Source organism: Calypte anna, chromosome 2, assembly GCF_003957555.1.
Source record: "Calypte anna isolate BGI_N300 chromosome 2, bCalAnn1_v1.p, whole genome shotgun sequence".
In the NCBI taxonomy this organism is placed as follows: Eukaryota; Metazoa; Chordata; class Aves; order Apodiformes; family Trochilidae; genus Calypte; species Calypte anna.
Window position 1 is genome coordinate 9019369 of NC_044245.1, and position 144179 is coordinate 9163547.

At 40.3% G+C, this 144179-nt stretch overlaps 2 protein-coding genes across 7 annotated transcripts; one reads left to right on the top strand and one right to left on the bottom strand.

Moving 5' to 3' along the window:
* Nucleotides 1-14413: 14413 nt before the first annotated feature.
* On the top strand, nt 14414-100583 carry RBM33 (RNA binding motif protein 33). 6 transcript variants are annotated; one of them, XM_030444201.1, is made up of 19 exons: nt 14414-14652; nt 22581-22659; nt 25853-25901; nt 27844-27920; nt 29596-29896; nt 31004-31114; nt 34416-34587; nt 40638-40843; nt 42574-42889; nt 47908-47966; nt 63709-63868; nt 64531-64862; nt 66045-66299; nt 66832-67113; nt 73867-74508; nt 87002-87211; nt 88607-88795; nt 96902-96990; nt 97187-100583. In XM_030444201.1, the coding sequence occupies exons 1-19, from the start codon at nt 14625-14627 to the stop codon at nt 97233-97235; spliced, it is 3606 nt and encodes a 1201-aa protein (XP_030300061.1). In that variant the 5' UTR covers nt 14414-14624; the 3' UTR covers nt 97236-100583. The 6 variants fall into 6 exon arrangements, with proteins under 6 accessions (XP_030300061.1, XP_030300062.1, XP_030300063.1 ...); XM_030444202.1 differs by having other exon boundaries at nt 87005-87211; XM_030444203.1 differs by having other exon boundaries at nt 42733-42889; nt 97187-100520.
* Nucleotides 100584-126062: 25479 nt separating this feature from the next.
* SHH (sonic hedgehog signaling molecule) lies at nt 126063-135984 on the bottom strand. Its single transcript, XM_008495662.2, has 3 exons — nt 135463-135984; nt 130364-130625; nt 126063-126778 (listed from the first exon to the last, which is right to left on the bottom strand). Exons 1-3 carry the CDS (start codon nt 135769-135771, stop codon nt 126072-126074), a joined length of 1278 nt encoding a protein of 425 aa, XP_008493884.2. The 5' UTR covers nt 135772-135984; the 3' UTR covers nt 126063-126071.
* Nucleotides 135985-144179: the final 8195 nt, after the last annotated feature.

Below are 144179 nucleotides of genomic sequence, written 5' to 3' on the forward strand. Positions count from 1 at the left end.
GTGGGTGCTCACATGCAGAAGATGAGGTATGCTTTATTTTTACAGATGCACACAGGTTTGGAGAGAAGCCCAAGCAACAAATTAAGGAAGCTAAAAGGATGATGAAAATGTCACCTAAAAGACATAAAAAGCTTAGCTTTGTTTATTTCTGACTACCAAATTTCAAATGAACAAATCTCTCTCTCTGGCATGGTGTTTATAAACCTGAAACCATTTGGCTGTGCTGGGGAGAGGCTGGATCTAGCATCTAAGTGGACATGCAACACTATCTACTCTATACAGTTAATTTCAACTACCAAATCGGATGGATTTCAATAACTATAGCATATATTTGCTAAAATAAAGCTTAACCTAGCAAGGTGGACTTGGTTGGGAAAATAGGCATTTTGGCTTCTAGTTCATTCAACTAGACTGAGACCTCTGTTAGCTTTGAGGTTCGCATTGTCCATGTTTACATCACTCAGCCTCTTCATGAGGACAATGCATCTAGATCCACAAGAATAGCCTTAAAGCACCCCCAAGTCTCTGCAAACATGACCATCTTGTTCTCAGGGCACCTTCAGTTTTTTTCCAAAGATCCTCATAGTCTCTACTCTCAGGCACTTTTACCACTTGCTCCTCCCTCAGCTCATCCACATCACCCTCCCATGAGGGAGGGTGCTGCTTTGCCTATGTACTTATGTCCCCCTGTGGTTACCTTGCCCAGCAGCAAGTTGAGGAGCTGCAGATAATCAGGGAGAGAGACAGAGCAAGAGTCTCCTGACAGCTCCACGTTTTGCAGGATGGTCTGTACAAAGTCATTCACCATATTTCTCAGCAGCATGACCTGTGTAAGCAGGACTCCAAGAACATATTTCATTAGGACATGGCTCAAATCTCAAGTTTTACACCTTGGTAAGATATCCTTCCCCTTCTGACACCAGGGCAATGCTAATTTCAGGCTTAGGATGCCATCCCTGTGATCCAGTTTTAGGTGTCAGTTTGGTAAAAAATGGAAGATCCCTACTGGCTCAGCACCAGCCACCTCCAGGTGTTCACACAGTGAAATGCAAGGAAATCACAGAAGGAATTTGGTCTGCATTCAGCAGCCCCAGCTGTTTGTTCCCTGAGTGTTTCACCTTTAATATCTAGGACACTACTCAACATGGGTGAGGCCACACCTGAAGTACTGTGTCTAGTTTTGGTTCCCCAGTGCAAGAAAGACATGGATATACTGGAGACTGTTCAACAAAGGGCCAGGAAGGTGGTGAAGAGACTGGGCTCTCCTATAAGGAAAAGCTGAGAGAGCTTGGACTGCTTAGCTTGGAGGAGAGAAGGCCCAGGGGGCATCTTATCAACATATATCACCTGCAGGGAGGGTGCAAAGTGGACGTAGCTGGGATCTTCAGTGGTGACCAGTGACAGGACCAGAGGCAAAGGACACAGACTAAAACTACGGGAGGATCCATAATCAGGATTTTTCTTTTTTACTGTGAGGATAACTGAGAAAAGGTTTCCCAGGGAGGCTGGGAAGTTTCTATCCTTGGAGATATTCTGAACATTGTCTGGGGTGACTGGGTTGCCCTCCTTGAGCAGGAGGCTTGGACTAAATGACCTCTCCAGAGGTCTCTGCCAACCTCAATGATTCTGTGGCTCTGTGGGGCTGCTGCCCACAAACCTATGGCCAGTCTGTGAGTCAGAAGGGAGGAAACACCACACTCTTCACTTGTTATCTGGTGTAAGCAATTTGCCTCTTCAAGCTCTTGTTCCTTTTCCCATCTTTTCTTTTTTATGTCATTTTGTTGGGACCAGAACTACTTTCCCCTGAACTGGTGCAACAGGATGATGCTCTCACTAAAATCTTTTGATTGACACCAGAATGTTAAAAATCTAGGATAAGATAACATGGAAATCTAATGTCAAATACTGGCTGCTTCATTTTTGCCTTACTTTTGAAGCAAAATCAAAAGCTTCAGTTCATTCACATTGGCTTCCCATCAAAGTTGAGTCAAAGGATGCCCCTGCAGCTGTGATTTTGAAATCAGACAATGTGACCAGACACCAAGAAAATGGCCATGCAGCCAGTTCTGTTCTGCCTGGAATTGCTCAGGGATGCAAAGTTTGGATGCTTGCCTCCCTGGGTCCCAGCTGCCACAGTTGCCCCTGGACAGCAGGGTACAAACTCAGCATGCTGGACAGCAGGCACTACACAGTATATACGTACAACCTTCTTATGGACATCTCTAGACCTTCAGTGTTTCTCAGCTCATTCACTTTTCTCATTTAAGCAAATCAGAAAATGGTAGGGTTTTTTTTTTGTCTGTTTGTTTTTTTGTGTTTTGTTTGTTCACTTCTTTCTGGTTTTTTTCCCCTCTAACAGGTAAAAAACAAGCTCGTTCTACATTGTTAAAAGAATTAATAGTCTTGTAGGTATTGAAAAGAATTTTGAAGGTATTTTGTTGTTTGGGGTTGAGAAGTGTTCTTGTCTTGAAATATTTTGTCTAAGCTTAGTTTCTTTGTCTAACTAAATCAGTATAATGATGTGCAGCCCAAAGATAATGACTGCATTTCTAAATCAGTAAAAACTTCAAAGAAGCATGTTCATTGCAGACTGCAAAACCGTCCTAGAATATTCCCTGACATACTCTACATCAGGAAACACATACATATTCATTAGCAGTTTTTATTTATCTTCAAAACACTCCAGTTCTGAAAGAGCAAATCAAACAGAAGTCTGAACAGCCTTTGTATTCAGTCAAGACTCTTCCACAGCTTCTCAGATGATGATTAGTATTACTGCAGTTGTACTGAGTAGACAGGATTATTAATTAAGACATATTGGTTTGCTCTGGTGCGCTCAGCAGATCTGTCAAGTTATTGTAGTTTGTACAAGTTTTCTCTGCATACCTTTTTTTATGCTTTCTAAAATGAAAACTCACTTGAGGCCTTCACACTTTGAAATTTCTCAGGGCTATATTCACTGAAAACAGTGGAAAACAGTGACTACTACAACCTTAACAGACTCAATCTAGAAATACCTTTGTTACAGATTTAAAAGTATCTCCCCCAGTAGATAAAAACATGATATTTTTTATGAACCTTCAGTTTTGGGAACAAGTGCCAGCAGTAAGTGTTCTAGGGAATAAAGGTCTTCAGGAGACTCGTGCTTGATTTGTCACAGAAATGAAATCTAATCTTCTAGAGAGAGAAACAATGAGTCAACAGTCCTGTGTGAGCAGTCTCAGCAGGCTGAGATTTAGGGAATTCAATTTTGCCATAAGGTCAAACTTCTTGTGTGTGATCCTGGACAGCACCCTAATGAGGAATTACACTGCACTGTCTGGGAAGCAGTCTGACTGTGATGAACTGGTGGAGCCTCACACTGCTGTGGCTGGCCTATTTCTGGGTCCTGAGACAGGTCTGCATTGTAACCCTGAGGGTATATCTGTAGTCACAGACCTGAGAAGACTGGAAAATTAGCCAACATTGAGCCCTGTGACACTAGACTTCCAGCAACAGCTGAGTAGCCTCAGTATCTCTAGAGACCATTAGTCTTCCCCTATCATCTAATTCTTCATTTTAAAATGACAGTGCTGACCGAGGAGTTCCTTACTCTTTTGATTTTTCAACTCTCCTTACTCTACTTATTTTGTAAGCATCATTTCCTTTGCTTAGGTTCTCCATGAGAAACTCCTCATACCCTGTAGTGGGAGGACATCCGCAATACTGAGACCCTTTCAGCTTCTCTGAGTCTGCTTCTCAGCCTGGAAGTCCCCTCTGCATACAGGTCACCTCTGAAGAAGTGAAAGCTTGAGCCCAGATGGGTGGCCTAAAATACTCCATGGAAAATCCTATGACTATTCCAATTAAGATAGGCAGTTTTCACACACCATCTGACAGATGAAGTCAGACTTGATCTTCAGATTTAATGAAAGGCTCTTTGAAAACATTAGGGGCTTGCCTGTGCTGAGGCAATGTAAAACTTTTCTACTTCAGTGGATTTAGGGTCAAGCTATAAAAGCAAAGAGGCATCCACAGTGATGTGGAGCCTAATTCAGAGCCTTCTACAGCAAACAGCCTCTTGGTTTCTGTGGGACTCCTCTGGGTGATATGTTGAGTGGCTGGTGCTAAAGATTTGCCCACCAAAAAATTTAAATAAATCACTGCTTTGAAATAATGAAAGCATTTACAGTTGCTTCAGGTAACAATATACCATAGAGCTCACAATATAGACATAGAAGGAAAGGAAAGCAGAGACAGGTGTTGTGTCTTCAGAAAGGTCACAGAAAAAATCAGTAGCAAGACTCAGAACAGCAACCAGGTGTTCTGGGTGGGACTTTTGTAACAAGAAAACACTGTCTATTCTCACAGGCATCCCTCAGCATAATGCTGAAGTAATTCATAGAATCATAGAATCATAGAATTGGCTGGGTTGGAAGGGACCTCATAGATCATCGAGTCCAACCCTTGAACCACCGTTGCGGTTGCTAGACCATGGCACTGAGTGCCACATCCAGTCTCTTTTTAAATATCTCCAGGGACGGAGAATAAATAATTGCTGAGTGGACTGTGTAAGCCCAAGCATCAGCCAGTCACCTTTTCCAGTAAGGAAACTCCTTCAAAATTTTGGCAGGCACCTACTATGGGGTCAAACAATCTTTTCCCCAGAAAACAGCAGCCACATACGGTGGTGACACATGCAACATTGCAGCATTTCATTGGCAATGTCCTTTAAAAAATTCACTTGGGTTAGATGGTCCATTCAGATGCAGATAGCAATAGTAACAAAAGTAGGAGCTGTAGAGTCAGTCCTCACAGACTGTCCTTTTCCAGCAGAACCCTTTTACCTGCAGCCACTGTTTTTTCTTCAGTTCTTTTGTAAAGACTAAAGGCATTTTCTCTCATTATTTTCTCATATTATACAAAGTATTCTAACAGCTGAGGGAAGCTGAGTACCATGTTAACAATACATAATTTAGTAAATATGTGTTCATATTGATACTGAAAGAAAACCTGAGATTGCACCACCATACGGTATGTTTTTATTATCCTGTAAGTACAGTCTCAAATATAATAGAATTTATTCATAGCATATTTACACCACTGAAGTGAGCATAAATATGTAAATTCTAAGGCTTAGGCTGGGAATTGGCTACTGCTGCTTTCAAGTCATGCAGCACCCTGCACTCTAAATGCAGGCTGACAGCAGAAATGGCAGAACTGTACTTCCAAGGAAAGCTTTACAGAAGGATCAAGCTTGCATATCATTACCTTACCTCTGACTTCTAATACAGAATGACAGTGGACACACAGTTGTAGTTTTCACACTACTTTAATGAAACAACTACACAGAGAGAAACCAAACATTGCTGGATGGGGCAGCCCCACTGGAGTGTGAATTGAAGAAAAATCCCTTTTTAAAAGAAAACGTTCAGATATATGAAGCAAACTAATTTTGTGTTGAAATGCATGTAAGTGGAGAAAGTTTATTTTGTTTCCATGTTGCCAGGGCAAGAGAGACCAGGAGAGTGTCTGATAGCTGCACTCAGATAAAATCCTTTTCTGTGTGAAAGAAGCATAAACTCTGTGGTGGGAAAGTTATTCTGCTGAAGCCAGTGGATAAAGCTCTGTTGGCTTCTCTGGAGTATGAGCCATCAGAGACCTGTTTCAAAGGCTTGCAGGCATGAGAGGCTATACCAAGGTGAAGGAACTCTATATGGGGTATATTAAGGTGAGGGATCGTGCTTATAGCTTTCTCTGAGACACAAAGCTCAATCAGTGTTCAGAGTTGTAAATAAATAAATAAAAAGAATGCAGAAAAATTGCTCACAAGGCAATTACTGGAGGGTAGCTTGAGCAAGAGAGAATAATACTGGCTTTGCAGCTGGGACTTCAGGTCTAAGCAAATAGCTGAGTAATTGTCCTTAGCTGTGTACACATTTTAATTCACACCCTTCCACTTACTTACTGTTTCCGTGCCAGATACTTTTTAAAAAAGTGAATCAATTGCCCATAAGAGGTGTCAGATTGTCAACAATGGAAATGAAATCCCCTGGTTACTGAACAATCAGGCTCGAAGCAGTGCTCCAAACTTCTGCTCACCACCAAGGCAATTTGCCTCCCGTGTAACCTGGAGGGTATCTCTTTTTATAATTGCTGCTCTGTCCTGGCTTGAATCGCTCCAAGCGCTTCTAATACAATCTGATCCCTTCAGACCCTGCTTTACTGCCCCTGTTCAAGCATGAAGAATTGAAGCTGGAACAGGTGCAGAGCAGGATGATTAATACAAGCTGGGGAACAGGCAGTCTTTCACAAGCAGAGCTGCCAACGCTATCAATTTATGTGGTAGACAACTGCTTTGGGCAGTAACCTACTGGATTTCCAGTATTTGGCAGCTTAGGTTCTTGGATGCCTGGAAATTCAGGAGAATTTCACAGAGCCCACACAAAGCAACTTGAGGTAGAGCAAACAGTGACTCTGATACATCCCTGGGCCCTGAAGTGATGGAGTCAGTTTGTGGTTGTCACTTCTGGACCTGTGAGGTCAGATTGCTCCAAGGGAGCTCAGTTTACAGTAAGGGATGGCTGCTGTCTGGGCTTACATGGGCATGGGAAGGGAAAAGGCTGGCAAGGAAGAAATGCCACTTATGCTAAAAAGATGAGGTCAGCACATGAGAACAAGCAAGTATGGACTGGTCAGGGTTAACAGTCCCACTGTAAACTGGAAGACTTCAGGTAACTTAGCATAAGGATGTTGCACAACAGCCTTCCTCTAGGGCAGCAGACTAGCTACTTCTAAAAAGAGCTTAAACCATTATGAAAGGATTCTATTAAAAAGTGTCTGTAACATTAGGGATTACATCTCCTAAATACAAAGATCCTAGACTGTTTTCAACCACACAGCAGCCCTTATGTAGCTTTCTCACAAAAACCATATGATTGTCTCTCTTTTCTCTGGAATTTCCTCTGTGTTCTTCTCCATTGAGCATAAACAGCAGTAGCATTTTGTGTTTTCCAGTGTACTCATCCTATTCTAAGTGCCAGCTCTTTGTATTAGCCTTCATTTGTTTCTGCTTTCTGCTTATATTCCTTTGCATTACACAGGTAAAGTCCTAGAGATTTCAGCATCATTTAGCTAAGCTGACAACACAATCATTAAAATAATTGTTTTGAAATTATCTGTATCCCTTAATTTTCTCCTCTTGAGTAATCCAATTTTTTTCTGAACTCTACAGCATAACCATCATTGTAAACCTCCAAAATTGGCAAGGAAAGAATCTCTTCTATGGCCATGGCATCATGGAGTCACTGGAAAATCTGCAGATCACAGGCTGAATTTCCACTTGAGCTGTGAGCTGGTGCATTGTGAATAAAACAATACAAATCCTATTAATTTCACCCAGTGAAGGCCACTGGCAACATTCTTCCCTGTTACAACCTCCCTTATAGAAGTCCATCTGAATCTTTAATACTAAGCCATGAAGAAAAGACAACAACCTAGAACTTACAAAATAAGGTCTTTTCAATTAACGATTTAAAAACAGAGGAAAGCACCTTATGTACCTTTTCCTTATCTTTCAGATAAAGACCTCTTGGATAAGCTTGGTAAATCCTTATCTGCTAGATAAAGGACCACTATGATGGGCCTTATCGCTTAATTAAATCCTAGTACTATGTACAATGCAGTCAATAATTTGTTATACAAGATAGCACTTCAGACTGTGGCTGCATTGGATAATGCATCTCTATTGGTTCCTGTACCACAGCATGCTGTAATGGGTCATGTTCCATCACCTGCAAGGAACTCATTACAGAAAAGATGCCCAGCTTAATGTGGATGGGCTGTGATAAATAAATCTGCTGGGGCAAATAGATGAATTAGGGTCCCGCATGAAACTGGTTTGATATTTAGGGCCCAGTTCTGTCAGACTTCCTTGTAAGGAAATTAGATGAATGCAAAGGATTTATGGATTTTAGCACAAATAAAATATTGATGCTGTTGACCACTGTAGGGGAAAAGTACTATAACCAAAGGTAATGTTAGGAGGTGGTGTATAACCTAGGGAACAAACACAGCTACAGAAAAAAATCCATGTGACATGGTCTATACCCTGACCATCCTTTTGCTCATTAAAGTTCATGTCACTCAGCACATTTACATCCACACTTACCAGGGCTGAAAAAGAAACTGGTCAATAATACCTATAGCAACTGCCACCAGATGTCATACTGGAAAGATCTTCCTGAATTCTAAACCCAGTCCAAATAATTCTCTTTTCAACATAGACAAAAGAAGTCTAATAACTGCAATGCTTTATTTCACTAATTGGCTTATTAGTAATGTGCTAGAGTGACTTGTTTCTGACTTCGTTTGGCAACAACATTTTTGCACATATGAATAATCCATAAAACCAGGTGCATTACATCTCTGAGTTTCTGAAAGACTCATTCGTAGCCTAAACCCATTTCCCATGTGGCCCAGCAAAGATAGAAATGGCCTGATCCTGCAACAGGTACTGAAGCTCTACAAACCAGGAGTCCTTTCCTGATAAATGTGGAAAATTTTAGACTTGAGATCTGCTATTGACTCTCGTGTGGCTCAGCACTACCAAATTTATTTATTTTCCTTGATTTATTTTCCTTGACTTTTAGCAAGACAGGTCTCTCACAGCTAAGAGCCACCATTCAGCCCAGTAACTAAACAGAGGAGGGTTAAATAACAAGCTTAGATTAGGCATCTAACTTTTAGCCAACCAGAGCTAGAGAACATTGATTATTCCCTTAGAAAGCACCCTCTTGGAGTGGCTGAGTACACAGGTGTAGCAGTGCTGTGACACAAATGTCTGATCATGAAGGGTGAGGCACCAAAATTGTTGGATGCTCAATAGGACAAGAGATCCAGATGCAGACTTGTTCATACTGAAGATGGGGATTGCTTTGGAGTCTGTTATCTCTGCTTGTGAGATATGCTTGGCACCATATCAAGCCAATGATATGGCCAGAACTACGCTGCCAATGTTATGCAGAGACAACCCTTGGCCACTGGGAGTAACCATAAAATAACTCTAGATTATGCCAAACAAAATCATTCCTGTTAGGGCTGTGCTGTAAACCCACATCTCCACACATTTACAGAGTTTGTTACAATTATGTTCATGCTTTCACAAAACTTAAGGCACAAAAATTGCCTCCAGGAACCACTGGTATAGAGGCCAGGCTAAATAAGCTCTAAGTTGCTAGAGCTGAGTGCAAGAGTTCTTGGATTTCACAGCTGGGTACTTCTAGCAAATTGTATTCCTTTCTGTGCACAGTCCCAAAGGATTTGCCCATAAATGCATAGACCTAGTACTTCCATGCCTGGCAAACTCTTCCTGTATCCTTGCCAAGTTTTAAAGGGCAAGGAATCCACAGCTGATAACTTATGCCAGGAACCTACAATGATCCAAATTCACCCCTTGTGTAATTCTGGTATAGCTATAAGAATTCCAGGGGAGAAGTTGTTGGCTTAGAAAAGTAAATTTTCACTGACATTTGAGAAATACACAGTATCAATTAAAGCAGAGCTAATTATTGCTACTATTATTTGCATTGCAGTAGTTCCCAAAGGCTTTTAACAGGATTACAGCCTTCTGTAAAAGGAGTTCTTAGGAATGTAAGCTCTGATCTGGAAGTCTGTGTATGATAGTTGACATTTGGTACCTCTGCACAATGTCTCCACATTCAGTGGGGTTCCAAAGAGCACGGGGCTCTGCTCACAGGTGTAAACCATGAGAATCTGGGCCACAGGAGCTGGCTGTGATGCTCTGTGCTTTACCTAGAGCTGTCATATGTCTTTCTGCCCTTTACAGAATGGAAAGGGACAGCCTGGCCTGTGTACAGAGAAAGCAAGGCCTTCCCAAAACTCAATCCTTGGGCAAGGACAATGATGCCATATATTGGCTCCTTGTCAGGAAACTCTGGAAAACATTCCTAACCTTTACTAATTTAGGTATGCTTACCATAGGATACCATTCACTAAGAATAGGGCATCCTAGACACTTTCCACTTTATTCTAAATAATTCCTGAAAGGAAGGACTGCCTTTCATTTGCCAGCTTCACCCTGAATCTCCTGCTGTCCTGACATTAGCTGGGCTTCCTGGTGAAACAAAGCAGAGTTTAGTCATTAGGACTTCCAGCATCCAAACTGAAAAAAAACCCAACCCAAATACAATGCTATAGTATCATACAATGGTTTGAGTTGAGTTGACTTGGATTCCTCTGGCGTTTGTTGATTTCTTTTCTCTAGCTACCAAAAATACATTGCTAACACTGGGGCCCAAGTTTGTGCATGCTGATCTCAGTTCAACACTCAAAGCTACAGCTCAAACCTCCTTGCAGCCATTTGGAGCTGATAATAGTTTATACATTTTACACTATACTTCAACTATATATATCTATATATATGTATGTTCTGTTGAGATTTTAATCTCTGGTGATTGACCAGCTTTCTAGGGACTCCACATGTGACACATTAATAACACACTTGACAGACACATTGCTTGTTTGCACCATTTCTCAGCACGCAAACTCTGCTATTCTCCACTTCAGCAGCTGTTTCAGGGGTCCTTAGGTCACATTGCTCTGAAGAAATTACAACTGAAATAAGATGAACCAAGTAGCTTGCAGACAAGGCAGATAAGCTGCAACAAGTTGATAAACAAGTAACAAGAATGGGGAAGGAAACAGGAATAAAAAATACAGTGATAAAAAAATCTGAAACACGCGGACATTGTCTGCAGCTCTGAAACTATGCTTAGTCCAGAGGCTGTAACACTTAATGTTTCTGTTCAAAGTTTATCACACCAGTGTTTTTTGCATATTTTAGTTGTTTTAGTCCTCATACTGTTTTCTTTCTGTAAGTAAGGTAATTTTTAGTTTTAAAAGTTTTTCTCATCTCCTACTCTGTTGTTGCCCTTCTGGGGAATATGCTCAAAGAGAAAGCATCTTTCACTTGTGTAGCAGGTGAATACCATCTTTTAAGAGGCACTGCTGCCTCTTCAGATTGCTGACATTGTCAATATGTTTCAGATCAGGCCCAGTGGCACCCACAAGAGAGTCAATTTGGTTCCATATCCCTCATTTGTACACCTTAAATCCAGAATTTCCTGTCAGGTGTGACAGAACATTTGCTGCATCACAGGATGTTGCTAAAATAACCCAAAACCCATTTAATGTCTAGTTTGGAGGAACAGGCTTAACTTCAAGTGGCAGACAGTGCCTCAGAGTTAGCTGTCACCTTGAGAGGTTCATCACAGAAGGTCATGAGCCCACGACTGGGCCACCCATCCATGCTACAAAAAATCAGCCTGATTTTGCCAGATTAAGTGAGACTAAAATGAAAGCTCCTGAAGGAGTAATTGTGATTAAAATAATACAGAAACACTGTTCTTTCTGACTGGTGATTTTATTTCAGTGTGCATAAAAGAAAAATAAATTAAAACCCACCACAAACAGATCAGATTTAAAATTAATGTGTAATAAGTATTTGAGAAAGAAAAATAGAAAATTCAAAGCTATTATAAATAGAACTGATAGTGACTATTGCAGTGGAAACAGATTAATGTGGAGAAGTTAGGACACAATAATTTTTACTTTTCTTTTGTTAACTTGAAACTTTTTGGTAAGCTTAGCATCATTCTCCCCATCTTGGGGAAATCTGAGGCAGCAGACGCAAGACATTCTGCCCCAGTAATGCAACAAGCAAGAACAGAACCAGGATTATGGCTTCTTGAGTTGTGGCTCAGTTATTAACCTAATCTCCTTAAAAGACAATCTGTTGCATCCCCAACTTCAGCTGGATTTGCTTTGGAAGACACACAGGCCAGTACATTACTTATGCAGAACTCCCAGAAGTATTTAAATAAATTGATGAAGACTGCATCATATGAAGTTATTCTAATTCATGGATTCCAGAAGCAGCAAGTATGTTAACCCCACACACTTGCATTTTATAGCACAGACTGAGGAAAAGATGGAGTGCTTTATACAGGATCCAGAGGAATTATAGTTCCCAGAATCTCAAAGCTCACAGAAGTCCTGAGTGAAGGCAACTGGTGTCACCACACTCCTACCTGGCATTGTAGTTTAGGTTCCACTCCTGCTGAAGTTCAGACACTTGGGAATGGCCACGTTTTTGGTACTGGAGCTGTGCAAAATGGCAGAAGGGTCTGCATGCTATTGGAGTAACAGTGAACTATCCTGTTATTCCTTTTTAATATTGGTGTCTTAAGCCAATGGTAACTTGATTTTTGTTTTGACTGTGAGTCACAAAAATCAAATAAGTTATTAAAATGGACAGAAATATAAAGCATAAGTATCTATAAAATACATTCTCCTACATACTTGAATGCCACAAAGATGCTCATTGTGACTGTTGCTGATGTTTAAAACTTCCTTTCCCAAACTCAAACAGAAGAGATACAGAGGATGATGTCAAGAGAGCTGTGAGTTATAACAGGCTGCTGCTGACACTGCCTGAGTCTTATCCCTCACACTTCCCCTTCATCCAGCTTGTAAAGGCTCCAGAAAACTCCCTCCCTTGCCAGGGAACCTTTTGTGCTGCAAACCAGCTATCCAAAAGAAAGACTGAGGAGTGATGGCTGGAATCCTGGTCCCGCTGAAATCACCAGGTTTTACTTTTACCACTGACAGTAGTAGTGTTCAGATTTCACTGTCTCCATCTCAAGCTGTTAGAGCTGGACTGACAGACATTAAATTAGCAGAAATCATTGCTTGTTGATGGTCTCTTTCCTAAATTAAAGTCAGAATCTTGCTGTGAGTTTGTAGGAAAATGTAAAGAATAAATCTCTAGCTGTACAGTTGTGAAGAAAACCTAAAAAATGAGACCAAATGCTACGCAGAAACAAGTCTGCGGGGAGCCCAGAATAAAGTGACATGAGAACTTCCCTATTCTCATAGCAAGGGTTTAATCAGATAATGCTGATAATTTAAATACTAGCATTGTTAATTATTTCCATGAGGACTTGTCCACCTGGGAAAGTTTTGCCATTTACTTGAACTAGTCTAGTTACAGCAGGCTCCATTAAACTGTTTAGATCAGATCTGGCTTCTTCACAAGCAGTGTAACCTGGAAGTTTGTTTTATAGCAAAGCAGTTTCATATATTTATTTTTAACCTGCTCTGTGCAAAGTGGCACAACTCCTGATTCCCCTTCCAACAGAAAAACTAGGAAAAGGTGGGAAAGAAACTCAAAAGGAAAACTCCTTTTGGTGAATTACATCTCCCGTGGAATCAGTGATCCAAACTGCTGTATGGAGCTATCCAGCCAGGAGAGAAGCACCTACAGAAGGGCCCAGCAGATAAAAGATTTATCAACTTGAGGCCAAACTGGATTTATCATGTAATGACACCAAGGCTGTAAAATAGGTACCAAAGTGAGGCTTGTTGGAGAAGCAAGAACCACATGGCTTGACCTGTTTTAGTTTAGTATGCTAACTTTAACTCAACTGTATGTTCAAGCCTTAAAAGACAGAAAATTGTGGTCTTCTATCCACTCAAGACAGCCCAAACTGTCCTTTCCATGTTATATTTCAAACCCATTAGCTCATGGTTGTTTTTTTTCACAAGAGTCAGGTGAACTTGAGGGTTCAAGACAGACCAGGCAGACCCACAACCTACTGAAACCTCACGAAACATCGTGAGCTGGGCATTTCAGAGCTGAACCAGCCTCACACTTTAACAAGAGACACAGGCTCAGAGGATCATTTTAGAAAAGTCCTTTAAGATCATTGGGTCCAACCATTAATTAAAAAAAAAAACACTTAAATAATAATAATAAAAAAAGCATTCCACTATTCGGAACCGCTGTTAATGCCAATAAATTTCGACATCTGAAAACCCTCATCAGAGAGACCTGGAAAGCGATGCCTCCTCCTCCTCCCATTCCTCCTTCCCACTCTTTGTCCCGCTCAGGTAAAGGCACCGAAGCCTCCCTGAGGGGGAAGGGGGGTGGGGGGGATGCTGCTCCCCTGTAACGGGGAGGTCAGACCCAGGCACCACGGACTTCCCGACGGGGCAGGGTGCGGAGCCGCTCGGTCCCGCTCCACAGCCCTTTCCCGGAGCCGCCCGGCTTCCCGCGGACTCAAATCCCGAGGAAAAGCCGCACACCCCAGCTCAGCCCCCGCCGCCATCCCCTCCCTCCCCTCCGTCCCACCGGGAGACCCCGCGCGTGCACCTCCGCACCCCGCCTCCCGGCGCACGCGCGCGCAGCTCTCCCCGCCCCGCCCGGACCCCGCTGCCGGGAGGGAGCCCTCGGCGCATGCGCGGGTGGTGCTGACGCAGCCGCCGTGCGGAGCTCCCGGGCTCCCGGTGTCCAACCAGGGGCGGCCACGGCCCGCCCGCCCCGCGAGGGAGGGACCGGTCCGCCGCCATCCCGTGATGCAGCGCGGGGGCGACGGCGACGGCGGTTGCGGCGGCGGCCGCCATGTTGTGGTAGTTTTGTTGTTCTCCTGCGGTGGGTGAGCGCGGAGGGGCGATCCGCGGCGACGCTGAATCCGAGCCCTTCTCCGGCCCCCCGCTCCCCGCCGCTCCTGGGGGCGGCGCGGGGGTGGCTGTCGGGTGCCGCCGCCTGGGCGAGGCGAAGAGCCATGGCTGCCGCCCTGGGAGGAGGCGCAGGTGGGTGCCGCGGCCTGGAAGGTTTTGCTCGGGGGCGGGCGAGGAGCGGGGATCCGAGGCGTCCCCTGGGGGAGCGGGGTCGGCTGCAGCCTCAGCGCGGGGCCTGCCTGGCGGCGGGGCCGGGGGTTTGCGGGGCCTTTTGGGGCGGTGGCACCGCCGCTCGCCGCAGGGTCTCTGCCTCCCGCATGGGCGGGGGCGACGGGTTCTGCGTGCAGGGGGGTGCGGGCGGGGCCCAGAGCGGAGCCCGAGGAGAAGCAGGAGCTCCCCTGGCACATCAGGGCCCCAGGAGCGGCTCTGTTGCTAATGGGAGTGAGCGTCGTGCGGTGACGGGTTCTCATGGCCCTTCCCGGCCCTGCCCCGGTCAAGGAGAGACAACAGCTTCATCGCTCACAACAGGTGTGAGACTTCTGGATGGGGTGGATGTGTTTACTTAGAGACCTTAATTCCCGTAGTTTTTACGGCTACAGTGTGTGTGTTAGATTAACTTATTTCTCACCTGGGGAGATGTTACAATTTACTTTACAGGCTGCTCAAAGGTAAAAGGTCTTGCTTGGAAAGTGTAAGATGAAGTCAGTGCTTAACCCCAGGGCTCGGCACACCAATGTGTTGCTTCTTGACTGAGGACACTTCTTCTCACAGCATTTTAAATGACAACACAAGACCCTCTGTGGTTCTGATGGGTATATTAAGTAGATTTTAAAATGAGAGAGTTTGGTTGAGTGATCAAAAGATTAACTTGCAGGGTTCACACTGGGGTGTTCAAGAGAGAGACGTTTAACAGAATGTCTTTTCTGGTGCTGTGGGCATTGCCTTGACTAGGAGTAACAGTTTGGATAAAGAATGGTCAGAGTTGTCAGTTGATCAACTTTTCTCTGCCTGCAAAAGTTTTTGATTACTTCAGTCTGGTTTTCCTGTATGTAGGTGTCAGGGAATAGAATGACTTGTCTTCCTCATCACTCACCTAAGTGGTGTGACTGATTGTCATGGTTAGCTTAGGTGGTAACAAAGTACATAACCATAAAATTAGTTTTCCTACTCAAGGTAGATGTTACAAAGAAATTGCTAAACTTTGGCACCGAGTTCAGGATGAAGGCTAGGAAGGATAACAGAGTGGTAAGTTAATATTCTGGACATTTTTTTAATGGTGTGAAATATATTGCAATGTTTAGGTTGTGCTGGTTTCTGTGGTTCAGATCAGTTAGAGGTAATGTGGAAGTAAACTTTGTATCCGTGTTCTGTTTTTTTGTAGTTCTTTTTTTACTGCACTATTGAGACAGTAATTGTAAGAAAGTGTGACTTTTGTAGCATTTTGATTCTTGTGTTTAAAACTGTTGGGAGTTGAATCAGCATGCTTTTATGTACACAGGTGCTTGCAGCAGACAGCTAAGTGTTGAAGCTGCAGTTTCAGGACTGGTTGTTTTGTTTTTTGCTGGGAAGTACCCTTCCTGTCCTGCCATGATTGGGAATCCTTTTGTGATAAGTGGGCAAAAGCAGTTGTTTGTTTAGCGTTAGCACTGTGCTCATCAATAAACGGTGGCCAATTAAATATGATCCTTGCCCCATATCAGTGCTTGTTTAGTTTAGGTGAGCACTGTGCAGAGCTTGTCTGAAAAGAAACCCAGAAGTGTCACACACTTATGGCCCTATGACTAATCGAGGAAGTTGTTAAATACACTTTTAAGATCCAATATAAAGCCTAGAACTTACAGGAATGGTTTATGCAACTCTCTGGAAAGGTTCTGCTGTTCAAAGTCAGTGGTGACAAATGGGAGAGAGCCCAGGACTGAGTGGTTATTTGGCTTAAAGTTTTAACTGTAGGAATTAATGTTTTAAATTTAGTTTTTGGGTTTTTTGAAGGAGGGAAAGACTTTAACATATAACAATAGTAGCACCCCAATGTTTTCTTAAAGAAGAAAAGTAAAAAAAAAAAGGCTCTGATAATTGATCAGGTAGCATAAAATAGGTCTTGGTAAAACAAATGGAGTGTTAATTTGACGTAATTGCAGGGCAGCCATTGACAAAATGAAATAGCTTTTGGCTTTGAAGATGGACTGAAAAGATTGACAGTCCTTCTGTTGCAGGACTAAAAAATGAAACTTGAAATGACTGTCAGTTAAACATGTAAATGTATTCAGAAGGAAGGAGATGTATCTATTGGACAGCACGTGTGAACTCATTGGTAATTTATAATAGTTTAGGCTCCTGATAAATACTGTCTTGATTCGTAAGAATATTCATATGTATTTCTGTGATGAGATACTTGTGTTGGTGCAGCTTAGTTTTCTAAGGATAAAGGTAAAGGCTCTTTGATAGGCTTCATAAGTATAAAGTGGAAAGTTTTCAAGTGATGGTCTGTGCAGTCTCTTGGAGTAATTCACAGCTTCATATTGCTTCACAAATTTCTTTTTCTAGGTACCCTGGTTCAGCTTGCTTCTAATTCTAGAGTGGCTGGTTGAAACATAGGAGTGGGTGTGTTAGTCATGATGGGGGACTTTGAGGGCTTGTAGTTGCTCATTAATCCATTGATACTATTAAGGCAACAGTTGCCAATTTTTGATTCAAACTTTTATATAGAAACAATACCAGACCAAGCCTCTTGATTGTTGAGTAACATAAAGCTATTTAAAGAGAGGGGCTATAAAGAGCACAAAGGCCATCTCTTTACATGGAGCCACTTGGAGAAGACACAAGGCAATGGCTATAAGTTGTACCAGGAGAACCCTCACTTGATATGAAGCTTTTTATTAATATGTTTTTTTGTTTTGTTTTGGGGTTTTTTTGGTGTGGTGTTTTGTTTTGTTGTTGGGGTTTTTTTTGTTGTTTGTTTTTGTTTTTTGTTTTTTTGTGTGTGTGTGGGGTTTTTTTTTGTTTTTTTTTTTACAGTGAAAGCAATCAGTCTCTGGAAAAAAATAGGCATTATGGAATCTCCATCACTGGAGGCTTTCAAGATGTGATTTGACAGGGTGCTGGATAATTTATCTCATATAGGCTCCCTTTCCCTCCAAGGGTTGGATCAGGTAGTCTTTCATGGCCCCTTCCAGCCTGGGCTATTCTGTTATTTAGTGATCATCTGCTTATAGTGTAATATAATAACTGTGTTGTATAGGTGGTGAAATTTTTTCCTGGTATTTACAGCTAGATTTTAATCTAATTTAGGGAGAGGTGGTTACAGGGTAAGCAACAAGCCGTCACTAAAGCAAGAAGCAGTTCTTTTATCTTGTCTGCCATGCTGAAGTAAGGAAAGATTATTTTTAGTTCTCTTCCTTTCATATTAATTCCATTCTGTTGAACTTCAGTGGTCTGGAAGTCTTCCTGATGTCCATGGGGTGTGAATCATGACAGATGGGGTGGAGGAGGACTTGGAGGCCCCATGTCTACCCCACATTTCTTCTGGTAGTCCTGCACCAGGAGTAACTGAATGGGTGTTTACTTCTGAGCCTGTTATGTCATTACTTCAGCTTGAATTTAAGCTGTTATGAGTTTACGTTAAACTAATCTGGGAGTCGATGTTGTGCTCTCACCAGTGTAGTGGCTTTAAAAACCTCTTGGGAAGCTGTTGATAAAAATGAGAAGAAAATTTACAGTGCTCACACTGCTAGCCACTTTCTCTGTGTTGTGGGTCACCATCCAATTCAAAGATGTGGTAAAAATTCTCCAGTTTGACAAATTCAATTGAATTTGTTTTGCTTCAGGCTGGTGAGTGGCAGCATACAGGGACTGGGAGCTGATTTTTTCATCTGTGCATAGATGAAAGTGGGTGGAGTGCTGGCAGTATTTTGCTCTTTGTAAGTATTGCATCTTTTTTTAGGTGGACTGGTGCAACATGGCTACTATAATTTAGAATTGGAGTATTCATGTGCTAGAACTCCTCTTATGTGTCAAGGGCCTGTAGAGTTTACACTTCATGAAATACAAATACATGATCATGGGTTATTTGAGCTAAGGACTAGTGCCAAACACACATTGTTACTTGAATAAGCTTCTGGCAGGCAGGTTTGCTTTAAATCATGGCAGGTTTTAATCCCTTTATACTTCTTTGACAAGCTTTCACTGAAAGTCATCCTCTTCTGAATGTACTCTCATTTCAGGTCATCTAAATTAAACATAGCCTTAGTATCACTCATTTTTACTGAAGCCAAACCATATTTTATTGCATCAAATACTAAACCTCAGATTTTAGGGCATGTAGAACTTGTCCAGAATAATTTGTCACTGACCTGACCAAAAAGCCTTCCAAATAAATAGTGTGATTGGTCCTGTGTTATATTCTGCTCTAATGCAGCCTGAATTTTAACTGGATCTTTTTGTGACTGTGGAAGGTGCTGGATAGGTTTCGGAGAGTTGCAGTTTTCTCATCACTGTCCAAAGCCATTTGGCCTTAATTTGCTGTTCAGCACTTGTGAGGTGTAGATTGTGACACTTTAAAAATGTTTTTCTAAAACAAATATATTTTCAAATCCAAGCAGACTTTGGAAGTGGTTTTTTGTGGCTTGGTGGTGATGGGTTTGGATGTAGTTTTATTTAAAATAATAATGAAAAAAAATCATTACTTTCATATAGTGATTAGAAAACTTCAGTTCTAGGCAGCAGATCATAATTACTTCTGTGCTCATTGCTATGACTAGCTCTGCATCATGATAGACTCTAGAAAAGTTGGTTTTGGGAAGGTTAAAAGAGCTTACCTCCTGTAGAAATAATTTTTTGTGGTTTTATTTCCTTGAAAAATCTAAACTCTATGCTATAGATTAATATGGAAAGAAAAAATGAAATACAGTAGCTGAGGAATGTGTTACGCAGTTGTTAGGTTGTTGTAAATACTTAGTCACTGAATACTTAAGGCTTCTGTGAGTAATTGTTTACCAGAATAAAGACTACTTGATGGCTATTCCTGAACTGATAAACCAAACTGTGTGTGTGGTGTATTGGTGCACGTATTCTTGGGCATAATTCAGTAGTAGGAGTGAATATGAATTTTTTGATGGGCTGGAGTTCTTGGTTATGTCTAATAAATCAGCCTGGATTTGTACTTCTGGATTCAGGAGTTGCTGTTGTCCTTTTGCTTTTACTGCTAGATGTTGTGATTTGTTACCAGAAGTTTTCATTCAGCCAGTGTTTTTAGTACAGCTAAATTGCCTGTCTGTGTTTTAGACATGGCTATTCCTCATGAAACCTGTTGTTTCTCTGTATTGCATAGCAAGAGATACCAAAATTCAGTTCACTGTTGGGCAGAAACATAGGTCTGTTTCTAAATGTATGCTTTGCTCCTAAAAATCCTATAAAGTCTGTATGTTGTGTATCCTTTTGCAATAGAATACAAAGTAAAATATTCTGTAGAAGTAAACTATTACATAAAGATAAGCTGGTAAGCTGTTTTAAATCTGGAGACTTCCACTTGAAATGCTGTCAAATTGTCAAGTTGAGCATTTTAAATATGATATCAGAGAATGGGATAGATCAAGATGGACTTTATATGTTCAGCATCAATTTTAAGTATAGAGAAGTTGTGTTTTTTCATGTGGTAGATTACTTTTTTTCTCTATTTTTCACTACTTTTCCTTTGTTAACTCACTTACCTGTTCTGCCCCAAAGAAGTGTAGCTTAATTACTTTGCTAAAAGACCTGTTGTATAAACAGTGTGTAATATTTGTTTTTCCATTGGGTCATTGTGCCATCTCCATTTTGTTTTGGATAAGGAGAAATCATCAGTGCTTTTTCAATCCCTAAAACTAATAGTGTGTTTGATATTTGTGATCGTGTAATATTGAAACAAACTAAAATATAAAATTTTGAACTGTAGAAGCTTGTGAGATGACGTGGTTCATGTTCCAGAAAGCACGCAGGTGTATTTCTAGGAAGACAAACAATGCAGTCATCAAACGTTTTGGTTTGTTTGTGGGTTTTTTTTTTTTTTTTCACGTAGAAGACTTGGCAATCTCATTGCAGTAAAATACTCCATCTTAGCAACAGTTGCTATGTAGACCTACCCTTTTAGGCTATATTGGTACCATTTTAAGATGTTAAGAGCTCTGCAGTGTTCATGCTGATTCACCTCCTACGCTTGTGAGACTTGATTTTGTAGCTTAGGACTTCCATTTTACATAGAAAAATGATTAGTTAAGGTTTTATTGGAAGGACGTCCACAGAGTTAGAAACTACCATCAGCAAAAGAAATGAAGCTTGTGTTCTGTGGATTTCCAGCTTGGATGATCTCTTCTTATTAAGCAGCAAAAAAGATACAGTTCTGGGCATATATCATAAAACCAAAAGATAAGCTCTATAGACCAGCTAATAACACTGGTAATGTTCCATCAGGGTAAGTATAAAGCAAATTGGAAGCTTTTAGTGTGAAGAATCAAGTGTGTTTTGCTGTATCTATGTTTATGCTAGTTCACACCTAGCCAGAGCCTTGGGAGGCAGGCTAGTCTCACAAAACAGCCAGAGTTAGTCAGTCTGTGCAGCATTATGCCACTTCTGTTATTTGGTAATGGCCATTTTCTTACAGCTGCAGTAGGAAGAGCCAAGTATTTATTTTGTTTTCCTGGATAACTGGTCTGTTCTGCATACTTTTTTTTTTTTTTTCCCAGTACTGCCTGGAAGTTAGGAAGGGGGCTTTGTGTGTTTAGTGGTCACCTGTCAGGATCTTGCAGTTGATGCCCAGCTAATGTGCACACATCTCAGTGAGATTTGCCAGGAGAGCCTTGAAGTCATGTCTTAGAAACAATTGCTATGACTGCCTTTCCAGGCTGCACAGATACTGCTGGAAAAACCATAAAAACTCTTTAATATTTTACTGCTTAAAAAGCTTATGTTCCTGGATTTCCCCGTCCTTTTTTTTTTTTTTTTTTCATCTTGCCTCCCACACAGTAGTACTGAGAATTATAAAAAAAATCTTCAGCTGTTGCTCTCAGTGGTTTTGTGCTCTGCAGATGCCAAGCAGTGGTCTTTCTCTGCCAGGCAATGTCATACAGGCACTTAATCATGCTTGACACAGACACTGACTAGTAGGAGTTTTTTATGTTATTTATGTATTTTATGTTTTTATGTATTTATGTTATTTTATTTAAGTATAACATAAATGTTATACTTATTGTAATTTACTGGTATTTTCCAATGTTATTGCCTAGATAGTGGGAAGAAAAATGAAAATGTATAGTTTCAGAAACAGAAGAGAAAAAGATGCCTCACTGAGGTATCGCATTGCACTGTGGATGCAGGGCCTGTGCCCATTTCAGTGCTTGCTGCTTTGCCAGTGGTGAACCTGGCAGTGGATGCTATTTGTGGATGCATGAATGTTTCTTCTATTCTAAAGAGCTACAACCTGCTTTGGGTCCTGGTAACACAATGTCAAAGTGGCATAATTTGTAATGCTTATGGTCAGTGTCAGCTATCACTGAACAAATAAAAAACAGAAAAGCTGACTCCCTCTCTCCTGAAGATCTTTTTATCGTGTGAACAGTCAGTAAGAGAAGAACAGGGAGGTGGTCAGGATCTGTGTGGAGCAGTTCTAATAAGCTGCAGTCACCACACACAGACTGACCAGTCATTTTGAGGCTTTTTTTATACATTCTTCTAGAGTGGACTTCTGAAAAGGGCACTGCATGGTTGTCATTCAGCTTTGGACTTTGGTTGGAATTGCTCATAAATAAGGAGTCAGATGTGAGAAGTTTGAAGGGTTGGGAAAGCTGGAGGTTTAGAAGTTTGTGATGTTGGCTGAGTGGGGGTCCATGTCTACATTAGAAACTTGACAGGAACGTGGACTGTCTATAGGTATTTATCTGTTTTCCTCATGTTAAAGTGGGAAGTGGAAGAAGCTATTTCTGCATCTTCTAAAAAACAACACCCCCTTTCCCTCAAGTCCCACTTAAGTGGTTGCTTCAGAAACCTTTCATTTTGGTAAGAATTATTTACTGTAGTCACCTTCTTTACAGATGATGACTTTGATCAATTTGATAAGCCTGGTGCAGAAAGATCTTGGAGAAGAAGAGCTGGAGATGATGACTGGGACAGGTATGCATAATATCTTCATGTTCAGTTTCTGTATGCTGAATTACACTGCTCTGTTTTCCCATTCTGGCTTTTTGCATTCTTAGACGTAGGGTAGAGCAAGTTTAGCTACTAATGAAGATGTTGTTTTGCATGTGTCAGTTGATGGTAGCATGTGCCAAATACATCCTTTTTTTGAGGAATATAGAGAGCACTGTGAATAGATACCACTTAGAACTGGATAAAACCAAAATATTTGTGGAGTATTATTAAAGTAGCGATTAATGTCCTGAGTTCCTTTTCAACATTTCGTAGATCTTAATGTTTTACATTGTTGGATTTTGCTAAAATTTGGATTTTTTCAACTCAATTTTTTACCTACGTGTTTTAATTTCTTATTCTCAAAGTCCTACATTGAGAATGGAGCTTAGCTGTGGGTTTCTGTGGAAAAAATCTGACCTTTGTAAGGATTAGAGAAATATATAAGAATTTGGTTATTTTTTGGGAAAAAGGAACATGTTCTTTTATGTGAAGGCACTCCAGCTGGGAAAGACTTGAATCAAGCTGCTGGTTAAAATCCTCTATTCTATCTGTGTGAAAAATTTTCACTCTTTTGTGGGATTGCTTTTTAAAATATTATTCCTTTTTAGTAACAGAGAGAGTTCTTCAGACTTTGACAGTGGTTTTCACTGTAAAAAGGGGAAAAGCATTCCAAGCAGATTTGTCTTTTGTTTACTACAATACCTTACTAGTTAATATAAGTTAATTACGCAATGCAAGCAAATACAAGTTATTGAGTAATAACATTTTGAGAGTGTAATAAAATTACTTGTTCAGGCTGGGTCACTGTGCCATGCTACCTTCCAGCTCAGGGCATTCAGAAATACTGAGGCCAGTAATACAGGCAAAATGCTTCTGATTCTATTTTTTTAACTTTTGAATGACATTTAATATTTTAATAGGTTTTGAGAGGCATTCTATGAATCATAGAATCATAGAATTGGCTGGGTTGGAAGGGACCTCAGAGATCATTGAGTCCAACCCTTGAACCACCGTTGTGGTTGCTAGACTATGGCACTGAGTGCCACATCCAGTCTCTTTTTAAATATCTCCAGGGACGGAGAATCCACCACTTCAGTGGGCAGCCCATTCCAATGCTTGCTCACTCTGTCCGTAAAGAAATATCTAACCTAAACTTCCCCTGGCACAACTTAAGACCATGAAGCACTTTTGTTTCTGTAATGAGCTTTGTTTACGTGCTAGTACAAGTTTTTTTGACTGTCAAGGAATAAGCCAAAACTTTAAAAAAGTCTTGAGTACATACACAACCATGTCTATCAACCACATGTTTGGGGGTTTTTTCAATTTTTTTTAAAATCACATCTAGGGTGTTTTTTTAGTAACACATAAACAGGCCTAACTATGTTTAGGTGATTAATCTAGTCTTTCCCTTTCTTCTCTATTCCATTTTGATCTGAATTTCTTTCTAGCTTAAGTTGCTTTTTGTCTTTAAACGCTGCTATGACACACGCTCTTGCTGTGTTTTGGACTTGTCTAGTGCAGGTTTATTAAAAGCTGTCGGTGATGGACTGTAGTGCCAGGAAATATTTTCAAACCCTTTGGTGTATTTGTTTGTTGGGTTACTGGCAGCTAAGAAATTGTTGACTTTTTCTTACTTCAGTTTTGGCTATAAACTCTTCTGAAACTATTTCTGCTATGTCGAGTTTTTTGTCTCTGAAAGACAGGGGTTAAATTCCAGTCAGTTTGCTCTTTGGCCATGTATGATATACTGTATGTTCCTATTTTTGTTAAATATTGCAGTGAACACGAAACAATTGCCAGTTGTTAATGTTCAGTCATTCCTGGAACTGTTTGAGATCAGTAACTATTAACAAATTCTGTATACTGATGATAACATCCTATTTAGTGCTATTTTTGAATATCATCTGCTCTCTGCTAGCCCACAGAATTTTCATTCCCCCCCCACACCCTGCATTAGCTGTACAGTAACCAATTCTGCAAGAGATGCATCTACCTGCAAAAACAACTTTTAGCTCAGATTTGTCTTGAGATTGGCTTCCTCATTTTCAGGTATTTCTTATGTAGTCCTAAGGAACTCATTCCCATTCTGTTCATATAGCCCATTCTCACTTTGGGACATGTAATTTTTACATAACATATAAGGCATTTTTTTGTGATTTTAATTTTTTTATTATTTTTAATTTTTTTTTAGTTATACGGATATATAGAAAGAGATGTTCACATTCTTTTATTACAGCTCACATTTCAAATCACTGGCATCTAATTTTAGTTTTTAGGAAATGCACGTTCTAATACAGGCATTTGTATGCAGTGTTTATTACAGAAGGAGGAATTTGTTTCTGTCACTAGCTAATTCTTTCCTTGAAGGAAGAATGAGATTAAGCAGTTGACCTGAAGATTAACTAATCTGGACTGTAGTTCTTAATGTTTTATCCTATATATGGGACGGCTGCCATGTGATGGCAGAAGTTTTGTAAGCCAGGTACTATTTCCTGAGTTCTTAGGCACACTTAAAGATGGTGAAACATGCAGCTGATTTTGTCACCCTGCAAATATGTTTGACCATACACTCAATGTGAGGAGGAAGGAATTAAGTATTTATGAGCTGTCTAGGCCAAAGGAGCTCCTATGCCAGCTGGCTCCCTGTGCCTCCTTGCTGAACTGCATCTTGGGCCACATAGTGGCCTGTAGGTGTGAGTCTTGCCTACAGGACATAACCGTCTGACTTGGTGTTTCCCTTGAGAGGTGAGAAATGAAAGTTTGGACATTGTGCCCAAAATCCCTTAAAGGGAATGACCTAGAGTGGGGACCTAGCTAAATGTTTTTTAAATGCATGCACTTTGTCTAGGTCTGTTTGCTGTGTCATAAATGGAGGTATATGGAAGGAAGAGCATATGGAAATGAAGTGACTGTGCAACAGTGGTCTTACTTAGCATGCATGATCTATGGCCTTAATATCCATGATCTAATGTTTCATTATATATTTATATATATACACACACACACATACACACACAATCTCCTTTTTCAACTTGAGAATGCTTTGCTAGAAGAACAGCTTTGCGTAGATTCAGAGACAGTTCTCCTTGAGTTAGTTTTTTAAAGGCATATACCCTATATTGTGCTTGTTTCTGTTTCCTGAAGTTCAAATTCTTAAATTTGTTGAATTTTGCAGTGAACTTGATGATGACTTGCTTGGAGAGGATTTGCTAGCTGGAAAAAAGGTAAGAGATGTGAATTAAGGTGAATCATTACATGTATTAAATTGTGAATGTTGCTCAACTTACCACTTCAGTTATTTAGTTTAGTTTTACAGTCACCTGTCCAAAGCCTGACAGCCACTGGTACCCAAGATCTGCACTGTTGGCCAGAGTTTTCTGCATCCAGAGCTCTGGTTCCTTTTGCAAAGTATTTAAAGAAGACAATTTGAGATACTACTTCTTATAACACATGGTTCAAAAAAGGGATGCTTCTCAAAATCAGTTTCTCTATACTCATATTGGCTGAACAATTAAAACCAAACCAAAACAGAAAACCCAATTATGCCTCCTGAATGCTAAATTAGAATGCATGTCAACTGCCAGTTTTCTGGCTTTTACAAGTTACTTATCCAAATACCAGCATTATTTACCAGTGAGTAAATAAAAAAGCAACTGGTGATATTTATTAAAGATGCACTCACTGCACATAGTACACCACTGCTTTGTCTTAACAAGTAAGCAGAGGATTTCCCCTTCTTCAGTGAGGGAAGAATATGGGAGTATCTATCACTGGAGAACATAAATGAATCTGCCCATGTATGCTGTAGACTCCTCACTCTGATAAATATTTCCAAAATTGAACTCTGTGCAAAGAAGTGAATGTATGTTTGGATTTGCCCAATATCTGCAGAAGACTGGGCTGGTACCTGGCTGGTACCACTTTCACCACTATCTGCTAAATGAATTAATTTAGAAAAGGTTTTTTTAAGTTTTAGCTGGAGATGAACAGGTTTGTTAAGAAACTCAGATCTAGTAAAAGTTTAGTGTTAGATGATGGAGTTTTTTTGTAATCACACTTAATGTTGTAAATTAGCTTCCTGAAATTATTCTGCAAGTTGTTCCTGTTAAAAATAGGAAGATCCTTTCTCTTGTGTGGTTGTTTAAAAAATAAAATTCCATGAGGATAGGGATTGGAGATGTGTATAATGGATTTATAAAAAATATAAGCTTTTTTGTAGTTTAAACGTGAGTTGATAAGTCTATTAACTCTTATATCTTAAAAAAACAACTAATTATCCATATGAAACTAACCAGTGCTAGATTTCTCCAGTGTACTGTGTGATCCCTTTGCTTTTTCTGGTCTTAGTTTTCTATGTAACATCTCTGAGCAGGATCTGTGGGTATGGACTTAGATGATGAAGTAACAAGAGATTTCTCAGGAAGTTTTCCCTGAGCCTCCCTGTAGAAGAAGATTAAATAGAACTTGCTTCTACTTAATCTCATCCCAGTACTATTAGATAAATCTACCCTTGTATAACCTTTTTGCCCCTATTACTTTATGGAATGGAAATAATGTTGGTGAGCAAAACTCCAGCTATCTCTTCCTTATTAAAAACAATAAATAAATAGAACAGCTGCAAGTATAATAGACAAATCAGGATGAGTTCAGAAAAGGCACAATATTTTCTTCTGTTTTTTTTCTTCACTTCCAAACTGGTTTTTTTTCCAGTTTTCTTTGAATCACCATATCCTTTTGTCCAGTCCCATAAGTATTTCTGCACTTTAGAAACTGCAGTAACTTAGTGTTTTTTCTTGACTTGCCTAATGCATAAGGGTCACAAAGTGGTTAAATAAAAGGAGTAAAACTAACCTCCTTTCTTCCTGGTACTTACCAAGTGAGTTGACATATTTGGCTATATCTGGGAGTGCATCAATGAAAAGTGTTGATAGGTAGGCAAATTGGAGTTTTGTGAATTTCCATAAGACTAAAATATTTTCAGGTTTGTTGTCTTGTGTAGTGTATGTTTTTGCTTTAAATTTGGCAATTTCATTGAAGATACGGTCTCTAGTTTGGGATGTGTTCTTCATAAAAAGTACTTTGTGTTCAGAAGTTTCAATAGTTTCAGTATCTAATTAAAAATTATATCCTTATTTATGGTAATGGTTGACTTTTTCTGAAACCTAGAATCAGTCAGACTTGTCGGATGAAGAGCTGAATGATGATCTTCTGCAAAGTGACAATGAAGAGGAACAAGAATTTCGGTATCTTTTCTAAATCTTGTGTTTGGGATAACTAAGAGCTGTTAATGGCTACTAGTAGTGATAACTAATAAAATGAATTCACTGGTACTTAAAATAGTTCTGCTTTTTACCTAGCCAGCTACTTAACAATGTACATGTAATGCATGTAGCATTGTTAGCATTTCAGTAAAACTATTCAAATTAACAAAAAAATCAAATTAATTTTTATTCAAATTACATAAAAAAGCTTACAACTGTGTCATTTCCCATGCATTTAGTATTATTTATAAATACTTGAGAGTATTTATAATTGTCCCTTCTTGGTATCATTATATTTTTCCTTCCCTGTAAAGTCCCTCTCTACTGTCTTGCTTTTAAAAATGTATCTTAACTGCTAAAGCCCTGAGAAGGTGAGCTTCCTAGTTTGCAAGGTTAATTTGTGGCTTAAAATAATTGTATACAAATACACAACAGAAAACTTTGTACAGGGTATAGTTGTTAGCAGGGACTTTTGTGGACTTTACTGAGGATCCTGCCATATGAATACTCTGATGATACAGCTCCACAACTGACTTATGGACATTAGAAGTCATAATGAGTGTCTTGATATTTTTACTTTTCAAGTTGCTTCTGGTACCGGAGTGGCACAGTACCACTGCTGCTGTTAACAGCTTGTATGTTTTTACCATCTTTTCCTTACTTACTGCATGCTATGCAGGCATGTCATCTGATGGGTTTTAATAGACATATACAGATGTGTATATATGTGTATTGCTCTGAGATCCCTTTTTGTCCTTAGCTATAATTAGAATAAGTAGTCCTGTCCCTGTGCTGTATTGATGAGGATGTGGAGAAATGCCACAAACCATCAATCTCACCAATGGCTGCTGTTTTCCTTCTTGCAGGAATGAGGGTTGGACTATTCCCTTCAAAACAGGGAATTTCAGTTACATGGGTGTGTTATGTGACTGCACAAGTGAGGAGAAAGTACCTGAAGTGTGTTAATAGTGATCAGTAAAAAAAGGTTTCTGTGGACAGGGTCTTGCATTTTTAGCAGTTTTATTGCCTGGGAGTGAGCACTTTGCTCCACTCCTTTCCCTTTTCCCTCTATTTCCGTTCAAACTGATCTATGCCTCTGTGGTTGGGAGGCTAATGATAATCCTTTGTAATGTCTTGTTTCTTTGTTAAATACTAATTCAGAATTTTTTAAATGGCAATTCTTAACTATATATTATATGTTACATTGAGTAGCATGCTCAATCTGTCATAAAAGTGTAATTTTTAATTTAAGATAATGAAGGAATTACATTGATGCATTTAATAAAAAAATAATCTGCTAGCTTATTTTGAAAGATTGTGAAAACAGGTGCAGTTACAGTAATTTTATGTATTTTTTGTTAGTCTTGGAATTAAAATTGAATCCATTCTGCTTTGGTTACTAAGCAGGACTTCTGCCAGTTTGACCTGCTAAACCGTCTGGTTGTTTTGATTCCCCTGGTCAAATAGCCTGCAGCTGGTGATAAGCTGCAGTACAGTATGAATTATGAGAATGTGGCATGGAGTCAAATAGTGTGTGAGGTATAATTTTGTCCAGAAACTTAGAGAATTTGTATTTGTTGGCTTTGTTTTGCTAAATCTTTGTGAGTAGTTGACTGTTAAGCTTCAACATCAGATTTCCCCTTTCCCTGTACCACAGTTCTCAAGGTGTCACAGTCAGCCTCAATACTACATCCAACTTGCTTACATCCTATGAACTCTCTGAAACCATTAATGATCGATCAATAGAACATGAGTCTGAATATGACCAAGGGGAAGATGAAATCGTTTATGACAAATCTGAAGCACCTGAAGTATATGCTTCAGAGTATGGAGAGGAAGAACATTATGAAGGCAATGATCCTGACCTGACAGAAGACCAAATAGAATATGGGGAAGAGCCTGGAGAAGAAGATGAAGTGCTAGAGCTTGAAATCAATGAACCCCTAGATGAATTTCCAGTGAGTTTCTTTCTATTGTATCTTCAAAGATAACATTGCTTTACGTGCATCGGGTTTTAGACTGATTTGAAATCTGTTTACCTCCCTAGGGAGGAGGGGAAATTAGACCTATTATCACTGTCTGCCAGTTTCTTTATCTAGGCTGTGACAAAGTTTGTGTTGACAGCTTGTTTGGCGGTAGGTAATGCTCCTTTGTCATGCTGGAAGGCAGTTGAGAATCATGACCTTGAGAATTGTATCCTTAAGGAAGAAAACAGCTTTGTGTGGTGGAGATACACTGCCTATTGTAAGAAGTACTTAATGCAAAAGCTTTTATCCAGGCTTTAGACAAGATCTGATAAAGTCCTTCGAAGGTGAAAAGATTATTGACCTGCTAAAGACATCTTTAAGGTGCTAATATCCCAAAGTGATTGATGTCCTGCTTGTTCATCCTTTTTGTAAGTGAGAACTGTCTAAACCTGAATAAAGAGATTGGAGGTTAGCTCAGAAAATGTCACCTGCATAATTCAATATAATTTAAACAGTGTATTGGAGAACATGCATTGGTTTTAATTGCTAGTGAAATAATTTAGGCTTAATTAAAACTGTATATGATGAGTGAGGTATTTTAAAATACAAGCAAATCTAAGAAAGGTTTTACTTATTTTATGTTCTGAATTGCTCAGGGTTGAACTTGGTCATATGTGAACACTTGCAAAATGTTTTTTAAATGTTTATATTTTTGATAGGGTAAAATCTGTTAATTTATAGGTACTGCAGATTAATGTTTCATTTGATAAGAATATTCTGTAGTGTTTACTTCATAAACTTGTAATCAAAGAATGTAGAAATATAGAAGTGGATGGAGCAAAAAGTATATTATCTACAAAAGGTCTTTATGATGACATTGCTGGTATCTAAATGAAAAATGTTATGGTTATTTGATATTATTTAAAGTATTGTCTAGTTAAAAGCCCTGCTAGTTATACCTTTGTGTGATTTCTCACTTAAAATTGACAGTCCTGATAGGTACAATGTTCCAGTAACAGTGCATAAAGACCCCATCTCTTAGTGGCTTGTATTCTGTAAAGTTTTCCTGTGTCTTTTCACCTTGCATTACTGCTTCAGGATGAAGATTACATGCAGTCCTATAATGAGCAGGGAATGGAAGAACAAGAAGAATACACAGCTGATGAGGAACTGGAAGAATCCCACACAATGGCAAATGAATCAGAAGAGGTATGTTGTGAATATAATGGTAACTTAAATTTACCAGTTGTTTTGGAGTTTGAATTTGTAGAATTGCCCACATTGCTGGGTAAGAACTGATGCAGCTTCCCCAGCATTGAATTATTGGTGATATTACTCTTTGTGTAAGGTTAATAGTGATAGGATGTATATAGTCTGATATCAGATGTAGTGGATCCCCTCTCCTTGGAATGAAAATCATATGAGAGTTCAAAATGTCCATATTTAATAAGCTTCAAAATTTGGAACTTCAGGGACCCTACTGAATAGGAGAATAATAGTAATACTGCATGCTGTCTCTTAATAGCTGTGGTGCCTCACTTGTATAGGTGGATCATTTGGTACTGCTTGGAGTGTAGATAGAGTTCTCCTATGTCCCACTTTGAGGAGGAACGTGTAAACATGGAAAGTTCTGTATGTTAGGGAAAAATCTGTTTCCTGTTTTGAAAAAAAGCTGTGGTGGGACTAACATTTCTATGAAGTTTATCTAAATTTTTCAGTTATGAAAAGGATTAATTCCTTCATTTGCAAGAAGAAAGCTTATTGCAAAACTGTTCAGTATATGTTCACTAGTTATAGCCTGGAACAGTGGTATCATACCTGTTATTAATTTGCAGCAACTTTTGATGTGGGATTTTTTCCTTCCCCACCAGGAATCTGCTTCAATATTACTTTTATTCCACTTCTTAATTAGGATTGAATGGATTACCTGCTGAGAAGTGTAGCCAGAGTGTGTTCCCTCTTTGGAGCTTTAACTCATCAGGAAATTAATTCCTCAAAGACACAGCAGCGTTCTTCTATGAAGTTCTAACAAAGGGGTTTGCTGTGATACTCCAGTTGTGAAAAACTTAATATAATGTGCTAACATTTCTTTAGAAAGTGAAGAGAGATACTTTGAAAGGGACCACCTGCACTGCTTAGTCTTCTCTTTTGCAAGTATGACACCTTACACCGAATCTACCTTAGAGAGCTACCTTAGTTTCCCACTTTATTAAATCTACCCTTCCAAAGAACTGTGAAACACTTAAACATTTTATTCATTTGTTGTATTATATGGGCTTTCCTACTGGTGTGTTAAAAGCCACAAAATTGTGCTGTTTTGAAGGCACAGTCTGTACAAGATAATAAAGGCACTGCACCTCAGGCAAAATTAAGTATGTAGCTGGCATTCACTATCAAATTTCATAGGATCTGAGAATGTTAGGTTGTAAGGGACCTCAACAATCATCTGGTCCAACTCTTCTCCTATTATTATTTATGTGAGATGTCTCAGGACCCTGTCAAGCGGAGACTTGAAATTGTTCAAAGTGGGGGAATTCACCACTTCCCTGGGGAGACCATTCAGTGCCTGACTGTCCTCAGTGAAAAATTTACTGATTTAAAAAAAAAAAACACAACACAGCTTCATTTTTAGTGTAAACTGGTGAGAATTGTGTAATAATTACGTTGTCTAAACTGGTAAATTCAGAATTAAATGCCTTTCATTCAAAAGAACATTAATTCATATTTTTAATTTGTTATTAATAGAGCTCTTAGAGAATTTGTTCATCATGTAATGTGAACATTTTAACAACATCTTTATTCAGTTGATCTGCATTCCAGCTTCATTCTGATGGGATGCAGATTGCCACCGATTTCTTGTATCCAAAACAGTACCATCTTTTTATTTATTTCATACTTCATTTATGTTGGTTGCTAGGGTCACAATTGCACTTTCCAAATGAGATTACCAAGTAGAAAGAGAATCCTTGTAGATTATCCACTCTCTTGGTAACATGGTTAGAAGAATGTCTCCAGCTCTGAATATTTTATTTTAGTTATTTTTTTTTTATCATTATATAAACAGCACTCCTTAAGTGTCTTAACATTGACTGCTTGTAAACTAGGGTAATTAATGACATTGTTGTCATAACTGGAGGAGGGTAGATTTAGGTTAGACATTAGAAAGAAATTAATTTGTGTGAGGGTGATGAGACATGCTGCACAGGGAGGCTTCCCCAACCCTGGCAGTGTTCAGGAGCAGGTTGGATGGGGCTTGGATCATCCTGGTCTGGTGGGAGGCATCCCTGCCCATGTCAGGGGAGTTGGAACTGGATGATATTGATGGTCCCTTCCAACCAAAACTTTTATGACATTCTGTTCTAGAAAATGAAACACAAAAATGGAGCTGCAAATAGATGTCCTACAAATAAATAACCTTATTATTTCTTTATTGTAGTTTGGCACCTGAGTAACTGAGAGCAAAGCTGGTAGAAAAAGGGTTTGTTAATGTTGTATTTTAAGCAGCTTCCACATTAAGTTTGAAGACACTTCTTGTCAGCCTGGAGGAAAAATTATTAAAAGCATGCAAACTAAAACAGCCAAGTTTTAAAGATATTTAGAAACTCTTAAGTTTGTTTTTTGTTCCTTTTTTTTTTTTTCATTTGTGCAGCGAAGGTGTCCTTGGAATAGCTGTAACATCCTCTTTCTTGCTCTCTGTTATTTCTTCATCCTTTAGGATTGAGCAGTTTCTGTTGCTTCAATGTGAACCTCTGGTAGAATCTCCCACTGCTTATTTTTTAGTGAATTAATAAAAGTTCTGTTTCACCTTAGTAATATTTCATGAAGAAGGCTTAGCCTTTACAACAGTTACATGTTTTGTATATCTTAGCAGTATGGCACAAAGCTCTCCAGGCCACTTGACAATCCCATGTTTAGGAGAATCCTGTGCTAAGATCAGCATTTATCATGCTGACTGGTGTTTTTTCCTTTCCCTGCTCTGTGTGTGTGTTATCAGTCCTGCAGCTGTGCAGTAAGCTGCTGGGGACAGAAACACTCTTGCTCCATAGCAGATCATAACCCTGTGCGAGGAGTTCTGGTCAGTGACTGGGACTTATGGCATTATTATTTAATGAGGATGGCAGACAAACTCTGACCTTGTGATAGAAGAAAGGTTGTTACTTTTTTTCATAAGCAAGAGTCAGCAAAGCTCTTTGGTAGCTTTGTGCTAGGTGTCAGAATGGGAAATGTTAAGCTCCCTTTGAGGAGAGCTACTAAGAAGCCTTGGCTGGCTAGTCTGGAATGAGGGGGCTGCAGTAAAATGGGTTATCTAATTAATTGCTACCATATAATTTAATACACATTTAACTCTATGTCTGTAAAGAATTCGCCAAGCTTTGTAACTGTTCACTGAATTATGTATGAGAATAATGCCAGAAAAAATTGTACAAAGAAAGTGTTCTCTTTTGATACTCAAATGATAACAAGAAAGCAGATTTTTCAGTTTGCATGCCCTCTGTATTTTGTGATACAGGCAGCTATTGAATCTCTGGAACTACAAGAAGAAGCAAAAGAAGAGTCTGATGAAGAAGAGGATGATGATGAAGAGTCTGGACGATTACGTTTCAAGACTGAACGGAAAGAAGGAACAATAATTCGACTCTCGGATGTAACAAGAGAAAGGAGAAACATTCCAGAAACTTTGGGTGAGGTTTTGTGACCATAGACTTACATTGACAGGCTTACTCATTAGGAAAGAGTTTAATGGCAAAAGACAAAATGGTCACCTTCTAACTTAGGCTGACCTGTACTGAAGTTGTCCCAGGTCACTGTAGACTTTTGTAGCAATATGTGTAATTCCTGTCTCCATGGGAGGAATGTGTAAGCATATAATGTTTTAAAAACCAGTGCAATGGTTGTTCCTTTTAACTTTTGTGGTGTCTTGAAAAGTATTCTGCCACAATACATAGTGAAGCACAGATCAGATCAGCTGCTGCTGCTGAAAGCATGGAAGCTTTTAAAAGAATTCCTTTGGACTTCCATCTGTGAAAGCTTTTCAGTTGATAACACAAATCTTTTTACTTGTGTTCTGCTGTGAAATAGCTGTATATTTGTAGTTTTTTACCAGGAACATAAGTGTACTGTGGACCTGTTGTGTTCCTACTGTTGGATTGGTCTAGTGGAATTTTCACTTGCTTAAGAGTGTGTGTTAGAAAAATATGGAAACCCCTATTTTCTGGGTTTGTATTTTCTAATGTGAAACAATCTGGATCTCTTACACCACCTTGATAGCTCAAGCAGTGTCTAAAAGGGTCTATTTTTCCTATTTGAGTAGCATAAAACAACTGTGTTTGTTTCTAGGATCACTGCTGTGCATAACTAATGGATTTGCCACTGCTAGTTCATAAGGAGCAGTGGATTTGCAACTTTCTTGCAGACACTGTATTTTAGTCTATAAATAGTACTGCATTGGTTTCTGATTTTGAGAGTTAATTTCAAGATTCATATGTCTTGGGTACTCCAAGTATCTGGTGTTTTAGAATTCCCTGGCATGTACCTGCTCTGCTGGGGATAAGTGCATTGCCTCTTCTTGTAATGGTGGTAATAATAATAAAAAGTCAAATTAAAAAGGTGAAAGTAGAGAGATAGGCAGATATTAAAGCTTGCTTTCAGAAAGGTGTACCATTCTCATGGCTTTGCTACTGAACCTAAATAATAATTCAAACTATGGAAGAAAGCTGATCTTTTCAGGAGAACCAAGATATGCAAGAGAGTTGAGTGGTAATGAAGGCAAATTGTCAGATACTGTTGGCTAATTGTCACATACCACTGGGAGATGATGTATTTTTTCATGATACTTCAAGTTTTCTCAGACTGTAGGGATGGACTCTTGACACAAGATTGCTTTAAAATGAGTGCTCTGCAGGGTGAGCTTCAAAGTCATGCAGTGTGGATGCTTTGCTTTTTTTCCAGATGAGTCAGTGTCTTTGGGACAAGAGGGCATTATGGAATTTTAAAGCACATACCTAGGTTGCTGGAACTCATCCTGATGACATTTTCCCCATAGCTTAAAAGCCTTCCTTTGCAGAGGATGTTAGTTCTAAGAATTTTTCTCAAGTTGCACAGCCTATTAATTCTCAATTTTGGCTGCCAGGAATGTGGGCTTCTACTGGGCATGGAAAAATTGGGCAGCTTTTAATTCTGTAACGAATGTGTTGTGACTTAGGGGACTTAAGTGAGCAGCAAGGAGTCAGCTGCAGAGGCTGAATGAACCAGACTTGCACATGGCATTCATGTAGGCCATGTAGTGCTCTGAGACATTGGTATGTGATTTTGAATCAAGACCTTTCTCAACTTTTGTTTGTGTTTAGCTCTTCTGAGTGGCAGTTTTAGGCAAAGTGTGTATTAAGGGCCTTTTTTCAGCATTGTTTTGATAATCAGGTATTGATTCTGATTGGAATAAGACTGAAAAGAATACATACAGATAAATCTCTGCACTCAATTGCAACATAAAGGGCAACTGCAGGCATTTTTATATATCTACAGGTTTATATAGTTGGATGTAAGGAAAAGAGCAGCCAGTGAGGAGACAACCTTGTAGTGAAGCTTGATGGTTAAAGTGATTTGAATTAGACTTATTTTTAAAATTTATTTTCAAATTATTTCAGGTATAGCTCTTGAGATAAGAGAAAAAGATGAAAGAGCTTGATGAATCTATAGACTAAATAGCATTTTTTTAAGCTAAACTTTAGCAAAAATACAAACTTGTAGTTGTGAAATGTTGTCTATTCATACTAGTTTTCCATGTTAATTTGTTGATAAGGAGACCAAATGATTGACCATGTGTTGGAAAGTTAAATGGTAAAATGTACTTGTTTGCATAAAAATGTCTGCTTGCTTTTGAAATTATAGAGCAAATTTTTACAGATGCTACTGGTTTAAAAATGAAACTTCATTGCACAGCTCCATCTCCTTGCTTTAAAGTCTGAACATATTTGAGAAAACACTTAAAGAGGAATTAACATTTCAGTCGAAGTTACAAACGTAATTTCCATTCTGTCACATTTTGGTGACCTTTTGTGACAGCTTGTCTCTATTGGAGGAGTGCATTCTTACTTGCTGATTAAAGATGTCATTTGAAACCATTTTATTACCAGCAATAGTGAAATTAATCTTGACACTTAGAGACACTAGAAAAATAATTGCTGATTCACTGCATTAACTGTGTGTGAGATCTATGCAGTCAAGATGAGAATAAGTGTGTGCTGTTAAAAAATATGTTAAAATATAGAAGAGTATACTCATCTTGCCTAAACAGTTTTTTTAATCCAAGGTAATATAAATAGTGGGTTTGAAAAGTTCAAAGGAATAGTACAAATATATGTGTATATTTTATATACCTGTTCCAGAATGTGATTTATGTTGCAAATCTCTCTATTATCCAAGATAATGGGGATTGTGGGGTTTTCAGACCTGGGATTTGCAGTGCCCTTGGCACTGGAGCCACCCAAGGCAGAGGTAGCTGCAGAGCCCCTGTGCTCAGGGTTGGTGTAGGCAGGAGCTGGTGGCCATGTGCTGCAGCATCCTGCAAGTTCTGTCCAGGGTGTTTGGCAGTGTCCAACAACGTTTTGGTTACATGACAAGAACTTGAGGAGTTGGCCTTTTCATGTGAAAACCTGGCTGTGCTTCAGGAGAGTCTAGAAGGGAAGGGGGATCTCTTCTTGCTTTTGCAGTCTGATCTTGCTTTCAGGGAAAACAGGGACCATTTTCCTTGCTCCCTGCCCTGAAAAAACATCGTTCACACTATCTTCTCTCCTTGGTCTCTGTATGTGTGGCAGAATGCTTTTAAATTAGATAAACAGCCCACCTACCAATAATTGAGCTGTCTTTATATCTTGCTGCATGGTGACTGGTAGCAATATGAAACACTTGAGGTATTAATGAGTTTAGTTCTCTGCATGAGTCTTCACTTTTGTAGTTTGTCCCTGAGGCTCTGAACCTGCAGTTTTGTGTGTAAGCATAATTCTTCACAGGGAGGATGCTTCTGTGGTCATAGATGTATCAATGTAATGATGCTGCAGTGAATTCATGGGGTTTCTTACTTGGTTGGGATATTTTTTCCAAGGTCAGTGTTGCACACAGTTTGTTTTCTGGCTGAAAAACTGAATAAGTGGACTTGCCTTTGAAGACACAGCCTTTAAAATTTTAAAATTTTTGTCTAGAGAAAGTAGGAAAACAGTTCATTAGTTTTCATTGTAGAAATAGTGAAAAGTACCTGCACATTGAAGTTGGTGAGGACTGACTGCCTTGGATGCTCTCATCCCTTTCCCAGGCTTAATCAGCAGAGTTTGCTGAAGTCGTTGTGCTTCAATGCCCATTCTTTCTTCTGAAGTTGTGTCTATTTAGTGTCCTTCCATTTGTGTTGCAGAGGTGAGAGATTCAGACATGATCTTGTCTTCTAGGAAGCCTGCCTCTGTCCTCAGATTGGTTTAGTGGGAAATAGCATCTTATCTTGAATGAGCATTGGTGGTAGGTACTTGTTGCAATGACTGTACTTTGCTTTTCAAGCTACCTCCCTGAGCTCAGGGTTGTGGTGGGGAAGAGAGCAGAAATATGGTCCTTCCTGTCCCATTCTTTAGGGAGTGTCAGGAAGTGGGGGAAAAAAAGGAAATTTTACAACTAGCAGCTCTGCAGGAGCTGGACCCTCTCTGGTTAAAGGGAGTAGAGCTGTTGCTTTGCAGTGTAACAGCATCATTTGTGTGTAGATGAAAGGCTGGTGGTTTTTCCTGCAGACCAACTAAAAGCCCATGTTTGCCCTTTCACACCTGCAAACCTGTGGTGGAACTGAGCAAGCTGCAGGTATGGACAGGAAAGAGCCATTAAACCAGAGCTTTATTTTTCCCATTAAAGCAGCTTCTTTCATCCATGACAGCCAAGGTTTGGTAGGTGATTGTTTCAGTCACATCTCATGCTTTTGATTGCTTTGGAAAAGAGTGTATTTATCTTAAGTTTTCTCAGAAAACCATAGTGTGCACATTTAATACCTGCTATGACTTGAGGGAGTGTGATTCCTTGTCCCTTTCTAAGCATGCTGTGAAATTTTCCTGATAAAGCCTGATTATCTTGGGCTCTGTGGATCACTTGAGGCAGGTGCTAGGGCAAAGGTAGCATTTCATAAGAGTATCTGGTGTGATTGTAAATTAGGCTTTATGCCACTTAATTGTGGTGAGAGGAGAGAAAAGGAGGTAGAGAAACTTGCCTCATCACCAACGTGCAGAAATGAAATAGGAAACTATATGGCAGATGCTGGGCTTTGAGGAATCTGTCACATTTGCTGTGTTCTTAGTCAACAAGTTCTAAAATTTTCTTTTAAAAATCAAAAAGGTTGTGCTTTTCTGTAGGTGCTGAATACCTCTGAAAACTCAGGCATACAAATATACAGTTGTTGCACCTCAGTCATGCAGGGAGGTTGTGTAGCCAGCTAAGAACAAGCACTGCAGTAGGATCACGTGGCATTCACCCTTTTCTGCCCCACTGTCAATCCTCAACTTTGGAGACTAATTGAGATTACTCAGGAAGATGTTTAAGATGGCATTTTAAGTAGCTTTGGCTATTGGACTTGCAAGAAATTTTAGTAGTTTTCTAATTGCTTTATTTACATATTTTTGATGGAGGATATGTAATGATATGGAGATGTTGTATTCAAAGTAGGTTTTTATTTATGAGGACTGTGCTGCTTGTAGAGTAGTTTATTTTGCCCTGTAAGAGGCCAGAGTTGGTTTTGGAGGTAACAAGGAATCTGACTGGCACATGGCACAGTCCTCAGCTGCATGTTTAGGTTAAAGTAACTTGAAGTAACCTCTTTAAATAACTGAACACCTGGTGAGTGGCACTGCTTGTACTGTCATTATATGTTTCCTGAAATTTGTTGTAGATTTTCTCTGTATTGCCAACTCATTTGATTATCTGGGCCTGTTGCTGCATTGTTTCCTGCTAATGCTTATCAGCATTCTCCCAGGTATCAAGCAGATTTGGCAGTCTTCACTGAGTGCCACCTCTTCTCTGGTGTTTACCTGTGGTGTGAGTTGGGTGGATGTTCTCACTGGCCATGGATTTTGGCTTGAGCCGAGCAGATTTCAAAGCATGTTATCACTTCTAAAGTACAGCTGGTTCTCAAACCACATACAATAGAATAAATATTAAGTAGTTACATACTGAGAAAGTGCTTCAGCAACCAGAAGGTCCATCTTTGGAACAGACCAATCTGCAAGAGGGTCTGGTGAATATAATCTGTTTAAATGGAAGACTCAACATATCCTGAGTTTGTGTCATGAGGATATCCTCAGCATATCCCCCAGTTTACTGGGGTTTCATTGTACTGCCTGACATCTCTGCAGGTAATTGAGATGTTGTTTAAGATAACACAAATGTGAGAGGAGCCACGGCATAAGGCACCCTTCACATATCCTCCTATGGCATAAGGCAAACTTCAACAGCATTTTATTAAAAACACAACCAATATTTGTTTCTTTTACCTGCTGCTTTTTGCCTGTGCAACCCATGTAAGTATCTGCTTGCTTTTTCATTTTAAAGCTGTCTTTAATGAAATGTTAACATGCCACCTAAAGGATATCAAAGTGCCTGCAAATGTTATGCTGCAGGGGTGCTTCTGTAGTTCTAGGGTTGTTTTTAATTGATATTTTCCATCTTTGCAGCATGAAGCTAAAGTATTTTCTCTCTCTCTCTCTCTTACCAGAACTTTCTGCAGAAGCCAAAGCAGCATTACTTGAATTTGAAGAGAGGGAAAGGCAGCTTAAACAGGGACGGTATGGCTCAAGGAGAGGAGGACGAAGAGGAGGATCGGTTATGTGCCATGGAATGGGAGAACAAAGGAGGGACAATGATAGGGGAAGAATGAAGGATCACAGGCCTGCATTGCTGCCAAACCAGCCATCAACAATGGTACCTTTTAATCCTTAGTATTTTTCTAACAGATGTTCAGGAAATTATGGCAAAATGCGTTTAAATTGTGAATGCTTACAAAGGTGGAATATATATTCCAGCACACACTTTTTGCCATTCCAGGGCATTCTTAGGCAAGATGGGCTTTGTGAAAGATTGTGAAAGTATGTGCTTAGTGCAGTTACCTGCCTCAACTGAAGGAATACAAAGGTCTCCAAATGGAAAGTTTATTTTGACTTGTACAAAGCAATCAGGCTTTCCCACTGGTTTTCATAACTACGAAGGAAGAAGCAAATTGCTCTGAAAAGTCGTTTACGAGCAACTGTAAACATATTCAGTCCCACATTAGTAATAATAAGTTGTTAAAAAAAAAATTCAGTAAATTTTTTTTTCAAAGCAACATTTTTTATGATGCATCTAAAATAATGTGTATATCTGCCATGCTATCATAGAGGCAAGCAAAACACTAAGTAGGTAATCCCCACTAGAGAAACTGCTATACTTCAGATGAAATATAGCTTTGTTACTCTTTTCCCCACTGCACTTTATATCACAGACTTAAAGATGTTACTTTTTTCTCCATCCCCCAAAAATGCCCCAGCAGGAGTGTTGAGCAAGAGGTAGCAGACACATTTTTTTATTGTTAACTGTCATGAAATGTTCTGGAAGCTGAGATTGTAGAACAAAGCCTGTGTGTGTCTTTGCAGGACAAGGTCATCCGTATTAAACAAAGGGGATTTTTTCCAACAGCAGTAACTCTAGGTGCTGAGCACTGGCAGGATTCCGTGGATATCTCAGCGGCTGAGAGCCCTGCTGTAGAATATTTCGTGCTTTTAAAGCAGTGAAGGTGGAATAATTTCTTTTCTGTACTGCTGCAGTCTTTGGTAGTTATTTTGATCTTAAATGTTGTAAACATACTGTGCTCATCACAATAGCTGCTTCTTGTGCATACTTTGTAAGCTGCTTTGCTTTATATATATGGCTGCTGAAAAAAAAATTTCAGATTTTTGTTATTAAAAGGTTTGCTGTTTGGGAATGCTGCTGCTGGGCTGGGACTGATAGCTAGTGTCAGTGAGTTCAGAAGCAGAAGAATGTCTGAAGAGAAACATGATACTTTTTAAAAATTATTATTACTGTTTTGCATCATTTTTGTTTGAGAGTGTTGAGCAGCAAGAGATTTTTTTTTATGTGTTAGGAAAGGTATTTTTAAAGTAGATTTTTCTTCAAGCAGTATGGATAGATGGGCTGCACTGATATCTTAAGAATCTGATTTAACTTGTATTTTGACTTCTGTTGCTGCTGTTAGGTCTGCTTCCCCAGAGAGGCTCTCTTATATGTTAGACAAACGTGAGAATATTTGTTTTGATACTAGGACTCAGCTTTCCAGTGATTAACACATGTACATTGTTGCAGTTGATGCCTTTCTAGTGGCCTATGCAGATCCTGCCTATGAAACTTAACAGTTTCACTGTTAAAAATAGGTGAATGAATGTTTGCTTTCTCTGTGTGCTTCCTTGCTCTTTGCCATCCTCTCCTTCACACAAATGTCTTCAGTTGTTGCTAGGCTTTCCTGTGCTGATGGTTCTTGGCAATTCCAGTTGATGATACGAAGTTTTTCTGTTCATACTTGACCTTAATTGTTCTCCAAAAGATTCTTGGTTTTGTGCTGGTTTATGTCAGGATATTTTCGTTTGAAAGCCTATTGACTTTATTCTTTTGTCTGACTTTAGACTCATTCACAGAGGTTAATTCCAACACACCAGCAACCTGTTAGGAGTCTGTTCCAGCAGCACCAACAGCAGCAACAGCAACAACAGCAACAGCAGCAGCAGCAGCAACAACAACAACAGCAGCAGCAGCAACAGTTACAATCTCTGCTTCCTTTACAGCATCAGCATCATTCTTCTCCTCCTCCAGGGCTACATATGCCCCCTCAGATAGAAACGCCTAGAATAATGATGACTCCACCCCCAGTGACACCTCAGCAACCGAAGAACATACACATAAATCCTCATTTCAAGGGGACAGTAGTGACGCCTGTACAAGGTGAGCTCTGAACACCTCCCTAGTCACTCAGTGTGACTCATTCTTTGACAGGGATGCAACACCTTTTTTATCACCTCATGGAAATGTGCTTCAGGCTGCTATTTTTTTCCTTAAGCTTGAAACAAATGCTTTGCCTAAAGTAAGTCGTAATGTTGGACTGTGGCCAGCTGGAATAGCAGAGCCTTTTCAGTTTCTTTGTCATCTTTGTTGTTCTACTGTGAAACCTTCAAAGAGCAGTAAAAAAGGAAATTGAAAAGAGAATGTTTTTTTTTAAATGCAGCAGGTGTCAGTTTTCAAAACTAGGTAAGTACAGCGTGTGTATATATATAAATATATAATTTCCCATATTCATAAAAAGATTTCCCACATCATTCCAGCTTCAGCCAAGCATTCAGAGAATGACCACCCACCATTTTCAGTGAGAGGACACTGAGGTACTCCTTGCACTATAACTGCTGTGTGAAAGGTGCCAGCTTCTTGCGTTACCTGACAAGATACATGCCTTCATTTCTCCTTTCAGTGCCAAGTTTGTGATTGTGTTATTCAGAGCCTCCAAGTTCACTTTTTCTGAAACTTAGCACAAGCACTCTTTGGGCTTTTTAGAGCAGCTCTTGGCAGAGCTGGTAACATTACTGCTTATTTGAGAAGTGTTGAATCCCTAATAAAATGAAGAGACACCTATATAGCTCTGATTTGTAATTCTCTTGACTAAACAAGGTAAAGAAATACATATATATTTATACATATTTACTATCAGGTTTTCTATATCTTCCCCTTTTCAGCAGCAGAACTCTAAGCCAGTGTTATCTTTGCTTCAATTACTTGACCAAAGAAAGGCAGGAATTTGGCATGGCAGGGCATCACCAGTTGATAGAATTCTAATAGTCTTGCTACAGATGCCTTTGTGGTAGCTGCATTGTAGAGATTATTTCACTTTTTCCTGTCAAATAAAATCAGTGCTTCCAACCAAATTACGCATCAGGACAGATTATCTGAAGCAGTCCCAAAGGTTCTTCAGTCTTGGATTTATGCCTTTTATGCATTTTCCTAATGTTTCCGAAGCAAGAGTTCTTGTTTTGTGAAAAGTAAAAATTACTTTAGACTATTCTAGGTGCCTCTCCTCTCTCCCCATGAAGCAGTGAACAGATCTTTTGCATCCAGTTGAACAAGCTTCCTTCTGATTCCAGCAATAGCTATTGAGGGTTTTTGGGTTTGGCTAACGTCAGAAGTTGTACCCATGTATCTTTTTCTCCTTTGGATTTCTTTGTTTATTTGCTTGCTTGTTTTTCACATTATCAGATGGTTTCAGGCTTACTTCAGCTTTAACTCTTCAGCCCCTTAAGCAGATGCCTTACTTTATCTTGAGCATATTATTTTTTTCTGTCTGTACTTGCAGATCCTCATTTTAACAAAGTTGTGAAGCTCCTGCATGTTAGGATATCTTCAGTATTGGATTTATAGTCTTCTTAAGGTCTTATACCTTCTGACTTTGTGTACACATTAATTTCTTGGCTGGTAAAAGACTACTTGTCCTCTCAGAATGAGGAGCTCTGGAGCATGAGTGATCCATTTCTGAATGGTGTAAGACCTGTATTTCAGTGAGGAAGATCTTTGCTATGTGTACTGGGCATTGCAGCCTCTTGGTCTGCATGCAGCAGTACAATTATGTTATATGAAAATACAAATTCACACATCTAAGTTGAATGTGTGGGAAACCAGTAGTCATCTTCAGGGAATTTGAGCATAATTGTAAAATTTTCAGGCATTTGCCTATTAAGATGAATTTTCAAGCAGTCACTGCATGCAAATGGTAGAAGGAAATTCCAGTCTAAGAAGAGCTGTCCTAAACTTCCTCTTAGAAGTCCTCCTCAGTTTAAGCTGTCTTCTTGATGTCCCAGTCAACATAGGATGGTAGTTTCCAACATTAGCATGTGGTTTGCATGCAGCATAATTTATTTGAGAGTAACAAGGTGTATGAAAGATCAGATTGACTTTTTTGTGACATCCTGCCCCTTCTTGAATTAATATCTTTCTGGATATATGAGGATTTTTACATTCTAGAGAATATAGTAGCTAGATACAAAGTTTGTTGGGATTGTGCTGTTGAAAATGTGATGCCTGGAAGGTAAAACTGCCATGTCTGGAGCATGATATGCACACTTAGGTTCTGGTAATTTCAGTGGTGTGCTGTCATGTTTTAATGTAGACTGGCATTTTCTTTCCTATCTAATTTTATGGCAGGATTAAGCTCACATACTTTCTAATTGTCAGCACCAGGGACACTTTTTCCAACTGCAGACTGTAGAAATACTTTCTTCTCATTATCTTTTCGGTTTGAATTAATCTTGAAATGCTTTGAGTATATCAGTACTTTCTAAAATAGACTCAGGCCTGGTGTAAATTGTTATAAATTTTTCATGTGAATAGAATAGTGTGTATAAGTCTCTAGTAGCCAACTACTTCAGCCTCAAAGTGAACTGAAGTGCTCTTGAATCCTATCATGGGCTTATTCCTTTGATGTCTCAAAGACAAATATCTTACACTGGTCACCATCTCCCTGCCCAGCCTTCAATCTTGGTTCAAAAAAATAGCTACTTTCAAGTCAATGTTTTAAACAAATTTCTACTATTTTTAGTCTTTGAAACTTCAGAAGGGATTAAGGTCTCAGTCTGTTAAACCCCTTAGACTAGCTATGTGAGTTTCTGTGCATGCCTGCAGCAGATACTGTTGAGTTGGCATTCACCTGTGCCTTTTGTGGCATCTGAATCTCATGTCTTGTAGTTGCCTGCTTGTCATAGAGCTTTCTTTTATTCTGGAAATTAGTTCTGAGTTGTAAGTAAGTAGCAATGTTTGGCTGAATGCGTATCCAAATTTGAGCATAATAATTTACAAATACTGGAGGACTGCACATAGATGTGTTTTAAAATACTAATTCAGCCTGTGATAAAGGTGTTGAGTGATTTTCTCCTTAATATTAAACTACAGATAATGTTTCAAGAATACTGTGGTGCTGCCAAAATTGACATGAAGTAGTGAGCAGTTTATGTAGATTACTATGCCATTTACCTTTAAAAACTATATAGTATCTTGTGAAAAATTGCATTATAATTCTCCTAAATAATCAACTTTAGAATTGCTTCTTCATCTCTTTAGCTACAGCATTGCAATTTACAGACAAAACCAATTTATTCTTCGTAAAATGGTGTCTAATAACATGCTGTGTATTAATTTTTAAATATACTTTCAGACCTATTATATTTGCCTGAAATATTTGGCATCAGGAAAATGGATGCTTATTTGAGACTTCTTTGCTGCTTCAACAAGTATCCAAGGATTGAAAGGGCACAGAGTTTGAACTACTATCTTTCATGAGTATTAAATTCATTTGCTTAAAAAATATCTTTATATGTTACTGCCAGAGGCAGAATACTGAAATAGGCATGAGTGCCCTGTTCAGTTGACATTTCTCTTATTTCCCACCTTTTGCAGTTTTTCTGCAATTTTCTCTGACCTGTAATACCCGAGCTATTTTAGTCCTAGGTCTGTCAGTGGAACCCTGTCAGTATTTTCCAGGTGGACTTGGCTGTTTGATATCAACAGATGTTCATTAGAAGCCAAGATGAGAGTATTCCACTAATTTTTTCATGTAACCTGATGCAGAGTTTGCACATAATCCTTTGGTGCTGAAAGACTTGTGCAATTAGTTTGCTCCATCAGTCCCTGAATGTGAATACCACAAGTGCTTAACAAAAGGGCATGAAAACCAGCGTTCATGTGAACTAAAAATAACCATTAATGCATTAAGTCTTGTGCCTCAGTTACTAAGGGGAAAAAATGATTTTTGAGGCATCTTAGCAAACTCCTTTGTGTGAAATGCACCTAAATTCTGCCTTAAACTAGTTGCATTTCTTAACATCTTTCCTACTCTGAAATGTAATATGGTAGCTGTCTACAAAGTTGATGTTTAGCTTTGTGTGGGAGATGTTTTTTTTGTCCTCAGAAATGAGGAAAATAACCTTATGAAGATTTGGGGGTTTTTTTCTTTTGTTTAAAGGAGCAAATGTATTCAAGTGGTGTTCGAAGTGCTTTATTTAACTTCTCTGGGCCTTTTGTTTAACATTGGAACATATGGACTCTTAACCACTTGGACAAATCAGAGGAAAAAAAACTGCACTGAAAATGTGGAATCTGTTGTTACACTTTGTACAGGGGATTCAAATAAAGATTGTCCCCAAGGTGATCCAGCAATAGGTGCTTTGTTCATTATGCTATAATATTAAGTCAGTGTTTTGGGAAATACTTTTTGTGACTAATCTTTTGAAATGCAGTTGTACGGACAAGTCGTTCGGGTTAATCCTCCTGAAATGGTAATTTTGGAGGTTATTTTTCAATAAAAGGGGTCTCCTAATTCTTCTTGGTATCTCTGTATTAAATAGCAGTCTCTCATCTGAGATTGGCAATTCTGTGATTACATGTACTGGGATCACAGTTGCACATGATTATGGTGGCAAGGCCAGGTTAAGTAGTTTTTGTTTGCTGTTAATCACCACTCTTTGGCTCATTGTACCCTCCTGTGAAGAGGGATAGAACTTCTCCTGCCCATGCTGCTTGTGGGAGGTTGGTGGTGAGGCTGGGAGATACCTAGGAAATCTTGAGAGGCAAATTAATCTTGTATCCTTCTGTTAAAAACATGGGATTATTGTTAGAATCTCTGTCAGCTTTGTCTAAGAGACTTCTTTGGCTGAAGAAATATTCTCGTTTTCCTTTCTGCAGCAGGGAGCAATTTAATTCTGGAAAAGGCAGAATTAAATTATGTAAATTAACTAGGAGAATCCTAATTGCCCTGTTGAATGTTGCAGGGGAGGGGATAGTTGCTTGAAGTTAATTGTAAGAACTGTGACATGTGAGGGTAAATGTATCAAACTTTGCTTATGGCTTCTTATTGCAACTGCTTTTGGAAATCACAGCAACAACTGTTGGGTAAAACAAATGGTGTTAAAAGGTGCTTCTTGTTTCAGTGCCCTTGCTGCCCGTTCCAGCCCAGCCAAGACCTGCAGTAGGACCCCAGAGATTTCCTGTGAGTAGCAGCTGTTTCTTCTTCCTTGATATGGATAAGCATACATTTGCAAGGAAATATTAATATAGCAAATAAAAGCTGTTCTAGTGAAATATAATTTTAAGGATTTGTAAATATTGACAGTACACTCTGCAGTTGAAAATGTTTGTTAAAAGCTTAAGGTCAATGGATTTTTGAGAGTAGAATTAATTCTGTTTAACTGTAAAATTGTTGAACCAGTCTCTCCAGTGGGAGAGGCATGAATGCATCTTGTCTTAAGGAATATAGGCTTCATTTTATTACTTGGCTCTTCCTGTATAAATAGAATCCTTATTTTATTTGATATAATAAAAGGCTATTTGAAATAATCCCTAAGCTTAAAAAGCAGTAATATATATTTATTGCAATTTATTGCAATTTATTTTTATAATTACTTCAGGCATTTAAATGGCCTTGTGTTTTTATATTAAAAAAATGGTAATGGCATTGTATGACCTTGCTTTCTCTTATCTTTCTAACTTTTAAAACAAGTGAGGCATTTAGGTGCTTCACTAAGCTAATTTCACTTGATAATTTTATTTTTGTGGATGGAGATAGTGCATGCTGCTGGACCTTTCTCATAATTTCACAGTTTTGTTGTCCTGAATTTTTAGTTAAGGTGGTTTGCAGAGTATCAAAATAAGTAAAAGATAAAATAGTTCATCCAATGTATATAGCGTGAAATAGTTTCAAATAAAGACCTATATATATTATGTTTCCCAAATATATAAAACACAGTTATCCTCTGTTAACATGTGCATTGTTGAAGAGGCAAAATAGATGTTTGTGAACATCTGTGTAGTATCACACAGTAAATTACTTGCATAGAAATCAGATGTGTTTGAAAGAGACAGATTCAGAAGCCTGCTGTGACTTTTGATTGCCATGTGCATACCTGGTTGTTTTTGATGCAGAATATTCTTCATACAGGACATCTAGCCAGTTGTGTTGTCTGTGTCCTCTACAGTAACTGAGTGTTTAATTTTAATGTTTCCTCTGTGAAGTATAAAAAGGTTAAGCAGTAAAACCACAGTTTCATTAAGTAGGTTCACATTACGTACATCTACACCTTAACCAGAAGACATTTTACTATTAAAAATATTGCAGTTTTCAGAGGAAATAGTTTTGTTCTTCAGCCTTTCATAGTATGTGGAAACATGATCAAAATTTTAAAAGTAATTCTGATTGTTTTTTATGAAAGCAAATATATGGCATTTGTTTCCCTTTGACACTTAATATTTCTTTGCCAATAAACACAATTTGGGATGGAAAAGAAATGGAAGAAAAAGAAAATGTTTGTAGAGGCATTGTAACCAACATCTTTGAAGTGTGTTTACATCAGTGTAAAAAAATTGTCAGTTAATTTTTTGATAATTGACTGTGAAATTAGATTTTAATTGTGTTCACTTTTGGTTTTGCAAATTAAGAAGTACTGCAAACCTACCTGATCTTATGTGCAACAGTTTTTAAAAGGGAGTAAAATAGATTGAATATTTTTGTTGCTCCTTTTGCCTGAATGAAAACTTGAGTGCTTGCTGCCTTCTTGTGTGAGCAGTGCACAAGCAAAGAGTCAGTGTAATTCTTTTTTCATGGAGGAGGGCTAGCTCAACTAATGGATCCAGTACCATGATTAGGATGCCCTGAGTGGTTTGGATTTTTTTTTTCTACTTCAGCTAGTAAGCTGCTATATGACACTGAGAAAGTTACTTAATCTTTCCATGAGTCACTGAGTCATGTGAATAATATGGACTTCCCTTATGAAGTACTTCATAAATTTTGCATAGGTTATCAGTCATATTAGGATTAGGAAATAAGTGTCACTGTGTACATATCTCATGTTTGTTTTATTAAATGTAGTGTGTTAGCTCTTGAGCTGAAGTCAAATTTACTTTCTGACTTGAATGTTTTATCTTGCAGAACTCCTCTTTTTGCTCTGTTACATGTCAAATGTCTTTGTGCCATTATAATTCACTTGTTTATGTATAAATGTTGACTTATAGCAGTATAGCAAGGGCTTGACAACTTTGCTGACAAGCCATTTGAAAAAGATCAAAGTATTCCAGACTATAATTCATTCATGCTTTTCCTCATTGTGGAAAGAATCTCTGTGTAATAACTCAAATTTGCTTTTGTTTTTAGGATTGCCAAAACAAAGGGTAATTATTAGTCAACTGATATTTCTGGTAATCTTGTTTCTAAAAACCTGCGGGGTTAGAGTTAGGTATTTTTAGCATGCTTTCCCCTTTAACTTTGAACAGGATGGTTTATTTTGCTAAAAAGTGGCAGAGGTGGAAACATAAAAGATAGTTAAATTCTTGGAAGGGAAAGACCTGAAAGGGGCTGGCACTCTGAACTGAGGGGAAAAAATGCCTTTGAGTTCCTGTCTTATGTTGGAAAGAAACCACTCAGCACAGAGAGCTTGTTTGTGCTCTGAACATGGCTAGAGCTTCAATCAGAGCTAATCAATTGCAAGTCATAAATCCATTGGAAACCAGGTGTTATTAATTTAGGGCTAATGAAGTGAGTTGTAACCATGTAATGGTTAATTCTTACAACCTTCTGCAAAAGGATGTAATTGAAGAGTTGAACAAAGTTGTGAGGATGTTAGCATATTGGTCTGCATTACAAATTATAAGAAATAATGTAGTACTAAATCAGGGCAATGTTGATCAGGACTGAACCTGCTTGGAGCTGGGACTGATTAAGTTCACTTAACCTTGAATCTGCATTTTAATATTTCAGGGTAGAGCTCATTGTTCAATTATTTCTTACTTAAAGCTGAACCCTGGAAATATTTAGAGTGGAAGCACTGGAAAGGACACCATGGAATGAGTAGGTGTTCTCTACTCAAGACATTTACAGTAATGTTGAACAATTGTTTATCTCTTATTCTGTAAGGATTCAGTGACTTAGTGTGTATGATGTTTGAGAGCTGTATTTAACTGATTAGGACTGCATAAATGGTGGATCTGAGGCATGTTGCAGCTGAGGAAGGTGGAGAACTTGTAGTAACTGAGAGTAAAGACCCAGGTTTTGTGAAGGTTCCTGTGCTTGCCTAAACTGCACAGGTGGCTGTAGTTGATAGTAACCCAATCTTCAAGCATGGTTAATGCTAATATTTTTTCCAGGTATTTGAATTAACCTGGAATTGTTATAGCACCAAGTATGTATTTTCTTTAAACTGTTAAAGAACAGATCAAGCTAACCTCTTTGGCAGAGTCCTTCTGAAGGTCTTGCTCTATTATCTGCCTTTGCTTTTAAGTGTTCAAGATGCCTTTTTCTGAGTTTCTCTCTCAGTGTCAGTATTTCACAAATAACAATCTGCTTTGGGACCTGATTGATTTAAAGGAAGATGACAGAAGACTTTGTTTATTGACTAGTTGTATGGGTCTTCTGAACTTTTCACACATTTTCAGACCAAATTATTAATACTTGTGGGTGCCCAGGTGCAGGTATAGAGTGTGGTTTTTTCTTATTACACAAGAGAGAGCACTGTGGGTCTTGTAGTCTGGTGTTTTGTCATCTGGGGTAATTTCTCTTTAAACTCCTGTATTCTATGAAGAAAGATGGGGTAAAACAAGGGAAGAAGAAATTAAATAGAAAACAGAAGAGGTGTTTCTAAACATTTTATGTATAGATTGCTGGTAACAGGCTATTATAGAGGCCAGATTGCTACTTGATGTGAAACTATTAGCTTTGTTGGTAGACCAGATCTTTTTATCCTTTATGCAAGTCCACATCCTGGGTCTGAAATACTTCAGTGCTTGCCTGCAGAAAAATTTATGGAAAATTTTTTCTTTAAGCGTTAATTATTTAAATGAACAAACACTGAAGTAATACATATGGCATGTGTGTGCTCTTTTGTTTTTAAGGACATAAAAAGGTGGAACTAGTATTGTAACACCTACTTTGGGATAGAGCATGGCAGAAGTGTATAGATCACCCAGGGAGGCTGTGGAGTCTCCATCCCTGGAGACATTCAAGACCTGCCTGGATGTATTCCTCTCAAAACCAGCTCTAGGGGATCCTGTTCTAGCAGGGGGTTTGGTCTAGATGATCCTAAGAGGTCCCTTCCAACCCCTGACCCTTCTGTGATTCTGTGAGAAGGTATTTTCACTGTCAGCACTCTTCATCCAGAAACTAAGGTGTCCCCAGCATCCAAATTTGGGGCTGGAGTGAGGCGTTTGGAGCGAAGAGGAAATTGTTGGGGAACCTGCCTCACATTGCCCATGGTAATAGAGAGGAATTCCTCAGATCTGAGGCCTTTTCCCCTTTGTTTCTGCTGTGGATCCATCTCTGAAACCACTGCAGAGAGAGAAGAGCCTGTTAATGCAGCTGTATGGCTTTTGCCAGAAGTTTCAGGAAAACAGAATAAATTCCAATTTAGCCACTGTCCTTAACATGACACCCTGGGTGTGGTGTCTGTCCCACAGGCACATTTTGTTTCAGAGCTGAAGTTAGGAGTAATCTGAAGTGACCCTAGTGTGGAGCAAGTGTCTGCCTGACAGATCTATGCTGGGAAGGCTTTGATATTTTTGAATACACAAAGCTTTTGTCTTTCATGGTATATCTTAGTGTAATAACTGTTTTTCAGATAACCATTGCATTAAAGTCTGAAAAAGTTGAATTGGGTAAGATAAATATTTTATTCAGTATAAAAGATAAGACTTTATTAGAATGGCCTTAGGACCTTGTGAATATTCCACATAATGTCTTTTCAGTTCCCAGGCATTTTTTACATTATTTGGCTTTGGAACTTGGCTTACAATTTCTTTTCAAAATCATCTTTATCCCAAAGAATACTTTTTTTCCCCTTAAACTGCAAAATACTGAGTAAACTTTCTTTATATTCTCATTCAACTTCCACTTGATCTTCAGGATATCAGGTGGTGTCTTAAACAGCTGCTGTGAAAGGCAGTTGATCAATTTTGATGCAGTTTTTTCACCGTTTCTCAAAATTTTATTTTGAAGTCTTAAGTTTATGATTCAGATACTGTTCTTAAAATGGTGCTTTATACTTTAATCTGTGAGGGGGGTTAAAGCAGTTGTCCAGTCATTGCTCCAAACAGAGGCTGCTGTCCTTCATCGCCATTTCTTTGAAACATTTCTTTCAGACAAGCACTGTATTAGTGCTATACAAATTACTTAAAATAGTACATTATAATGCACTTCTTTCTGCCCTTGGGCTGACTTGGATCAGCCTACAGGAACATTTTAGCTAATCTGGGTTGGTTTAATGGTTATTCTAATGTACCCTAACCTGTGGGGGTACCTTTCTGTAAATACTTTTTGCAGTATGAAGAAATAAGTGATGCTTTTGAACCAGAACTCCTTGCAATTGTGTTTGCTCTTTGTTGTGGGAAATAGAAGGTTTTTTTCCATTGTTTTAAATTCAATCGTGAGCTGGTACATCTGAATAAATATTTTAGCAGCTGCCACTAAGGTTGTGACTTGTATTTCTAAGTACTCAGGGTAGGGACAATTTAAACAGTTCTGTATCTGAGTATGGGCAATTTTTTTAAACTGATAGTTAATAGGTAATGATGTTGAGTAACTAGTACATGTTTACAAGAGTATGTAGGAGACAAACTGTTAATGGAAATAAAAAGCCACTTGTGAAAATTATTATCCTACTTCCTCAATTACTCAGCTTTAGCAATGGCTTTACTATAATGAGTAACAGTAAATGAAATTTTCACTCTATTACTGTGTAGCAGTGGTAGATCACAGGTAGTGTAGAAAGCATTTTGTTTTCATTTAATGGGATACATGGTATCAGGTGGTGTTGATTGACATTTCTTGGATAGTGCTTTATACAGCATTTCATGCAAATCATGTTTGAATGAGACTGCTGCATCAAATTACATTTCTTTCAGATTATAGCCCTTGCAGTTGTGAGACAGAGCTTGTTCAGCAGCTAGCAAAAAGCTTTGTTTTTAACACCTACTGTTTTCATAACTTGACTGCAAAGCCCTATAATTACAGCACTTAAGATAGTGAAGGAATGATGGGCACTTTCCCATATCAGATCTATAAGTAGTAGCAAGCAGATGCAGCATGAGATCCCTCCAGCTGTCAAAAATTGTCTGGCTGGCATAGAGGGAATGCAGTTTAAAATGCAGGTGACATAATACCCAACATCCTCCATTTGCTAGTGGGCTTCTGATTAATCACGATTACCATACATTATCATACCATCAAATTTAATCATATCAATGAATTCCCATCTGCAGGAGGAGCAGCAGCAGCTAAACATGATGGTAACAGCTATTAAATAAGAAAGAAATAGATGGTTTCTAAATGTAGTAACCCTTTAACTTGTCATGCTAGCTCCAGTATGCACACGGTCTGTAGATATTTTTTAAATGAAAAAGCAAACTTGTGCATTTCTATTTTGTTGTTACTAAAGATAATTCACTACATTAGTGTCATCACAGTGCAAAATATTAACTTATGATCTGCTGTTTATTCACCTTCTGCATGTCCAGTTCTTGCTAATTCTTTCAAGTGTAAAAATGCTTCATTCATTATGAAACAGTCATACAACTGTTTACAAAAAAGGAGCTAATTTAAGGGAATAATGTGGGTTGATTATTGGATTCCTAAAAAGGAAAACCAGGTTAAAGCCTTCATACATAACACATGAGTAGTACCTGCAGGTACATTGGAAGCTCTGGGTATGTGAAGTTCTTGCATCAGTGTGTTTGCAATATCTCAAATGAGATTTCCTTACAGAATTAAAAATCAGGAATCAGATAATTTAACTACTAAATAGTCGTGTCTGAAAATTAACTTATACAGATGAAAGTCCAAGTTAGCAGAAGTTCTAATATTTGTCCTCTGTAAAGCCTAGCTGCTTCTTGACCATTGTGTTGTTTTTTGGTTTTTTTTATTGAAGAGAGAAACATCATCCTCAAGTCACGTGTGTTTATCTTTGAAGATGTCAAATTATTTTTAAAGTAACTATAGCTGCATGTTGAAGATCAGAGTGTAATTGAATCCTGAGTTTGATATTTATGATGCAGTTTAGTTCTGACCTTGGAGTTGTTTCTAATCACCAATGACTTAGAGATCACCAAGATACACAAGGTCAATTAACAGTATAATATTTCCTTGGAGTAGATTGGTAAATACAAGGATAAGGTATTAATTTTACTAGATGTTTTATCTCATTAGTTTTAAAAGCAGAGGAGGTCCAGAACTTTTGGTTCCCTAATTTTTTACACATTCCTGAAACTGTTAGCTTTCAGCACAAAAAATCTGCAGAAGGATTTTACTGTCTTTAAATGAAATTATTATGAAATTGCCTTCTTTCAAGAGAGCATTGATAATGGGAGTTCTAAATGGTACTAATGTCCCTTATACGTCATCTTTAAAAGTTCTAGGGCACCAAACAAATATGATAATGCATTCTTCTACACCACAACACTGAAGAGGATTATAAACTGAGTGAAACTGAATCTTCCAGGTGAATTAATTTAAAACACCTGGTTAAGAAGTGATTTATGTTTGTGCTCTTACCTGAGATGTTTGGGTTTACTCTTCCTTCAGGAAGCGCAGGATACTTCAACTTGTTTAGGAGAGTTTTTTACTATGGCTGATCTCTGCTAGCAGGACACAGTCTTCTTCATCCATACAAAATGGATAGATGGCAAGATGGTTTTCCTACACATCAGCACTGTTAGGAGTTAAAGCTCCAGCTGGGATTTAGTTAACAATCCCTTTCCTGTGTCTGCATTTCATTTAGGAGTGTTTTCTGAGACTTATTCTTGAATGGGACCACTTCTCCTGCAGATTTTTTTTCTAACATACATATTTGGATGGTAGAGCAGATGGAGGTTTATGAAGCCTGACTATGAAGCAATCCTTCTGTGTAGCACAGGTTGCTGATGGACTGTTCTGCTTTGTTCAGTCTCTTAAAGAGACACACTGAAGTGGGCAGTATTTTTACCTGCATTTGCAACATATATCCCTGCTTGATGTATTATTAAGGGGATGCCCTGAAATTTGCTGAAAAGGGATACTTTTAATATACAGTGAATCTAATTTTTAGCTTTAGTCTCCTTGACTGATTAGTATTATTTTAGTACACTGGGGGTGCATTCTTCATCTTCTGTGATGTCTGTGTCCTATTTTTTAGCTATTTCATCATAAGTTGGCTTAAATAACAAGGGATTCCGTGCCTTTGTCTGTGTGATTGTACTGGTTTTCTGTGATGACTGAATTCTACTTTGGGACCATACCCAATGAAATTGGGCATTGGGGATTTCACACAGCAGACCTGGACTTATGCCTAGACTTCCCAACATACTTTCGTATTTCTTGGAATTGTGTAGTATCAAAGAGAAGCCTGTCCAAGTTACATAGTATGTTTTAATACTAAAAATTACTTTTGGGTCAGCTGAGGAAAACATCCACCTGTTCTGCCTCAATCTACTTGTAATACCTCACACCTGTGCAGACTTCATTCTTGAGCCAGCGTTTATCTCCTTGCATACCTAACCCTAACCTATTAGAAAATATATTCCAGAAGCTTAGAAAACACTCAGGTATATGTAGCATACAATTGTTCTCTTGTTTTATGATCACTCTGAACTTTTAATTTTTGTCCTTGATTGACATGTATTTAAGGCATGAATTTTTGTGTAAGGTGGTCTTACACTGAATAAATCTGCTGGGAAAATAATGGTGCTTGCTAGGTTTTAGTTTACCTTGAGGGATTTACATGATTGTCATAGACATCACAGGGACACTTTTGGGTCACTTTGACTGTATTTAAAGAAAATAATGACTTTATTTTGATATAAAATTTCACTGAATTATTCACTTTTTGTATGCTGTGCTTAGCAAATTAGAATACTGTGAAATCTGAATGTGAAGGGTTATGATTTGTGGGACATACACATTTCTACTTGAAAATTTTTGAACCCTATCCAAGATATATGAAACAGAACTTCTAACACCAGAGGATGAAAAATCAGCTCCTTGCACTGGAAGGTAGGCATTTTAGGGAAGCTTTTCCAACAGTCAAGTAGCTGCTGAAATAAGAGGATTAACATCTCGTGACAGATGGCTATAATTTTAATTGTCATAGGTTATAGTGGTCATTATTCTTTGCATTTAAACCGTATAAGAAGAATTAACTGAGTGGCCCTGCTTAAATGTCAATGGGGTTCTCTTGGCTCTTTGCATTTTAAGTGAGATTAATAAATGAAAACATGTTGTAGAGGCAGGGTGTGTTTTATTGAAAGATTCATGAAGTTTCAATGACATTGTTAAGGTATTTAATTAGTCTCATGAAAAAAAGTAGAGTGACCCTTTTAGAGAAGCTGATAAGTCATATAATAGCTGTTAGATCCTCTTTATTCCTTGCTTTATAAGATTAACTTTGTGCTAAGCAATTTATGCTAAGTTTTCCCTTTTATTGGTAACCAAAGTTATCTGTGCTTCATGAATAGATTATTGGAGATAACATCATGTAATTAACAAGAGATGCAGAAAAGTAAAAGTACAATTTGTGTAAGAATTGTGTATGAGAGAAAATGTTAATTTCTTAACTAGGAAGGATATTTAAAGGGATAAAAGGAAGGCAAAATAGTGCAGTTCTTTGAAAGGATTAAAGTAACCTTATCTCGTGTTCTTTCAGAAGGTGGGATTGCCTGAGTGTGTGAAAGTCATGTTCAATGAGCTATTCACTACTCTAATGAATTGTAGACACAAGTTTGCATTGCATTTTTTTCCAAAAGTGATTGATAAGGTGTAAGTTATGCCTCAGCTATATTGAATAATGAAAGTTAGTAAAAGGAGAAATTATATTCTGCAGGCATACAGAATTGTATAAAAGTGTCAATCTGAGGTGATGCAATCTGATGTGAGACTATGAGTGGGTAGATTTTTTTTTTGTCATAGCAAACTTCACAAAATTAAAGATTTAAGACAATAAAATATCTGTCAGTAGCACTTCAGTATACCACAATCTTCTCCTTTGAAATTAAGTATTTCTAAAATGCCTGTGATTGTGGCCTCTTTGGAAATCCACACAGAAGCCTATTTCCTTCCAGACCTCAGTTCTTGTGTTTAAAAAAAAAAAAAAAAAAAAAAAAAGGTAAGAATTTTCAAAGGAAAAATTACACAAGGATAAATTAAATCATAGAGTTCAACACACTCCTTAAAATGAGGAAATACAGACCCAAAATTACTTTTTATGATCATTTAATAAAACTCTTGATGTTCAGCACCTTACTTTCAGTGTTCAGGCACTGAGGTGTGTTTGCTTTCATAAAACAAAAGAAAGCATGGCCAGAGCTGCCAGGCTGTGAGGCTCCTCAGGACCTCTCCAGCTTTCCAAAATGACTCTTTCTGTTTTGGGTCTTTGAAACACTCTTTAACACCGGGGCTGCAGTTTTGTGAAGGGTTTTGTGTTTGTTGGTTAAGGCCTTCAAGGCCAGACCATGGTATGAGGAGTATCTGTGCTCCAGGTCTTGTGCCATTTTCCAGTTCTGTGCTCTTTGTGCTTTAAATCTACCTTAAAACTTAGTTTTAGGAGTCTTCCCTTGCAATTTGGTGCTCTTCTTCTACAGTAACCAGTTTTAGTAGTCCTAAATCAGTAATAAAGTAACTGAGAAAGGGAAAAGACTCCTCCAAAACGTTACTGAATGTTCTCTGCTGGATCTTTCTCATATGGGCGTTTGGTAGCTCAGTGCTTTTGAGCATTTCTGTGTGAATACAAACCAGCTGTGTGGGGTCCCTCTAGAAAAGCACAAATATTTAGTTCTTTCCTTCAGAGTCATCCCCAGTCTTGGACAGAAATGTAGAACTTCTTAGCCTTGGCTGCTCATGTGGATTTCCAATTCTCTCATGCTGAATCTAAACTTGTTAAGTTGTAAAGTGGTATTTTGAAGACTGAGATATATTAAGTAGGGAAATTTCTTAAAAAGTAGTATAATGGTCAAGCAATAGTTAAAAGTATTTTTGGGGGGGAGTCTTAGTTGATGAATAGTTGGTTGTAATTTCAAACCATCCGGACAGCAAAACCATGAAAAATGGAAGTAACTACTGTGCATATAAAGATTTATTATGCATCTATGTTACAGTATGCTTATTTTAGCAAAAATAGACCAGTATGAAAATTGGCTTTTGCACCTGCTCATCATTAATTTTTGAAGTTAAATAGCTCTACGTGATCTTTTCTACAAAATACCAGAGGGCACTTGGGGACTACTAGCTGCAAATACTTGCTGAATGTAGAGTTTAACACTAATGGTAAAGTAACCCACTCCTAGAATTATAGTTTAACTACTGTTAAGCAATTAAAAAAAAAAAAATCCCACCAAAAAATGTATCCACCCTCAGAAACTTCAAGTAACGGGGAACTGCTGTATTACTTTGTGGGGTTTTTTTTTAGGACAGTTAGAATCTGGCATAAATAAAAGTTGAAGTATTAATAGTGTAGTCCTATTAAACTGGAAAGAAATAATAAAAATGCAGTGCTATTTAAAGAAAGTAGCCAAACACCTCAAATATCCACCGTAATTTACGTATTTCCTTTAATAATAAAAATGTTTACTTGTATCTAGAAATAGTAGCTCTAGATTTTGGTTTTGTATGCAGTGTATCAGATTACTCCATCACACAATGAAATTCCTATTGGAATTGTCCTGAAAGCTTTTTCTGAGGAAAAATCTCGGCAATATAAAATCTGAAAATACAAGCTTGCCCCTACCCTACCCAAATTACTGTAATGTTGGGCAGAATTATAGTTCATTCTTTAGGGATAGTAGAAGCAAAGCTGATTTAGGAAAAAAAAAAAATAGAGTTCAGTCTTTTTTGAGGATGTTAGAAGGAAGAGAGAATCAAACTAATTTCTTTTTTTTTCTTTCTTTTAGAAGCAAATATTGGTAATTCGTTTTTCAGCAAATAACAAATGTCTTTGCAATTAATTTTGCATGATTGGCCTTTGGTTATCAGCCAAGGAATGTGATCAGTCATATTTTAGTAGTTCTTCAAAATGTCACATACATAAAGTTAAAATCTCTTCAGTAATCAAATAAGCAGGTATATTCTACTGATTCTTGGTTGTCTGTATAGTTATAGCTTTATTGTGGTGTGATGTGTATCAGCTGTAGTTTTGTGGGTTTTGAAACTTGAAAGTTCCAAAAAAACACATTCCTCTCTTCCAGCTGTGTGTGAAGTAAATGCTCTGGCAGGGACAAGTGACACTGGCAGTGTGGGACAGCTCATGTTTGCTGCAGGATGTAAAAATGATCTTTGTATTACTTCAGGCACAAAACGGAGGAGGAGATGTGGCTTTGGGATAGGAAAGTATCTGTTATTGTGAGAAACTTCTCAGCCTCAAAGTTTTCATTGGAATCTTAATTAAAAAACAGGTGAAAAAACCCCAGAATACTCAACTGTGAGGGATGGAAAGGAGAGGCCAATAGGAAGAGTCCCAAATTTGAAGTAGTTCTTTCTTGCTTTGATTTTCTTGGATTGTTTTGGAGTTATTTTGACCTGAACTCATGTCATGTGATATGCTTGTATGAAATACACCACTAATAAAACTAGAGCAAAAGAATATTTTCTCAGTGTATCTCATTGGGCATTTGTGGGTTTTGTTTGGGTTTGAGTTTTTTTAATCAGCTTTTGGATAGCAGTTGTATAACTTAATTTGTCTTGCAATCAGTATTTATAGGACAGTTAAATTTTTTTCTAAGTTAATCTGAAATACCATTGGTAACAAAGGGAGCTTCAAATCAATAGTGGTTATATTTTTAACAGTAAAATCTCTTCCTGGTTATTGGAGTTTATAATTTTTTGTAAATAAGCTAAATAAACTACAGCCTTATTTTTTAAGTGACCCCTCTTATATCTAAAAAGTTTAGTTCTAAAATTTAAGATTATTTCATAAGGATTTAATGTTTCCTTATGATGGGAAATATAAAGCTGTCTTTGGCATCTGTAGTACTCCAGACTTCTGTGGTTTGAACCAAGATGTTGTGCTGGTTACATGCCTAATTTTCAATCATTTTGGTTGAAATTTTCAAACTACTTTTAATTCTGAGATTGAATCAGTGGAAGAATATTGCTATGCCCAAGTGAATTTTTTAGAAATGTTTTACTGTTGCTCAATTTTTCAAGGAAGAAAATTGATTTTGGCTGCACTGAGAATGTTCCAGTATGTAAGAGCTGTGTGAAATTCAACAGGACTTTCCATTCATTTGCAATTCAGGACTGCTTCAGGATGAGAGAGATCTGGGCATAATAACAAGAGTATGGGTGTCAGGAAGGGGAAAGCTGGTACAAAGAAGTGTTTATTTAAAATACAAGCAGAGGATCTTTTTCAACCTATGCTGCCATTTACCTCTCCTTCCCTGGCATGAAAAAGAAAGGAAATTGCCTGGACTAAGTGTACAGGCAAGAATGGCAGGGATTTGGGTGAGGGAAAACAGGAGCTCCTGATGGGCTACTGCAGGACAAGACCACAAGCTTGACATGAGGGAGATGGGAAGCTGGATCCAGGCTAGAATTAGGAACCACTGGACAGAGCGAAAGACACGGTGGGGATGAGTGACTCTGCAGAGCAAGCATGACACAGGATAGCAGTAAGGCTGATTGGAGAAAACTGAGGAAGATACTTCAGACTGGCTTACAGATTTGGTCATGGGAAATGGAGGTGCCTGTTATGGTGTAGTTTAAGTCCATATTTTGAAGCCTAGCACTAAAACTGAAGTTTGGGAGTGAGGGGAGATACTGCTAAGGATCTCTTACCTTGACTAGGTTAGAATATGTTGAGTTTAGAAGAAAGTAGAGGAGATTGTGGTCACTGCAGTGCTATTTGGTGCTTGGAAACAAGCCCAGCCATATCATTACTACTGCCAGTTCTTTAGTTCAGGTCTTATGCTTTATTTGTCCAGGTTTCAGTAAGGTTCCACAATTTATTTTTTGGGGGGGAGGGGTGGTGTTTGTTTGTGTGTGTGGTTTTTTGTTTTTGTGTTGTTTGGTTTGGGTTGGGTTTTTTTGTTTGGGGTTTTTTGTTTGTTTGTTTTGGGTTTTTTTTGCAGGCTGTTTTAGAAATAGTTGGTATATGTAGACATATCCTGTGTTGTGTGTAGAAAAAATACAGGGAGGATTTCAGAGCTTCCAAGTGAAGCTCCCAGAAAATAGGAAAAAGCAAGGATCTGGCAAGACTTTCATACCCAGGTGTGATATGCTCATGTGTCTATTTGCTGTAAATAAGATGCAAGATAAAAAACATTTTGTGTGAAACTGCCCTGATGAATTGGTTTCTTTCCTGCCTCTGTTGCAATGATCTTATGCATTATCCAGTGATAAGCCAATAAAAAAATAGCTAAATATCAGTTGGTTTGCTGGGTGCCTCCCTGGAGGCTGGGTGGCTTGCAGAAGCACTGTGAATTCCCTAGGGTGGCTCCAAGAGAAACAGGCTTTTATCATCAAGGCTTCCAAGAGGAGGGAGTGCATTCAGCCTTTCTTTGCAAGTACCTCTGGCAGCTTTTCCATGCAGTGATGGTAGAGGTGTGTTTGGGGAGCTCAGGGTCAGGATCCTCAAGGTTTGTGTTCAGCTCCTCTTTTGCCAGACAGCCAGAACTATCTGCTCAGCACAAGAGAAGGGCAGTGCAGTTAAACAGCCTTGTTCAGCTAAACCTGGAAAGATTTTGATGAAACAAATAAATGTCACTTCCTTCAACCTCAGTAGCTCCCTCTTCCTCTAACTCTGTTGTCTGCAAGCAGATTTTGGAATTCAAAGGCATTAGTCTCTTCTGAGGTAGCAAGAATATTTTGGTAGCTGCTCAGTTGCAGAACTGTAGCAGCTCCTCCTAGAAACAGTAGGTAAGTTATGAGGGCTGTCATACTTGAGTGTAATGGAATTTTTTTTCCTCTAAATGAGATGCCCACAGGAGACTGGCTGACTAGAAGCACTGACTGGCAAAGGCTATAGACCATTTAACCTCTAGGAATGATAAAGTATGGCTGTATGATGGTATAAAATAAGTATGTGTAGTCTTAACTTCCAAATAAGAGGTCTTAGTATCTTGCATACCCCCACTGAGATGGTTTCAGGAAGGCCACAGTTTGATAATGGCAGTGATCCTCAGTGCTGCTCATCTACTTGTTTGGACCTTGCCATCCCAGTTGTATTGTTCTTGGTGTGATCATATTGCACTATTTCTTATAATATTTCAGTTTATGAATGAACAGAACCATTACTCTGCTGTTACTCCTCAAAAGATTAATTTAATATTCTGTATGCCATAAATTGTCCCTCCCCCCCTTTTTTTTGTGGTTTTTTTTTTTTTTTTCCTTTAAGTAAAGCTGCTTCACTCATGTAGCTTACATGTACTAAATTGATGGGGTAGAATAGCATGGTTTAAGAAGATAAATGTCAGGAATATCTTCTAAAGTAGACATTCAGATATTTTTGGATTAATGGGAAAGAAGGTCAATAATTGCATGGATTTCATTAAGCTTCAGAAGAAATGGCATTCCTGTGGTGCTAGTGATTATTAAAACATTGTGAAGTCATTTTGAGATAACTGTACTGGGTTTACTATCTCTTCCATTGTGAAAGAATGACTTTAAGGGCTGCCAATTTGTACAGGTGACAGAGGATAACTCAAAGCAATTGTATTTTTAAGATAAAGTTATAGCAGGCAAGAGATAAATTCCTGGTTGTTAGTCTGACTCCTAGTTCTGCCTTATTAAATAGGGCCCTCCAGACTTCCAGCAGCATCCACCTGGACCAGTACCTACCAACTTCTCCCAAGCTCCAAGGCTGCCAATCCAGGACCAGTGGAGAGGACCACCACCACCGCCACCACCACTCCCTCCTCCTCCTCCTCAGGACAGAGATCCTTTCTTCATAGCAGGTAAGATTTTTTACTTCTATTAACAACATCCAACAGCCACTTTCTGAGAAGTGGCTATGTAGTGTAAATGTTTAGTAGCTAAGGGATTGTTGAATTAAGTTGTGAGTTACTGCATTTTAGATAAGTAGTTCCCTGTGGCTACTTCAGTTTCCACTAGTAACTGATTAAGTCACCCACAATATGTGTCTGTGGTAAGAAATTTGTTAAGGTTAGCTAAATTGATAAAGCATAGTAAACAAAACAGTAAGTGCTTATGTACGTACATTTATAAATATATGCATATGTCATAAATATAATATTTGTTACAGACATTTTATGCAAAATATGTAAAAATTTCCTAAATATCTGGTCAGTAAATGGTATCAGTGTTTTAAGAGTTCTTGTGTGGTTTAAACTATAAACCCTTAAATCCTTAATTGATTCAAGTAGAATTTCTAAGGGATTTCAGCAAAATGTGTGTGGTGCTGGTCTTTCAAGCATAAATTCCTGTAATACAAAAGCAAAAAGAAACAACCTTGAGGGTAGCTCTTAAAATATCCCACACAATAGTGCTTTCTACAAATTTCAGGCTATTTTTCTGAGTCAAAATAAAGCTTTATGTTTAGTAAGCTTGTTTGCATTCCAGGATGGCTGTCATTTAATCATTTATCTGATTCACACAGATCCAAGGTTTCCAAGTCATCACTTGTTTGAGCAGCGAAGTCCCCCCCCACCACCTCCTCCCCCACTTCTAAACAGTGCCCACCCTGTCCCTACCCAAAACCCAATGCCGTTCAGCCAGCCCGGCCCAGCGTTTAACCAGCAGGGACAGCAGCCTGTATTCCCCAGAGAGCGCCCGGTACGGCCCAACATGCAGCCTCAAGGTCCCGTGGGGATTCTCCACTTCAACCAGCCGGGTTCTGCAAACCCTCGGCCCTTCATCCCTCCGAGGCAGCAGTTCCTGCAGGCTCCAGGACAGCCCTTCCTCGCCGCACACACCCAGCCCGGCATGCAGGTACGGGGCTGCAGGAGATGGGTGAAGGGGCCCTGCACTGCCCTTGTAGGGTCAATGGAACTGTTTAAGGTCACAGGTATGAGGCAGATTATTGCTGTGCAACACAGATGGGTTTCTCCCCACTTGCCAGCTCTAATGTATGTCTCATAGAATCCTAGGATTGTTTTGGTTGGAAAAGATCTTTAAGATCATGGAGTCCAACTCTTAACCCAGCACTCACAAGTCCACCAGCACCACAGCTACACTTTTAAATACCTTCAGGGATGGTGACTCCTCTACTGCTCTGGCCAACCTGTTGCAGTGCTTGACGTTCCCTTTGGGGAAGAAATTGTTCCTAACATCTAATCTAAACCTCCCCTGGCACAGCTTGATGCCTCTCCTCCTATCACTTACTACTTGGGAGAACAACACCCTACAATCTCCTTTCAGGAAGTTGTAGAGAGTGTTAAGGTCTCCCCTCAGCCTCCTTTTCTCCAGCCTAAACAGTTCCCTCAGCTTCTCCTCCTAAAACTTGTGGTCTAGACACTTCACCGGCTTCATTGCCCTTCTTTGGATACTCCCGTATCTGCAGCCCGGCCCTGGCTCCTTAAGTTTCTTTAGTTCGGCAGAGGTAGGGCCAGGGTCCCGGTTCCGGTCCGGGTCCCGGCCGGCGGTGCGGGCGCGCCCTCTGCCGCTCAGCTGCGGAGCCGGGCCGGGAGCCGGGGCCTCCCGCAAGTCGGGGGGAGCTGAACGGCGGCTTCAAGTGAGTAATTGTTTGGGGGGTGTGCAGGGCCCTGCCTGTTCTGCAGCTCTCAGAGGGATCTCTTCCATCGGGTCTGTTTCGAATGTGTGGAAATCCTGAGGTGGGGGGAGGGGGGCGAGAAGAGGGGAGGAGAATTAAAAAAAAAAAAAACAAAAAACCCATGTAAACTCAAACAGCTTATAAGTCATTAGGAAAGGGAGCAGAGGGCAGGAGACCTTGCATTTGGTTTTTTCCACTTCAGCTGTTGACCTACACGGGTTTAAGTGTAGAACTACCTTGCACAGCTTCTGTTAGACTCTTTTTCACTCAGAGTATATTTGATTGAGTCTGGTCTGTAGCTCCTTACTGCTGTTTTGAGCACTTGGGAGGCTGGAGCTACTACTTTTCAGCAGTTTGTTACTTTAAAACTAAAACCAAATAATGTTTCTCTTCATGTGAAGGGTCCCTTGCATCCTCCACTACAGCCTCAGCCACAGCCTCCACCTCAGCAACACCATCATCAACAGCAGCAGCAGCAGCAACACCATCACCAGCAACAGCAGCAGCAACACCATCATCATCTCCAAGGGCCACCACAGCCCCTGATGCCCATGAACCAGCCACAGTTCAGGCCTCACATGCAGGCCACACAGCAGCAGCCAAATAACAACAGGATGCAGTGTCAGCCACGACAGGGTCCAATGAAGCCAAGACATGTAAGTACAACATACATCAGTGCTGCCTTGTGTAGTTCTGTGTGGATTACAGGCATGTAAGCACAGATTGCAGAACTCACTACTGTGGTTTTTCAGACCCATTTATTCCATCCTGCTCTGTCACCTTCTTTCACAATTTCTTGCTCCTTTTCTATCTTGATCATTTTATAACCCAAAAATAGCACATATATCTTTCCCTTTTTCTTTTCACCTTTAGTTTTCAGTGCTTTTCTTGATCTGAGCCCTATAAAAGATGATGCAGTTGCCCATCAAGATTAGTAAAATAACTCACATGGCAAAGCCAGTTTCTGAGAAAAGTGTTACAAAAGTAAAAGTATGATTCAGTTTTGCTTTTTGTTGAAGAAAAGTAAAATCATTGTTAAAATGTTTCATAATTTTTTACATCAAAAATATCGTGTGTCCTAGAAAATTATTATCCCAAATGTAACTAAACAATGAAAATTGTGAATCAGGAAATGTGTAGTCTGGTTTGTGGTGAAAGTCTGCAGTGTTTCAATTTTCTGATTTTCAGAATACACCATCACAAAATATTGTCAAGCGTCCAAATCAGCAGCTACAGACGACTGCTCCAAGAAACAGTAACTTGCGTGAGCTGCCAATAGCACCATCACATGCTATGGAAATGAACAACAATAGGAGAGCCTCTACCCCAGCTGCTCAGGTCAAACCCATCACCAGCACCATGTCTGCCACCAAGCCTGGTGTTGGAAACTCACAGGGAAGACCTGAGATGAAAGCTAAAGCAATCACACCTGTGGGCCAGGCAAAATCAGAAGTAAAATCTGAATCAGAGGTAAGGCTTAAAAAACAAAATCCATACCAAAAAAAACCCTACCCCACAATCAAAAACCTCCCAACTGTGAACTGTAAGTGTGCTTAACCCTGTATTTTCAGTGCCACTAGAGGCCCCCCTTGTGAGTTGCATTTTCTTCTTCAGTGTAATAGCAAACCCAGTCTCAATTGATTAAAAGAGAAGTTTGAAGGATCTGAAATAGCCTTTGTACCCATTTTTATCATTCCCATTTCTGCATTTCTGTCTGCCAGGATTATTGTAAGTTTTGGTTATTGTGTCTTATATTGTTTGTTTTTTCCAAGTAATTGCTTCTTTCTAAGTCAGCAAACTTCTTCTATTCCATTTCCTTTGATGCTTTAAGGCTCAAAAAAGGGGCCATCTTCCTCGTGTTCTTTTCCTTTAGGCTGCCCAGTATCCTCTAGGGACTTGAGTACTTACTCAGGGAGGTTGCAACTGGATTATCCGTGGAACTTCTTGATTCTGAAGAAGGAAACATCTCTTTTGTGAAACTTTCTAGATGAGAGAAAATAGGAGAAGCTCCCAAGGTTTTTATTTTGGAGAAAATTGTTTGCTTTGCTAGTAAGTACTCTGCTCAGCTGAAAAATGAAATGCCACTGGTTTGAGATCACCATTTCCTACACAGGTTCTCCTGGAAGCTGGAGAACACTCTCCATGAGCCCTGTTAGTTTGAGAGTGAGTAGGACTGTACTGACTGTGCTGTCAATCCTGAACTACAGGGAGGTGGTACCAGAGGAACACGATGGCTGAATGCACCCTGTGTAGTTTCTGAGTGTCAGGTTATTCTGAGCAGAACTGAAAATCTGTATAGTTTAGTTGACCATGAATCTTGTCTCAGGGATCGGGTTTTCTTCAACAGCTGTTGAAAGCTTAATTTTGGTAATACTGTCTTCCCTTTAAGCTGCTCATTATTAGCTTTTCATCTTGTTCTTGAATTAGGGATGATCATAACTAATTTTCACAAATGAGACACAAAAGAAACTCGTAGCTAGCAGTGTTTGACCTCCTGTGCACTTGCTTTTCAATGATTATATTAAAAAAGTCCTTATTTCAGCCTTTCAGCTTTTAAATTTGATCTTTTTTGAGAAAAATGACCTCAGTTCAGTCTTGTAATATTCTGAGTCACAGAAAATGCAGTGTTTCTTAGAGAATCTGCTGTCTTTCAGGACCTTAATAAAGTAAGTTTTGAAGCAAATTTGCTACAGGCCTCCCGATGCAGTACATCTTTCATAGTTTAGTTCTTTCATAATTTATTCATGTAAAATTAAGGCATTAGTTGCAAAATATCTCCACAGTGTTTAGAAAAATGAATGAATATTTTCCACATCTTAATAAAAAGAATTTAAAAACAAAACAAAAAACCAAACAAAGCCATTTTCTTATTTTTTCTCACTTAAGTTTTAAACATATCCTAACACACCCATACTTGAATGGGTGAGTTCTTTGTTTCATTTATAAAACTTTTATTGATTTCTGTGTGAAAGCTGTCTTTGAAAACAGTTTGATACCTGTTTCATGTAAGTTTTTGTGAAACAGGATAGAAAAAAGCTGCCTTGGAAAAAACTTTCTCTTAGGGTTTCCTATTATTAACTATAAAAGTAAAGCCTTTGTAGATACACTTATCAGGTCCTAGAGAAGTGTGTCAATGTGTGTGTGTGTGCTCAGAGCCCTTCACCCTTCTAAGCAGACTTTAAATAGAGCCTTTGCTGCAACCAGTGGTATAATAGCAGTTGTCCCTTTTTGGCTGTGCTGCTGTGGTAGTCTTGTTCACCAATGACACTGGCACTTCTGCAAACAGCATTGCTGCACTAGTAATGTTCATTTCCAAACATTTAAACATATTCTTCACTGTTGTTGTTATGTAGGCTAATACATTGCTCTCTTTAGGCAGATTGTAATGTTTTCCAGTCATTTTTGTCTGTTTTTCATGTAGTTAGCTAACTTTATATGCTGTTCTCTTGCTTTCTGTGAAGATGAGAGAGTTAAATTCTGTCATCTTTTCTAGCTGTATTGCTCATAAGTGAATTGGGCAGGTTATTTTGCAAGTGTCTTCAACTGGAAAATTATTAAGACTTCTTTGCACCCTTCTTCCCAAAGAGTCAGCAGCCATATTTATGAATGCCCTATCATTCAGGAAGCACCAGAAAATAGTAATATTGTCTATTAAAGGTTTTGCTCACCTTCAAAAATACGTATTGGAAAGGTTTGCAACCTGAGTGCCTGGAAGATTAAAAACTGTATTTCTGTTTTACTAATAGTATGCTTCTGTTCCTGTAAAGCTTTGAAATGCCGACTTTAAATGCCTTTGTCAATTTAGAAAAGCTGTCACTCTCAAAGATTTAAACTTGCATATCCTCAGTCTGACAAGTAATTTAGTCAATGAAATTGAAAATATGGGCAATAACTATGGGCCTAATTCTTCTCACGTTGAGGTCAGTTTAGGATAAGAATTAAAGCAATATTAAGCATTCTTTGAGTTTAAAGAATGGGGGTGGAATGTAGAAAGGGGATGTGAATCTATTTAGAAGAAATGGGTATTAGAGCTCAGAGCAGGAGAAGAATTAGTAGTGCTGCATAGCCATGAATTTACTGATACTACTGCTTATATTGCAGTTAATTTACCCAAAATAAAACCTTCACATTTCATTCTCCCAGCATATTTTGGAGTTGAGTTTTTTTTTTTTTAAAAAAGCCTTGGAATGTGGAAAACAGTTGCTGCATCGTTATTTGAGCAAATGACTTTAAATCCTTTTCCTATTTCTGGAAATCAACTCCCTGAAAAATTGTACATCTGTAAATTTGAGTTTTCTCCGGTATAAATAGATATAATTTCCAACTTTTGATAATGGTGCCTCCTCTCTTGTGCTTAGAAGATTTTTCTTATCAGTCTTTTTCCAGTTGGGAGCTCACAAGAAGGCAGAGTGCTTTTCAAAGTAACTTGTTCTTAATTACTTTCCTGTTTGTCCAAGATTCACAGAACTGTGTTTTATGGGGTGCCTTAGACCTTCCCTAAGCTTCAAGAGTGGATGTTGCCAATATGTGAAATGGATGATGTAGGTGCCTTAATTTAAGATGCTTTGTGGTTTTGAGCACAAGAAGCCAGATGATGTAATTTGCATCTGTCCTTACCTTGTATGAGGACTTGTAATGATTTTTGGATAAATTATTCTAGCTCTTTTAGCTTTTAATGTCACCTCTGAAGACAAAAATGAAGGTAAAACTGCTGAGTACATTTCTGTATATGCCACCAATAAACTGGTTGGATTGCTCTATCCTTGTACCGGTTTTGCTGAGAGAGAAGTGAGCCTGGTTGCGTGAATGGTTTTGTTTCTTGACAGCAAAGCAGAAAATTTACAGTATCTGGTTCTTATGACTCTGTATTTATTTATTTGTTAATAAGTAACAAAGGCTGCAAAACACCAAAGAAGGTGTGGGTTTGTTTGGTTTATTCACATATGACAAGCAAGCTACCATGAGTAGGACCTAAGTTACAGTAAGGAGTTTAAATCCTTGTCTTAGAGAACATTTTTGTTTCTTCCTCAATCATCAGTGCCATTATTAGTTCTCCTGGAGAATTATGTAGGACTGCTGCTTCTCTTACTGCCTCTGTTCAGTGTAGACTTAGAAGAACAGCCTGTAACATTTTCTTCTGGCACTTTCCATCAAAGCCTCTTTGAACCTTAAGGCAGAAGAAAGCCTTATCTAAGACTTGGTCTTCCCTTCAGACTACAATGAAATATCTTGTGTTCTAGGACTGTTCAAAGACAGGTGAGGATCTTCACTTAACTCCCTACTCCCAACAAACCTAAACAACAAGAACAAACAAAAGCAACCACCACTGCACACACCAAAACCCAAGGAGAAAAAAAAACACCTCCACAAAACCAAGAGAACTTCTTTCTTTCTGTTTCTTACCCTGTAATCTGTAGCCTCCTGTAAAAGAAGGAACTATGTACAATATACCACTTCCTCATCTTCTGGAGTTTCCTGCAGAAAAACATGAGCTGTCAGGAGTTTATCTAATAAAAAGGCAACTTAAAGTTTTGCTTCTTCACCTACTGACGATGCTGTTTTTAGCAGGAGGCTTTCAAACACAAGATGTGGGCTTTTATGATGACAGCTTTGAAGGATGTCTGCTTTCTCCCTGTTGCTCTTTTTTGTTTTTTTTCTTTGAGTTTGTTTTGTCAGTGCCACTGCTTGCTGGAGAAATCTATACTGATCTTGTTAAACAAATGAGGTGAAAATAATTAGCAGTAGACATTGTATAGTGTATATATATTTCTTAACTTGATATACTGTCTTGTCTGTTCTCTATGATAAAGCTCTGTATTACACAATATGGGTCATTTAGTATTCTATATGTCATACATAAACACAAACACACAGTATTGTGTAGTGTATATAAGGTGCTCTAAAAGCTAAGCAGCACAGGATTCAGCTGCCCTTGTTTTCAGCCTAGTGAGGAGTCTGTTGCCCATTCTGAATCTGTACTGTTGAGTCATTGCCTATCCCTGGGCATAAAAGACAATAGAAGAGCTGATTTCATGCAGATTCTTTCTGTATTGAGACCTTCAACTGAACATTAATAGAAAAATACAGCACTACCTCCAAAAGTGAATTTGGTACTGGCTCACTGGCATCCATCAAACCCTTTTAGATAAAATGTAGAATATTCTGGTCTAAAGCAACACAAATGAATAAGCTGATTCATTAAGTTAAGTGGAAGAGGTTTTGTGTGGAGCATTTCAGTAATTGAGCTATTTGCTGTCTCTCAGATAGTGACTGAGAAGTTTTTTCATTGAATCATGGTCTATGTAACAGCACATCCTCCTCTGCTACAGAGCTTGTTTGTATTCTGTCATCCCATGCAAACTATATTTAAGGATCTTCCACTTTCACTGTATTTTGTAAAGGCCTGATTCCTTTTTTTTCCTTTTAACTATAATCCAGCACCTCTAATTTAAATTTAAAATTAAATATTTCAATTTACTACTACTTCCCATTTTACCTTGTAGAAGTATGTTCCTGTTACCAATGAAGACATTCTAGTTGTTGTACTGATTAGCCATTAATCACCACCATCATATTCGAAAAGGCATTTTAAATATGAAGATCAGAACCCTTGGGTATATGATCTCATCTCCTGAAAAGGACAGTATTAGGTCTCATGCCAGAGCTAGAGCCCATATTAAAAAAGAATTAAACTTCCAGTTTTGTTTAAATCTTATTTTAGCCATTGTTTAGGCTGGAATTCTAGTGTGAGTCATGCACCCATTTCTTGGCCACTGTGGAAATGTTCCCTATCAGCAGGTGCTCAGGGAAGAAGCAGTTATATCTGAATGAGACAAAATTGGGATTTGTGCATCTGTTCTAAGAGTACAAATACTACTGGGCTTTTACATCTGTAAACAAAATTTGCAATTGGAGCTGCTCTGCTGTTTTTTTCCTTGGGTTGGGGAGGATTCTGGAATGGACTAGAGATAGAAGAGCTTGAATTAAAAAAAAAAAAAAATAAAAAATTGCGCATTTGGGTCCTATATGTGCAAAAAATGGCTTTTGTGTTGACAAGAACTTGTACCCAGTTACTGCAAGGTAAATAGCTTCTTCACAGATTCTCAGTATTAAAAAAGCATTTTAGCATTCTTTATGCTCTCATTTACCAAAATGCAAAATACCATTATTTTGAGAGCCTGTTTTTTTTTAAGGGGTGATTAATATATCTTGAGTAGAATGTTATGCTCATTACCATCTGTAAGCAGTCTCTGCAGGTTCTAACTTAGTATTTCAGACAGCTGAAAATAAAAAATAATACAATGCAAAAGTATGCTTTGTAACTTTGAAAAAGGTATGTGATTGCAACACAAGAGCCATTTGATTTCTTTTCTAGAATGATGAGAAACTATTTCCTTGACTATTGCCCATTTCATACAGCTTTTCGTAAGAACCTGTTGGGCCAAAGTTGAAGAATCTTTAGAAAGGTTATTTAATGGTCTATAATACTTTCAGAATGTCCCGGGGCTGGAATATTAAAGCCATTCTCTATATACCATTAATATTCCAACACTGCATTTGGCAACATTTTGATTCTGAAGAGAGTGCATGAGTTCAAGGTCAGAGAGATTGACTTGTGCTGTTCATTATAACCAATTATTGTGTGACAAATGAGTTTGAGATCAGGCTGAAAATTCTGTGAGAAAAATCAATAGTTCTAATCAGGGCCTTTCAGGTCATTTACCACCCTACCTTTTGTTACTTTGTCAGAAAAGAGCAAGATAAAACCTGTGTGACAGTGAGTTCCCTGTGTATTTTTACTTTCCATTGGAAACGTAGTTTGATATCTTGAATTATTTTAATAGTTTAATTGGTTTTAGAAGCTTCTAAATGACTTCAGATTTATAAACCTACATATTTTAGTATTATATACTACATAATTTTAGTATTCTGATAAGATTTCTCAACTGGTATTACAGCTTTCTTTTTTTTTTTTTCCTTTCTGTCTAGGAAGCAGTACCTTTAAGTCCTAAACCATGTTTGAGCTATTTGTCTGTAATGAATAGCAAATAAACCTTACCAGCAAATATACCCCACTAATAACCATAGTTTGGTGTCAGGGATAATTTTAAAAATTCAGACAGTTACAGATTTATGACATCTGAGACAACAGTTTATTGTGGTTTAAACCAAAGTGGGCATTTGTTGAGAATTTTATAAATTCATTTGTCTTTTCCTTTGTAGTATCCAGATGAAGATGAAGAAACTCGATTGTATCGTTTAAAGATAGAAGAACAGAAGCGCCTAAGGGAAGAAATCCTGAAACAAAAGGAGCTGAGACGGCAGCAGCAGGCTGGTGCTAGGAAGAGAGAATTACTTGAAAGACTTGCTCAGCAGCAACAGCAGCAACAACCTGCACAGCAGTCCTACATGCAGCAGGAGGAGGAGGACAACTCCGAGTTCCCCGCCAATGGCAGCCCTTACATACCCCATTCTGGCTTCCAGACCAGGCAAAATGTGAAAAACAGACTCCTTGTTAAAAAGCAAGACATGGTAGTTCCAAATATCCAACCCAAACCCACAGATTTCCCACAGGTGGGGGCGAATATGCAGTATCAAGGACAGCAGATTAAGCCAGTGAAGCAGCTGAGGCAGACTAGAACAGTACCTCTGAGTCAGCCTCAGGCTCCGCAGAAAGTATTACAGACAAAACCTGCTGCAGCTTCACTGCCCACGACACAGACTGCTCGAGTGGCTTCAGTACAAGCAAGGCCTCAGGAACTGAAACCTGGTGTGAAAAGGACTGTCATGCAGCGGACAAACAGTGGTAGTGGAGATGGGCCCCATGTCGGCAGCAAAGTCAGGGTGATTAAGTTGTCAGGAGGGGTAAGTTTCCAAGGCTCATCTCATGTGTGTGTCGCATCATGGTTTGTTTTTGTGTGTTTCATTCTGTGTAATTCCAAAATAAAAAATGGACCCAAGCTGATGAGGGAAGTAACAGGTTTAGCAGACCAAGTAGTCCAGATTTTATATTTTCAGAACTGTAAGTTATTAGCAGTTACTCAGAAATTTGTTTCTTGTAATGCTTTACTGCTAGGCAGTTACCACTGAGATTATACTGAAATAATACTACTTTTTTAATTTCAAACTTCTTTTAAGTTTTAAATTGTAACTTGAATCTGAAATACTCAATTGAGCTCCTTTTGCTTAATGTTGACAGGTCTCATAATTGGTCAGAGAAAATTATTTGAGTGGCTTTTTTAAGGTTCAGTTAAAAAGCTAGGCTCTGCTTATCTGGTACTTGAAACCACCTAATTTAGTTGTGTGCAGATGCTGTGGTTTCTGTACTCAAGGGAAGATTGTTTTTGTTTCCTTGGGCAGTGCATGGTGGAACTAATTTAAGCAGTATATTGAGGGGGGAAATTTTCTGTTAGAGGCTGGGTTTAAAATGTTATTACCATTTCACTTCTGCATCTAAATGAGATATCCTTATCTTTTGATGAGGGGTCTATTATCTGCAGTGTCCCTTGAGCCACTCGTGTTGTGGAAGACTCACAATGCTGATCTTGATGGCAGTGTGCATATTTAAAATCTGGGGCTTTGGTTAGAAAGTGTCTCCATATTCTGTCTGAATAAAATGACAAGTTAATTTGTTAGGGCTCTAAAAAAAATCAGGTGAGAAGACATAGTGGGATTGTGCTATAAGGGTGGAATCTGCCCTCAGGTTTATGCTGAGGAGGAAAGAAGGATGTGATGTGGTTTAATGCTGTGGTAATGGTGACGGGTTTGGGGAAGAATGCTTCTTAAATTAGTTGAAGCATTAATTAGGGAAACTTACAGATCTGGTGTAAGCTGTAACAAAGTGAACAGTGTGTTACTGAGGACTGAACAAGACCTAGGAGGCTAAACTTTACTCTGGAAATTAGGAGGAAGTAAAAATGCCAAAGTCCTTAACTGTTTCTTATAAATGTTTTTCTACAGCTCATAAAACTTCAATACACTTAAAAGTGTGAGCTGCATAATGACCACGTAGTCTTTAAAAATATCATCATAAAAATAACAGGCTGTTATTGACTACACAGACCTGACAGCATGACTTGGAGGATATCTAATTCCTCACACATGATAACTTAACCACAGAAGAATAAAGAACAGGGAGTTGAAAGAAATTGATTCTGTTGGGCTAAAAATATTTATATATATCTGCAGGGATCCCAGTGGCCTGCGAGAGGTATGACAGGTTTGTTATTCATGAATAATTGAATAAAGCAATCATGCACAACTTTTTATTATGAGGTGAAACAAAATGATGCCAGTCACCACTGTATACAGCTCCTCATAACAAATGGTTATCAGGGATCACAATAGCATTCAAAAAGAAATAGTTTTTATCATAATGCTCTTATTTCAGAAAATCTTAAATTATTTTTTTCAGATAAGTCTCATGGTAAGCAGGAGCAATTAGCTTCATTAAATGCATGTGTAACCCTGCTTTCATTGTATACAGAAAGCAGATTTGCCCTGTCCTTAACTTTCAGATACCAAGGTTTCAGCAAGGTAAAGTATGTCTTTTACGTGTAGTCTTTGTTACTTTTTTCATATTGCCATAAACATTTTAAATTTTCCATCCAACGGTGTAAGAATAAAAACAAGCATTGCAATTAGCTTTTTAACTCTAGTCAAGATAGTTTGTTAATTTTTAATCAGTTAGTGACAAGCTGTATCTATGACTTTGTTTCTTTGACCACAGAAGGACCACTCTTGTCTATGTTGACAAGATCTTAAAGAAGAGTTCAAAGCTACTTGGACTCTGAATACTAGGAAGCTCATGTTTAGTGTGCACTTCCAGTGTTTAGTCTTTCCACATGCTTTATTTATTTTCACAACTTTTACCTCAACTCTAAATATAAAGCAAATATAAATATAAAGCAAAATCTCATCTTTCATAGCCATTCTCCTTAGCATGTAATTCTCCTTCCTCTAATTCCCTGCCTCCTGCAGCTAAGCATAACTGTTGTTTCACTCTAATCACTTGTAACTTTTTTTTCCTATCTTGAGATCTTTTGTGCACAGGTGGTTTGAATGCCCATGTATGAGTGAGATGGCTTGTGGTTAGACACTGTGCAGGTTCATTTTTGAAGCTGTCTCAGTTCACGTTGGTAGAGACTTGGCAAGTTCCTTCACTTTCAGTACAGCATGATAGAGCTGTCAATTGAAGAAGCTGGTTGAAGCCAGACTCAGAGTAACTCTTACCTAGAGCAAATTGACCTAAAACAGGAGCTGGTAGCAAGGACTGTTCCAGATTTTGTAGGGCCATCTAGAAAACAGGATTAAATGGTGCTGCATTGCTGGTGATGTTTTTTGTTCAACAGATAAAATATACTTGGTGCATTGGTGAGATCTGTGGTATACAAATACCATCGGAATAGAATTTTTTCTCTTGAGGGCAGTATCTTTCCTAGTCTGAAGTTCTGACTGTTTATTGGTATAGCTGGGCACTGGAGCACAACTGAGGATCTCTGACCTCTAGGTAGAAATATACCTTTTTACTTAAGGTAAAATGGCTTTTCATCTGCTTCCACAATTTTTTGCCTTGCAAAGGTTTTGCTTTTGAAGTATTTTTATGAAATTGTAAGAATTACTAATTAAATTCCAAGACATATTTTAATTTGATGCATAAGATGCCTTAATTTATGGCTTCTTAAAGAAAAGGGAAGTAGAATATTACTCAGTATGTGACATATCTTAAGTACCATCACTAGATATTGTCTGATGCTTAAAACAAATTCCCTTCCTCCCCAGTCCCGCTTTGCCCATCCCTTTATAGTACTCCTGTAATTTATGCAAGAATGGCAGTACAGTGAATAGTAAAATTAAATTTTACTTCTTAAATGTTACATTCCTGGAAACTGAGGCAGTGCTCAGTGTTTAGGAAATCAATTTTGATGTTTGGGTGGTGTGGTTTTTTTGTTTTGGTTTGTTTGTTTTGGTTTTGGTTGTTTGTTTGGGTTTTTTTGTTTTGTTTTGTTTTGTTTTTTTGTTTGAGATTTTTGTCTTTTCATGGAAACACAAAGGTCTTTTGATGGATCTGGTCATCTTTGTGGTTTGTGGCATGTCTTCAAGAACGTCTTTTCCAGATAGAGGAATTAAGCATATTTGCTGAGTGTTTATACTAGTATATTTTACTAAGAAAACATCTCAGATTTGCCTGGCTTGGTGAAGAGCCTGTAGACAATTCAGAGAAACACATAAGAATAAACACAGTGATTGTAGAATGCTGTTTCTTGGGAAGAGATGCCCTAATAAATAATTTAAGAATGATCTGACAGTTATAGAAAACAAGGGCTAAAGGACCGTAGAAGTAATTCTGGCCAGAAGTCTTAATTGAGGAACTAATTCTGTAGCATTCCTGACAGATTCAACTGACCTTTTCCTGAGGTCCCGTTATCAGAGATTTTTTTGGCCATCTATTCCAGTGTCTAACCTGTTCATTTTGAATTTTTTTAGTGAGCAAACCACATTTTCTTGCTGCAGTTTTGAATCTATTACTAGTTGTATTATACTTCAGGAGACACAGAAGAGTATTTATATATTTCTATTGACATTCTGTCTCTGTCTCTGTAGATTTCTTTACTGTTTCTGAACACCTTCATCCTTCCCTTCCTATTGGTATGAGTTGCTTTCTAACACCTTGGCTGTCACCCTTGTGGAGGTCTTTAGGCTCTCTGTGATCAGTCTGTTGGTGAATAGTTCCAATAACAAGTGCTACTGAATTTATTAAGTCACTATATTAGAAGTGTCTTTAACCCTGGAAGAACAGGTTTGTACCAGCTACAACCTTAAATATCTTACAGTCACAGGAAATACGTGCTGAACATGTTTTTTCATTTAGTTGGAGGTTCTTTGGGGAATCGTAGTATCTTTAAATCTTTGTATCATTCAGTCATCTTATATTGTTGTTGGGTGATTTCTCTCTAGCCAGAAAATGGCCTCCAAAGCTCAAAGAGATGTGTGTCTGTCCCAAACGCCTGAAAATGCTGCTTCTTATGCTGCACCAAGAATACACCAATCTTTGTTTCTGTGGAAAGCTGCAAAATGAGTTTTGTTCATAAATTCATATATAAAAATACATTAAAATCTCAGTGTTTCCTGTTGGACTAGAAGCAGTAGCTTACTGGTGATCCTAATTCCTGAAAACCTGAGATGATCCTTCATCTGAAAAGCTTGAAGAAAGATTTGGCAAGTTCTTTTGTTTGAAAAGCCTATCATAAAAAAATGTCCTGGGATTGTAAAAAGAGAATTGGAATGGAACATAGACAACTTTATTCGTATTTAGAATAATTGAGAAGTGTAAGAGATGAATGTGGAGTTCTAAATATGGAAAAAAGATACTGAGATAATCATTGTTTGATAATGTAACCTTATCAACCAACCTTGCATAATGTTTGTACTCATTTCTGCTTGCATGTGTATGTTCAAGTGTAATTAAAATGTTTTACATGAAAGCTCTATAGTGCCTTTCATCTAAACATGTCAGGAATGTCCAACAGATTTTTGGCATTTGCATGACAAGTTCTTGAAGGGAGCCCTTCACCCAGCTCTGCAGTATAACCAGCTGTGAGGAACAGCACAGGAACTCTCACTTTGGACCATGCTATTACTTTCTGTAAAGCAGGAGAATGGCATTGTAGTTTATTCATACCCTGCTATTTGAAGAAGGTGTGGATAATGTCTGTCTGCTATTAGCAGTGGGCTGCAGGAGCTGCAGAAACTGTGATGTCTGAATGCCTCGATTCCATGTTTCTCATTTAGACAGTGTCAAAATGGGCAAGCCCTTTGAAGCAGTACTAACATAAATCCTGTTAAGAAAGGACTCTGCCTGCCACAACCTGCAAGATTTCTTTCACTCTGGAAATACTTAACAAATGGACGTTAATTTCTTAATTCTACCTAATAAAGAAAACCAAAAATAACCCAAAGCCAACCAACAACGACAACAAAAAAACAAACCACCAAACATAGAAAAGGAAGTCAGGGAGCCCTGTGGTATTGCAGTTGTGAAAAAGGCTTAGTATTTTCATGAAACATTTGAAAATGGGTGATAGACCCTTCCTAACTAGGCCTTCAGTGAGGATGGTCCCTACAGAGACAAAGTATTTCATGGCTTGGGAGTGTGCAGCAGGCTGTGCTGTACTGTTTGGGGCATATTTGGTTGCTGGGAAAATTAAATACAAGGGTGTGAGTGGAGGCTTAGCAGCTAGAGAGACTGCCAGCCAAACCAGACATATGTAGGTAGGACTTTTTATGGACTTTTAATAAAATCCTCAAAAAGGGGGAGGGGATATCTACCTGAATTGAATTTAGCTTTGCTGTGGGTATCAGGGAACTAAAGTGCAGTAAAGTGTTCCCTGTTGTAGACTGCAAAACGGGTTTCTCCTTTTCCTCAGGAGGCTTTTAAATTGTATGTTTGAAGAAGAGTGCTGCTTCCTCCTGAACACCCTGAAAGCAAGGTGTTTGCTTGTTGCTCTTGTTACGTCTCAGAGGAGAGTTTTTCTGCCATGGTGTTGCAGTGCAAAATCCATATTGATACAGGGTTGGCATTATAGAATATCTAGTTGTCCAGTTTCCTGATAGGAAATTACTAAAAGGCAGCTCTAGCACAGCTGAAGTCCATTATAAAGAGAGAGAGTTTTGAAGTGAAATCTAATGGAATGCAGTCTCTTTAATTTGGGGGACAAACATGCAGATTTGTCCAGTTTAAAACTAATGTTTCAAGAAGTCGCCTGTCTTTGTTAAATGGTATTTCAGATCCAACCACTTGGAATAAACTTCTAGTCCAGGTATGTGGCTTTGAATCAGGAGAATCTTGAGCCTGTAAGTGGTTGGAGAGGGGCTAAGGCGAGTTGTTCATTAAGACTGTACAAGAAGCTTAAGGCAACACACCAAAAGGATGTGACTTGCCATTAGTTTTAAGCTTCACAGAATATGATCTAGAAAAAATAGAATTGACACAAGAAGGAGAAATTCAGTTGTACTGGTTTTTGATATGCAGTACTGGCTTTCTGTGCCATAGCTGGTGTCCAGCAGAGAAATGGTCCTTGAGGAGCTTTGGGCCATAAGAGGTGTTGAATCAGTGATGTTTTCCAGCAGGAGTTTTTTCTCGTGATTTCTCTGTGTGTCCAGTTTTCATTAAAATTATCCCAGAGTCTGGCAACTGAAAAGAGAGCTAGGAAACTTTGCTCCAAAACATGTTTACTGACTCTACAATAGGTATGTTGTATAGGACAATATAAAAATCAAGGTACTTCTGAGAGTATTATATATATCCAATCCAGAACCTCGATTTTGCTGTAGCTGTGACATAGAATTTGTTTGTTTGTTTTTTTCATAGAAAACTGGTGGATGATTGTATTAGAAAAACATATAATTGTGATGTGACATCTGAGCAACTGTGCTTCTGTCATTCCTGGTGAAAGTTCAGTGTAGCATAGGTATGGCTAGGATGCTTAACATCTCTGGCCAGTCTTCATGCCTTAGTTCTCCTGTCAGGCAGTTGAGATACATAAGGTAAGAATTCTGTTAGTACATGGGATTAAATGGAATCAGCTACTTTTTTTACAAGACATCTTTCTCTTGCTCTTCTGACTTTTCATACACCATTAGGCCCAGAAGAGAAGATAGGCATCACATCATGGCTCACTGAAGCAGCTTAGCAGTGCCTTTTTATCAGAGGAAGGGAACTGCTGCTGCTTTTTATTTATTTATTGCTTAGTCTGGATGCTTTTGTTTGAGGTAAGTTTTCCCCATGCAGAAGTCTGAGGCTGGGAAAAATGAACCTGTAATTCACTGCCCAGCACCAGCAGTGTCTTTTTTTCTGACACGAGCAGCAAATGTATTGGTTGTTCTACCACTTCTGTAGCCTGATGTGGCTTATTTCTGTGTTTACTCTTGAGTCAAAACCAGGCCATTAGTATGGCTTGAACCAGTTGTTAATGATGAGTTGTCTGTTGATAGTGTATTCTGGCCTGGCTGGAGAACAGGATTTTTTTTAAGTACTGCTATTTTTTAGAATACTTTTAAAAGTCTTAGAAGGTCTCTGAAAAAAGGTCTCCAGGTGTTTCCCATTGGCATTTGAAAGATTGGAAACAGGTTTTCAGCTGTTCAGAACATGGTCATGTCACTGGGTTGTGGTGTTCCTGGCAAATGATTAGGCTTCCTCTTCCCAGTCCCCAGTCTGCCAACTGGCCATACCAAAGTGGTAAAGCATTTGGAGAACCAATTAAAGAGAAACTTTGGATTATTAGGAGATTGCCTTTAACAGTTGTAGTGAGAAAATGCATATACATATTAGATTATAGTCTTTCTTGCTCTATATGGTTTTTGCTTTAATGTTTTTTTTTCTGGTACTGGGGATCACAGATATCAGTGTAGATGTCTGTCTTTTTTACTATAGTTGCAGTACCAGTAAAATACAAGTTTACATATGAAAACCTATATAGCTAGTGAATAGTAATTTCTCTTGATCTTGAGTATTAATTTTGTAATGTAAAAGATTATTTTTTTCCCGTCTTACCAATTGTGGTACTGTAGAGGTACTCATTTCCAGAAATATTGACTTAAGCTGGTGATAGATGAGGGGTTTCTCCTTCCTTTAAAAGAAATCAATTACAAGACATTTTTGGATTGAGATTTCCCTGCAAGATTTAAGCCTTCATCGTGCTACAGAGAATTTGACTTACAGTTCCTCTAAGAAAAGATTAAAACGTTTTGCTTCTCCGTGCTATTTTTTTCACAAATCAGCCAGAGTTTATTTCCTTTAAGTGCTTTATCCAGCATGTGCATCCCTTTAGTATTGGGTGATTTTGAATTAGCTTGATAAAGATTACATGGATAGACACAGCATTGTCGTGGTTAATAGAAACCTGTGCAGTGAGGTCTGTGGGCTGCAAGATCACTAACAGTGCCAATGACAGTGAAGTATGGCCTTATCGAAAGGAGAATTCATAAGAGGCTGCCCTGGGACACTGCACCACTGTCCTTCTGTGTATCCTGACAATGTTATCTGTCCTCTCAGTACGGAGTATCAAATGTCTGTCACGAGTACAGAAATTAATTTAATGTCACCTGAAGACATGCAATTAATCTTTTAGAGGTTTTCATAATACCTTTACAGAAAGAGTTGCCAGTTTGGCGGATTTGGATTTTGGGGTTTAGCAGAAGATAAGGGAAATTAATTTTTCATCAGGGTTAATACAAGCTAGCAGGGCCACAAAGGCTGAGAAAAATGGTTTGGGAATTTGTCAAGTGTTGTCACTCTAGAATAATGCTGCTTAACGTCTGATAGGTGTAATCAAGAGTTGAGATTTCTATAGAGGGGGATTAATCAATTTGCTCACTACAGAATGCAAGTTGGTGATACCATTCCTTCATGGGGTTTAAGAATGAAAGTAAGATTTGATCTGTCAAATTGCAAGCAGCTCTGACAGTATCAATAGGCATTTTTATCAGTACATTTTAAAGTATTTGTTATAAATAAATTTGTCCTGCTAATGTTGGTGGCAATAAACTTCATCTTCATTGTAAAACTGTCGTTATTATGATAGAGTAGAGAGCTTTAGCTTGCTAAATTCAAGCATGCCCACATAAAATACTGCTTTTAGAATTGGTGATCTGATATTGGACAGAATGGTATTTATGTTTCCTCACTATACATAGATATATATATATATCTATGTACAGTGAGAGAGTCTCACTATTGAAAAACAGCCTCAAAAGTATCAGTGAATCAGTTCTAAAATTCATGGCTATGGAATCATATAATTCCTTTTTTTTGTTAGCCCAGTTTTGGACCAAACTGTTGAGACTTTTTCACAATAGATGTGTGAAAACCTTTCACTGTGTAGATCAAATCCTTTTGCCTCAGTCTTTTGTGTTTGGTTTAGTAATACACAGCATTTGAAATTAACTCGTATTGGTACTGTTAGCATGTGCAGTACTTTGAATTTGAAAGATGTTTTTTTCCACTTTCCCCAAACAGAACTCCTGCCACTTAAAAAAAAAGGTATTTTCATTTATCCAGAATTACTGAATAATGGTTAAATTTCATTCCACAAAACTCTTTCCTGGCTATGTGCTAGGAAGATAGACCTTTTATAAAAGTTAAAAATTCAGAGCTTGAAGGTCACAGTGATTTGTACTGCAGAAATTAAGTAATAGACAATAACAGAAAAAACATTCTTCTTCTATTGGTTTGCAGACAAATAATGGAAATTTACTTTTCTGCTGAGGACTTTGAGGAAATTTGTAATATAAAATCAGAGCTTGTATCAGTCAATCAATTACAGGTCTCTGTAGTGGAGTGAGAAGTATCCTACCTGATTTCAGCACTTTTGGCTGCAAATTGTGTGAGGCAGGACACTATGATGTATTTCTTAAAGAATTACTGTTGCCCTGTGCATCCCAAAATGCTACAGGAAAAGTCATATAATGTATTTTGACAAGAGAAGACTTAAAATTTTAATATATCCTTGTGTTACTACATGTCTAAATTTTTTGGGGGGGGAGGATGTAAACTCATGAAAAAGCCAGCAGCACAGAAGTTGTCTTTTGGAAAAGCAAAAATTGATTTCAAATGAGCTAGAGCTGAGACATTTTAAGTAGTAGAAATGCTTCTTTGATGTAGATGTCATTTTGAGTAGTTCCTGCAGTGCTTCTTCAGTTCACTTACCTACTTGCCTGTGGTTCTGCTCTGTGTTTTGGTGCCAGGTTATTGTGCACCTTATGGGTGAAAATCAGGGGACAATAACTTTGCAGTGCAATGCCTTTGCCTCTAAAATGTTAATACTCTCATGAGCATGTGGCAGTAAGTAATGTTCTGTTCTGTTCAGCTTTAAGTCTGGATTTTAAAAGCTCTTTGTGGGTGTTTTGTTTGACTTAGTTCTTCACTGGTAAGCCTGAAGAAGGCACTAATTGCCTTGCATAGAAGAAGTTTAAAGGATGATATTGGTGAGTCTGGTTTGCTACTAAATTCTACTACACAGGTTGTTTATATTTGCTTGAACAGTGCTTGTCCTTGCACTGTCATGTCTTTAACCAGTGAAAAGGGAGTTAGAGTGAAAATGGTTATCTGAGGCTTTGCTGTTTTGCTTGCCAGACACATAGTCACCCTTGGTTTCAATCTTCTTACAAAACCCACCAGATTTTGTCTTGAGTTGAAGCCAGGGCTCCCTGTAAAGGGAGACACAATGTATTGCTGACTTACAGGGAGCTTGTTGGTGCTTGAGCACCACGGTGGTTCCTCACTGTCTTCAGAAGTGGTGCTGCAGGTTCATCTCTGCTTCCTCTGTTCATTTCATCTTAAGAGCAGTTCAGAGCAATAGTACAAAGACCTTGATTCAGTTGCCCTTTCTTCCTTGTTGCAAGAATAGGCAGACCTTGCTCCTTCCCCTTTTCTTACCCTATGGACTTTGTTGTTTTGTATAGGTTTTCTTATTTCTGAAATGTATTAAAAAGTTGGAGATATTACTGCCTTCTCGTGGTTTTGCAGGAGCATCGTGCCAGCAGTGAAACCCAGAGGTGACATTTGAGACCCTAGCAGAGAACAGACCCCATCAATTTTTCTGTCAGTGTGCCTTTGATTTAGTTGACTGCTTAGTTTATATAGTTTTATGTGTGATAGATTTGTGGTGGTTTTGTGATAATTTGTCCTGGTAGTTAAATATTGGGTGGTTGTTGACCATCCTGGCATTTTATAGGAACTTACTGTTTGCTTTGAAGTTTCAGTAATGAGCATGCTTGATGTGTCTCATACCTTAGGGCTCCACTCTCAGATACTCTTCCTATGTCCTGGGATCTCTTTTTTGTTCAGAAAGAAATCATCACAAATATGTGTAGTTATTTTTCCACAGAAGGCAACTGGCAGAGATTAGATTCTAACTCCCAATACTTCGGTTTAAATTCCTCCTAGAATGTTTTTATTCCTTAGGTCCCTTCCACCCTAAACCATTTCATGATTCTGTGATCTTCAGGTACTGTAGCACTGAATAAAAGAAATTATCTGATCAGCACAGAGGGCTTGGGGAGATGCTGATACTGGAACTAATACTGAAATGAGGAGGATGTAATTCTGGTTTCTTGGTCAGGTTTCGTAGAGGGTAAATATTTGGAATTTTCATAAGATGAGCTGTTGCTTTTATGCTTTTGAGCAGCAGTAGAAGTTCCATGTTACAGATGCCAAGAATTTTAACTTGTGGATATTTAAGGAACATGAAAAACCCTATGCAATTAAAGATGCTTTCAAATTCTTTTTTCAGTTATGCCTTCTGTTGAAGAGCTTTTGCAGGGTTATCTGAGCTGGGCAAGGGTCTTTGATGAAACCCCTATGTGCAGATATAGTGGTCACTGGTATTTGAATTCTGAAGTTAGAGTCCAGTTAAGGTGTAAATAATGCTGTTGAAACTGTGCTAAAAATACAGTGCAGTTCATAGATGTAAAAGTACGTGATCATTTACTGGGCTCTTCTGTCTTCTTGCTTCATGGCATATTTGTCAGGGACTGAGCTGGTGTGGATAGCAGAGCACAAACTCAAGCGTGGGCTGTTTGTAGGAAAAGCTGAGCTGTTTGCATAGAGACAGTGGGAGGAAATAATTTCCCTTAGTGCTTTCAGATTATGATTGGACTGAGAGATGTAGTGGAAAGTGCTGCATAGGATGAGAGAGGGACTGTGAATTTTCATTGTGTTTGTGGTTATAAATATCTGTAAAAAGAACTTTTAAAAAACAGTAACAAGAACAACAAAGAACCAAAACCCTGGGGAAGATATTCCAAGTACAGACAGTGTTTGAGGAAGGAGACTGCTTAAATTGCTGCTGGTGTAGAAGTTGGCAGAATAAGTGTGTGTTTAAACACACAGCAGTTGTTAACTGAAGAGAGGTGAGAGTTTTAAAGATAAGTAGAGTATTTGCCTTGTTCTTCCAGTCTTCACAGTTCATTACTCCTCCTACTCCAATGTGTATGTCTATGTCTCCCTCTCTCTCTCTCTAAAAAAAAAAAAAAAAAGTCATAAAACAAGCAGGCCATAGTTTACACGTAACCCTGGAAGGCAGAATGATTAGGAAAATGAAAACGCTTTGCTTCTTTGTATATGAAAAGACATTGGACATTGTAATGGTATTTAAGTCTAAACAAACCAAGCAGTTCTTCAGGTACTTCAGGTACTGGGTTTATTTGAGGCTGAAGCACAATTTCCAGGCTCAGCCCTTGCACACGCCTGCCACGGCCTCTCCTGTGCACCGAGCGAGCTGGATGTGGCAGGAGGCTGCTCAGGACAAGGGTTTGCAGTGCCTGGACACTGAGCTGCCTGTTGTGTTGTTGATTTCAGCAGGGGGGAGAGGATGCTGGCTATTTTCACCCCGAGGGCCAGCCCCAGCGGCCTCAGCAACCCCCGGAGCCGAAACAGCAGCCAGTGCGGAAGGTCACATTGACAAAGGGAATGCAACAGCAGCAGCACCAACAGCAGCAGCAGGCACAGATCCATTCAGCAGCTCCTCAAGGAGTCAAAAACATCCAGGGAATCCATCAGCCTAAAAAGGTGATTTTTAGATGCATATTGCTGCTAGAAGTTTCACTGTCTAGCTGTGTTGCTCTATTAATAATTAGCATTCTGTTTGTCAATTGCTAGCACAGGGCTGCATGACCCAGGAGATGCATAATTGCATATAAAGCTTTTAATCTGGAGAGGCCTATTGGTAGGCAGCACAGACTGGAGATGCCTGCAGGTTGTTTCATCTGCTGACTTTCTGGCCAGCACAGTAACTCCCTGGGGAAATGCGTGGGTCCCAAGATAGCTACTGTAGGAGATAGTATCCAATGTGCTTTCTGGCTTTAAAGCCAGAGTTGTGCTGAAGTTGTGCTTGAGCATTTATTCCAACTGTTTCTTGCATACCTAGGAGCATACAGCAACTGTTTCAGGATGCACTTTGGTTTATCCTTGAAGTTGGTATCACTAAAAATAGTTGGTGGTCTCAAAACTGGCTTTGGCACTGATCAAGTGCTGGAAGGAGGCAGGGAGATGATGGCACACACTGGTGTGTGCCTTCTCTGCATTTACAAACCAACACACTCCCTGAAAATGGCTGGTATTCTGTTAAGTTATATCTTGGTTTGGAACTGTTGGCCATAGTTTTCCTGCTTCATGTAAGGATAAACTTTCCTTACTGATGCAGAAGGATATGATAAGTTGTTACCCTCCACAGGCTTTTCAAGTAGGAATCCAGAAGCCATATCTGGTGTTAACTCAGTGTTAAATGTTAACTGTTTAATGTTTGTTACCCTGTTTCTTTGTTATTTTTCCTCTCTCCAGCTGTTTGACCTTTAATTTACAATAATTAAATCCACACATTTTCTGCTTCAGAGGATCCTCCAGGATTTAGGAGATAGGAACTTTGAAAAAAATATTTAAAGTCATTGGCTGTAAGGGAGTACCATCATGTTAACAGCCCAAGAGTTGGTAGCAGTAGAGATTGGAGATGCATGAAGCAGTTTGCTGATCTTGTGGGTACATGAAATTTACCCATGGGTTGAGAAGAGGAAAGGGAAAGGAGTTGGGTTTTTTTGGCAATGTTTGAAATACAGGAGCTGAACTGTGACTAATTTTGAAAACTAGGATATATATTTTGGTCTAAGACCCTCCATTGCTTAGTTGATATGTGTTAACAATGGGGCTTTTAGCCTCAGTATGAGATAACATATATTTAAAACCCACAGAATAACTTAGTATCCTTCTAAAAGATGTTTGTATAAGCAGTGGATGGATATGTTAATAAAAGGCTTTTCAAATCGGCAAGCAGCAGCAACCCGTTTTTAATCAACCTGCACTTTAATCAAGTCTTTAAGTAAATTGCCAACTTTAGTATCACCTGTCAAATGCAGTGAGCAGAAGCACTAGGTAAGTAAATCAAAATACTGTTACTTTTGTTGTTGGCAGGTCATTATGCACGGGAGAGGCAGAGGAGTAGCAGGCCAGATGGGCCGAGGACGCTTGATGCCAAATAAACAGAACCTGCGAGTGGTGGAGTGCAAACCTCAGCCCTGTGTTGTGTCAGTTGAAGGGCTTTCTTCATCAACTACTGATGTCCAACTGAAAAACCTGCTGATGTCAGTGGGACCCATCCAGGTAGGTCAACCTCGGTTTATCATTTTTGTGCCAAAAGGCTTTCATTCTGGAAAGCTCAATTAATTCTCTGACACTAAATACAATGTGTGTTTATTGGTAATTTATGTTTGAAGGCACCCCCACTCACACATGCTACACCTGGTAGCAGAGACAAGCACATGATGATACTGCAGCACAGGAGAGACAGTAGGATTTTGCTAACCATCATATTCCTGCTGCAAAAGAGTCTCCTTCATTTTGCAGTTCTTATACTATCTGTGTTATTTTCTTAAACAATATGAGCCTGTGTATTCTGTAAGGTTGTTTAAGCAAATACAAATACAATTTTTGGTGGCTCTCCTTGTTTTTATTGTTGACTTAAAACCCTCTTTTTTGACATTGATCTGTTCTGTCATTGCCATCCTGGGGTAAGAGCACTTCATGACCAAGTGGAGATACAGTACTGTGTCACACCATCTACTTTTTCAGATGAAAACAGTCTCCTTTAAGAAGTTTTCTTTGTAATTCAGGTTTTTTTCAGAAAGTTCCCTTCAGGAAGGCAACATGAGCAAGGTTAGCACACACTATGAAGGTTCTGTATTTAAACTGCCTCCTGGAACTGATGTATCAGTTAAACTGACTTTAGGAAAGCAGGAGATTTTTAAAACACTGAAGGTCTTAGGAGACTGTCTGACTTACTGTTAGTACATTTGAAAATATCAGTCAATTAATAACAAAACATACAGAATTGGAAAATTTTTTCCTTATTTTTTTTCCAGTTTTGCTCCTTTTGCACCTTTCCAGGTGCTTCTTTTGAGAGGATCATTGTTTTCAGAATGATGAATATAATGCATGAATTGTAACTGTGAGACTTCTTTATGAGTGAGATCATATCCCTGTGTTCCAAAACACACTGCTCTCCTAAAGATGTACACTCTGCCTCACTTCTTCCCAGTTTAATAAATGGAATAATGCTGAATTATTTACGTTGTCAGTTCAGAGAGATTTAATTTGTTTGTGAAAGCAAAAATACACTCACAAAGTACTTTCCCTTTGTGTTCTGTAATACTATAGGGAATTATTCATATGGTTCCAAAGCACGTTTATTTAGGGTTTAGTTGCTAAATCTTGCATGAGAATATTAGAAGGAGATTAATAGAAATCCTGCTAGGAAATAACCACAATTGAGAAAAGTTATTGAGGATGTGCTAAAAAATTTATTCAGTGCTTGCTTTTTCATAGTACACTCCCAACTGGTGTCTCAATTCAATATCACAGGACAATTTAGAAGGGTGTGCTGACAGGAAAAAATTGAGAGCAAATTTTCCAGCGTGACTTGATACATCCCTGTGCCCTACAGAGCTTACAGCCACATCAGCTGAACCTTTGGAAGTTACAGTTTCTACATCACCTTATGTCACCTTATCAGAGATCTAAAAGTACTATTTGAAAAGGATGCTTGAATTTAGCTAACGCTGCAGAAGGCTTTTCTGCTAATTATGACTTAAATATCAGGTCTGGCTTGTAGAAGGCTCTAAATGTCCTGCCTTGTAAGAGGCTGAATGATGTTTCACAAGTGTGGATAGTGAGATAGGGGAGAAGTGATCCTTTTGTAGGAAGCATGGGAGACTGGAATCACCATGTGCAATATTTAGATTTTTTTTGATCTTGTGGTACCATGATGTTCCACAAAAGTGTTGACACACCAAATGAGGAAGAGGCAGGAGCAATTTTAAGCACTTGTAAAGCAAGAGCTTTGAAAGCAGAATGTTTAAAAATCTGTTGTTCCTGGTCACAGTAATCACTTCTATACAGATGGTGCTAGATTTTGAAAGAGGTCAAAATCCTGGAGTGCATAAGTGGATTTTCTTGTGGCTATAAATAATGTTTTTACTGGTGTTGGTGCTCAATGCTGTACAAATTCCCCTGCAACTGGAAATGGTCAGGAGGCTGTGATAGAGAAGGGATATTTTGTTTGGTTATTTACTTATTCTTCCTTGAAAAATGCATTTCATGTATGCTTGAAATGAGGAGCATGGAAGTGAGACACTGAAGAGAGCCAAGTAGCAGATGGAGGAATTCCTTGTGAGCTTAGCTATGGGGGTTTCATGTGTGAGGACAAAGACAGGCTATGGCCATGACCAGAGCAAAGAGATCTCATGTAGTGCAAAGCTCAGATTCTCTAAGGTGAAGTGTTGCAGCTCGATGAACTGATACAGGAGGCATTCAGGGAGCTGGCTCTTGTGACCAAATAGCAAAGTGAGAAGCTATAGCTGCTTTTCGGAACTTGGGCAAGGTGCCTAGGCTTTTAGTTGATTCTGATAGCATTCAAAAGACACTAAGAAGAGGGAGAAGGTGAGTCAGTTATAGTTGACTCCATTTTTAAGATGTAGTATATCCTTAGCTATTGACTGTATTCAACAAAACTTTCTTTAACAAGTTGAACTCTGAAACATCAGTTTCTTGAATTCTGCATAACACAGGAGAGTAGAGGATGTGTGTCAGGCTCATACTTATTTTTCTCAATTGTAAAAGACATTTCAAGTCAAAATCAGAACTTGAGGAACACATCTTCCTGCCTAGATGGTGTCTGGAAACGACACATGCTTATTATCCAAAACCCAAGCCTGTGGTTGAGGATAGAGATTCCCACACTGTAGTACATACACCTCGGATAGTCAACAAGCAACCTCCCTCAGTGATGTGTAGATGAAGCAGCTAAATCTGAGCCTCTTGTGTATCAAATTTTGCTGCAGTCAAGGCATGAGCATGTGAATGGCTACACTAGGGCTTGGATGCTGAAGAAGGGGGGGGAGGTATGTCCCAGTGATCTTTTCACTCTTCAACAACAAGAATAGATTGTGAGCAGGACCTCTGCCTTCTGTGCTGGTACATCTGTAGAACAACTGACCTACACCAGCACCTATTTTCAAATACATATTTTGACTCCTCATTTTGTTGCAGTATGCTTTCCTGCATGTGTTTTCTCAAGAAGAGGATGTTTGCTGGCATAACAAAAAGTTGTAACATGTTTATGGAAAAAGTCTAAAGTTTACCAACAGAGTAAATAGGAAGGAAGAGATTACTTTTTTTTTCTGGTTGCAGAAGAGCTGGGGCTTTGTTTTATGTTTAGCTTTTTCGTGTCAGCATCATTATCGAGATACAAGTACCTGGCACAAACCATGGGAAGAGAAGTTGAAAACTTCTTCAATTTATGATGTTTAATGTTCCTAATTTTGCCATCAGCCTGCATTGAGGTGATGGTTCTGGGAGGCAGGGGTTTGGAGTAGCTGGGCATGCATAAAAGATGAAGCTGGAAATTAACCATTTTTTCCCTTGCATTCCTTAGAAATGGAGAAAATTATCTTTTCTGGTATTTGAGCTTTGAAATACCATCTATTGCCTAATCACTGAAGACACTTTTAATTCCCATCATTGCTTCATTGAAACTGCTTTGTTATTAACATAGGAGAAAAAATACTATTAAGATTCTCAAGATACTGAATAGAAGAAAATCCTTGAGGCTCCAGGAACCTCTCCTTAGTCATAGCTGCATTTTACAAATCAAACATGAATAAATTATCAGGAAAAGTGCTTCCTTTCAGCATACAGTTTGCTGTCAGACTCTTTATGGAGAGGATAATCTTTCAGATACAAATAATATACCTGCAGTAAAATCTGAGTGCTGAGCCTAAAATAATCATATTCTATAAATAAAATTATGCATTCCAAAGTGTTGGAAAGTACAGAAGATTTCTGAGCACACCACCAAAATAGAGCCTCCTGGGGACCACCCCAGAGCAGTGACATTCAGTACACATCCATCCAGAACCAATTGCCAAAGGAGATTACTAATAAACTGCAAAGGTCATGGAAAACCCAGAGCATTTTTTTTGTGCTCTTGAATCCAAGTTTAATGCTCATACTGGCTAAAGAGGCTTGTGTTCAACGAGCTATTGCCACCTTCAGATTTATTTTTTTTTTAGGATGGTGACCGAGGGAGTCTTTTGCTAGATCTCCAGACAATTTGAGTACTGAATGATACGTGGAGATGTTTTGTCATCATCATCCTCATCTTTAATCATGTTTTCTTGCCTCAGATGATTGCAAACATAAAACATCAATGCACAATCTCAGTATTGCTTTGTAAAGATTTAAGATCATAAATTCTGATGTTAAAGACAACAACCAAGGAAAACTAAAATCCCCTGAAACTCTACTGTTTTATCTCAGAGGTGCTGCAACTGTATCTGTATTTGGAGTAGTTTTACAAATGTGACTCTGATGACACTGTCATTTCTTTTCTGGTCTCGGAGGGGAGAGAAACAATTGCCTTGTTGATTTGGTTCTCTTCACTTCATAGAGTGTTGGTGCTACCTAGTGCTCAGTTAGGGTAAAGACAGCCACCTGCACTGGCACTGAGTTCAAAATCAATGAATGTATTTTTAGTTTAAAAGCTTATCTGTGGAGATGATAATCGTGCGTGGGTGAGAGTGCCCAAACCGTGAGTACTTCTGCAGCATCAGCAGGGTGGTTCTCACATGACAGAGCACTCAAGGCTGGCATGGTGACCTGTAGAAACATCTTCAGCCAAGAGGGTTTGCCAGCTCCACTGACTGTGGAAGAAGACGTGGACAGTCCTGCTCCATCCTTGGAGTGGGGGGGAAGAGAAGAGCAGCTCTGTAATGAGTGTGGCAAGTTCAGCCCTGCTGTAGAGCAGTGTGTGAGCTTAAGATGTCCATCTCAAGGGTAGGAGAAGATCAGTTCTTCTCATCTCCTCTTGCATAGGGAGGTGAAAAGGTGTGCACTTTTAAAGGCAGATAGTTAGCAAGTCAGAGGTGGCAAAAAAGCAGGAAGGTGGAAGAAGCAGAAGGTGGAATAGATCTGCTGCAGCAGCTGAGGATAAAATAAATACATTCTGCCCCAGCCTGTTGGTAATGGTTAGGAAGTGTTGCTCCTAGGAAAGGTGCTCCAGTTGTCAGGAAACTGTGAGGATAATAAAAATGTGTCCGGATTTATTGATTGGGCGAAAAACAAATTGAATTTGATCTTTCTTTTTAGAAAGTGTATGTTGTGCTGTTTTTTGACTTGTTGCAGAGCAGGTTGGATCACACACTGGAGATGATGTTGGTTCGGAAATTTTACTCTTCTTTTTTGCACAGACTCTTTTAAAGCAGCATTGTAAGGACTGCCACTCCTAATTCCAAACTCTACAACAAGCTACACGTCTATCAGGCAGTCCATTTCCTTCAGTGAAAGAAATCAGGGAAAGGAGGAAACATTTATTACCTGTGTGTCTCCAATAGCTGAAATGAGTGTTTGCTCCGGTTTCACTCCCACCTGCTTGGTTTCCATCTCCCAGTGGTCTGTTTCTCCCTTTTAACTTCTTCCTCTCTATATAACCTTTGAGAGCTTTGCTGCCAAAGATGTTTGCTTTCTGCAAGAGATCTCTTGCTTTCTACTCATGTAAAAAGCTGCTGTCTCAAGGCTCTTTGTTTTGCAGTGAAGATTAACTGGAAATTATTATGCAGCTATTTCAGTATTATTTTCACTGACATTGTAAAGGTGTAAATTTAATTACAGTTTGTGTGTAAAGGAGAAATCTGAGGGTAGTGTATGTCTGCAGACTTAAATGTCTACAGAGGAAATGGTCCTTTTATGATATTCATGCTCTAGGTTCAGTTGCAGAAAAAGCGAGTTTCTGATGTAGTTGATTTAATTGTTGAATTAAGCTGTATGTTTCAAAAGAGTTTTAGGCAAACTGTCAGTCACAAGCACAAGTGATTATGAAATACTGGTTGGTTGCTGGATTTTCCATTCGGTATAAGATCTGCATCTTCCATTGCAGTGCCTAAGGAACTAAAAAAAGGAGATAATCAAGATCAGTTTGAGTTCTAGCTGCCTAACTCCTTTCCATGTAAAATAATTTCTCCACAGAATAGACCAATTTTTTTCTTTTTAATGCTGGGAACATGTCAGAATGTCATTTGTCTTCTCCAGAATCAAATGGGAACATGCCCAGCATACCTCTTATCTCAGGTTCATCTTGGGAAGTGCTGTGGGAGATCTGTATGCCCAGACCTGTGAAGTAACCAGCCCTTTGAAGTTATTGTGTATACTGCCAGTCCTTTACACCTGAGTGGATCTGGGAAGGGGTCTTCATCCTCTGGTGAACTTCTGGCTGGGTCAACTTAAAGTGAGGATGTGAATGAAGTTATTTTCTGCAAGCTGTGACGTTTGGAAGGATTGTGATATTTTGGTTTAGGAATTCATGATACAGTGTGGCAACAGCAAGTCTCCTGTGGAGGAAACATTGAGTGTTCCAACAATAAATGGGAAGTCCAGTGATGCTTGGTAGAACCATCTTGTCTCCAGAGGTTGCAGTAATGCATTCCTTCTTCCCCCAACCAGCCTTCCAAAAATCAGTAAATAACAGAATAATGCTAAATGGGAGACATAATACTTTGGGAAAGAAAATTTCATCTTTTTGTCACTGTAGCAAAGGTCAAAGATGGAAGACTAAGGATTGCTTTTGTATTATGTATTCTTAGAAATGAGAGAACAGCTGTCATTAGTACTATATGAAGACCTATCCAATGCTCTTAGCTTCTTCTGGATACTGCCTTAGATCTCAAGCCAACACACTGAATTATTTTTACAGAAATGCCATGATCTGCAGTAATTACTCCATCTGAACATACTGAAAGAATGTGTACAGAGGAAATGGCTTTAATACAACCTTGAATGTATAACATAGTTATGCATTTAGTTGGATATAGCTCAAGCCTTAGAGTATAAACTAGAAGTCATCTAGATTTTGTCAGAACAATTCAAACAGTTTATTACCAACAGTTTGCAAGACATCTGTGTTTTGGCACTCAGGTATCAGCCATAGCAATAGCTGTTAAGGACTTGAACCTGGAACAGGTCACTGGCAAAGTCCCCCATGACAATCCTTGGGGTACTTTTGGCAGTGTGGTGTTGCAGGAGGGATAGCACTTCTCACAAGAACTGATGTTTTTGCAGAGATCTGCTGTAGGTCTGTTTGGCTTTGTTGGTTCAAATGATGGACAAAGCCTTTTCTGAGCATTTTGTAAATGCTCAGACAATTGCTCAGACAAATGCTTGACAATTAAACATTGTCAAACAGAAATATTTTCTTCAAGACTAAAAATTATTGTGCTTTCTACTGCTTATCACACGCTGAGGATTTCCTTTTTTAACTCTTATCAGATTTTCTCCCACCTTTCTTTAGCAGTACTCTTCTCAGCCTCTTGCTGGTACAGTTAGTGCTTGCTTCAGGGCTTCTTCTTCTTACCCAAGAATTGATGTCTTTTTGCCAAAGCAGTTGAAAATTAAAATATGTTTAGTGCTTTGATTGTTTTTTTTTTTCCCCCTTTGGAAAATAAGTCATAAATACAATATAAGAACAGGCTGTGACATAATACCCAAAGTAGTCAGTAAGTTAACATTATTAATTCATATAGAAGTATAAGTAAATTGTAGTAAGATTTAGATACATTGCCTCATTTAGCTAATAAGTCTGCACTGTACCAGAATGTCTTCCTTTACTCAGCTTTTTATATGCTAATTACTGAGCAGTTTTTTAATAATTTATCACTATGGGTGTACAAACTGCAAAATCAAATTTTGCTTTTGTACATCTCAAGAATATTAATGCAATAATAGCCCAATTATTGTAGAAAAAGCCCTGATCCATGACTATACATAAGGTAATTGACTCCAGGTTCAGGAGAGGAGTATGTCTGTGAAGCTGAGCTCTGCCCACTTGAATGTTTCTCATTCAGTTGGTGCGTATTTGACTGCAGGATTTGGTTCATCTGTATAGATTGGATTGAGAGCTGTTTCCTTTGGTTAATGAGTGATGGTTTGGGCTTTTTCAGTGAGTAGAACTGCTTAATGCTCAAACACCTTCAGCTGGAACCCTGACTGTGGTCTCAGAATTCTCTTTCCACTGGACACTAATAAGAGAGAAGAACTAAGTTTGAGAAAAGAAATATGGCAAAATTTCCATGCATTTGATGCAAAATGAATTGGTTTTGTTTTGTTTTGTTTTTTTTAAAGTGGAACTTTGAGTGAATATGATTTGTCCTTTTGTCTCTGCAGAGTTTACAGATGCTTCCTCAACAACGGAAAGCCATAGCAAAATTTAAGGAGCCAGCACATGCTTTAGCATTTCAACAGAAATTCCACAGGTAAATAATTAAGCACTGCTGCCGCCTCTGTCCAGTCCCTCCTTTCAAAAGATAAAATCAGTCTCCTCTCCTCAATGTTTCTCTTAATCCAGTCAAGCATCTTTCTATTAGTGACCTTCATAGAACCTCCTTGTCTGCTCTCAACCCCTAGAATCAGTTTGAGTACCAGGTTTAAATTTCTTTTAACTTTTAACAGGCACATGATAGATCTGTCCCACATAAACGTGGCACTGATAGTTGAGTGATGTCTGCTGAGAGAAACCCTGACACTGACAGAAGCCTGCTCTGGAGCTACACAAGGCACAGTGACAAAACCATTGGGTTGCAAAACCTTTCAGCTTAGTCTTTAGTTGCTCTCTTGAACTACAGAAAGCAGCAAGAGGTCCCTCAGAAGAGCTGAACTTGAGAGGATCTGCAGAGGTGGAATTTCTGTTGGGTTTGTTCACTTTCTGTTGTAACCAGATGGAACTACAGAGTATTCTTTCAAAATGCTTTCAATGCATGTAGACACTGTTCTTCAGGATCCTACTGTGTGACTGCAGTGACTTGAGAGAGAACATTGACATCGAAAGATCTGAAAACTTTCTTCATAGCAAAGAATATTTGATAATGGTTGCTCTTATCTTCAGTGCAAGGTGTTTGAATGAAAACTCACTTTTCTAAACAAAACCCATTAATTACATTGTATATCTGTATGTGCAGAAGATACTCTTGCATAGACTTAAATGTGGTCTACTTCACTGACTAGCAGTATGCTGAGAAGCTTTGGAGGTGATGCTGGAAAACTGTAGTTTTGATTTTTGTAAATATGTTAAGTCTGTCTTTGCGTTTTTCTGTTCCAACACAGACTTCCATCTCCTTCCAATTCCACCTATTCCATAAAACCCTGGGTAGGAGTAACATTGCTGTATTTTCCCTTGGTTTTTAAAAACAAGGATCTTTGCCCTTCAGTATCTTCCTGGGGTAATGAATGTCAAGTTGTAACTAGGTTGATTTAAATGACGTTGCCAGATACAAGGAGAAAGAAATATTTAGTGGCTCAATTAAAAAAATGTTACATAGGAAGAGTGGGAAATTCCTAAGTTCTTTTGGGCTAGTGTTTCATCATTGCCTTACACTTTTTTTAATCATTTTTTTTTCTTTGAGATTTATTTTGTGATTAATGATGAACCATAAGAAACCCATAACTGAAAGGACTTGGTTTGATGTATTGTTCCCAAAATGTGCAGGATTCTTAAGAGCATTGTGAATCTGCTGGTGAACATGGCAGTTCCCCAAACTAATGTGCAAACATAACAGAGCTTATATTTTATCGAAAGTAAAATCCATAGTATTGATTGGAACCATCTAGATGGTGGTGCCAAAAGAACAATTTTTTTCAGTTACTTCTGAATAAACTTATTAAAATGCCATCTTTATATTGGATTCCAGTTTTTATGAACATTCCCTTAGGTTTTAGACTGAGCTTTTGCTTCATCCTTCATTTTAGGAGTACTCTTAAGTACTCCACTCACTATTTAAAAGAGGAGATTTACAGAAACCTTACAGGTTTGTTACCTGAGTGGCCACAGAACAGCATTGTTGGTATGTAATGAAACAGCTGCAGATGGGATCCAAAATAGGTATGCTAAGCTTGGAAAGATGAACTAAAAAACTAATTTAAAATAGCATAGGGTTTTTTTTCTTTTTCTTTTTTTTTCCCCCCCTTTTTGATTTTTTGTTTGTTTGTTTGTTTTGTTTTGTTGTTGTTGTTGTTGGGATTTTTTTTAAGATTTAATGGTAAACAAGTCACAAAGACCTAATTGTCTTTCTAACAGTTTTGGTCTAGATTTTCAATTAAGTAGAAGTAGAAGTTACTGAAAATAATGAATGAACAGTAAATACTGCCAAAAGTCTTCTAGGTAAAACTACTCTTTGTTCACTGGAATAGTACACAATAGTGTAGTACTTTGGAAATATCTCACTGAGAAAAACATTTAAAGAATACTCTAAACCCATTTACAGCCTAGTGACCAGACACATTAACTTCATGAGAATTTTTGCCTTAAAACTGAGTTTTACACCCACCTCTACAGTGCTCCATTTATGCCTAATACTTAATAGCATCCAGCACAATTACTGTTCATAAAGTGTAATTAGTGCTTCAGGGTGCCCAGGACAGAGAATGAGCCACAGGTAGGATGTGCACATTGGGAGCCAACCCTGAAGACTCAGGGGAAGTGATCTGGCACGTGCTGTTTCCCTCCTCACACCGTGAGCACTAGGTCCCTTACACTGCCCCCTTAGGTTGTGTGATTTTTATTTTAAAGAAATAAATGCTTATATTTAAAATGAGTCATTAAACAGTTATTTTATCCCACTGTTAGGGAGCAGCTTCTCTCTAACAAGAAGATTGGGAAGACATCTCAGAGTGGAGTGATAATAGTTTGTGTCTGGAAATGTGGGTTAGATGCAAATGCCAGACAGGCCAGCAGCTGTGTTCAGTAGTAGGAACATCTGCAGTTGATCAGCTGTCCTGTCAGCAGCAAACATTATTGGGGTTAGAGGGTTTCTTGGAGCCTAAGAATATGGGTTTGATTCAAAAGTCAAAGAACTTTGTAGCAGCGCTTCAGCTTTGGGTTTTGAATCCATCCCAAAGAGGCTGAGGTTCAGCCAAATTCAGTTTTAAAAATTTTTATTCAGTTGAGTTTTTAATTTTAAATTTTTTTTATATACAATTGTGTGGCTTTGGAATGAAGACATGAAATTGCCTCAGATCTATTTAAATGTAGGAGGCAACGTAATCAATGCCTGTTTAATGACTAGATGCAGCCTCTTTAAAGGCAGTTGCAGTAGATTATTCCTTGTGTGTAGACAGTATGGGTGGATTGCTGGTGATTTATTTTAGGTGCTTATTGCAGTATTTGGGTATCTTACTGTAAGTAAACTCACTATATGTATGTATGTCTATATGCATTTTATTATACACATACATACATTCATACTCACACCTGAGTTGACACCATCTCTCTCTAATATCCGAAAAAAACTGTAGCAAATGTAGCAGATAGGTGAGCCATTTGTTTAAACGTTTGTTCTCAAATCCTGACTTAAAGTGGATCTCTTGGCAATGATCAGTTTGGATGATAGAGCTCTTTTAGATCTATTTGTTGTCTCCTCCCAAAAAACCCTGAAGGAAGCGGAGGTAAAGCCAGATGGACGCGTTCTTCCCGTGTTCTCTTTCAGCACATGGTTCAATCCGAACATCTTAAGTTAACTCTCTTGGAAGATCTGTTGCAACCATTATCTTGTTCTTTCTTTATCATGCATTCAAAATATGATGCAAAATGGAAAAAAAAAAAAGGCATTTAAAGTAGTATGTAAATATTGACCTTTTAAAATTAAAATGTTACTCTAAGTACTTACAGTCAACCACATCTTACCTATTTGTTAGTTTTTTGTGTTGTCTTACCTAAGTTTAATGGATACGGTTCCATAAATGTTGATGTGTTTTTGTGTATATCTTCAAATTTTTATAAAGATGCTAGTAAGTCAATACATATATCCTGATCTGTGTATTATTTGTTCACAGTTTTTATTAGCATAATTTTATAATGATTTTAATGGGCAACTCCAGTAAGTCATTATATGGAGCCAACTTTTTTTTTTAACAAATTATTTTGTTTTCATCTTGTAGCATTAATCTTACTTTGCCTTGACTAAACGATTGGATTGACCGTATGATCTGTGGTATTTTAGTAGAATGTTTTACTTTTTTTTACTAAAACAAAAAAAAAAATTAAATCTCTGTCCTTTAACTTTTGAGGGGAATTACAGTGCACTGTCAGACCACGGCATGGGGGTTCTAGATTTGTTCCATTGTGCTGTGCAAGTACAAATTAGGTCTGTTGTGTAATATTGTTTTCAAAAGTTTGGGATATTTTTGGTTTTACACATGATTTGAGTTGGTCATGTAACACATTGGTTCATCACAATGTCAGCAGCTGGTGTGGCACATGTAATACTGTAAGATGGGACAATGTGCAGTGTTTGAAAAGCTCAGTCCAATCACTGCTAGGCAGGAGGACAGGTCTGTAGCATCTTCATAGCTGGGGGAGCTGCCATGCAAATGATTCTCTCTAAATAGTGGTAAAGAATAAATTAAGACAAAGGTATTGCTCTTGCCCACATCCATCTCCAAGAGACTTTGGGAAAGAAAAGTAAATAGTTGCACCCTTCGTGTAAAGTATCATCAGATGCCTGGTTTGTTCCCCAGTTTGAATCTGAATAGTCTATACAAATCTCCAGTTTTCTGTGAAAAAGCATTTTAGCCATTTAAATGCTAAACAGACTGAGCATTTTAGTTCTTTGATGTTAGGTTTCCACTGCAAGGATGAGATTTTTTTTTTTATAAAACTGTCCATTACTTCAGAATATCTTCGAGCGGCCTTTGTCGTTTTTTCTTAACGTTATCCAGCTACTTGGAATAAGAAAGAAACTTTTATTTGGTGCTGATTTTTTTTTTAATGTAGTTTTCTTTTATATCTCTGTAGCTGGAAATTATGCAATTCTCCTGGAAGCTACCACAGGCACTTCCCATAACTGTGTGTCTGTATGAGTGTGTGGGTGCGTTGCCCTCCTAGCTGGGGTGAGGGGGTGGGTTGGGAGGGTGTGGGGTTTCAGGGTTTCAGTTTTGGGGTTTTTTCAGCAATACCCTGGATTTGTTCTCTGGCTTAGCACTGTGTTGTTCATGTCCTTCACGTAGTGCTGTATTACTTGAGTCGTGATACTTGAAGGTGGAAATCTGGCTTCACCTGTTCACTGTCAAAAAAGGAATTTTTGTCTAGAGGACACAAACCTTTTTTTAAAAAAAAAAAAAATATTTTTTGCACTTTTTTTTAAGCAGTTTGTTGGATGAAAAATAAATGTGAAGGGAGCAAATGCTGAACAGATAGCAGAAAGTTAGCTATATTATAAAGGTCATTTAGGGTAACATAGGACTTTTGTTTCAATGTTACCTTAAATCATGCCTTAATCTCTACTTAATTCTTAAGCATAATACTTGATAGTCTTTTATCTTCAATTAGTATCAAATCCTAAGGATTTTATGTAAGGTTTTTTTGTAACCTGATTTTTAATAATGGAGATGACATTATCCACATGAGCATAGGGTCTTGTGTACAAAACCACTGATTCATATTGGATCCTTACGTATGCCATCTTCTGGTACATTATGGTTGGGAAGGATCATTTTGTTCTTCATAACACTGCTTTTTGCAGGGTTGGGGTTTTTTATTAAAAACAAACAAAAAACCAAAAAAACCAACACAAACCCCCCCTCCATTTTCTACTTCTGTGCTTACTTTGGTGGAAAGTATGGTCCTTACTGCACTAAATAAAACCTCAAGGGGAAAGTTAATCTCACTGGGTCTTTTAGGTGGCTGTGTTGCTTTCTTGTTTCTTGGTTGGATGCACTGATTTTTCTAACTAACTGGAAAGGGGCTCTATATATACACTGTTTTTCAACAGGGTACACTGCTTTTATCTAATGTAGCAGCACTTGGGTTAAGTGATTTTTACCATCTGAATAATTTTAAGTGGTATTACAGATTAAGAATATTTTTGTAAACAAACCTGTGTACAGTTAAATGTAGCTATGTTGCAATCTTGTGTGTAGACATGTGGAAGATCACAGTTTAAAACACTATTGTATGAATGTTATGTTTGTTCAGTGGTTCAGGATTTTCTTTGTGTGACTCTGATTTCTTTTAATGTCCGTTGTAATTTTTTCCTAGTGTCTGCCAGGCTGACTTTGGAACCTTACAGTTTTGCTTTTAGTTAAACAATAACAAAACCATTTTTTGCAGGAGCTTTTCAGACAGTGAGAAGTTTTTCATCGATTTAATTTACAGTTAACACACTTTTTCACTTACAGATATGGTGAAGACAAGACACTAATGCTCATTTATTCACAGATGATTTTCTGTGCCATGGGATAACATTTTTATTGCTTCAAGGTACCATTAGAGCAAGTCAGCTTTTTTTCCCTGTGATACCCTTTGCCTCTACCCTATCCTTTACATAATTTCCATCTCATTTGCCCCCATTTTTCCATTCCTCCTGCAAGGATATTTTTATCCTTGTTACATTCCTGCTCTTTTCACTTTCTGTTCATCTCTGGACTTTTTCCTATCTGGATGCATTGCATTCACTCTTTTGCTCTGTTTTCTGTCCTTGCAGCTCATTTGAGGATACACGAAGCACATCATATTGTACTCTTCTTTGCAGACTCTCTTACATAAACTTGAAGTTACTTTTACAGGTATTAAACCTTAGGAGATGCTGCCTACCTCAAAGCACTGGAGAAGCATCACTTAACAGTTTTTTGCTTTGCAGTTTTACCTGTGTTGGAGAATTAAACATTTTCTTTTTATGTGCTCTAGCACTTGTGGCAAGCCAGGCAAAACAGGATTAACAACTCTTTTATCCTTTTCACTTTTTCAGGAATTCTGTTCTTGAATTCAGTGATAGTAATAGCACTTTTTTTTTTTTTTATTGTCACATAGAAATATGAACACTGTGAACACAATTCTACCTCCTATTACTATTACTGAATGTGATCCTTCCTAACCTGTAAAGACTTAAATACAGTACATATCTGGGTGTTTTGAGAATCACTTCAAATCTGTTGCTCTAATCTGGATTACAGAGTTTGTTTATTAGCAGTTCAGGATATAAAGTCAACAACCAACTGTATCATGCTGACTCCACGTGGGGTTCGTCTGCCTCATGTTTTCTACAGCATCATCTGCACACAGTGTTAATTACTAATTTATTAAATGTAATACTGAACTATACCAAATCCTCCACTTGCATAAGAGATCTTCCTATTCTAACTGTTTAAGTGAATGTAAAAATGGAAACACAAAGATGATCTCATGTACAAGTTTTTTTACACATGTAATGCCATGTTTAAAATGTCAACATGTAAATATATTTATTGTACTTAAAATATGTCAATAAAATTTGATCTTTATAATGTTTCCCTTGTTGCTGCTTTCTGTTCAACTTCAAAATTCAAACTTGTCCAAGAAAGCTTCACAGACTGTATTCTGTTACTATTTTTATTAGGGTTGCAGCTCTGGGCCCCTCCTCTTACATCAGCATCCTGGCATGGCATTCATTGAACTGTGTAAAGGTGCCTCAGGTGGAGAAAAGGGATGAGGAGAGATGGTGGTAAAGTGTTCAGAGGGTCCAGAGGCTAACAAGGATCTCATAACATGGGTATAAGAGGAAAGCTTGTAATTGTAGAAGCTTTTCTGCTTCTTTTCAGCTGCATTGGCAAGTCTAATAACAGCTCTCTACTTTCAAATATTGCCTGTCTTAATTTATAACCTGAAGAGGGGCTCTCAGTCTGGTCACCAGCAGTTAGTTCTATTCTGAACACAGTTTTAATCAACATGAATGAGAGCTATTTCCACTGGTATACAAGAAAAGGGGCCAGAATGAGCCACCTCACACTTAGTAAGGTTTTTAAATAGTTTGTTAAAATTATTCACCAAGTAAAGTGTAAAATATCCCACTATAGTCCTGGTATCAACTGGAAGGGTCTGTCTGTGATCCAGCATAAACATTTTCAGGGAAGCATTACCAGAGTGTCACATCAGTGCTGGAGGTAGATCCCAGCATCATTACCTGGGGACAGACTGATAATGTTCCAAGTTGTTTCTGCTTGTACCCAGAGAACATGCTTGTGATCAGCAACACAGTGACCATAGAAAGCTCATGGAGGTAATAAAATGCCTCTCACACTGATTTTTATAGTGAGCAATATAAGAAGAAGCATCTTTGCTCACAGTTTCAGTTTAGTTTTCAACTTGTGATTTTTGTTTTGAATTAAGAGTAGGAGCACAATGTATCCATCTGGCTCATGGCTTTCCTCTCTTGAAAGCTCCAGGCAACAGTAAACCTCATCAAAACTCTTAAAAAACAGATGAGTTACATCTCCTTGCATATTTGTACCTCCTTTCTCTGCCTCTGTTGATCTGCAGCCTTGGGGCACACGCTGTGTTTTAGTGGAGCTGATGCATTGCTGAGTATCAACGCATCTGTCCACGTCTGCAGTCACCTGGAGTGGTTGAGTGGTTAAACCATGGCACAGGACAGGCAAAACACAAGGGTTTTGAGAGCTCAGGTTAGGATTGGGCACCAACTTCAGAAGTTACAGTGTCCTGCTCATGAACCTGCAGTCCTGCTGGGTGCTGCATGCGGGATGCCTGCAGGGGATGCTTGGAGAATGAGAAGGCTGAAAACTGAAAGGGGTGAGGGAACCAATGGGGCTGAAAAAACCACAGTTATTGAAGGAATAGAAAAGGAGTGACCAAGGGAAGTACAAATAAGCCTTTAAAATCAAGTTCTAAGATGCTTAGTGGAGTGCTTCAAAAATTAGCCTTGATTGATGGTAATTAATTTGTAATTGGAGTGTGTGTTCACTGAGCCTGTTGGAAGATGTATGAGGAAGGGCTGGGATGAGGAGGAGCATCATAAAAGGAATTGGATGAGCTAGAGAACTGGAATAGAGGTGAGATTAAATTTAATCTTACAAAGTCGAAGAGCAGTCACCAGTATTAATAAATGTGGATTTTTTTTTCTGTAAAAGACAGTGAGAAAAGAGAAGGAGGAGTGAATTACTTGCAGATAGCTGAAGACAACTGCCTTTTTAGGATGGATGGGTCAGGCACTTCCAGAATTGAACTACCAGCATGTGTATGTGTAGTATAAAGATTTAGTGCAGGACTTCAAAATAGCAACCCAATCAACCACCTCCCCAGTGCTCTAAGTAGAATCCCTCTTGTGAATATTTATTTTAGGGAGGTTTTTTTAATGTTTTGGCTATTAAAGATTTTCTCTGCTTTTGCTCTACAAATTTATCCTTTCAAAGACTGGGGCTTAAGCTGCAGGAAACATGCTTAGATGGGTTCAATGAGAATTGGCTGGTCACACGGTGTCAGTGCTCCTTGGTTTCAAATGGAGCTGCTGAATACATATTAAATATTTTCACCCATACAGGCTGCTTTGCAAAGATCCCAGGGAAAGGATGCCTTTAATTGCCAAAAAAAAAAAAAAAAAAAAAAAAAAATATTAGATGCTGACCCAGCTAAATTGTTTTGTGGATATGCCACCTGGGGTTGGGATGCTTTGGAGAGCATTTCCATGTCTTTTAATTCTAGTTCTGTATTCCACTGACTGTTAGATAGTTGACAATCACTCCCATAAGTTACTGATGAGACTATTCTACTTCCATGAGAAGGATTTTAGGACAGCAGTGGACTAAATAGCCTAGTAGCCTTTTCCAGTCCTGTTTTCTTAGGTATCTAAAAATTAGGCTGTGTCTTCTGAAACTCATCTGTTCCTTGCACGATCTTTACCTGCAGCAAAGCTGGCAAGAATGGAGGGGGAACGTTTTTGCAGGTTTTTTCATTCATAGAATCATAGAATCACAGAATTGGCTGGGTTGGAAGGGACCTCAGAGATCATCGAGTCCAACCCTTTTACCACCGTTGCGGTTGCTAGACTATGGCACTGAGTGCCACATCCAGTCATTCATGCATCTATAGCTGCATGATAACATATTCTGTGCCTTCCACAACCTTAGTTAATGTATATCCCACTCTGCAAGTCTTGAGGGCTGTGAAAATTGTTGAAAGCTTTGAAATAAGGTGGTAAAAGGAAGATATTCTATTTGTTTTTATAGCAGTCAAAAGGGATTCAGGGGGCTGGGATGCTGCATGACATTGCAGAGGGGGCTGAGGTCTTCAAGCTGTTTTTTCCTAGGTATATCTCAGGGATTTTAGGCACCTTCTCAATTATGAAGTGTCTATTTAGTAGTCCTGCAAAGTGGTTCTGTATCAGATATTCAGGAGCATAGGATGCTCTCTAGCTGATAGATTAGTAGAGTTGACTGGCATGGAGTATTTTGCACACAATCTACTTCATTGGGACGATCTAGTGGTAAAAGAGATGCAGGATCTTTCTGAAATCCGACACCTTAAGAAAAGGTGATAGAAAATTAGATTGCAGGTAACACTCTGAACACTTGTCATCTGTATCCTTACTACTCAGTGCTTAGATAGGTCTTTAATAAAACAGAGGGTCTGCTGTGAGTTTGCTCTGGGATGGATTTAAGATTTGTCTGCAGTTACACAATGACCTTGAACTCTGTCTATTTTTTGTCTCTTCCTATAATTTGCTTTTTTTAATTATTATTATAATTATTAACTTTATTAATAGAAACTGATGGCCTCTGTAAAGAGTGGCTGGATGCAAAATCTGGGTCCCAGGGAAATAACTGGGTGGTTTTTGCTGGAGCCCAGAGTGCTGTTTGAGAATCCCTGCACTGCAAATATATCTTTTTTGTGGTTTTGTTTCTAGCCCAGATTTTTGCATGACAAAACCAGTCCTGGGAGCTGAACCCTGTTTAACTGAATGAGGAGATCATTTTGTTTTCTTGCTTTTTTCTGGCTTGAAGCCTGCCACAAAATGGCCTCTGCCAAATCACACCTCCCCAGTTCCTATTGCTATAAACCCGTTCGAAGATGCTACCTTGTGGAGAAGGGTTTGTTTTTGTTCACTAGGGTCAGGAAAAATCATGGATGGTGTCAAAACAGGGAAGATGCTGTTGTTCTCATGTCTTCCCTGTGCTGCTGTTAATCAGCCATATCCAGAGGGAGGGTGCACATTGCCTTTAGTGGGGGTGAGGAGCAGGAGGAATGTAATCATCCCTCATCAGCCAGCCCCTCAATCACTGCACTTCAAACAGCTGGGGGTACATAACCTCATCTTCATTTGAAAATTTTAGTACTTTTTCTCTGAGTTGCTTTCATTTTGTCCCTTTTTCTTTTTTCTGTCCCTCATAAAATTTTATGATTTTTTTTCTTAAAGGTGAATTTATGGGTGAAATGGCAGAGACCGTGTGAAACGTGGAAGAGCTAAAAGGCCATCACGATGGTAAATGAGGCTAAATGGTTCTCTCCCACCAGCTGTTTAGAGTTCAGTGATTGAGTCTAACTGACAAGAAATAATTACCCCCTCTCAGGGAAGTAAAATGGGTCCTCACACTGAATGCTGCTGATGAAGGGGCTGTCCCAGGAGAAGGCAAGATCCTTCCCAACAGTTTCTATGCCTATGTCTTGTTTGCTTAAATCCCTTGTGAGCATTTTGCTTTAAGGCTTTTCTTGGTTATGGTGGTGTCCTTTGCTGACTCAGGGCATCTCTGCTGTCCCAGGGATGTTCAAAACCTTGACACAACATCCTCATGAGGGGATGAGCTCAAACCCCAAATATTCCCTGTATTATTGATTAAAATTGGCCTGTGTCTCATAGCCTTTTGATTTCAAAGCAAGAGCCCTTGTGTTTCTTATTGCAAAGTTGTTTATTAGGATCTGAAAGCACCTTTTTGTTCTGCTTTTCTAATTAATTGCAGAGAACAGATGTAATGAGTGTATTTGTTTGCAGGCTGGAGATGGTGAATCCCTTGATTTAGATCCAGGAAGGCAAGGATTTGCAGGGCTCCAGTGCAAAACCTGTGTCTTCACAGACACACTGATGTCAAATCCTTTTCAATTTTTCTTTAATTATTATTTTCCTTTAATACAAATAAAACTCAGTATTTTTGGCACGCAAGGAACATGAAATGAGACACAAATAAAGCACGATGGTGCTGACTTGGATGCCACTGTTTCCCTGGCTATATCAGTTATCTTGCTGCATTGATGCAAATACGTAGGATACAGCAAAGCAAGTGATTAAATTAATTGTTATTGCACAAGAGCCCATCCAGTGCTGTGCTGTGAAGGGGGAGAAATTCTGTCCCCATGGCAGCACCTCCCCCCCACTCCTGAACCATCTGCCCTCTTTGTGCTGCTTCTCCTCTGGCAGTGGGATGGGATGGGCCCTGACCCACCTGGGGAGGGCTCCCTCTATCCCAAGGAGAAGCTGAGTTCATCTCTAGTCCATTTGTAATTTAAGTGCTTACCTTCCCCTCCCTCCTCCTGTCTCATCAATAAAACTTCACATGGAAGGACTTCTGGATACATGGAGCTGTGGGGTGGGCAGAAGTGATGCCAGGCCACCAAAGGAGAGTGATGCTGACCACAGTGTTTGCTTTGCTGGAGGACCCAGGGATGATGCTGTGGATGCCCCATTCCTACAAGTGTTCAAGGAGAGATTGGATGGGTCTTTGAGCAACCTGGTCTAGTGGGAGGTGTCCCTGACAATACAGGAGGGTTGGAACTGGATGATTTTTAAGGTCCCTTCCTACCCAAACCATTCTGTGATTCTATTATTAATAACAACTGGTTGCTGACAGTGAACCTTCTTTCCCTGCTGGTGGATGGCAGATAAAACCATAGCATCCCATGGGCTAAGTCCACCAAGTCCATTTCTTCTTATTTGCCAGTATTGAATATTCCCTGGCCCTGCTGCTGTTTTTTGGACTGGTGCCTGCAGGTAGTTCCAGGAGGCTGGGCAGAGTGCCAGGGGCACAGCCACATCTAGGGCAGGGGAGCAAGGTCTTGGGTGCCAACCTAACCTGGAAAAAGTGATTTAGGTGCTAGGGAGAAAGAGGAGCAAAGCCTGCAATGTGATCTCCATCCTGCTGGCTGCTTTCTAAATGAGTTTCATTATACACATAATTAAAGGAAGAGATCTGAATGCTATTTAGTTGTGGTTTAGGGGTATTAATTTCAAGACCAAGGTCACCTGGAGATTAAAGGAATTAACTCACCACCGAATCAGGTTAATTGTAATTTTCTTTACCTGGAGTGAAGCTGAAAAAAAGGAAGGTTTTGTTTCAATAATCACTGTGGGTATATTAAAGCAGATTCTTGAACAGAAGGAAACTCACTCTGAGAAAGAAGGAACCAGAACTGACATGAGCAGAGCCAGGCAGTGTCATGGGCTCTGGGGCTGGGGGGGATGGAATCCTCTGGTGAGCAGTGGGGCCAAGGCATTCCCCTTCTGTCCCTGTTTCCCTCTGGCTGCCTTTAAATGGACACTTGTTGTGTAGCTGGACAAAGTTGTGTAGCTCATGGTTCCTCCCATGCAGGGATTGGAGAGCCCATGGACATGGGGCTTGGATCTGCTGCCAGAGTCATGGGAACTGTGAGAGCCCAGATCAGTGTGCTCAGACATGGAGTTTGTGCTTGCCCTGGCATCACCCTTCCTGCTGATCAAAGCACTTACACATCAAATGTAACAGAGCATGAGGTACCAACAGGACATGGAAATCCATCTTTAATTACGGGTCTGCAGACTCTGCTCTCTCCATCAGCTGCCCCAGCAGGTGCCACAGCAGTATGTGGCCGGGTAGGGATGCTGCTGAGCACAGAAACCTTCTCCAGGCTGGGGGCAGACATTTGTGGTGGGTTTTTTGCACTTGAAGGCTTGGCCAGCCAAAGGCCCCTTCATCACATTGAGAAGAAACCAGTGGCCTCTGATTCTCCATGCAGGAAGAGCACAAAATTGGACCCTCTGCCAGGCATTCCCCTTTCACACATTTCTGTGCTGGGTTGATGCTCGTGGATGGGAGCAGAGCAGTAACAGAGGCCATAAACCAGCCCTGTCAGGCTTCCCATCCCCACATCCAATCCAGGCTGTGGATCTGCACTCCTTGCCCAAACCTGAGTCTGGACCTCTTCCTTACCAAACAGGGAAGCCTCTGGGTTTGACATTCCTGCTTTACCAGTGCTTCCACCTGGCTGGATAGCTGCTCTGTGACCTGTCCCTCACCATCACTTTTCCTGCTCCAAGAGATATGTGAGCGTTGTCAGCCCTGAAAACCTGTTCTGACATATAAGTTCAAGCTCAACACTGCCCTAAATAACAAGCCTTTAGCTAAACATATATCTGTGAAACCTGATGACATTCCTAGAGAGATGTGATATATTGCTGAGTGCTTATTTTCCCATGACTGGAGTGACTGACCAGTGTTTATGTACAAGAAGGACAGACAACCTTTCAGCAGAGGACCTGTCTCTGAGCCTTCAAGCTTCAATCTTTCAGAATTCACAACCCCATGGTTTGTTTGTTTGGTTTTTTTCATACATCTCTCTCATCACTCTAATCTCAAGCCAGAATTTCAACTTCAAAACCCCTTTCTTCTTGTTTTTATGTGCTGCTCCCCAAAGCTTTTCCCCTACCTCTGGTGGAAATACCTGGCTTGTTACCTCCTACTTTCATAGGAGCTTTTTGCATGGGGATGCCACATTTGTGATGGTTACATAGAGACAGCTAATGCCTACAGGACTCATTTCTCCTCTCTTGTCTCCAGTTTCTAATAGGAGTGCCTGATTTTACTTCTTATATGCATTCATTTTCACATTATTTCTATTATCTAATCAAGGTTGTCTCATGATTCCTGGCCAGTGGCTTGGTCAACTTTATTGACCATTGCAGCTTGAGGAAATCCATTTGTCTCCTTCCCTTTTCAGTGAACCCTTCACAGCCCCTCACTGCTGAGCCTGCAGCTCCCACAATATTTTCCATCTTCTCAGTACCCTATAATAATGTAACATCACTGCAAGTTCTGCTTAGATCAATTGTTCTGTCTAAAAATAAAATAAAACTATTGGTAGGATGAAAGAACCATTCTATATTAACCTGACCAAATCAATCCCATATTATATATCCTATTTTCTGTTTGGCCCTCTATCTTCGATCCTTCCTTTAACTAAAACTTGTTCAGCTTTCTTTTGCAGTTCTGAGGTCAAGATATTTGTCCTGCAGCTTCTCAGGCCCCTTTTTCCCTACCACAAATTAGAGTTTCTGCCTTCCCAGTGGTCCAGTTGCCTACCAACACAGCCAGTTTTGTTGATGTGTTTAACATCATCCTTCTTGAACACATCACCTCACATGTTGGTTCCCTCCTGGCCTTAGATAGAGAACAGCAAGTTCTTCATTTCCATGATGGATGCTGTTATTTCCTATATGAACACCATTTTTCTGTTTCTCCCACTTTCAACATCTGCATCCTCCTGCAAACCATGGGAAAGTACTTCTAAAGCCATGCCTCTGGTACTTTGACTTCCTCCTCCCTGCAGGGTGAAAACAGTTATCCTTGAACAGCTTCATCTTTATCTGGATAGTTCAGGAAACTTTAGCTTTTTCCCATGTAAAGCTGAGCTGCAAAACCTGATTTTTGGCAATTTTTTTTGTAAACCCTCAGAATCAGTCTCTTTGCTGCTCGGTGTCTTGCCAGCTTGTCTCCAAGAATGCAGCCTGCCTGCAGTTATGTTAATGTCTGATTCTGCTTTGTGCAAAGTGCCCAAAGAGTGCTTGAAATGTTTTACTGGTAGGACAAAACTGGCTAAAACACAGCCACAGCTCAGGAAGAAACAGAGAAAATGGCCAGTAGCTTTGGTACCTCCCAAGGGCTTCATGATGTATTTGGGCAACACATTAAGACATTGTTCTCAGTTAACATGAGGTTTTGTTGACAACTTTTTTCCTTTTTCCTTTTTTTTTTCCTTTTAACCCCAAAAAGTACTTGGTAGCTTTCAGAACCCCTTCAGGGCCAGGGACCCTTGTGCTTTTCTCATTTGGTCACCTGGTACAAGGGAAGTCAGGGAGGTTGGCTCCTTTTGGGGACCCATGCCAGAAGGTGCTGGGGAGATGGGAGCTGAGGGACTTCTCCAGCCCTGGCATTACCCCCTCCTCTCACTTCCTCCCTCCTCTGGAATGTCTAAATCCACTCTTGGGCACCAGGGCTAGAAAAACAAAACTCCAGGACAGTTGTGAAGGACCTACAGGAGTATGTTATGCACTGCTTATCTCCCCATACTGTTTCAGCAGTCTCTGTTTCTCTGCTCCACCATTGTTTTCATTCCCAAAGTGTCTGATGAGACCTTTTCTAAGGAACAGGTTGTCAAACCTACTTTCCTCAGGAAAACTTTCCTTCAGTCAGTGGTGAACTTCTCATAAATCTGCAATACCATCATCTGTCTCCTCCTTCAAACACATGCCCGTGGAGGAGCAGGGTGATTTGTTCCCTTGCAGAAAGGCTGAGCTGGGTGGGCTGCTTTCTACTTTTCTGTAACTTCCAGCATCTAAGAATTTAAATGTTCCACTGTGCAAAGATTTCAGATTCACTTTCTTAATACCTTCACTGCAAACAATGAAGGCTGGAAGCTAACTTGCAAAAAACCAACCTCATCTGAAATTCACATGCAATCACATAGCTCAGAGTCAGAGATTTTAAAATGCCTCTAAGTGCTAGGATATTCAAAACAAACAAAAAAGGTTTAGTAAAAATACTCTAAAATGTCCAACTATTATGCACTGCTGTTATCTGAGAAGCTCTATCATCAAGATGGTATTTCAGCAGCTTTAAACAGATGAGATTTCCAAAGGGGATTTCTAATTTGTGTTTGTTTTTAATTTGGGGTTTGGATCACAGCAGCAGCAACAATTTGTTTTGTTGTATATTTATGGCTGCACATGTTTAAAATGGTAAATCTGCACTGACCTATCAGATCACAAAAGTGAAACCAGCTTCTGTATTCTCATTCCTTAGCTAGAAAAATAAACCCACAGCATGTATGTATAAAATAAATTGTATTTTTACAGCTTTCAGGTTTGAGACTCAAACACTGTGCAAGTATTTTGTATTCTCACAGTCCGGGCTTTAAAAATAAAGAAATGGTCCTTTAGCCACTCTTTCAAGATGAAATGCATTTTCCCAGCTATTGGCTTTCATTAAAATGATATCGTTTTATCCAACATGAAAACAGAATTAATAAGGATCCTAATAAAATGTGCAAGTTACTTCATTTGAGAAAGGAATGAACCAAAATATCACTGACTTAGTTTATTATCATTAAAGATATCTAGGTTTAAAAGGTAACTCAGATATAGAACCAGATCATCCTGTGGTGAACACCTCACTTCGTCTTACCTACCTTTTTTTATTTGAATCACTTCTTGTAAGAAATAAAATTGTTTTCCTTCAGTTTCTAAGTCTTAAAAGCAAACATAGGATGAGTTGTATTTGACTGAAGAGAGAAACGTGAACAGGACCAGTTACTTGGCCTCCCAGTTGTAGCTCTGAAGAGAGCAGGGAACTGGGCTGGGTCTCTCTGGTGGCTGGATTCATTATTTGATGACAAATCCAACATTTCTGGTTAATTTTTAAGCCTTGGACAAACACGTGCATAATTTCACTCATTCAAAGTTTCTTCTCCCAGGAAGAGGGTGAATCCAGAAGATGCTCCTTGAGCGATGGCAGGTGAGACAACAGGCTGACAATTAATAACAGCCCAGCACTCAGGGCTGTCCTGGGCATTTTGGGGGTAGAGAGCAGCAGTTATTGGGAATTATTAGGAATACAGCCCAGATTTACACTATGGACCTCCCCAGAGAGTCAGGAGGGTGCCCCAGCATCCCTTATCTGGCTGGCAGTGCAGGCAGTGAGTGGAATGACACCAGTTGCAGAACTTCTCGTTTCCATGAAAAGTCCTACTGGAACATATCTTTGGAATGTCCTAAATAATACTTGCTGATGGGAGTGGAAGGTGCTGAAAAATCTGGGCAAAAAGAAAAAAAAAAAGAGCTTTATTGCAAATGGGTGATGAAAGTATCAGTGACCACAAGGCAACACATTTCATTACGGTGGATGTGGCTCTGCAAAAATTACAGAGAACACTAAAGCAGCCCTGGAAAGGATTCAAGCAGCAATTTGCTCTCAGTATGACAATCATAAATAGCCAGCACCAGGGAAAATGAGCAAGAGGGAAGCAAAGCTCTTGTCCTTCCTGCAGATGCCAAACCTCATGGTGTTCAGTGGAGATGCAGAGGGAAAGAATCAAAGAGGAGATTCCAGGTGAACTTCCCCAAAACACATGAAACTAAAGTGGTTGGGTGAATCTTTTCTGGCAGGAACAGTGTCCTGGTTTGCACCTAGTTCTGTTTAAGCAGAGCTCAGCGTCTCTTTAATGCCCATTCTTATCTCCTGTGCCAAGGGAATCAATGATTTTTGCTGCCTTCTCCAACCCTGGAATACCCCTGGGGAATATTAGGCCATATTCTGCAATCACCTGGCTGCTGACTGAGCTTCCCCCTGTTGCCTCTGAATGATTACATCCCATTTCTAACCCTCTTTTCTATTGATTTTCATAATAACCAACATAATTTGCCTGATAATTTTTATTTTCTCAATGGCTGATGAATTGCAACATCTTCTCCCTGGGCTCTCTCTCTCTCTTCTCTCTCTTCTCTTTCCCTCTCTCTCTCTTTTTTTTTTTTTTTTTTTTTTTTTTTAAACTCTGTATATTTTGGGAGGAAAAAGGTGACCTTGTAGGGCTGGTGGAACTGTTTCTTCTGTGGTCCAGTATGTCTCAGCTCTGTAGGAATGCTCCACACTTGCTACACAACTGGTAATAATTTTGAAATCATCCTGTGCCTGGTCCAAAAAATAGGAACAAACAAGTTAAATCACAAACCTAGAGCACTTCCTATCCTGCCTATTCCCAAAGAACAGCACATCAGCAGTGCCAGAAGACACATGGATGATAAGCTACTAATAAATTCATTATGATGCTTATTTTTAATGGGCTAATAAAACCAATTCTCTTCTTCTAACACATGAGAGTTGCATGAAAAGAAACGGTAGAGTTTGGGAAAATATTTTATATTTGATTTGGAGGAACAGCTGTTGTAATGGTCATTAATTGCTGTAATTTAGCTGTAATCAGGTATTTGCATTCATAGCATACAGGAGAGCGTTGTACCACTGCACCACTTGTACTCTGTGCTGTAGCTGCTGAGCTGCACGGCTAACAGGGAATCACTAGAGGTCACTTTGATTCCACTTAAAGGAACAAATCCTAAAAGCTCTGAGGTTTTGCTTCCACTCCCTTCTATTTTTTTTTTTAAAGTGAGATTTTATTTTTAAAAAAAGAATGTGCATGTTTTCTGCACATATGGATAGTACTTGCTTGTATAAGCTCCTTGGGCTGAATTTTATCCTGATGTAAAGAGTGAAACTTTAAAGAAGCTTAGAAAGCTGTGCCTATATTCAGCAAGAGGAAATTTGGCCTCAAGTTTAATTTTTAATATGAAACAGCTTCCAAGGGATTTGATATTCTTGATAACAGATGTCATTATTTAAGTCTCCATAAATACTTCTGTTGTGTCAGGATCCATATAAAAAGGAGAAAAATAGCCCCATGTATAAAACTGCCAGAAGATTCTCTAATTTTGCTGCTTGTTCACTCAAAGGTGAAATAATATTTAGGTGTGTTTTGTTCTGAGCTTTAGCTGATAGCTAAAGGGCAGACATTTCCTCAGTGGGAGAATAAAATCCTAAAAAATCCTTGTGATCAGGCAGAATTTTTTCTTGCTTCAAAGAGCAACTGCAATAGGAACCCAAACTTCACCTCTTCAACATCTTTAAAGTGATGATTTGTCTCCTTGGGCACCTGTAGCATGAAATATGACTTTTCTTTCATTTGGGGCATCTGGGTTTTCTTGGTCCCAGCCCACTGGATCCTCTTGGTGTGGGGTCACAAGTGCCTGAGCCCCAAGTGAGGAACCCTCTGAAATGGCATTTCTTCCACCCAGCCCTCTGCCCATTCAGTCCCTGCTAGGCCCAGGGCTGCACAGAGATATCCCCCCTGCCCTGATGAGCAGCAGCATCCTGCCCATTGCTAAGTGCAGTTGTTTTATTTGTGTTTTGGGAAAACCAAAGCTTTCTTGCACCTCCAGAACCTTATTCAGGGAGGTGGAAATCCCTTGGTGGTGCCTGGGTCCTTCCTGCTGTGCATGTATCAGCTTCTGCTGCAGTCTGCTCAAGCAGTGGCCAGGACCCTCTTCTGAGGTTCCACAAAACTTCACCTTTTCTTCTGCAGCTGGAATTGTTCAATGCCTGCTGGAAGCCACCAGGGACCCTATAAATCATCATGGTCCCATTTCAAAATGGGTACTGGCTGGTACCTACTGCAGCAGCACCAGCTCAGTGCCCATCTGTTCAGTGCTGACAAAAGCAAGATACTGGAGTTGATCTTAAGTGAAAATGCTTCAGAAGGGCTTGTCCCATGTCCTGTGCTCAGTGCAGAGGATTCTTGCCCTCATCACTGGGAACCAAGGCTCTCCCAGAGGTGGAAAAAAAGTCCTACATGTCACATCACACCTTGTATGGACCAGAGCAGTAACATACCCTGAACAAATCCTTTCTCACCTACACAATATAAAATAAAAGCCTGGGCAGCTCCCCAGGGTCTCCATGAGTAAGTGGATGAGCAGCAGGTGGGAGAGCTGTGGCTGTTCTTGTTGTGTGTCTGAGTCCCACAGTGTCAAGCCTGAGTCACCAAGTCCCAGCACTGGTGTGCAGACCTGGCTGGGTCGTGCCCACACCCAGCCACTTCTGACTTCTCCTGACCTTTCCATTAATTGCCCAAAACCTGGGCTTTGGAGGACAGAAGGTTCCCAAGACACCAAAGGTCCAAAGCATGAAGTCAACACTGGAGAGGTGCCAGGGCAAGCCTTCACCTACCCCTAATCCTCACCTTGGAGAGTAGATGATCTTGGTCTCTTTTTTTCTCTCCTGAAAACAAACCAACTCTTCCCTTTGACAGGATATATATTAAGGGAAAACTCTTTCCAGAGGCATCTCTCCATGCTCTCCATGGTGCTCCTTCAGGCCTCCAGGGCTTTTTATCTCCACAGTGATTACTGTCCCCCTCCAGATCACATTAAGCAATGTGATGAGCACCTCTCCCATGAGCATCTATCTCTTCTCCCTTCCTTCCCCTAGGGGAAAATTGAGTGGGAATAGTTTTAATTAACTACTCTGTACGTGCATGGTGTTTATACCAATGCAGGCAAGGCTGAACAAGTGTGTCTCACTCTTGGAAAAATAGGTGCTGAGGTTTGTGGCTTCTCTGAAGTCCTGAGCTTGTCCCAAAGCAGAGGACCAGCCCCTGCCCTGAGAAAGTCGAAAAGAATATAGAAAATATATGGACTACACCAGGCTTACCCCAGCCATGGACACGGAGCAGGGGTGAATTTGGTGAATGACGTGGGTATCACTCTACAGAGCTATGGGAAAATCTATACATGCTCCACACCAGGACCACTGGATGAGTCAAGGAGGCCCTAAACCCCAGCACCTCATGGGGGTTCTCCACAGAATTAAGCCACTGAAATGATGTTTTGGACATGATTCAACTCCAAGTTATGACACCTGCATTCAGACACATCACTGGAGGTGTCTGTGAACTCTTGCTGTCTCAGCTCCCTCATTAGCCCATGGAGAGCTTGTTCACCCAAACTTCTCCAGCCAGACACCAGGTACCTACTTCAGGCCAAACAAAACTGCCCACTGGACCCCACTGACCACATTAAGGGATATATGGGAATGTGAACTAGAACTCAAAATCATGTCTTAGCCTTGAGCAGACCACTGCCTTGTGGGGCCTCCTTGTGACTTTTGTGTGGGATGAAAAATTTAAGATCATGTAAAAAGCCAGCTGACCTCTTTTCCAAAGATATTTAGAAGGAATTTAATAATCCTGGAGGAAACAGGCCTCTTTTGCATACAACTGCTTGGTACTGGCAGTTGTGGGAGATTTAAAAATTAAACATAATTTGTCAATCGATGTATAAATAAAAGGACTTTCAAATAGGCTGCTGCACTGAGGTTCTGGATCACCCTTGGGTTTCATCAAGTATATACAGGTGGGATCCATCACAGTGATACCTGAACCACTGCTTGTCATCATGGAGATCACAGAAAATTATCCACAGAAATGCTTTTCTGCACATGTCTGATGAGGGCAGAGAGAAAACAAGCTGCTTGCTCAAAATCAGAAGAAACTCCATCAAAAGGGTAAGGAGCAAGCCTGGTTCACTCAAAGCACAAGCTCATTCTTGCAGCTCATTTGTACTGAGGGTTTTTTACTGCTTTCTCCTTCAGTTGGCATTACTACAGCTATTTATAGTTTCACTTTATAACTAGAGGTTAATATTTGCAGAGTAGTTTAGCATGTGGTCACCCACACAGAAGATAAGGCTGACTCTCCTCCACTGCCTGAAAAATGTTGTCCATGAGATCCAGGATCTTTCTGAAAGGGATTGTGAGGAGCTTTTGGCAGAGGACAAGGAAGATGTCCTGCTGCCTTGGGAAGAAGATCTTGCTGAGGCCACAGTGATCTGCGTGACCTTGCAAAGCTGTTACCTCCTCCTGAGGATGCCCCACATCAGGATTTTATGGATTTTTTTTTTTCTCTACTGAATGCAGCTCTTCTTTTCAAAGAGCAGCAGCATGATCCTAAATACATGAGTTAAACCTTCTTGCAGTCTAGATCAAAGACGAGCATTTCGTGCCTTCTCCTGCACTGTTGTGTAGTGACAAAGTTCCCAGTGACTGAAGTGGGAGGGAGGCTGAGTCCTGGGAGACAAAACTTAATTGAGTGTAATACCACAGGGCACGTAAAGTAGGACAACACAGCCTGACCTCATTTTGCCCATACATAACCCTACTGACATCAGTAGGAGCTGCACACTTGCAGTCAGGAGATGACATTTGCCCACTCTTGGCTGCTCTAGGAAATTCCTGCTTGCCTGATAAATTCTATTATTTTGTCATGCAATATGAAAGCAAGGGATACACTGAGTAAAGCTGAGCAAACACAGCTCAGCTCCCTGCCTGTTTGAAGTTGTGGAAAGACTCCTTTTGACGCTGGTGGTTGTTGGATTCAGGCCACAGTACACAGTGATTCATAATCATTTTCCTCAATGAAAGCAACCAGGTTGGTTTGTTGTTATTTGTGGGATCACATGATTCATTATTTGCAAATATTTGAATGGCAGTTGGACTTTCTGCTGCCTGTGAACCCCATAGCTTCTACTGGTGTTAGCAAAGAATGGTTATTCATACAAATACTGTGCCAGAACAGACTTGTTTGATACTGTACATTTATTACACTCCTGTTTCTAGAAAAACTCTGCTGAGTAGAAAGGGCATCATTTAGCAGAGCCAACAAAGCTTGCACCAAAACCAGTGACTATTCCAAGTGAATTGTTCATGAGCAATCCCCAGACTAATATTTATTTGTGTTCATCACAGTCTAATAATTAAAACCAGCACTTGCTGCTGTAGAAAACAGGATGGGACTGACTGACAGAGAAGAGGCTGGCAGGGCCAGTAATGTTTCTTCTGTCTCTGCTCAGAAGCAGAAGCAGAGCTCAGTGGACCTCTGAACGTCCCAGATTTTTAACCTGGGATTTCTTAAAACTGATCTTGATTTAACTCTTGGGTTTCTTTCCTCCCAGAAGAAATACAGAGATAATATAAAAGGAGATTCTTGGTAGATGGAGCTTATGCTGCAATATTTAGGCAGAATGTTATCTTAGTTAACAACACCTGTTACTCAGAGGGGTGCTGGCTCTCCATCCCATGTGGAACCTGTGCAAAGATGGTCTTCAGCTGCCTGCTCTAATCCAGACCTATACTGTCCAGGGTTGGACCAAGGGCTACAAGGGACCCCTTCCAGCCTAAACTGTTAAAAAAACCCCTCATGAAATATTAAAATGCTCAAAATTAGCCAAAGCCTGAGCTATTCCCCACTTGTAAATTAAGATTCCTTCTCTCAGATGAGCCTTTTGACAGGTCTGTGACATAGTGCCTGTGTGTGACGATACAAAAATGATATTTCTGTAGTTGCATACAGATTTTTCATCATTTCCCTTGCAGCAAATACCATCAAAAGGCTCAGAGTTTTGAACAATACAAGTGTATTTTTCCTGTGAGCACATCTCCTTTTCACAGAAGACATTGTGGTGTCCCAGACAGCTGCTTCAGACCAGCAGATGGGGTGAGGAAGGGGTCCCCATGCCATACCCAGAGCTGAGCAAGATGGGCAAAGCCACATAAAGTACACAGTGCTCTCGCAGCAGCCCTGCTCCCCTGCCCATGACCAAGCTCTCCTGCCCTTAGGTGGTAGCCAGACACAAGTTTGGTGACCGAGAGACCCTCCGTGGTGACGCCACACAGAGCATCCCTTGGCACCTCTCCTCCTCATGAATACAAATGGACATCTTTTTACACCAAACCAAGCAAATCTAACATTTGTTTCACGTTTAGGCCACAGGGCATCATAACAAATATTTTAATCCTAAGCAGATCTCCTGACTTGTGTTTTCAGTCCTGATTTGCAATGATACTTTCTGAAAATCTGGCTTGGTCTGACTTCAGAAAGAAAGGAAAAGAAGTTGTACAGGGTCCTGCACTGGGCTTTAAGGTAAGAGCACAACTCTCTGTGCATCCAGATATGCTCTGGATGCTGCTCTTGATTCTACTGGAACCGGGATGGGATTATTAAACTCATATTTCCTGGATTTGCTTGCTTCTTTTCCATCCTGAAAACAAAAATTATGTAAATACATAAGCCTAAAGAGTCCAAATGCACAGTATTAAAAATTATATTGAACAATCTTGACAATAAAAAGTGCCTGTGGGCCTTATCCTGCCCCCCTCAAAATCTGAGACAATCCCATCACTTGAGAAGATGCACATTCTGTACATGGAAAATTGACCTTTTTATTTTCAGTAAAGTTTGCACTAGTTTTAAGGCAGAAACTGCTGAAGAGAGAATTTCAAAAGCTTAGGAAATGTAATGGTCCCTTATGACTTGCAGTAATGAGTAAAATAAAAAGCTCTTTCTGGTTTCCTTCCCCGTGTAATTGAAATACATGTTCTACTGGAGCTGTAAAATTGCTGCCCAATTATCACCCAAGTGGGCTGATTTACTTCACCTGCTCAGCCTACACAGGATGCAAAAGGCTCTGGAGGACCAACATAAAAACATTTATAGACTGGTGGGATGTACTGAGCCCTTAATATAGGGATAACAAGATTATGCATGTATACATACATATGTGTGTATATTTTAAAAGATATAGCTAAGCACATGTTCATATGTGAAGGCACAGAGCTGCTGGCTTTGGCATGAAAGGCCTAATTTACTAATTTCCTTGGCATGGATTTTAATTGCACTGTGGATGTGATCCTCTTTTACTGGTGCATCCAAGTTGCCTTCATTTACCTGCTGTCTGAGCACTGGGGCAGTGGGTGAAACACCAGGTAGATAAACACAAAATAACCTCAGTCCCATTAGGGCCACTTCTCACACTGGTTTGGGTGGGGGAGGCTGGGGAGGACATCCAGCTGCTGATGGGCTGACCCTCAGAGCAGCTCAGGCTCAAAACCCTGCCAAATGAGTTGGCTTTGCAGACCCACGTGGTATTTCACAGGTAAATGACAGACTGTCTGCGTGGTGCTGGGTGGGAGAAGAGGGAGATTGCCACCATCCCATGAAGTGGCATGGGGACAATTCCTGCTATGTTTGAAGGGTCCTGTGCAAAATCCCACAGGACCAAGCACCAGGCTCCCCATGCCACATTTTCACTGAGGGAAAAAACATGGAGCTGGGAATGTGCGACAGGAATGTCATCACAGAACAGACATTTCAGGAAGTCTCTGTAATTTCTTTAATTATTCAGACAACAGAGCACAAGGATATTAGCTTCAAGTACATTCTTATACATTATTTTAACAGTAATAGATATGTATTAAATCATAAACTATTCTGTAGCCACCACTATGTGTACATTTTATACAAACTATTGCCGTACTTGGACCCTGAAAATGGACGGTGACATCTCCTAGGGGTTTTTCACAATTGTACATCCTTCATACCAGAGCTGCAGGTTGGATTGGTCCATCTAGCAAAGCACTTCTACTGCATACCATGGAGGGGTGATCCAGATGTGAGGTGCCAAAGGAGGAGATGTGATAAATATAGGATGGAGGGAGGCATAGAGTCACTTGAAGCAGAGGTGATGGAGAACACACCACAGCACTCTCTGCTTGGTGGAACAGGCTGGTCCTAGCATAAGGCAGCATCTTAGCTTCTCTCACCACGAAGCTCTGAGCTCATGTTGGCCTTTTGGTGAAGACTGAGCATGACAATATCTGATATGGTACCTACTGGGGCACATACCCTACCCTGATACAAGAGTGGGCTCTGGTCTAGCACGTCTTTTACATCTCAGTTATGATTTAGACAAAAAGCCATCAGCCAATGGGTTTAAGTGTATTGCTGGTATCCCTAAACTCCTCCACTGCATGACCTCTGCAGAAGGTTGGCTCCAGTGTTGTTCTTTTTTCAGTGGGAAGACTTTACAAAATGCCAGACTTTATCCAGAGATAGAGGTAAGAGAGCTCAGATGCCCAGACACTGCTGCATGAAGGCCACACTCTTACAGCAAAGATTTATTTGTTCCATGATCACATTTTTACATGCCCCAAACCAGCTGAGTTTGCACCAGCAGAACCCAAAGACATGAAAACAGCAGAGTCCAAGCCAGGTGAGTGAAAGATCCCTGGCACTCACTGGGCAGTCCACAGTCCCCCAGGATGCCCTGCACCAGGTGGCCATGAGGGTGGCTTGGTTCCCATCTTGGCAGTCCGCATGGGTGCTGCATCATGCTGATGGTGGCACTGAAGTCTCATCATCCCAGCCATGACCAAGCTTCAGAGAGTGGACGTGGCCCCAGACTAGAAGCAGAGACCACATCCATCTGTTAGGGCTTGACACGGAGGTGCTCATGCCCATGGCTTGGCCACCAGCTCCTGGTGTTGCTCCAGAATCTCCCAGATTTTGAGTGCGGAAGAGCATGTTTTATGCTCTCCAGAGGTGAAGCTACTTTGCATGAAGCTACTTTGCATCCAGCAGAGGATGTAGCTTCATCTCTGAAGCAAAAGGCTGCCCAATGGATAAACATCCTAGACTGGTGATTAGTGGAAACCAAAAAAAAAAAACCCAAAAAAAGGTGAGAAGACATTCAAGGAAATCTCCCTTCTGGCACGGGCCTGTCGCAGACACGCGCACGCACGCACAATGTTTTGCAAAAGTTTTAAAGGAATCCTGGAAACTCTCTGGGGAGGAGCACGAGGTGCAGCAGAACCTCACTCATCAGCACCCTGTGAAGATGAGCCCCTCAGCGGGGCTTGGAGCTGGGACAAGAGAGGGGGACTCAGTCCTGGCCGCAGCACTTGTCTCCTGAAACACGTCTCCAAGATGTTCACCCAGTGATGGCTCGGGATGGACTCTGACATGTGAGAGCTAAGGAACATCTCTCAAAACAAATTAACAAATTTTTATCCCTTTTGTTTTGTTTTGTTTTGTTTTGTTTTGCAAAGGGTGTTTTGTTCTTTTCTTGGTGTCCCCAAGACCCACATTGTTACTCAGGCAAGGTGGCCAGTGAAATACAGCAACCAGCTCATTCTTCCAGCATCAGCCACATGAATCACACTTAATTCACCAAAATCAGTGTTGATCTCCCAGATTTCCATCTTCCAGGCATCCAGATTAAAGCTGATTAAATCCCAGCATCACCACAAGGTGAAGGCAACTGCTTGCCTTCAGATTAACATGCTGCAAAAGGGCAAACTTGATTTAACAGTCTCAGAAATCATTTTTAAGAGATGTCTGTGATCTTTGGACCAGACCAGGAGGTGGACATGGAGCCAGGGCTGGAGCTGGAAGAGGGGAGCATCACCTGAGCACAGGTGGGGAGCTGAGGCTGTGGCAAAGGGAGCTGCATCCCCTGGTTGCTCCATGCAAATAAGTGAGGTTCTACTGTTGGTACAAGAGATTCCAGGTTGCGTGTGGATGTGATGGATTCATGTTCTTAATTAAAGTACCAAAATGAGAAGTCATAAACAACACATCTAAAGAAAACAACGGGCACTCCTTTAGGCATCATGTTTCCTAAACAAATAAGCAAAAAGGAAAAAAAAAAAATAAAAAAAAAAAATGGGATGCACCAGGAACTCTTAGTTATTATATACTAACCAGACTGTGCATGGCACATTTTATTTCTATAAAACTATTAAAACTATTACAAAATATTCAAAAATACATTTTAGTAAATTTACAGCAGTTATTTCTCAATTTATTAATGCAAAACATCCTTTTCTCCCCTCTGTACAAACTACCATCTCCATTGTCACAGAATTGTCACCATGTGCGCTTTTTAAAAAATATTATTTTCTAATAAATTTTTTTGAAGTTAAAAATAACAAAGTTTCTTACGTTTTTTTGCAAATAAAAAGTTTGTGTAACAGTCTTGACATCCATGAACATGGCCCAATGGTGTTTTTACAAAGCAAAACATGGAAAACAATACAAGAAATGACGTTACATTTGAAACTATTTAAATTAAAATAATATATTCTCATATTTTACACTATTTCAAAAAACGAAATGTGATTCAGTTAAGTATTGATCTCTCAAAAAAAATCTAATTTACAATTCTGTGTATAAAAATATAATTTACGGACCCCCATGAAGTTTGTCTTTGTTGGTGTGGTTTTGTTTGTTTGCTTGTTTTTTAGACTTGCTGAAATGAAGGAGCAATGTAATGGAGAGATGGGAAAGTACAGAATTTTGCTTTCTGAAAGTCAGGACACATGTGACATGTAGAAAAATAGACTCTGCGCAGTTTTACTTGACCTCACAAAATAATTTTTTCCCCGTGAGTACAGTTCACATGATAATAAATTATCAAAGAAACTATTTAAGGCTCTTGAAGGTCCGGTTCATATCATTTAAAACATCTATTCAAAATACCAAAGAAATAAATATCCAGGAGAGGAGGAAAAAAAAATGACAAAACAAAAAACAAAACAACAACAACAACAAAAAAGAACAAATAAAAATATATATATATTTATAAACTAAACAGAACAGAACTTCCCGGAGTCTTTGTTTCCCTTAAAGTCTACTTTGGACTGTCCTACTTAATTATTATTATTTTATTATTATTATTATTTTTAAGTCTTAATCCGTGCTCTCTTTTAAAAATATGTAATTTTTTTTCCTTTTGTTTCTTTAGATTTTTCTTTTTTTTTTCCCTTTTCTTTTTTCCTTTCCCTCTTTTTTTTTTTTCTTTTTCTTTTTTTTTTCTTTTTTTCTCTCTCTCTCTCTCTGTTTCCCTTTCTCTCCCTCGGAGGCCCGGGGGGGAGGGGGTGGCTCAGGATGCTCTCAGCTGGACGGCACCACCATGCCCAGGGGGTGCAGAGAGTCACTATCCAGCACCCAGCTGCCGATGCGGTAGAGGAGGCGAGAGTACCAGTGGATGCCGGGGGAGGTGGAAGCACCCACCAGAGGCCCCCCGACGGAGGGGCAGAGGGCGGCCAGCATCCCCTGGAGCAGGCGGAAAGGAGCGAAGGCCCAATGCGCCCAGCTGTGCTCCTCGATGACGGCGTAGCAGGAGGCCAGCACCCGGTTGATGAGGATGGTGCCCTGGGCGGTCAGCGGGGCGTAAGCTCCCGAAGCCTCCTCCCGCAGCGAGACGCTGTGCACGGCCGCTGGCAGGAGCTGCCGCCCGCCCTCGCCCAAGACGTAGACCCGGTGGCCCGGCCGAACCCGGCTGGCGAAGAGCGCCCGGCTGCTGAGGGTCCCCTCCTGTGACTCGTTGTGTTGGGGGGCCAGGAAGAGGAGGTGGGCGGCCGTCAGCGACAGCCGGGCCCGGGGCTGCCGTGTCTCGATGACATAGAAGAGCTTGTGGGAGCCGTCCTCCCGGTCGAGGAAAGCAAGGAAGTCGCTGTAGAGCAGCCGTCCATCCGCGTCAGCCACCAGCACCCGGTCCCCGGGGCTCAGGTCCTTCACCAGCTTGGTGCCACCGTGCTCCAGGTGCACTGTGGCTGAGCCAGGGAAGCAGCCCCCTGATTTAGCTGCCACCGAGTTTTCTGTGCAAAGAGAGAGGCACGGCGAGGTTAGAGGGGGGATCCGCTGGGCTGGGGGATGGGGGTACAGAGACACGGGGGAAGGCACCACCTCCCCAGCCACTCCAACCCACCCAAGAGGCACAAGTGCAGGATGTGACCTCGTTCCCCGCTGAAATTCCTCCTTCCTCATCTACAAACTGGCTCCATTTGCACTCAGTGGGTCAAGTGAGAGTTCCTTTCCTGCCATATTTGAGCTGGTGCATCTCCCTTTGGGTTTGGAGTAAGAGGTGCCCTTTGTCTCATTAAGAGAATGGGCTGAAATATTTCCCCTGAAATAGCTGTTCCAGAGTAAATGTATTCTGGAAGAGCTTTCTACTTGGATACCATCTGCCTTGTCCTGGACACCTCGTGTCAGATAACTTGAAGGTTTTCAAAGATGAGCAATTATGCTGGAATAGGGTTTCTCCTCCTCTAGAGGACAGCTCACACTGCCTATCATCTCCCTGCAGCTCTTAGTTAAGGAGACCACCTAGGGCAGCAAACAGCAGAAAGCAGGATGAGGCTTTGCCTCGAGGGGCACATGGATCTGCACATCACCCCACAGGAAAGCAACTTCACAGATTTCCTAAGCCTGACTCCATGGGCCTGTATGTGACCCCGCACTGCACTCCAGGCCCTTGGTGCTCTCCTGCTTGGCACAGTGACTGCTGGGGCACATATCATCCCCTAAAACATCCCTCTCTGGCACCTCTACTTCTCTTGGTCACTCTCCATTAAAAAAAAAAAAAAAAAAAAGAAAAAAGAAATCTCCTTCACCCCTCTCCAGCTCCACGAGGATGCTGTTTCCTGTCCCAGAGCTCGTGGTCCCTGGTCAGTCCAACACCAGTTTCAGACCCAAACACATCCCACCTTCACCATTCCCTAGTTTTCTGGGGAATTTCTGGGGAACTCTGAGAGTTACTCAGAGTTTACCTACTAAATGCTGTTGCCACTGCTGCTGCTTTGCAGTGCTTCTGAGAGGAATCATCTCAGGTTTAAGAAAAGAAGGACAAGCACTGAAACTGAGTTTCTCTTGCACATCCCTTTCTGGAAGCTCAGGAACATGTGGGGTGGTGGGAGAGGATCTCAACCCAGTTCCAGGCTTGTCTCTGACTTAATCAAGGGATTCTGGGGTGTTCCTAAAAGCTCTGATTTTCTATATGTTGGATTGTAGCCCATGGTCTGCCATGTTAGCAAGTCTTTTTGCTACAGCTGTTGACATTCCTCAGATCTCCCTCCCCTCTTTTCTCCCAGTTACTCCCCACACCAGTTTAGAGTCCTGCTGATTTATCTGCTAAAGCTGGTCAGATTTTACATTTTGCCTCTTTGGCTGGTACTGAAGCTCTCATGATCTAAATAAACCCTTGGAGTGTCTCCTAATGACTCTCTCAGGAAAGACAGGAAGGGTGAAAATTAGACCTTTATTGATTTGCTAACGACTTTATCACTTCTCCTTCAGAAATGAAGCAGCAAGATCTCTAAGGCCTCTTCAGGGAGGACATGGCAACAAACAAGCTATGTGCTTTATGTGGAGCCCTCCACTAGCAAACTACACCTTCCTACAAGGCAGAGCTAAAGGTCTGCCTTGAGCTTTGTTTGCATATTCAGGGACTTGATGAATAGATCTAGTAGTGTAGCAGCTCTACAAACATGCCAGTGAATTGGCAGAGGTGTGAAAATCTGCTTCTTTGAGCAGTGCTTGTTTGGGTTCTCTAATTAAAATCCAATAAAGGATCAGCATTGTCATTCTGATTCATGTAATAAATGCAGACACTCTTGGAAGAGAGGACACTTCCATTTTTTTCCCAGCTTCTTCCCCCCCTTTTCTCCCCCTCCCTATTTGTTCAGGTGCAGAAACCCTATGTGCCAATTCACACACATACTCTCCAAAAAACCCAGGACCTTCCAAGCAATATTTGCACAGCAGAGCCACTTTTCCAAGGCACTCAAGATCTGTATTTGAATTTTAAATGTAGAAGCTTGCTCTAAATACTTGCTGTAGCGCATTATCAATGTCCCTTTTACCACCCCTGCCTCTCCCTCCTCTGTCCTGGTGACAATAATTCAGGCCTTGGGGGAAACTCTTCTTTGCATTCCAGTCTCCAGGATCATACTTTTTGCAAACAGAGATCTAGATAAAGAATCTTCCTGCCTGGCATTATGGGGTTTAATCTTCTCATAAGATGCTCTGTCATGAAACAAGGTTTGGACAGTTTGAAATCAGGCTGAGAGGGTGGAATTCAAGCCCGCTCCCTTGCAGCTCGCCTGGTACAGTCACACGACCCTGCCTGACACCCTCTAAAAATTGCTCCCCAGTTCGTGTGTGCCGAATCTCAATGAGCAGCTTGGGGTTGCCCCTCTCCTATGAAATACCCGGGGGGGTGGATTAGGGGGTGCACTTGGGCTAAGGTCACTGCTTGCCACAATCAGACACCTTAAGTTATAAAGCCCATCTTGACTATTGAAAGGGATGTTTCATATCCCCGCACTGCTGACAGCTTTGCTGGGCCTCCTTTGGGCTAGAAAGGACCGAAGAGCTGAACAAAAGCGGGAGTGGGCTCTCAGGACAAAGCCCACATAGATCCACCTCATCTCAGCCCCTGAGGAGCTTGGGGCTGGGGTAGGGGGGGATGAGCCCCTCTCGCAGACAGGCATGGCAAGGCCAGACAGGTTTCACTGCTGTGGGGGCTGCTGGTTTTGAAGCAAACAGCTATATTTAAAGAAAGCCCATTATTTTCTTTTGCAACCAAGTGGTTCTTCACACTTCCAGCGGGCTGCTAGGCTAGGGGATGCTATTAAAAAGTGCTTTAGCTGCCATTCAGGTGATGGAAGGGTGAGGGGGGTGGTTGATGGCACTTGCCAACCATTTTGCTCCCTCCAAAAAGTGCCAAGAAAATTAACTCGGCAAGTCGGGAATTTCTTGACAGCTGTTCCCGGGTTGAGACAGCGTGTGGCGTTGTAAGCACAGGGGAGGGGAAAAAGTTATATGTATGTGTATCCCTATCTGGGAATTTCCTAGTGGCTAACACTGCAGAAGGCAGGGGACCACGTTTCTTATTTATTTTCCTGGCCGGCTCCCACTCGGAGATTAGCGATCGCGAGTAAGGCGTGCAGCCAGCGGGGCGGCTGGAGACAGCCACGAGTGTTTGTGTTGAACCTTCTCTGGGGATGGGGAAAGCAACAGCAAATCCCACGGGGGGAGAAGGGTGTGTGACTGCGGCGCAGCGCTCGTGGGAAGGCTGGACAAGAAACCACCCAAATAAAATGCTGTCAAAAAGTGTTGCAGCTGGTCCGGCCTTTTCCCACCTCCCCTCCGTTTTTTTTTCCCCGTACTCCTCTATTTTCCCACCCCCGCGCAGGTGGAATCACTAAGAGGCGGGGGTGGGCAAGGCTGAGCACTCCGCTCCTCATCCCCGGAGAAGCTCCGATGGGGCGGGCAGGGCTGATGCGGACCCTGCGAAGAGGGGAAGAGGCAACGAGCAGGGCGGGGAAGGCTGAGGGGTTGAGCCGTGGCCCAGGGCTGTCTCCCCAGCCCCGAGATGTCCCTAGACAGGATGCTCGCCTTACCTGCTTTGACGGAGCAGTGGATGTGCGCTTTGGACTCGTAGTAGACCCAGTCGAAGCCCGCCTCGACAGCCAGGCGGGCCAGCATGCCGTACTTGCTGCGGTCCCGGTCCGACGTGGTGATGTCTACGGCGCGGCCCTCGTAGTGCAGGGACTCCTCAGAGTGGTGGCCGTCCTCGTCCCAGCCCTCGGTCACCCTCAGCTTCACCCCGGGCCACTGGTTCATCACCGAGATCGCCAAGGCGTTCAGCTTGTCCTTGCAGCGCTGCGGGGATACGGGCACATTGGGGAAGGACGTATTGAGGGGAGGGGGTGGGGGGGACACACTGCTGCAGCCAGGAGCAGACCCCCCTCCACCATCATTCACCCCCAGGGCCGCATCCTCCCCTCTTTCCCCAGCCAAGTCTGCGGCAGTCGTGTATCCCTCACCCCCACCCTCCCTGAAGCGCGCCGCGGGATAAGCCCTGGCGAGCGCTGAGCATCTTCTCCCCCGCTTTCAAGAAGGGATGGGGAGGCAGGTGAAGAGAGGGATGAAACTTGGGGAAACTTGGGGAAGAAGAGGGGCTGAAACATCACGAAGACAAACCGGGACGAAGCCGCCCTCTCCTGCAGGGGCAGGGGGACTCCTCGGGGTGCCAGGGGAAGCCCCCGCCCCCATCACCGGCTCTGGGGTGTGAGTGTGTCGGTTCAAAGCCACCTGCACGGAGCAAATTCCTGCCTCTAAGTGCCCTGTCCCCTTCCCGAGAGCGAACTTTCTGCCGAGAACAAACACTCGCCATATATCTCGAAGTCACGGTTTCCCCCTCCTCCCCGGAATGTCTCTCCGCGTCTTTTCAGCTTAATTCTGTGCTGAAAGGGGTCTCAATACATGCTAACAGCCTTTTTGTGCTGGAGGGAGGGGTGGGTTGTTGGGTTGTTGTTTTTTTTCCCCTCTCCCTTCGTCCATCACTCATTAGAGCCCTCAAAGCAGCATGGGCTGGGAGCATTCACCCCGCTTCAAACATACATCCGCGCTCTCCTACAAAGCCGAGCAAATCCGTACAATAACATAGCTCTTAGTGGAAAGATGAAAAGCAAGGGAGGGCCAAGGAGGGAAGTTAAGCGAAGCAGGGATGCTATGCAAGCTAGGAGACCCTTTGTGTGGAATAAAACGTTTTGCAGCTCCGTGAAGAAACACTACAAGGTTTTCCATGGCTCACCCTGACCTGCCAGCCATTCCTGGGGATGAAGCTGAGCCCAGCAGCACCAGGGGCCTGCAGGGACCGAGTAGATGAGAGGGGCGGCATGGGGGAAGTAGGGATGGGGGGGGCTGCAGCGGTGGAGGGGGTAAGACCTAAATTAAACCCTGAAATTTTGAGGGGATTCCTATCTTAGCCAAGGTGGGGGATAAACAAACCGATGGTTGGGGCAGCCCCCTCAGAAACAGGAAATCAGGACGGAAAGACAATGAAAAGTGCTTAACTAAAGGTACAGAGTTAGAAACACGCTGAAAACTTTCCCATTTTCCCTGTGCCTCCTCTCCATCCCCCACCCCTTCCCATTTTGTGAGAAAAATAACACGTGGTTATCTATACGATGTGGCTCAGTTGATGCAAGTATAGATGTGGATTAAAGCCAGGCGGGATGCAGTAAGCTGCTCTTCCCTCACTTGCTCTGACCTGACTGGGATGCTTGGCCTTCTGCAGGACCATTCTCCACAGTGTGCTCCCAGCACACCCAGTAACAGACCTCAAAGGCCCCCTCCACAACTCCCAGAAAGGCAAAGCTCGACCATTATCCCGACGACGCTACTTTCAGGGACGTGACAAGGTTGCTCAACAAGAAAGTTTTCATGTTGCCTATCAACAGCCATAAAAAACAATTCCAGCAATACACAGGTCCTCCCGAGATACAAAACACAATCGTGAGCTCACTTTGGACTCTCTGGCCTACCGCTTTATGGAAAGAGACGGGTTTTGGGCTTCAGCACCATCCCCAGCGCAAAGGGCAGCAGTACAAGGAAGCTGAGTTTGATTTTTATTCTTTTGCCCCTCTGTCTCTCGCACACCTGAGACGATGGATACCTCCTCTACTGATTTACAGGTGGAAGGGGGTGAAAGAGCAAACGTCTCAGCTACTGATAAGGGGACAGCCCTGCGCGACACAGCGGAGTCCCACCCCGCACGGAGGAAAGGGCAGGGTGAGGGCAGCGGTGCGGGCAGCGCCGAGGGGCTTCAGCAGCTTCGGCCCTGCCAGCAGGAGCTCCTGGCTTCAGGCGATATAAAGAAGAAACTACCTCCTAAAGGACTTTCCTCCCTTTTATACTGCCTGAGCTGGATTGTCAGAGTCAAAAGCCGTGAAGCCCAGACTATTTATTAATTCATTGGGTCGTGTGCCACAAATCAAGCCCAATTCTGTTCAGCCACCGTGAAGCTCAGCAGGGCTGCCCCCACTAACGCTTTGTGTGGAGGCAAAGTTGTTCAACAAGCCCTCTCCTGCCAGCTCCTAATCTCTTCACAAATGAATTGCTTGAAGGAAACACTTAACAGGTACCTGTCAGTGTAAACAACCTGGTGGGCTTCCTAAATGCCAAGTTGATCTCTAAATTCCTCACATCACGCACAGGTTGTGTGTCTGCATTACACGAGATTGCTATTTTATTTCATACAAATTCCAGCGTTATCATACTGACCTGGCCTCCTTATCACTCCCTCGGATCTAGCCAATGGCTGGGGTGGGGGGGGAGGGAGGGGAGAAAGGGAGCAGCTTTCAGCAAACTGCTGTTGTCACCTGCAAAGTTGAGAACCTGACTTACCCACCTCTGCGGCTTTTTTTTTTTTTTTTTTTTTTTTCCTCTCCCCCCCTTCTGGAGTTAATATTAACTAGCAGCTAATGCATTCTGCAACTATTCTGCAAGTTTAACGATTCTATTCAGGGAAGATCTCTCCATGGTTGAAGAACTGGCGAAGCAGGGGTTTAAAGGCCGGGTTTTAACAGGAGGTTGCCGGCTGAGGCAGGGAGGGAGGGAGTGAAAGCAAGGCAGGGACGCGGGCGGCGGGACGGTACTTTGGGACGCCGCGAACCCGGCCGTACCCGGGGGAAGGTGGGCAGGGTCAGTCCCTCCGCCCCTTACCCAGCCCCGCTCCGCTTCCCCGCTCCCTGCCTCGCCGAGGGGTGCCGGAGCCCGCCTTGGTCCCCCACCGCTCTCCCCTCTTAGCTGCCGGGTACCCGGCGTTGCGGCCTCCCTGTCCTCACTGCCCTCAGCCCAGCTCTCCCCTTTGTGTCTAAGGCGCGGGAATAAGCACTGAAGTAGAAAAAAAAAAAAAAAAAAGTATTTGTTTTCGTTTCGTTCGTCTGAGGGAAGTTGACAGAAGGTCAGGAGTTCAGATGCTGCCAGCTAATGCATCGAGAGCGGCCAGCCGCGTAGCCGGCGCGGTTTGCCCCGGGAGAGCCGCGGGGCCGGGGGGCAGCCCGCACGCCGGCCCCCGGCCCGCAGCCCACCTCCCCCGATCTGCTCCGAGCTGCCCCCCTCGCCCCGCTCCGCCTCGCACACGCACCGGCGCAGCCGCGAAAGGGAAGGATGCGCCGTGCCCCGGCGGGAGCCCGTCCCCCGCGGAGCCGCCGCCGCCGGGCTGCGGAGGGAAGGGAGAAACCCGAGCCGCCGCGATCGATACGCGAGGGGAGTAAGTGGAGCTGAAAATGCGAGAGATGCGGCTGCCTCGCCGCACGCTTCGCACCGAAGGCAGTCAAGGCCGAGGACCGCGGGCGCGCAGAGGGGCGCGGACCGCTCAGCGCCCGAGCCGGGGACCGACAGCCGCTCCGCACTGCTCCGCGCCCAGCGGCGGGCGGGCGGGCAGAGGCGCCGCCGCGCTGGGAGGTACGGTGCGATTTAAGGTGGTCGGGAGGAGATGGTGGCGGCCGCCGGTCCCTCGCCCCGTGAGACCCGGCAAACGTGCGGAAAATCAGGCTGAGGAACGGGGAGAGTTTGGGAAATTCCACCCTACCCCCCCCCCTTCCCCGCGTCCACTCCCCGCCTAGTCCTTCCAGGCGAGTCCTGTTCTAGCACTGAAGGTGGGGCTTAAATGTATTAATATTAAAAAAGCGCTGTTGACCTATATTTGGAGGAAACCCATTTCTAATGCCTAGATTGCATGTAGTTTCAGAAACTCCGGGACTGGCAGCGCAATTGACTTCACCGAGCTTTCTGTTGAGCGTGAATAATAATCATGAGGTAGCTCTCGGACAGGTCCCTTTTTTTTTCTTTTTTCTTTTTTTTTTTTTCCTCCTTTTTTCTTTTTCATAAAATGGTTCCGCAATCTGAATCCACCCGAGATCTAATATTTGCCCAGTTGTAAACCTTGTGCCATCAGATTTTTTAAAACACAAGGTGATGCAATGCCGATAAGTTGCAAGTCCCTCCCCTGTGGAAGTACCAGAGCCATTGGTGGCGAGCATCCTTAAAGAAATATCAATATATTTACGCTCTGATGGACACAATTGAAAATGATGGTATTGCAATACGAGCTATACAATACGGAATCAGGAGAGGAATGGTCGATCCGGCTTCAGCTGCCTTTTGTGAGTGAACGACTGCATGCCTACTAAATTTAGAATATGTTCGCTAGGAAAATGAATAATAAAGGCTAAAATTAAATGAAGGAAAAAAAAAAGAAATTAAATAAAATATATTAAAAATAAATCAAGTCATCAGGCGTAGCAACAGAGGACTGCGTTTGTAATAATGAGTGAGTGGCCTGGCGGTCACTATACACTTGGGGTCCTCTGAGCTATATGCAATTCTTTTGATCAAAGTGCATCCTTGGGGACAAATGCAAACAGCAATCTCTAACCAAGTTACAGGGAACGCCATGGCACGGTAATGACTGTAAGTACCACACAGATTCCCCCACCAAATATCTATATAGCTCCAGCTCCAGCCCCTGCTAACTTGTCTGGATAGATGGTATTTACATTCAATGGGGGAAACTAGCCGAGTTTGGAGGGGCGGGGGAAGGAGGGGGAGAGGGAAAGGGGGGGCTTTCAAAAATAGTAAGACAGATGCGTCCTTTAGGATTGCTCAGAGAGGTTAACAAACACAAATACAGGTATCTCTGTGGCTCTACCTGAGTCATCAGTCTGTCAGCTCCCGTGTTCTCTTCATCCTTAAAAATAATGTCAGGGTTGTAATTTGGGGTTAGTTCTTTAAATCTCTCGGAGTTTCTTGTGATCTTCCCTTCATATCTTCCACTGGCCCCTAGGGTCTTCTCTGCCACATTGGGAATAAACTGCTTATAGGCTAAAGGGGTCAGCTTTTTGGGGTGTCTCCTTTTTCCAATGCCCCTGCCTGGTCCACAAGTCAGCCCAGAGGAGACTAAAAGAGCGCAGATGAAGCCCACCAAGAGAATTCTTGTCAACAGCAGCATTTCGTCCATTGAATCCAATTACTTCAAAGCTCTCTGTGCCTATCCCTGGCTGTCTCTCTAGAGCTCTCTCTCCTCCTATGTCCTTGTCTGCTTTCTGAATCGTATACTATCCACCGATCCCTAGCAAGACAGGTGCTGGAATGGAAGGCTTTAGGTCGCTGATAACGGAACACATCGGAGTTTGGTCGGGAGACAGCAATCGAGAGACAAAAAAAGGGTCTGATTTTAATGGTAGCAAAGCAAGACGCTTGTGAGAGGAGTCTGCCTTTAGTTCTATATTATAGCTGCCAGGGCCGAGAGCTGATTGGCCAAGGCGAGACAAGCTTGTCTTCTGATGTTTTAACCCTCAAAAAGGCAACAAATTCTTGAAAGATTTTTTTTTTTCCTTTTACCTGAAGGGCTTGGAGCTGAGAGGGGTGGAGATCACGCTTTCTTGGGATAACATCAATTACACGCTGTTTTTTTTTCCTCTCTCTCTTTTTTTTTCTCTCTCTCTTTTAAAATTTTTTTAATTTTTTATTTTTAATTTTTTTTTTAATTAAAAAAAGGGACAACTTTCTTGGCAGAATGGTACATTTGTCAGGAAGGGGAACAGATGCCTCTGCGAAAGAGGGAAAGAAAAAAAAAAAAAAAAGATTAGTAGGGTGCCTCAGTGCAAATCAAGTTTCTAAGGACAGTTGCGGTTAAATAAAGTGCCGAATTATTTGGGAGCCGTGCAAATAGAAACATCTTGGGGAAGTATTAAAACCCGGGGAGGGGGCATAATGCCATTTAAGAGCGCACCCACCTAAGTGGCTTTGTAACAGGTTTCTAACCCCTGAACAGGGAGATTGCTCTCCCTCTTCAAGACATACATTTTTAAAGACACGCTCCTTTTAGCTGACAAACGACTAATTTAAACGCAGAAAGAAGTCAGTGTGATGGGAGGCGGCAGTTGTATGATACAAGTTACCGTCTCTGACCTGTGTAGCACAGAACTACAGCCTGGAGACATCTAAATGGCACTTATAAAAATAAATAAAAGCAGGACTATCATCCAGTTTAAAAATAATATTGTACCTTCAGAAGTGCACGAAAAGTCAATTGATTAAAAATAGATGGTCTCCCGAGCACGCTGGGGCTATATTCTTTGTTTCTTTGGTAGAAGTCGAAGAGGAGCGTTTTAGACTCTTACACCTCCTTGCGGGGTGTCATTAAGTTTTTTAGAAAAGCATAGTGTTAAAAGCATCCGCAAACACAATTAACAGAGATCGATCCAAGCAAAGTGAATGGAAAGGGGATAAGTTTAATGTTAAATTAATTGTTATCTCATGCAGCGTGGCAAGTGATGTCTTTATCCCGATCTCCAAAAGCTACTAATCAGACAAAGGTGTTGAGAGACGAGCAAAATTGCAGAGATGAGGTTGATAGAGCAGGTTAGACCGAAAAGCAGAGTCTCATATGAACAAACACTTATCTGCCTGTAAAGAGCTCGTTTACTTTTGGTCCTGAGAAAATACAATTTATCCTGGAATCCAGAAACTTTTTGAAGTTTTTTAGGAGTTCTTAAAAATGGCAGGACAGCATACTGAAACAATGCAAAGTTCACTCTTTCAGAAAAAAAAAAAAAAAAAGCCCCAAAAGAAATCCCACCCACAAAAAGAAATATCAACATTATTTATTTATTTATTTTTTAAACCCCAAACAACCTCTTTGGGGAGAACAATTACATGGGAGTTTTCCGGTCTGTGACATCGAGCTGAGCCGTAATCAAGTTAAATCATGTGAAAATGGTCTTCAAAACCAGTTCTTAAGTGGTAAAAAAGTTGTGTATCCGCAAACTGTAACAAGCAGGACAGCACGGACTTGAAGGGGGCAAAATGATCTTTTTATGTAAACTTCAGGAAAAAGCCGAAAGAAGTGATCCGAAGCCCTCACACCGACTCTAAATAGTGCTCTTCCCTCTTTTAGCCTGTACTTTTCTTCAGTTATTTATATTTCTTTGAAAACTTTCAGTGAATCATTGATCTCTCTTTCCCCAGTTCCAACTAAGGAGTTTTGGTTTGGGATTGGGTAAAAAGTTAGAAAGTGAGCAGCTTGTCTTCTAGGTTTTTATCAACCAACTTAGTTGCAGAAACAAGTTGTATAACAGCTAAATACCTGCTTCATGCTATTAAAAAACAAACTTAAGTTTTATCTCTCTGTCTGTGTGCATGTGAGAAGACAGATACAAGAAATATATAATTTATACAATAGAGGGTATGTTCTTTTGATGTGGTTGCTTAAACAGCATGACTTGATATAACAGTTGATTAAACAGTGCCAAGGAATAAAAGCTCTTCTTAATGGTGTGGGATACTGCAAATCTTTTATCACCCCTCCTAACTTGTCCCCCTCCCCACGGAAAGATGATCGATATCCCAGGCACTAGACGGGTGGACATCGCAATGAAGAAGTATAAAGAATAAGGATAAACTCCCTCATTATCAGATTGCCATATGTACAAAGCAGTCACCCAAAGATTAACAGGGGAGGAAACGCAAAGAAGGAATTAATTAAATGCAAGTAATAAATGCGCGGGGAAGGGGGGGAGCAAAGGGAGAAATCAAGAAAAGTTGTAACTGTGGGAAGCTTGAAATCACCCTCCTATCAAATTAGATGTGAAAGAAAGCAGAGCTGGGGGGTGCGGGGAGGGTCTGCTCAGTTTCAGCACAGGCTGGAGCTGGCCGCGGCCCCGCCAGGAGCCGGGAGAGGGGCGGGGGGAGCTGGGGAAGGGGTGGATGGAGGGGGGGGACGGGGGAAGCCGAAAGAACCAGGGAAGCCGGAGAAAAACAGGGAGCTGGGGGAGTCCGACTCCAGCTCCCGCCCGCCCTCCACCACTGCTCTCCGGGCCTCGGGGATGCTCCTGCCTCTTCTACTCACGTTAAGCTTGTGGGGTTTTGTTTGTTTGGTTGTTTTTTCTTTAAATATCACAGCTTCTGCGGGAAAAGAACACGGTAAAAGCACCGGAGTAGGTTTCCTCCGACGTGCCCCCACGGCTGGCATCACAGGCTCCCACCCACCCTATCCCAGCTCTGCTGCGGGAGCATCATTGCCCGCCCCGGCCCGCCTCGCACCTCACATCAACAACAGCACCAAAAACCCCAAACCCAGCAACAACAGCAGCCACCGGCCGGGCACTGATGTCTTCTTTAGAGAGATTAATCCCTCGGTTGTGGATTATAAAAATCAATGCTGTGTTCTGTTGTCTTCCAGACCTGCAGGCCTCTCTTTTGCTTCCCCGGGGAGGGAGGCTGGGGCTCTCCCAGTCCTCCAAGAGGATGCAAGGAGATGTTCTGCACCCGTCTGCACATGCCACCACAAACAAAAGGTACCGCTGTTCTCCAGGGGGTCCCCAAGGTTTCTTCAGGACTGCCCAGGGTGAGGGTACTGGGAAGGGCCCCAAGTGCAGACTCATTTGCTTCATTACCCCTGTCCACACAGACAGGTCCCTCTTGGTGCTGCCACTCATGGGCTTCATGTCAGGCCCCAAAACCCTGGTGGGTTGGTGGGGACCCCCTTGGGTCATCTGGACCTCTGATTCTCCTAAGAATAAGCACTTCAGCCCCAGGAGCATCTGTGACTGATCCCATCTGCCACAGCCCCACGGCCCTTCTTCACTGATGTACCACCTCTACCAAACCCCACTGCATCTTCAAGGCTTCCCCAGCTCTGTGGGGTCATACATGGAGCTGTGGGGTCACACTGGCCTGGGCCATCCTCACAGGGCCCAGTCTGAGGAAGAGCAGCAGTGAGTGCACCCCAGGCCAGGCTATTTAAGAATCTGTTATTATTTGTCTTGTTTGGTTGGTTGGTTTGGTTTATTTTTAAATCTGGACTTGCTGCCAGCTGTTTGCTCTGCATAAAGCCAGTGGAAGGTTCAGACTGCACAAGTGAGATTGCTTGTTGGCCATTTTACTCTACCTGAGTTTTCTTGGGCCAATATATTTTGGCTACTGAATCCCACAATACAGGATGTTACCCTCAAAAAACTGGAGAGGCAAATGTTTGTGTAGCTTTTAACCAGATTTTAATTACTTATCACCCTTAGCAGCCATTGGTTTTGCTCACCATTAATATACAAGTTTTTAACAATTATTGGGTTTTTTAGTATTAAACCTTTAGAATATTAAAGCTTCATCTTCATAGACTCTTTACATCTGTATCCATCTGCTTGTGGATTAATGCTACTCATTGGATTGAATATGGTCAATAAAGCCTTCCATCACATGGGTAAAAGTAATGTAAGCAGAATGATTCATAAGACATTGCTATCTATGTTTTGTGTGTGTATTTGCTATTAACCCAGACTTGAAAGCAGAACTTCCCCCAGGATTCCTTATATCTTCAACATGGCAATACATCGTGTCTGATTATAGATTTATAGAGAAGCCCTTAGATTTCTCTCCTAGGACTTCTTGCTTTCTCTTGGAATAACTCAACATTTTTCTATACCAAAACCCCCCAGGTAAGGTTGTTTATCACTTTTTTTTTTTTTTTTTTTTTTTTTTTGTCCTTCCTGGGTTGTGATCCACATCCCTTTTCAGTCACTTCCTTCTGCTCATGAGTGGGGAAAATTCCAACCGAGGTGTTTGCATACACACAGGAGAGGTGGGAGGAAAGCAGCCACTAGGGGAGCTCGATGTTGGGAGTAACCTCTGAGCATCTTCCTTGCAGATTACACAGCTTTCTGCAGTCCCCAGAAGTGGAACATTCATAGCAGGTGTTAAATCAAAAACAAACAAACAAACAAAAACCAAACCAACCAACCAACCAAAAAAACCCAAACCCGAAAAGCAGCAACAAAGCAAATGGGCACATTTTTGAGCTTTATATATATATATATATATATATATATATATATTTTATAGCAGGCAATTTTATAACTAAGTATTTGAAAGTTATTTTCCTGTACCACTGTAGCTGTGGTCACTGTACACTGAACTGTGATGTGTATGTCTAAGCTTATCCAAGTGCACAAAAGTGAAAAGCAATCATGGTACATACTTCTCAAGTTCCTGATGACCCATAAAATTAAGAGATATTGAAATGTAGCTGCTGAAGCACAAGCCATGAGTAAAAGAATATCCAGTGTTTAGTCCCAGCCATAATGCTGACTTGCTTTTCAGGTGACAGATCCAACGTTTGCATCACATAAACACTACTAAGAATAAACCTTCAAAAGAAATCCTATCTTTTTCTTGTTGTTGTTGCTATAGAAATTGGTAACTGGAGTATTAATGGGTAGTATATTAATTTGGGTTTTGGTTGTTTATCTAAGGAATTTATCTAGGCAAGTGAGTCAATGATCATTAGAGGTTGTGGGTGTATGGAGAACCAAAATACATTTTTCTTGCATGCAGATCAATTCTAGCAGGTTCTTTCTCAGCTGTCTTGGGGTCTCACCTATTCTCAGATGTATCTCTGAGTATGAAGAAACTATTTATTTTAACAGGCTTGCTTTCATTGCTTTCAGTACCAAGGATTACTATATCTAGCAAAAGTGGTTTAAATAAAAAAGAGATTATGCTTGATATATGTCAATACTGTCCATAAACGGTTAATGGAAGAATTACCTTTGAGCAAGATGTACATTTAAGGTACAGTTCTCTGTTCAGAAAAAGAAAAAAAGGCAGATACATAAATAGCATAGCAAAATCAAGTAATAGTGATTGACTTGTACTTCTGCTTTTTAGGGAAAAGTGCAGAGTCATCTTTTGGAATATCAAGTAATAATAAATCTTCTGGTCTGTATGATATGACAGCCAGACAGGGGATGCTAAGAGAAACCTGAAGGCATGAGATAAATTCAAACTTAGCTCGCTAGCTCTTGCACTGTGAGGTTGGCTTGCTCAAAGTACACAAACCAACAGACTGGATCAAGGCTCAGTGTTTGGGCAGAGATCAGAAACAAAGCTTGCCCTCTAAAGTCCACCTCATAGCCAGATCCAGCCATGGTAACCACTTTATTCACTGGGCCATGGTAGCAGGAGAGGTATGTGCATGATTGTCTTAGTTTTTCTTGTTTCCTTACATTTGCAGACTATTTTTGAGCATAGTTTACATGTTTTCTTTCTTTTTTCCTGACACATTTACACCCCAGTGTTTTAAAATGCTTTGTTCATGCCAGTCAGTTTAGCAATGTGCTTGTTAAAACAGTTCCTAATATATTGTATATGACTGAAAATGACTTAATTGTTCTGTTTCTTTCTGACCCCAATAAAAAATGTTCCTGATATTGTGTGAGTCTCTCTCTGTTCACAAGAGCCTACATATATGTCACTGGGTGACTTTGAAACACTTCATAGATACATCAGTTCAGTTGCTCTTATTTATTTATTTAGATTTGTAATAATGACAGTAAATGGCCATCTGAATCAATCTGGGCACTTTGCAGTCATTAATACTGCAGCATCGATATCACGTAACACAGTTATAGTGCAATAAATTACCCATATGCCTCATCTGTTGCTCAACCAAAACAGGAGCTCCCTGTATCTATCACATTGCTCATTTATGTCCTTTCCCTCTAAAACACCTTGGAAGGAGGGAAAAGGGCTCTGAAATGTTCCTGAAAGCTTAACAAAACCTCTGTCCTTTCCAAGAGAAGAAGCAGATATGAGAGCACAGGAAATTGCGTGTGGGATGTTCCATCAGCAAAAAACATTCTCATGAAAGGAGAAGGGCCCAATGCACTGCACTGGCAACTAATGAAGTTACTTACATTACCATCAGAAAACCTCAGAAGGTTTTCTCATCCATCACACCTGCAGCTGGATTGTGTGACAGTTCAGGAAATCTCCCAGTCAGTCACTTCAAGCCATAAGGGGCTTTCTACATCAAAGCCAAAGCTTTGAATTTTGGGTAGAAACCTGTGCAAACCAAGTCACTAGCAACCTTGTGAAATCAGTGTGAAGCCAAAAGCAGCAGCAGACTGCTACACTCAGCATTGCATTTAGTCTCTGTGCCATTTCAGAAATAATGTGGCAAAATGACCAATTCAGCAAATTAATTTGCAAGCACTGGAAGAACTGAGGAACTGAAGAAAGATTTGCATCTAAACCCCACCATCCTCTGACAGGTGATGATGCCAAGCACTTCTCTGTGCAGCTTCTTTCTGGGCACGAAGTAGCAACATTAATAATTTTTACCTCAAAAGGCTTTCTGCAGCATCTCTCCTGTGGGGACAGAGCAAGGGAGAGTTCTCAGGTGCAGAAAGTGCTTTGTTCAACCACAAAGCTCTGTGCTCCTGTACCACAGTGTCCTGGGCTGAAAGGGGGAAGAAGTTGGAGCTGAACCAATGATTTTGTGAAAGCAGCAGCTTGAAACCTCAGTAATCCCTGGATTCAAGAAATTGGAATCCTTTCTCCAATTTCCCACAGGATCCCCTTAGAAAACCCATTAGGTTCGTGGATTGAACCCTGGTAGGCCTTGATTCAAAGTCCTCTGGATTCACTCAGAGCCTTTTTGTTGTTTTCAGTGGATTTTGCATGACTTTGATGTTAAGTCTGCCACAATTGTGTTGCTCAGAGCAAACTGCTCTTGGTGCTGTTAACAATTCCTCAGATTCATACATAAAAGCAGAGAGGTAACACAATGGTTTTATAGCATCAAAGTAGCATTCCCTGCTCAGTTCCCCAGTGACATTTCCTTGAGTAACTCAACAAGCAACTCTACAGGGTAACAAACTCTATTAACTATTCATGCTAGATGGTTGTGTCTCCTTCACAACTGAATCAGCATTGCCCAATTCTGCTGTAATGTGACAACTGATCTAGGGGTTAAATTTGTTTGTAGAATTAATCAATTTCAATCAGTAATTGCCTTTGGGCAATAGTTCAATTATGGCTTCATCTTTTGCCTCTTGCTATCATGAAAACAGCTAAAGTAAGTTTGGAAGAATGATGTGCCCCACTACTTCAGTGCTCAAAATTAGACTACATTTAATGTACCTGGTTTTTTTATTCATATAACCATGTTTTCTGCACATAGCTTCTCTCTGGGCATGGGGTAACTGCACATTAACAATACTGCAGTGCACAGCTATGTTTAAAATAATATTGTTGACCAAAGAAGTGCAGCATTGAGGAGTATGACTGGAGTTATGAGTACTTAGCATCTCTCCTGGTTTGAACAGAGGATAATGTTTTTCTTTTTATTTCAGCTGTTCTCTGTAGGTTTTTCTATATATAAGAAAAAATATAAATTTGCTGGAAGTGCAGAGTTTTCTTCATAAGAAAAAACCCACACTCCTGAAATATTCATAATAAAAAACAAACCAAAAACCCCACACTCTATTACTTCACTCAGCCTTCCTTTTGGGAAGCAAAATAAATCATAATTTATGCATGGAGGCTTGAAAATCAAAATAGTCACAAAGTAGCATAAGGGCAGCCTGA

What these genes read in the sequence shown, in the direction of transcription:
- RBM33 (XM_030444201.1), top strand. Translation starts at nt 14,625, where the DNA reads ATGGCTGCCGCCCTGGGAGGAGGCGCAG. An exon ending in AAACATTCCAGAAACTTTGG is followed by an intron (nt 34,588 to 40,637) that starts GTGAGGTTTTGT and finishes CTCTCTTACCAG; the next exon opens with AACTTTCTGCAGAAGCCAAA. An exon ending in GTCCAATGAAGCCAAGACAT is followed by an intron (nt 66,300 to 66,831) that starts GTAAGTACAACA and finishes TCTGATTTTCAG; the next exon opens with AATACACCATCACAAAATAT.
- SHH (XM_008495662.2), bottom strand. Translation starts at nt 135,771, where the DNA reads ATGGACGAAATGCTGCTGTTGACAAGAATTCTCTTGGTGGGCTTCATC. An exon ending in CTGACAGACTGATGACTCAG is followed by an intron (nt 130,626 to 135,462) that starts GTAGAGCCACAG and finishes GTATCCCCGCAG; the next exon opens with CGCTGCAAGGACAAGCTGAA. An exon ending in CCACTGCTCCGTCAAAGCAG is followed by an intron (nt 126,779 to 130,363) that starts GTAAGGCGAGCA and finishes CTCTTTGCACAG; the next exon opens with AAAACTCGGTGGCAGCTAAA.